Raw genomic sequence first — 136358 nt, forward strand, 5'->3', positions numbered from 1 at the left:
TGAAACGCAATTAGAAGATGACAGCGGAAAAGGATAACCTACTCACATCCATGGAGAGCGTCATGGAGCCTCTGTTTGCCACCATGCTCAGGTCCAGGTCCATGCCGAAGCTCACGGGGGTGAGGCAGTTGAGGGCGTTGTCCTGCTCCCCGCATACGCCGAAGAGAAGACCTTCTCCGGATATGCTCATCCCCACGTCACTCAAAGTAGGTTGACATTCGGTGAGGCTGTGTGCCTGTTCACTTATGTTCAGGTAGATATCTGGCGTGGGTCCCGCAAGCTCCGAATATGGTGTGATGGGAGCGGAAAAGTGATCGCTGTGAAATGGAAAACCTCTATTAATGGAGGAGGAACGGAGAGCAAACTCGTTCTCACAATAACAGCTGCTTCAGCTCCAGCTCGGATTGTGGTTCCTCATCCGCCAAGGCTGCCTGGAGGCTATCCTGCTGCTGCTGCCAGATTTCTTTTATGGGTTGACCAATTGGATAGAGTTTTTAGTTGAACCGTTAGTAAGCGGAAGCGATATGGATAGAGACGATGCAAAATCGAGTCATGAATGGGCGAATCGAATGCGGAATGAGCAATTGAAAAGTGATCGGGGTTGAAATTAAAAATGAAGGAGCTAGAAAAGAAAGAATAAACGAGTGCAGAATGAGTGACGAGTGAAAAGGGTAGCGTGACAAAAGAACGAGAAGACAAACACACTTTTGTATGTTTAAGCGAGTAGGCGAGTTTAAATACAGCGAGTGAAGAAAAGAATGAAGAAGGGACAATGAACAATGGAGAGCGAGCGACAGAGCGAGTGAGACATTTTTGATTGAGAGGCGAGTATTCGATTCAATTCATGATGGATTTATAATCTAAAAGTTTTCACTTCTCGCCATTTTTATTCCAATGATGACCAAAAGACTTAAAAGCTAATTGAAATCAAAACATAAATGACACAAAACTATAACTATCCGTGTAGATGTTGTATGTGAGTATGTGCATACTTCTATAATAATTTGTGTTTATCGGTTATAGACATAGCACAATATAGTAATATATACAATCGTAAACAAAATGTTAGCTGCATTTACTCTAAATGCTTGGCTCAATTCAATCCACTGAAAATATTAAGAACAAAAAGAACGCATAAATAATTAAATTGGAATTAATAGTAAAATCAAATAAGACATTTTTGGCATGGAAAATTGCAGCTCAGGAAATTGAAATTGGAAAACCTCTAGTTCCTAGTTCCGTTCTACGGTACTCTGATAGAATGAACACTCACACAGGGTACAGGGTGGTGTTGTAATAAACAAAACTTGACATTGTGAACACCAAAGACGAAAATGGTTTAAAAATGCGAGAGAATCAGACAGAAGAGAGATTGTTTGATTTTGGATGAGGATTAGTTGGGGTCCAGGCAAACGATATATTCGGTTGACAAAAGCATAGATCTTCTCGTACCTCCCTCTTACATCTCAAACCGTTATTTTGACTTTAGTACTTTGCCACATTGAAGCTAGAGTTTATTAGCAAATGTTGCGCTCTCCATTAGAAAGGCATTGAGGAAAATAAAGAGATACCTTCAATCCCAACAAACAAATAATGATAATTAAAAAAAAAACACTATTTTTCGAACGAAATAATTTTAAAATTTAATTGAACCAAACGAGTGTGTGCTTCGAATCCTTTGGAATTTTATCGGTTTATCCAAAAATAATTTAAATCAAAAAGCCGAGTGGGGTATTTTTGCATATAATTTTTACGGGATCTCTTCAGGATCCTGTGTATTTTGACTTACGTTCTTTTTTGGCGGCCAAAAACGTTCGGTGTTGCCTCCGTTCGTCCACATCCTGTTCTTTGTTCTGCTCTTCCAGCGCCATTTCCGAGGGGAGCCTGTTGCCCTGGCGTCGTTCCGCGGGCACGTTGATTCGAGTTCGATTCGCTACAGCATCCTTGGAAGGTCACACTGAGGGGCGACTGGCCCACTTTTCCCGTCACCCCCGTCGGGGTGCTCGGAGTGTCCCCAGCGCCGACGATGCCTGGACCGACTGAAGCGACTTCATCCACATGTGCAGCAAGTGCCATTGAAGAGACGGCCGGCATGGCGCCGTGGTCGAAGGCGCGCGGCGGAGAACCCGTTGGGGTCTTGAATATTTGCGCCAGGATCATGTCCTGCAGGAAGCAGTCCAACTTGCGCAGCGATAGAGCATTGTGGAGCGTTTCCAGGGGTCGTATCGGTGGAACATCGCCAAATCCTGTACGGTCCCCAGTTGGGGGTCGGATGAGAAAGAATATCATTGAAATATCATTCAATCAGGGATTCAGTGATCCCTCCCCACAAAAAAAAAATAATAATACAAACTTAAAATGAAGGTAGAGTCCGCCGCAGGGAAGGATTCTCGCGGGAAAAAAAGTTATATCCAAACAGAAAGACATCCAATTAGTGGACTCTAAAGGGTGGGTGATAGAGGATCTCGAATCGAAACGAGCTTTAAGATTTTTTCGCCAATAGGTTTATATTTTCCGTTAAGAAGTTAAACCAAGACTTTGGTTTCTTTATAGTGAAAGACAACCTGCTTTTATCTATCAACTGCATTTATAGTTGAAATACATACACCATTCAGGTTCCATTCTAAACAACCAAAGAATTGCACTCATGTGTTATACGATGGGTTTGCAATTTACACACCCATTGGTGTGTACACTGTACAGTGTAGATTGCTATAATCAGGTTTTTATAGCCTATAAAAAGGTTCTTTTATGTGTAAATCTATATATGCATGTATATTCGTAATTGTTTTGGGAGTATGTATGTACCTCCCATTAGTTTTCTCTTTGAACCCTATAACCATATATTCCCCATTTAGTAGTCAATTTTAAAAGGTTTTTATCACTACCTTTTTGTGCACACTCGATGCAAACCTTGAGGTGGTCTACATAATTTCAGGGTCCAACTTCACTTGACTAAGGATGGACCTAAGCTTGCTCCTTCAGAGGAGTCAGATCTTTCTCCCTCCTAATTCAAATCCAACTCGACGGAACTCTTTTGCTTACGACTATGTATAGTACTCACCGGAAGACGAGACCGGTATCATGTCCCGCAGATTGGGGGCAGATGAGCTGCCGCTTATCACTGCCGTGCTGAAAAGGCTATTCGCGCTGGTGGCCATCTTTTTGCTAAAACCACCGAAACCCAACATTTTCATATAGGACATCTGGCCGGCAATACTGTGTCTTTGGCGACGCGATGATGTTGACGAGTTGGCCGATGAGGCCGAGGCCGATACGGACACCGAAACTGTGCTATCTGTGGCGATGGTATTGGTACAACAAGACGGGGTGGTCGTGGTAGTTGTTGTGTTTGTATCGGTGGTGTTGTTGGTATTGGTGTTGGTGTCAGTGTCATTATGTTGAATGATTGGTTGATTGGTGATTGGTGTAATTGTTGTTGAAGTTGGTATTGGTATTGGTGTTGTTTCGTATTCATGTTGGTGTTGGTGTTGGTGTGCGTCAGAGGAGGAAGGATCGATCGATTTGAATTGGTTAGTAAATGTTTGATTAGAAGACATTGTTGCTGTATTATTATTGAGCAAAGTTGCTATTGTTGTTGTTGTTGTTCTGGTTGTTGTAGTTGTTGTCGTTGTAGATAGTGTTGGTGTAATTGTCGGTGTAGTTATTGGTATGAGTTCGGTTCGGCTTGCTGTGGCAGTAACCAGCAAAGTGGGCAGATTATAGACCACCAGTGGCTGTGGGTGTGGCTGTTGCTCTTTTGCCACTTTACTGGTTACAATATTGGTTTGAATTGTGGGTGTGGGTGTGGTGGTGGGTTCGCGTTCGCGTTCGGGATCGGGTGTACGCGTGGGCGTGGGATTCAGATTTTGTGTGACATTCTCGGCTATGGGTTCGAAGCAGCTCACAAAACACCCGCCAGGCGGAGCAGCTGCCACCGAAGAGACCATAAAGCGAAAGGGATTCTCCTGGAGCACTATCGCCGAGCTGGGCATCACCGAGAGCTGGCCACACGAGTGACTGGTGGCCTTGCGGTGCCCAGAACTGGAGGCACAACTATCGGCAGCTGGTGCCTTTGAATGGGTCTCCTCCATGTCCTTGCACAGCCTCAGGGTGGAGGCGGTGGGCGAGGTGGTGGCATGGCTCTTGGGCGACAGAGCTGCCATTCCAGAAGGTTGCCGCCCGTATGGGACGGTCATCAGGCATGCCGGCGCCGAGCTGGAGAGCTGAAAGTCATCATCGAAGCTGCTGCCACCGACTTCGACGGCATCTGCTCGATCGGGGCCCGTCGACGGGCTGTGTGCCACCTCGGAGCTGCTCAGGGTCTGGCCCAGATCCATCAGACTCTTCGAGTGCGAGTGGGCCTGGGCATGGAGCGCCAGGGCCGACGAGCTGGTGCAGTTGCAGCTGAGCGGACGCTCGTTGGTGGCCATGGGCGATATCTGGGGCAGGTGCTGCAGGTGCTGGGGCACCTCGCGACCCGCCTTCAGGTCATCCGGCTCATCACAGCTCTCCATGCGGCGCATGGTCAGCACGTGGAGCCGCTTGTGGGGGGACGGGCCGCACTGGGGCGTGCCCGGGTTCAGGGAGAAATCAATATCAGACAGGGGCAGTTCGTTCGTTGAGGAGTCGATCTTAAAGAAGGACAGAGTGTCCGTGACGCGTATCTGAAAGGCCGTGCGATGGCCCCCCTTGGGAGCCCCTTCTCCGGTGCCGACCCGAGCGTGGTCTATCTCTTCGAAGCTTGGGGAAGGAGCTGTGATAATTCGGGGGGTAGGGGGCAAAGCCAATCGGTGGATAATGAAGGGTTAGTACGGATGATTGGGTTTCGTCGGTCAAGAGTCAGCCACGCCACGTGTCGGAGTGGGTGTGTGTCGGTATATCGGAGTATCGGAGTATTGTTGTATAGATGGGTGTATAGATAGAAAAGTCATTAGCCGAGATACTCAACAAATTGGAGAACGAATAGAGAATGTGCTTAATGAGAGGTTCATACAAGGCAAGAAAATCAATTCGAAAACAAATAAAAAAAAAAAAAAAAGGAGAAACTAAAAAGTTCGGCTGGCCGAATGGAAAATGCTCTTGCAAGAATGTACTAGGTATCCTTATAGCCGCACCTAAGCCTGATCTAAATATGAAATAAGCTAATATCTCAAGTAGTTCAAATGGTTCCATCCAAATGATTAACGTTTTTAATTAGTGGTTGAAATTTCATCAAAATGCTGTGGCTGTTTCCACTATCATCTTGTGTGTTATTTTGAGGCCTCAGTTTAGAGGCACTTTTGATCCCTTTTTAGTCTTCCCCACCGATGTATAAATGTAGATCCTCGCAGACTGTTCAACATATTTGTTCCATATGTGCGGACCTGTCTGAGAGGCGAAAGCCTTTGTGGGTGTACATCAGTGGTCGGCACGCACACAATCAAATTTTCTGCAGTGCGATTGTGTGCGTATGCAGCTGGCAAAACGGATCATTGTATTGGTTCAAACCACTGCAATACACGTGAACGTGAGCGGCAGCGCCTTTTCCTAAGCAAAATGTTTAGGGCCCTGGCGACCACTGGTGTACGTGTACACTGTACATCAATGATCATGGACTACACACGTTCTTGCACGAACATTTAAAAAGCTCTAAGCTTTCAGGCTTTGTCTGCAGCAGCTTAAGGCGGGCGGCAGCAGGTAGCTTCAGGCGTTAGCAGGTTGATTAGGATACGCTTGTGTGTGGGTGGGTGTTTTTGTTTTGTTTTATTCTTGAGGCGAGTCCTGTTAGTGGTTTGTGTGCGAGTTTGTAGGTGTATCGGGTGGTTCGGTGTAGCTTTGTGTGTTAGGATTTGGATGGTTCTGGGTCTGTTGGTTGGTTGGCTTTGGCGGTACGTACGGGTTATGGGTTCTGCAAACAACAACAACGAGCAACGAACAGACACAGACAATAACTTTACAAAAGTTGGCAAAGTTTTCTCTTCTTTTTCTTCCTTTCAACTGTTCGCTTTTCATGCACGAAGACCAAGACAGACAAGGAGACGGGGGGTTGGTACAAAGGAAGACAGACAAATAACCAGAAACAGAGATACATAGGTGTTATGTACACAAAGAAAGATACAGAGGGGTATAGAGATAGAGAGCAGGAGAGGGATAGTAAAAAGTGTGACCGTTCTGCAGCTGGAGCCCGGCAAAAGCTTCCGAACGCAGTTCCATTCCCATTACCATTCCTTTTGGAAAGAAAAAAGCTTCGGAAGCATTTCCCGGGACCCAGCTGCCTGCGGGGCCTGATTGTGGTTGGTTGTGGTGAGGACGAGGACGAGGCCGCGCCAGAGTGAACAGTGGGGCTGTGTGCCTGAGACAGTGTGACCAGCATTGCCAAGTACACGGGATTCCGCGGCCAGATGCTTATAGATTTTCCGTTTTTCTCATGTGGAAAGTAGAGAACATACGAGAGAGAGAGTGATAGTGAGATTGAGATTGAGAGCGAGACAGAGTGAGATTGAGAGTGAGATTGAGATTGAGATTGCGATCGAGAGCGGGAGAGAGAGGACGAGATGTGTGTGTGTGTGGATTTGTGAGCGTTTTTTTTCATATGTCATCTCATCGATCGTCCCACAATAGTATATTATCGACTCAGCGTTGAAACAGAAAAATTGAAAACCAAAAATGTTGGGCACAGCTTGTGGGAGAAGGCTAAAAAAAAAGGCATGAAACTTCCACCGAAACTGTCCTTCTTTTCTACATTCCAAAAGCACACATGTTGAGAAATTATGAAACTAAACATTTTTCGTTTACCATTCGAAAGAGAGATAGCGCCATATTATCTAGAGATACTTGTAAAAATGGGAGTCAATTCAATACAAATACAGATGCAGGTACATATACACAATAGGGCGGAAATAGCGTAATCAAATAAATATTCTAGAATCTAGATAAACTTTGGAAAGGTTCTGGGAACGGGATCTCTGGGGATATTCAAGGATTTTTCTCTTGGACTCAAGTTGGTTTGTGGGGGGGAGGTGGGTTTTTGGCTCGGTTCCCCCTTGGCATTAGCTGGCAGTGGGGTGAGGAAACCATAAAACGCAGGCATAAAACGTAAAGGAATAAAACGGCATGCTTAAAACCAAAATTAGAACACCAAACAAAAAATATCTAAAATAAATGCAACACATTTTAACATAAGTGAAAAGCGAAGCGCAGCTTCGGAACAACCGAAGATGGTATAACCTGGTAGGAAGATCAGTTAGAAAGGAAAAATCCCCCTAAGAACTAAATCCCAACTTATATTTCCCTTAAATGTCAAAGGTTGTTCGGACAATAAACGATTGTGGAAGTTGCACTCGTTCTCGTACCCAATCAAAAATAACTAGAAATATGGAAATGTTCGGTGATCAAAGATGGATGGACAGATGGCCAGATAGATTGATCAATTGATGGATAGTGTGGAGTGATTCATGATAGGATATATGAGTTCCCGGACTGACATTGAAGTAGTTTGATATGATAGCTTCAATCAGTACTCTTCAATGTTTAAGGATGGACTATTCACTGGCAAACTGAATGATTTGCTCCTTCTATTCACGTTCCCCCAATGAGTCCAGTCTCCTGCTAGTTTCAACTAACCCTTGACATCTTCCACCGCTTAAAGTATCCTGCCAGGTTATAGCTAAGCAGCGAGATGGAAACCGCATCAGTGTGAAAACTGATTGGCAACGCGCCAATCGGTGATGAAGTGTTACTTAAGTAGTGTTAGGGGGAAGCCGGATCACGAGCAAAAATCGTAAATCAGCCCCTGTTAAGTTTTTGAAGGAGTAGTAGGAAGAGCGGGGAGCCCCAGGCTCCGCTTTGGCGCTGGCGGCATAGCCAGTTGCAAGCGCTAAACATACACATACATACACACACACAGACACACACACACACACACGCACACACACAGGCCAGAGCACTATTCCGCCCCCGACCCTCGTATACATACCCGTCTGCTTGCAACAGTTGCCGGAGGTGGGACGCTGCTCAAAGCTGCGGGATCGCGGCTCGCAGTCCGGACTCACGGCCCGCATGTCGGGGCTGATGGGCCGCAATTGCTGCTGCTGCTGCTGCTGCTGCTGCTGCTGTTGCTGGTTGTGGGAGAGCTGCTGCTGCTGGGAGGCGAGCTCCTCGTTGAGCCGCTTGGCCAGATCCATTGCCTCGTGACCACTTACCGTGTGGTGCGAGCCGATGGGAATGGGCTTCGACTTGAGGTGCTTGGTGCGCAACTCCAGCCGGTTGAAGCCGGCACTGAAAACATTGCTGCTGGAGCCAGCGCCGGAAATGTTCTCCTCGCAGCTCTGCGGGAGAGCAGGGGGGAAATTACCAGAAGTTAATACCAATTGAAAACGAAAGAAGGCAACGAAGAAGGTTCCTGCCTTCAGTTTTGAATAAAACTTCACTGGGTTCATATGGAGGACATTTAAACCATTCAAACTTGAAGCTAAATGTGTGTCCTTAAGTATCCCAAATGATTGCTATGCTGAGCATTAGGAATGGGAGTACTCGAGTGGGAGTGAGTGCACATCACTACAGATATTCTATGCTACCACAGATATGATATGTTATGTTCTATATCGGTTTCGTCCTCTTGCATATAGAATAGATAGAGATAGATAAGATACTGGACTAACCCCTGCCTTTTTGGTGTTCTGCTCCTCCCCGGAGTTGTTGTCGTTCTCCTCCTCGATTCGGGCAGGGTTCGCCTCGTCTGAGGACTGCAGGCTCACGTTGCAGGCATTGTCGCCGTGGGAATGGGGCCGGAAGCCGGGCCCTGGCGGCAGATTCTTCTGGACGCAGCAGTTGACGCCCGGACTAAAGTGGAGCTCGACGTGGAAGCGTTCCTCGGAGGTGGGATCCTTGGTGGGATCCTCGTACAGCATGATGACGATCTGGGACATGTAATTCAGCTCGGACACCATGGAAATGTAGTCCATGGCGCGGCGCCACTGCTCGTCGGTGACCACGTTAAGAAGGCCGCCGTACCGGAGGACGGTGAGCAGGGAGTGGACATGCGACTCGCTGGTGAAGTACAGACGGGTGCGGACATGGCGCTGGGGACTGGCCACGCCGTGGCTGTAATGTGGATTCAGCCGGTTCATGAACTCGTCCTCGACCTCATCGATGTTCCGCTGCAGATCGCCCTTGATCTTGCGCAACAGCGGCGAGCAGATACCCTGCCCAATGGCCAGCTTCTCCTGCGGCGTCAAGCCGTACTCCTGCGGTATGACAATGTCGGCCAGATTCTTGGCGTAGATGTACAGCTCCTCGGCCTGGTCGTACTGCAACGTGTGCTGGTTGTGCTGCAGATCGTATTTGATGCAGTCGTAGATGTCCGGTATCTTGGAGATGTCAAACAGATTTGACTTTGTGCTGAAGTCCTTCTCGATCTTCTCCCAGCGGCAGCGCATAAGGTCCCACGTCTCGCCATGGTACAGTATGGCGTCCTTGGTCTTGGGATCGTCCTTTTTAATGCTGATTATGTGCAGCAGCTCGCGGATCAGCAGGTGCACATGGTGGCAGCAGTCCACCGGATTCTTCACAAAGTCCAGCGCCTGAGTGATCGATTTGCTGTTGCACGGATTGATATGCTCGCGATCATCCTTTGTGAATTCGCGATCGTTTTGCATTAGCTCGTGCAGGCGACCCTTGGCCCTGTTGGTGTACAGGATACAGGATTAGGACACATTACTGGTACAGTTATTGAGCAATTACAAGCAAAACATTAGAATTCAGAATTATAAGAATTATTTGAAAGATCAGCCAGACAGATTATTGAGAGAAACTCCTTAAGGGATTAGCTTAAAGTTCACTATAGTTATACAGAATATTGAGTGATCGTGTGATCGGTGATGTATCGAGAAGGTATAGTACTATTTGTACGCTCCTTCTCTGCGGACTATGATAGATAAATTAATGCGAGTTGACCAGTAAGAAATCCATCCCTGATCAGCCTGATAAGATCGATTATTGAACAGAATAGAAGATCCGCTTGCCCGAGGGTGGCATAAGATCTGCGGATTGCCAGAATTCCATCCACAGATGGAAATTGAGACACGAGGAATACTCACCGATTCTGGTATTTGCTGGAGTCGCAATCGTTGTCCAGCAGCCCATTCGTGTTGGCGCTCTTAACCATCTGCACCAGAATGGGCGTCAGCTCGCCCTCGAGGGCCAGCAGACCCTTGGCGAAGGCAGCCGCCGTCATCTGGACCCGACCCTCGTCCGAGGCGTAGATCTTCAGATCGTGTCGAAAGGTTGAGTGCAAGCTGGAAAATAGTTTTCCAGTAAAAAAAAAAGCGAAGAAGGCAAAGGACAGGCAGAAAAAGTCGTACCGTAGTAAACCCAATCCCTGCGTGCCCGAGTAGTCGGATCGTCCCTGACCTCCTGGATACATGCAGCGGAAAATGCGACCCAGTTCCTCGGCCTGGATGCGTCCGGCGGGGGTGAGCTCGCCACCCCACTTGAGGATGAGCACTAGCGACGGTTCTGCAGGGGATTCCGCTGGAAGATTGGCTTCGCAGGGGTTGAGCACAAGACTGCGTTTAGGGTTGGGAATGGCAAGAGACTTACTGTCATCGGAACTGGAGCCGCGGGGTCGTCCCTTCGGCTGGTACTTCATCTGCACCTTCCTATTGATGCCCGAGAAGTGGCCGTACATCTCCAGGACGTTCTTCAGCTGCTCCAGCTTGCTTTCCTTTTCCTCGATCTCCGCGTGTGCCTTGGTGTGGATCTCGCTGAGCAAGAAGCGGGCTATGTCGAGGATCTCCTGCAGCTGCTTGGGCCGCTTCAGCTTCACATGGCCCAGCTTGTAGCCATCGTACTTCTCGAAAATCTCAAAGAATCTAAGCAATAAATGGGCAAACGAATCAGATCCAGTGCCATACGTTTGCATGCAGAATAAGGGCTATCTGTACTCACTTTGGATGCCGCACTTCGACCTTCATCTTTTGCTTGGGCGTGCGATCCCCATGCCGGATCACGGCCACCACACATCGCAGCTCCATCATCTTGCCAAAGGTGGTGGGGACGATGGGTGGATCGTCCAGTTGGAAGGGCACCGACCAGGGAATGTGCAGCGTGGGCGTCAGCTCCCTGAGTATCATGTTGCCCAGGATCTTGGCGCAGTCATCGTAGTATTTGTTTGAGTTCTTCACGAAACTGAAGCCATTCACATCGCATACGTAGCTCTTGCCATTGGCCCGCAGAAGATCAAAGCCGCAGACGGTTTGCTTGAAGGCCAGGCACACTTTGCGGGAAATGAGCTTCTCGGAGTGATTGAGGATCACTGGGTAGCGGATCTCCTTGCCCTCGCTGTCGCGCTCCACCTTGCCGTCCAGCGCGGGACTCTTGCGGGCCTCCGCATGGGCGTAGTCCGGTCCCACGGTGTAGACCTTCACGTCGGTGCCTGAAAAGTACACTAAGTTGTAAAGGTAATGCTGGATTCAGTGCGTTCGACTGGCGGCCAGTATGATGAGCTGAACTGAGCTGAACAGAGCGGCGTGCGGCGAGAAGGGGGACGGCGAGTGGCGAGTGACGAGTGGCGAGTGGCAAGTGGCAAGTGGTAAGTGGCAAGTGAGAAGTGGGGAGACGCAAGACAATGGTCAAATGAGTTATGTTTGGCGGTGGCGATTTGTTAAGCTGGAGGAGAGGGGATTAAACTAGCCAAACTTAGCCTTTAACAATAACAGGCAGCCATATCGGGGGGATACAGGGGGACAGGGCACAGGGATGTGGGATCCGGGATCTGGGATTCAGGAGCGGGAAGTCAGGATCTCGGGTAGTACCTACAGCTGCATAGAGCATGGGAGCATAGAGAGCAAGTTGCATACCATCGGTGGGCATGAAGTCCTCGTAGATAAACGAGCCCGTCTTGCGCACACGCGACTCCGGCGAATAGACACTGCTCCTACTGCCGATCTTACGAAACAAACGCTGACTTCCACCTCCCGCCGAGGTCGGGTAGTAGATGTAGATGTTGTGGTCCTCCGCCGAGACTGGCTTCTCTACGAACGGCTTGTTGAAGGTGATCCCATTGACCTCGACATGGTCCTCCGATTCGATCAGCTCGTGATCTGTCAAACGATAAATGAATATAAGCGTTAATACTCGTATATGAACAGCTGGTAATGTATAATATTTTAGGGTGATAGATGGAGTCCTTCCCTGCAAAAGGTAGTGTATGATACTCACGCTTGGGATCGGGCGAGTCGCGATCGAGGACCGCATAGCGTGGTATCTCGATGCCCTCCTTCTCGAGTATGGCATAGACCCGCCGCCTGTCCTGGATGTCGTACTGCATGTGCAGGTTATTGAGGACAAACGGATTGCGAAGCTGGGCGTACTCGATGGCCTTCTCCAGGGGGAATCCCTTCGAGTGGAACGAGACCAGGCAGTCGCAGGTGGGCCAGTTCTGGACCGGCTCGCGCAGTATCACGTTCTCCTCGAACGTGACCAGCTTGATGAACTCGAACTCGCCGAGCCGCGTGAGGATCTCCTTCATTGGCTTCGACTGCGTCTTCTTGGCCATTGCACAGATGCCGACCATCACTTGCTTGCTGCTGCTGGAGGAGGTGCTCGTGTCGGAGTCCATGCCGTCATTGCTTTCCCCAAAGTCCGTGTCGCCCTTCGAATGTAGAAAGAGCCGTGTATGGATTATTGGGTTTGTTAGCCTTACTTTCCGCCGCATTCCGCCGACGAAAAAGAACAAAGAACAAAACAGTTCAGAACAGACAAGAACGGAACGGAGGCGCCGCAGGCCAGGCGAATGCTCTGCTGAGCACACGGACCTAAGGATCGTCGCGAACGAACCAAGGATATTCACATGCGCGCCTGCAGTGACCCACTTTGCTCGTTGGCTCGCTAACTGCCGTTTCCAGCCTATTTGCTTGCTGGTGTACTTGTTGTTGTCTTGGTTTTTGTGTCGAATCGAGTGTCGACATTAGAATCAAACACCTGTCGAGTCGGCTTTCCTGGCTGTTTTTACAGTGGAAACTTGTACATAAGTCCGACAGAAATCGGCTATGAGCAAGGCCTTAAGACTAAAACCAATGTCTAACCTGCCAAAAGATTCCAAATTTTGGGATAAAATCCAGTTTTTCGTATTTTTAAACCCGAACCTTAAAGAGTATATGGATATACATACATACAGATGTACATACATATATATTTTTTAAACTCAAAATCTAGTTTCTTTTATAATGCACATCCATGCATACACTAGATGGGATACAACTGTATATAAAGTAAATTGCAAGTCGGCTAATTGAATGCCAGCTTGACTCTTGAGAAATTACCCGTAAAATTGTTCCCTTATCTATGCCATTTACAATGATCTGTTCCAAATTCGGCAGTCTGGTAGATACTTGTGGTCATTTTCTACGATAGTGTGTTTTCGGGTTTCTCGTATCTTCAAAATTGTGGATGCCACAGATTTTCGGATATAACATTTTGTTGCTCCAAGTCTCTCATAGTGTCTGAGACACGGCTTTATCGACTCGACTATTGGATGATCATCGAGAATATAAGTACACACTCGTATATACTTTATTGGGTCAGAAAAGTTTCCTTCTTCCTAAGCTCTTACCGGGTATAAAAAAAACGCCGAGATACATATATGAATCGGAATAGCAGAGTTTGGGGACATTTCTGAACTTTTTTCTAAAGATAGTTGAATATATAAGAGAGTTTTTGAAAGAACTTTTATCATGAATCATATTTCGTTTAAAAATAACTAGTATTGGAGAACAAGGTATTAAAAATACTTTTTGTTTAAATTTTTTAGCGACAAAAAAAAACCTCATATCAGCGAAAGTCGCGTTATGCGTTATGCACACGCGATGTATGTTGTTTTTACAATGCTCGAGCATTCTCTTTTGCGTCTCAAGTCCAGCACCAATCTGCCGCAAGGATATATCGGTTGTAGAAATTGTTAACTAATATTTTCCACCGAAATAGCCAGAAGCATACCCAACCTAAGCGGCTATTCATTAGAGTAAATACATACTTAATATTGTATATAAGCCGTTTCAAACACATGAGCACCGCTTTGATAAGCAAATCGAATCGGTTGATATTCAAAGCGTTACTTCGAATCGGTTAAGAAATAGTTTTGCGTTATTCCCACTGAAGTTTCTTCTCTATGCTTATGATTTCAATGGATAGAGACAGAAATACTCAAGACTCTAAAGCAATAAATACCCTAAAATGTAAACCAAATAGACCAGTTCCATCTGTAACCCGAAGCTCATTTCAATTAGCAAATTGCCTGCTCAGCCACTCATTCATTATCGTCTTTTTGTCTGGCAAGCGGTAACCGGTAACCGGTAGCCGGTAAGCGGTAGTTGTGGGAGACCTACGAGACCTACATTCAGACAGATGTCACAGTAGCAGAAGTCGTCGCTCTCCCCATCGCTGCCATGGCTCGGTCCATAGTCCTCGTAGTCGCTGACGTTGAAGGGTCCGTATTCCCCGTCATCGTCATCATCAGCCATATCCTTGTCCTGCTGCTTGGCGTGGACGCCGGCGCTTAGACTCCGCCGCTGACACTGCAGCAAACGGTTGCGGCGCAGTCGATCCCGGACACGTCCGCGTCGCTGGGCATGCCCTGAATCCTCCCCTGTGGTCGCCTCCACGCTGTGACGGCGACTGGCCCGACGATCGTCCCGGCTCAAGACCCCGCCCCCCGCCACTGCATCTGATCCGGGCAGGGCCGCGGCTGTGCTTACTGCGGCGCCCTCCGCCGCTGCTGCCACGAGTTTCTTCTTGTGGCGCTGGTGGCGAGAGCGCAGCTTTTTGAGGCGCCACCAGTCCTTGAGCCAGGTCCATTCCATTTCGTAGTTTCCACGAATCGGGGTCCCCACTCAACCGGTACGGTACGTGGTGCGGTACGTGCCAAAGCAACCGAATTCCGACACAATTTGAAGCGAAGCAAGCGACGTGGGCCTGACTGGGGTCGCGAACTGTTCCGTGTACGGCAAGCAACTGACGTGAGTACTCAAACAGCAGATCACACTGGATCGTATCGAATCGGATCGGATCGGATCGTACAGTATCGGACGGATCAGAGTGAAGAGAGGCGGAGGAGTGAGGTCACGGAGTGTGCCCAATGGCCTGCGCCCACTCACTCGCCGAGCAAAGAGAGCCACAGCGGTGAGATACTCGCACAGAGAGGCGTCAGATGGTTGTCGCTCTCTTTGTGTAATTGTTTCGCCATACTGAAAGCGTAAGCGTGCGTCGATCTTATCATCTTTGTCGTTGTCATTGCTTTTGCTTTTGCTGTTTCTGTTGCTGTTGTTGTCGTTTCCATTGTTGACAAAACGACTTAACTACAACTTAGCGTACACGTCCGGCCCCGACAGAGAGTAAATGAACAACAACCGAGGCGGACAGTGGACAGCGTACAGCGTACAGCGACAACGGACAAGCAGCACAAAGAAAATAGCGGAACTACAACGAAACCAGTAGGTGTAAGTGGCCACAGGTAACCGTGCAAAAGAGCAGCAATGAGAAACACGATAAGAATTTCAGTGCCAAAGTGATAAGAATTGCTCCATGCAAGAGAGAGAGAGAGATCTCCCAGCAACCCACCGCAAAAAAAACTGCTCAGGTAAAGTCTACAGTTGTATGTGTATATAGAGATAATCAGGAATATATGTACGTATGTACTATACATGCATATGCAAGTACACTACGAGTACACATAGTAAAAGCTAGAACTTCGACGCTACCCGCCCATACAAATACAAACACCAGTCCTCAAGTTGCCAGACACTATGATACCCAGTACTCCGTTTCTGTTTATGAGTTATGCAAATTATATAATATATATCTGCACACGGTCCATCCTCCTTCTAGCTAATTATAAAAATCCCTCCAACTCCAAACCCACCAACGAGGTACCACCTGAGCGTAATATCTCCATCGCTACGCCAGGTAGCGTCTGATCAAGAGTATTTTTATGGGGGCTGTAACCTACATCTACACGAACCTAATATACCCCTATGCTCTTTGAGTATCAGACTAATTATAATAGACTAATTTTCATTTCATGACTAAACCCTAAACCACGAGGTGTCAGCCTTCAAGTTACATGAGAGATGCATCCAAAAATCATGCCATTAAAAGACAAAGCAAAGAGCAAAAATTTGTCGTAGATTAAGGTAAAATCCATAAATGGAAATTCCCCTAGAATAACTCAGACGCGAGCAGTAGTTAATTAACCATAGATCATTATAATGGAATAATAAGCTATATCATTAACCATGTATCATCTACAGCCATCTTATTGACTGGTATTTTTATACTTGTACTCAAAAAGAGTTAAGGGGTATATTAGATTTGCGGTAAAAGTGGATGTGTGTAATGCAGAGAAGGAAACGTTTTCGACACATATACATATATTCTTGATCAGCATCAATAGTCGAGTCTCTGTCTGTCTGTCTTTCCGTCTTGTTTATCGCCTAGATCTCACAGATATCACACTGCTACAATTGTAATTCAAAATTTCGCAAAGAATATGTAGAATCTACATCTACATTTTAGATGAAGAATATACATTGTAGATGTAGATGTAAAAATGCAAAATATTTAAAAATTCTACATAAATCATAAGCTCACAAATTTATATACTGACTGAGTACGGGTATAAAAGTAGAGTTGCGTCCACAGAAGCCACTCACACGTTCCTTCTCGTTTTCCATATATCTACGTAACTCCACTTGTTCTTTGTAAAGATACGTCTCTCTATCTCTATTTATGCAACTTTGCCACTGTAGATATTTATTGTACAGGTATCCAACTTTGGAAAACCATAATTGCATCCACTCTCTTTCTCTCCACACAACTGGACCGCTGAGCAGCTTTCCTTTTCTTCTAAAATATCTTTATGAGACATCCATATTCTAAGTAATCTAATTCTATGCACTGCACACTATAGCTCAAAATCGAGCCAGAGGCGGAGCTAAGCTAAAGAATCTTTCCAAATATAGATCCTGAGTACATACTGTTGTTATTAAACTATTTTCAGCTGATAATATAAAACATGCTGGATCGATGAAACAGAGCCTGATCTTATGTTATCTGATGAGAGATGAGCTTTCAAAGCTCTCAGTTTGCTCAACATCATTCGGAACGAATTCGTTTTACCGGTAGATGGTGCCTTAGCCAAGTAAATGCAACAAATACATTTACATTGACACAACAAAAATGTGTGGGGCATGCTTTTGGGGCTTTTGTCGAAAATCATTTGGAGTAGAGTTCATATACAAACTTTGAGGCATTTTCCGCCCATGAAGGAATACATATTCCCGATCTGCATCGAAATCCGAATCGTTTGAAATAAGTTACAGAAGTGGGTGTGTCGAATGCGTCGTCAGGGTCAGTTTGGCTCTAGAATTTGTAGTAAATTTACCAATAAATTAAATTTTTAATAAATTGTTTATCTTTCTGGACGAATCTCCGTTATATTCAATCAGGTACTCCAGGTACAATTTAATAAAAGCTTACCCCAAAACAGAACAAACGAAAACCGGCAAGGGATCGCGAAAGACAAGAATAAGTGGCAGCGAGCGCCTACAGCTCTGTGAGGAGGTTGGACCACAACTGGGATCTGCACTGGCCAAGTACAATGCCATTATCTCGCAGCCCAGAGACCCAGATCAGAACCAAAATCTAGCAAGCAATGGCAAACAAGCGAATTGAACAAATAACGAGATAATTAATTAATGCAAAATATAACATGAGTTAATTAGATCTCGAAGCGCCAGCCAATTGAGCAAACAATCGAAACGCAATGGAAAAAGTAACGAATAAAACTATAAAGAAAAGCAAGCTTCGGGACCCGAAGTCTAAGATACCCTTGCAGATTGTTTTTATCAGAATTACTCGTCTATATACTATACTAAACTATACTATAGTTAATAGCATAGCTTTTTAGAATACATTTGATTAGCTTTCTGTTTCAGTAGGGCCCGCGCCTCGATCGACTCGTGACTATTTTCAATTAAATCAAAAAAAAAAAAAACCTTAAAATTTGTTTGATTTTATATAAATTTTTGCATTTTAAATAAATATAGATTGGCAATCTCCAATATTATAGCAACAAATATAACCATTAGATGTAAAATAATTTTGTCCTGCTTGAATTCTGCTTTGATTCAATTATCTCTAAAAACAAAAACCAAATACATATACGATAGCCATTGGTGTTTCAGGAAAATATCACATTTCGTTTTTAAGAGGTGTTTGGCTGAACAGCTTAGCAGGGCAACTGGTCGAATAAACTTTTTGTTGCAAAAAGTAAACCCAGTCTTGGTTTAGCAATAGTTAGTTAGTTAGTAATAAAGAAACCAAAATGAGACCGGAACGATTGTCTGATGAAACTGCTGTCCCACGAAATTCTAAGTAAATCTAGAGTCAATCCAAATTGCTTTCAGGAATGACAAGATCTTAATTTGGTTTACTATTGGTACTACTATTTACTATTGGTATATTGAAAAGTCGGAGGGACATGAGGACTGATGATTACTTTTTGTTAGAATCGGTTCTTAATGCTATTGTTGCGAAATGCTCTCTGCCAGGGTATCAATGTGGGATTACCGAAGGAAAGCGAAAACAAATAAACGAAATACAACAGCCAGAAGCGGTTTAGTGTAAAACACAAGCCCAAAACAAGGAACGCAAACGTAAATATAAAAAAACTGAATAGAAGATAAGAGATAAAGTCGGTACTTATTTCCATTCGCACTATTTTCATCGGTGTCCAGTCATTGTCTTTGATAACATTTTAGTTTGCTGAATTTTACAGTGTGATATGTATAACAGGAGGGAAAACAAAATGTGGTTGCTCTACCTCTAATATTCTCTGAGTTATAGGCGCTCATCAAGACGTACAGACTGACGGACATACAAAGTTATATATATCAAGGCGGCCATTGATTCTGACCAATAATATATTTTATATACTTTATGATATACTTCTAGTTGTTGCACACATCCACATCCACTACAAAACTAATATCCCTATAAAGTTCTCTTTGAGTATGGACTATAATAATATATCCGTAATACTCTTTGAGTATCAGGTATTAAAAGCACACACATAAGTATTTTTGTACATACAAATTTCCCTGTTTCGTTAATTCGAGTTATGCATTTCTGAAAAGTTGTAAGTCGGTATTGCATTTGTCTATCCTAAACTTCACTTTATGTTACCGAATAAAAATGTTTACCAGATTCTGCACAGAACAGATACCGCTTTGGTTTATGTACTTGTGAAACCGATGCGAATCGTGTGAATGGGGAAAGTACACCGAAAGCAAAATATCGCCAGTAAAATCGGCAATCGTGCAACGAAAAGAAAATAATTCAAATCACCGGATGGGAAAACGAAGAGGAGCGAGGCTCCATCGGCAAATCGCTGACGTCTACGTCTGTCTCTGGTGACGTGGTTGAAGATTGGGGAAAGGGAGAAAGAAGCAGAGTTAAAATTAACCCAAGTACAGAAAGGGCACAAACAGACGCACCACCCAAGTTCGGCGTTGAATTCACATGCGTCAGCCAACGTCTCTGTCCCTCCGACTGGACTCCTGCTGTTTGAACTGACGTAGCTGCAGTTACTTCGTCTGACGTTTCTGCCACTGGGCAGTGACGCTGCCTTCTCCAGCCGCGACGACGCAGGCTGATCCTTCGGCTGCTGTTGCTGACAGCTCCTCTATAATCATTCCTTCCACCTCCGCTGCCCGCAAACTTCTCGAAGCTATTTCCCATTTTTAGAACTGTTAAGTGGGATGGAGCGAGGGAGATAGGATGAATTATGTTCAAGCACACCACGTACCCACGCACCCACGCACAACGAGAGAGATAGAGAGACAGAGAGAGAGAGAGAGAGAGAGAGAAATGGGGAGTCAGAGGAAAAGTGGGAGAGTGGCCCTCCGAGAGCGAGAAAGCTTTTGACATTGACATTGACCAGTCAGCTGTTTCGTGAAAAGAGGAAGAGGAAGCTGCTGCTGGTGCTGCAGCAAACTCACACAGATTCAGGGTCAACTTCTACATACACGCAGTGTACGTAGTGATGTAAGGCATTCAAAAAACAACAATGGATATACATAAGTAACTTTGCATCACTAAGAATTAAAGAAAATCGCATACATTTCCGTCCTGACCCAAATAGAAGCCGACGCGATGCTGCTGCGTCTGCTGCTGCCCATTCGCCGATGGCTGGGAATGATGCTGCTGTTGCGTCGGCTTTTGCGTCTGTTGCTGCTCCGGGACAGCGTGCTGCTTATAGTGGGCGGCCGCTGCTGCAGCAGCGCTGGATTGGCTCGATTGACGCAAGTCCTGGTATCCCGACTCCAACTCCGTGTAGGACATGATGATGCCTCAAGCGTTTAGCGTTTATTTTGCCTGCGAGTGGTTAGTAAGTGCGTTGGCGTTTTGGTTAGGCAAGGAAAGCAATGCTGCCGCTGGCGCTGCGCTGCTGCAGCGCTGCTTCAGCTTTTGCGGCTTTTCTGCTGCAACGCAGAGACGACACACACACACACCCACGCACTCAGAATCTCTCGGAGAGCAGCTCCCACGAAGACAAGACGCACAAACACACAATCACGCTGGCCAGGCACAGCTCTCATGCACTCACACACAGACAGACGCACTTGTCGCGTGTTAAAATGTGTTTTTAATTTTTTTTAATAATATTCTGCTTCTGCTTCGCTTCTCTCTTTTGATTTCTTGTTCATATTATAGTTTCTTTTCACACAAAAATAATGTAAGTCCACTCTCCTCTCTGTTTGGCCTTCGATTTTCTAGAATAGAATTGGTTCTCTTTGCCCTTCTCTGTGCTCTATATTTTGTTGTTGCATTTGTTGGTTTTGATTCACTCAAGTTACGAAAGATTTTGCGTTTTGTTGTGTATTTTTTAACGATTTTATTACTGCTGCTGGAGAGCCGCCCCGCGCACAATCATGTGGGTCGGCGGGGTGTAGTGATGCAAGTGTGTGTTGCAGGCGGGTGCGGGGAATTAAAAACTATTAATTTAATACAATTTTGCACGCACACGACGTCCGCTCGATGCCAAATGTTTTGACAAGTGGTGGTAAGCTTTTCAAGCGAATTCAGCGCATGGCTGTGTGCTGTGGTGGTAGGTAGGTGGGGAGGCAAAAGCTTTCAGTCGTTCCATTTCGTAAAGTTTGGCGGCAAGCGAAAGCTTCGAAGCGACGCCAGCTGTGGAGTGGGATAGATTGAAATGATTTAACGTCCGCGAAAGGCTTTCGCCATAGATTTACCCTCTCAGCGCTGCTTTAGATGCATGGCCAGGAGCTTGGTTCGGATGCGTTTGCGATCCCTCGATATTATCTCCATGCGCTCTTGGACGCTCGTCTGGAAGAATATCAGGTGGAGAGTGCGACTGGCCGAACAGAGCTGGAAGAGAGCGAAAGAGATTGACAAAAGTTCAAGAATATTGTGAGAAGATAATCTCAAACCTGCTGTAGGAGACGCGCCTTCAGGCGTATGTTGCCGGGCTCCTCCTCGTCAAGACTGGTGCCGTAGGTCTCCAGGTGCAGATTGAGCACAAAGATGAGGGTGTCGCGTATGGTCTGGACCACACGCTGCACTTGCTCTGTGCGAAAGAGACGACGCACGAGATAGCCCCGCACACCGGCATTGATGCAGCTTGCCGCAGCCTCCTCCTAACGGGGATCATATACAAAATGGTGGGGGTGGGGTAAAAGATAGGATTTGCTAGCTACTTAGGCGCCTGATGGATCGATCTAAAAATTGATACTATTTATTTGTTAGTAATTTTGCTAGTTAGTGCTACCAAATGTTGTGTTAGATCAGAGTTTTTGTTCCCTTTGATTCCGGCAGTATTTGTTAAGGCACGTGGTTGTCTCGGTTTACCGCTATTTCTTATGGCTTCTCGCCCGCCCAGCGCTGCATGCGAAAGTGTATCGATTGAAAATTGATGGAAAGAGAGGAGGTGAGTGCCCAGTGGTGGCAGAAATAGAGGTTAGGTTCAGTTCAGTTCGATTCGATTCGGTCCAGGGCCAACTAATTTGGGATTCTCTTTTCCGTCTTCTTCTGTAAACTCACATTGCGTCCGCGCATGGGCGTTGACGTTGTCTTCCTGGCTTTTGATGAACTACCCTGCTGCAGCTGCTGCCCATGCTGTCCCTGGGTCGGACCACGACTGGGCAGACGTCGGGCAGTGCTTTGGGCCCTGGTTTCGGCTGCATTGACGCCTCCTGGTGTAGTCTTCTTAGGACCTGTGCGGCCGACACTTCCTCCACCGCCACCCACGACGCGCTGCACTGGAGCTTTCGTGGATCCCGGTCCTGAATTGGGTCTGCCGTTGCTGCTCTTTTGTGGGGCAGATGCAGTCCGGTTTTTGGGCGCAAAAGCCTTGGCTACTGAACGCTTACTGTTGCTGAGGCTGCTGTTGCGTAGCGGCATCTGGCCGGAGCGTGGCGTGCTCGGAGCACTAGTCCCGGAGAGTGGCTGCGGATCGTAGTCTGAACTCAAACTTAAACTCTTCGAAACCACCTCGTCCATCTTGAAAAGGCACTTGCGTGAGGACTGCTGGCGTGGTGGGGGAGTAGGTATGCAGCGGTCCGCCATGGGTGCGGAATAGTAAGAGTCTGGGGTACGCGGCGACGCCACTGTGGGCGAGATGGTTATTGTGTGGTTCGGCGACGTGCAGCTGCCACCACTTGTAGTGGCCATGCTGTTGCTAATGGGCTCATCGCCCTGCGAGCTGCTGCCCAGGTGCCGCTCCAGAGACCGGGTGCTGGTGTACTCCGACAGCTGTTTGGAGAGACCGTCGCGATAGACCGACAAGTCTATTTCTCCGCAAATCTGGTTGATGAGGAACTTCTGCTGGCGATCAAACTCTCCCTGCATGCGCAGGAGCTCCTCATGCTGATACTGAACCAGCTGATTGAATCGGTTTTTGTGTGTCCGGAGGTAGCTTCGCAGTTCATCCACGTGGTTCACATGGTCCAGCTGTTGCTCGTTCAAGATGCGCTCGATCATGAGTTCGATCTCTTCGTCCAGGTTTGGCTGCTCTTGGCGCGACATTTCCGTCTGCTGGCTTGCTGGTTGCTCCTGTTGGTTGGGTCTGACGGGACACAATCGAAGGCAGCCGCTGATCTGGGTGCTGCTGCGGCTCTTGGGACTGCGGCTCACCCGCTTTGCCTTTGACTCAACCGTCTCCCGCTGAAAGTGGGCCTGTTCCCGATCTCGGGCCTCCGCATCCGCCTTGCGCTGCATGTGCTCCACCAGAACCTTGGACGGCTCCTCCAGGGTAAACGATCGAGATCGTTGAACGGGACAGCCACCAGCACCATTCAATTTGAACGTATGGCTCGACGAGGGCTGTGTCAGTGAGGGTGTTGTACTTGTGTCCAGTATCTCCTGCCCCTGCCACACCACAGTGGCCGGCTCGGTCGATGTGGATGGTAGGGAGTCGGTTGCGGGTGGCAGCATCCTACCCAGGCCTTCCCGCTCAAAGTGCAGGATACAATTTGTGATATTGTTCAACCTGCGCTGATGGACCGTCAGCACGGAACTGCCCAGCGACTTGGAATTTTCCTGCTGTGGCTTTTGTTGCTGAGGAGTGGGCGGATTCACCTGGATGGTGGGTATATTGGCGTCCTTTGCATTCGCCATTTCAAGGCCAAGAGACTGGGGACGCTGCGGCTCCTTGTTGCTGTTAGGTGGATGGTCGAAGATGTACGTCTTCGTTTGCTGCAGATGCGGCAGACCCCGCCTTCTGGCCAATGGAGTTGTTACTATTTCCGGTCTTTTCACTCCTCTCTTGGCCCCCTGGAACTCTGACCGTTTCGAACTTCTTTTCCAGCTGAAGAGCCATATGCTTGGATAGTTGTATATCGCTCCGCTTCGTCGCCGTCATCTGAATGAGGCAAAGTCATGCTTAAGCAGGGCCGCTCCTACAAATACATATGTAAATACTCACCAGAGGCGGCAGAATGGCCTGACCATCGATGTGGAACCTAGAGCCAATGCTGTTGCTAGAGCTCAATCCAGAGAGGGCGTCGGAACTGTGTTGGCTGGGTGTGTTGGGACTTGAATATGGTGGTCGTATCTGTCGGGGTCGTGGCTGTGCTTTCAGTTCCCTCCTGGCTCTGAATGTGGCTCTGCACGACCTCTGCCAACAGCTTCTCCATTGCCTTGCTGCGCGGGGACAATGCCGTGACCGAACCCGAAGGAGATGTCACTAGGTTGTTTGATTGCTCTTGCTTTTGTATTGCTTACCGGGTACTATCCATGCTGAAAAATTAACTAAAAATGTTTGCTACTTAAATTTTGAAAGACTAAATCGACCGACTCCGGACCTAAGGCAACTGAACAAAAACAAAAAGAAAACCCTAACAAAACACTTGGCTCAGTTGCTACTAGATATGATAGTCTTTCGATGGAAACCATACACAATATCGATAAGATAAATAGGCGGCGAACAACGTTGGAAAATCAATTAATTATTTAATTTGTATTCATTAGGTATTTGCTTTGATGTTTGTGATAAACGTCGACTTCAATGCCAACCATTTAGTAACCTACCGCACTTTTGGCGGGTTAACTAGACCAGAGGGCAGGATAACATATTTAATTTCAAATTTCAATTTGAATTCGCGAGATCATAATATCTTTACATGGGCTATCGATATCATGCAGAAATTACTATCGAGAGCACAACTCCATTACCAAACGCCATCTCTAGGGTAGAGCGCGCGCTTTAATTTCCACACACTCTACAAAAAGTAATCTCCAACGTGAGTTTTCCCTGGTAGACATACATAGATACATTTTGATCAAAATATAACAAATGTATGCATCCCAAAAAAAAACGCGTGTTCAGTCCTCGTCCTCGTTCGCTGTTCGATAGCCCAAGCAATCGATTGTCAAATTGTTTTACTCAATTTGGCGCTTCACTGATGAGCGTCAATGTCGCAGTATTGCTTCAATATCTCAATATCTTTTGAACTGCGCGGTTGTAGCAGAGTGTATTTTTTTTGTTGTTTTTGCGCGATCGGCATTGTTGTTACGAATATTATGTATATTGCCATTACTGCGGCAAGAACTGCCCCCAATTAAAGTGTATATAAACATATAATAGCCAAACCAAAAGTACGCAAACCAAACAAATGTATCCAAGCAAATCAGCAACAAAATTAAACTTGTACGAGAGAGAGAAAATTGCCACCCACATGTGCTGGAAAATGGACTGTCCTGTCCCATGTGCTGTTGTTTGTCTGAGATTTTTTGGTGTAAACTGCGTTCTAACTATATCTCCATCTCCATTCTATGTGCGTGTGACTGTGAGTGTGTGTGTGTGTTTGCAAATGGGCCGGGTGTTGGGGGGGGTATAGCAGAGTTTAGTTTCGCAAAAATGCTCATTGTCTAGTAGTTGCGTTGTATGGGCGCAATGCCCCTTCTCTCTGCTCTAGCGGGTGACTCAAGTCATATTCACTTGACATGGAACGCTTCCCCTTCGCCCACCCCACTCATTGACATGTGTAAAAAGCAAAAACAAGAAGCGCCAAGTTTTGCACATATGTAGGTGCATGTATATGAACATATATACTTGGATATATATATATACATTCACACACACTCGCATCTTTGTATATGTATATTCTGCGACGCAATTGAAAAGACATCGAAGGCCAAACAACTTTGCTTTTTATATGTACATTTTTTGTTGTTGTTTTTTTTTGTTAGTTTCCTTTGTTTTTGCTATTATCACAACTTCTTTTTGGTTGGGCAGAGGGCTGCGAGAGAGCTTTTACTTCTGCTCTTCCCACGCGCGCACGCTCGCTCTGTCACAGGCGGCTCCAAGGTATATTAACTGGAAGGTATGGCGGTACTCTAATTTGTTTCTCATTCTATTAGTCTCCCATACACGATTGATGCGAAACTGATAGATGCATGTACATACATATGCGTATGTCCAGCATGTCCATGCCTTGCCTTCAATTAACATACCTTGCACGGTTCTGGCTCACTCAATCTCACAATCTCAGCCGGTGTAATGTGACAGCGACGCGTTGCGTTGGCCGCGGCCCCCCCACCCACGCTTCACCCATTAAACATAGCAGAGCAACAAAAACAAAATGAAATGAAAAACAAGGGAAAATGTTAATCATTCACAAGTCCTTGAAGAAAGTCGCAATAACATTATACTTTCGATGGTGCCACAACGCAGTTGTTTCTTTGTTTTTCCAAGAAAATGTCGACGTTCGAGTAAAAAGAAAATTGCAATCACCCCACCACAAATGTACATCAGTATGTATGAATTAACGTTTCTGTATGAGCATCTGTATGCCTCTTAGTGTGTGTGTGTGTGCGTGTTTGTAAGTATGTGTGAGACGGGCCCTCAAAATATGGATTTGTGTTTTCGTTATTTTTGCACAAAATCCGCTTTCAACAAAAACAAAAACAATTTCGCTTTGCTATTCCTATCTCATTCGGACTGTTTTGGACTTTTGTTGTTTTGGTAAAATGCCACATTTTTATGTATTTTCATTTCTACGCAGCAGCCATCACAGGGCTCTCATTGTGAACGTGAACTGGGTGCCACACCACAAGCCATTGTGGGCCAGCAAATCCAACGAACGGTAACGGTAACGATATCAGGAAACAAGTGAAAACTACGCCCATGCGCACCAGCTGATTCAGAACCTTTCCCATCGGTAAACGGATTGTCTCTCGACTAAAATCCAAATCGCAACGGAAATCGTAATCAATAGAAAAAGACTGTAATTGAGGAAAACCAACCCCCCGCTAATCGCGGGAGCAGTTACGAAGCAACGAAGCGATACCAAAGCAGAAAGAAGGAGAGTGGCCGCAGAAGAGGAAGAGGGAAGAGTACACCCCCACAAACACAAAAACAACGCACGGGAAAATGTTACAGCTTCCCCGCCCATCGCGGTCCACGCTGCAATGTGGCCTGGCCGCCCTGGTTACAGTCTTGCTAATGGCCTGGTAAGTTGTTCTCCCGACAAGAGCACTCCTTCATTCATCCGCATTTCATTCATGAGTCGAAGGGTCGGTCCGTTAGCCTGTTGCTGCACACGGAAATGTTGCATTTAATCATTCATAAATAGATACAATAGGTATAGTCCAGAACCTCCAGAATCCTTTATGCAATTAATAAAGCCTTCGAAAACTTTGAGCCCAACGACAGAAAAGAAAAGTCTTTTTGGTCACTCAGTAGAATTCCTTCGAATCACATCTCATCGCTTCGCGACGCACTTACAAGTAAACATTTCAACTTTTAAGTGGGTCATGCAGCACCCCGTTAGATCCCCCGTCCATATAAACGCTTCGAGCATTTTACTCGGGGCTAGGTAGGAGGGGCAGAATGACGAAAATAAGTTATATAGCCGGTGACACAAACGCTTACGGTAACAGCGGCCGGCGGTAGTCGGCAGGAGGAATGGAGCAAAAAGAACGTCGCGTGCCCAATTCCGAAACAAAAATATATACATACATACATATATAAAAAGTTGCAATGCTTTATTTTAAGAATAAATGTATGTAAATGCACACTACTATGTACCTACATTTGTATGTATATTTGCATGTGTATGTGCATGCATATATGTATATGCCTGATCTCTTTGTACGTGCCTTCCACCTTTATTTTGGTGGTCTGGCTGCTGGCGTCTCTCAGCCCACACCCTCCCGGAGAGTGCAGTTTAGTATGAGTGCTTTTTATATGTGTACACATGCACACATTAATGTCATTCCATGCATCATCTGCCTCCTCCCACTGAGCAGCCAGCCCCTTTTGGCAAGGCATTGCGTTGGGCATTTAAAAGCATTCTGTGTGGCACAATTAACCAAAAAATTAAACGAATTTAATACAGAGAATGATTTGCACGGAAACAGAGAGAAAGATCTACATAGATCTCGCGGCTCACATACACATGCACACATGCATGCTTAAATAAATGCTACATATGTACACAGATTTGTGCTTGTTATGTATGTACTGGGTAAACGTGTAAAGAATTCACTGATTTCACTCCTCGCCATTTGAATCACCCAATGCTCACAAGCCAAGTCTTAGTGCGCGCTTAGATACGAATCCTTAGGTCGTTCCGGCTGAGATGTCAATCAATCCCTCCAATACTGTATTACACTTCTGTTGTTCAGATAGTATGTACCATCAAAAATTTTCTCCTATGCAGCTGCTGCCTCGTTTGGTCAGTGCTTATCGCTCTCTGCTTCCGTATCTAAACGGGACAATTTTGCGGCGTTTGCTATTGTCTTAGTTTTGCTTTTGCCTTTTCAACTACAAAACACAGCAATTCAATCAATTCTGTATGTAACACATGGCAATTGCAACAGCCGTAAATCAGTCGATCGCATCAGCAGCTTTAGAATGCTCTATCTATTCAGCTCTATCTCCAGCTTCCCCGCTTCTTCACTTCAGTGGAGCTTGCTTGGCGATAATCAAATGGGGAAAAAGTCAAAAAGCGCGAGAGATAATTCATTTGACGCTTTTCAAGACCAAAACAAGTCGTCAGCATTTGGTAGGGCAAGAAAAATAAACAAAAGAGCAGCACAAAGCAAAACAAAAACGCGGGGGAACGTTGTGAGTCGCTGCGGTGGCCGCGACTCTACTCTTATACCCGTATTCAGTCAGTAATGTGTATATGTACATATATGAGCTTATGATTTCAATTTGTTTGCTACATTTGTCATCTACATCTGCAATGTAGATGCTACATCACATGAGCCTGGAAACAATATCTGTTTGCTTCAGCTTTTTTAGTCTCTGAGATCTAGGCGCTGCTCAGATTCATTCGTGGCTTGTGCTTCCATCAGGTGTGTGTGATGTAACCCCTGCCCTCAATAAGGGTATAAGGGAAGATGACCAAAAACCCAACAGTACTACTGCGTTTGCACCTCATACAAGCCAACGTATGTTCGTTCGAGTATTGTTTACCCGAAATCAATAATGAAAGTACATATCAAATATCAAATGTTGTGGATACCACAGACTGGTTGAAGAGGGCGACCTTTATATTTTTATTATACTTCCTTTCGACTGCAAACACAGCATGTATAGATCCAAATATCAAAAGCTGATAATGCTCCTCAGAGGTAGGAGAAGGAAAGAGCCTGACACATTCACATTGGACCCTCGTAGAAGGGAAGAACGCACTAGCCAATTGCGGTACCCTTTGTTATCCGAGATGAGCAAAGAAGCTGACAGGGGAGGGCAGATCGATTGCCTGCGTCACCTAGATGGAATGTGTTGAAAGTTTATTTTTATTTATTTATTATTTTTTTTTTTTTTCATGCAATCGGTGTGTGCAGTGCGTGACAGAACTTTAAGACTGCTTGCTGAATTTAAAGGCATAAACAAGTGCAATATTGATTCATGTCGATCGGTGCTAGTCGAATAACGTTGGGAAATTGTAAAATAAATCCACACTGTGACCAATCAAAACAGCGTTTGATCGAGGTATCGATAGCTTTCTAGTAAAAAAGTAAAAGACTAACGGACCCATCTATCAGCTAGCAAATGTTGTTGATATCGATTATGGAGACAGCGCCGGTACGGTACTTCCGCTTTGATCGAACGAGTCTGACACCAGCAGCAAAGAAGCCGCACAGTTTCGGTACGCACCGTACACACGGGCTGGGTTCACATGAACGGCTAATGAGAATCAACAATCCAAAAATCAGAGAAAAAAAAAACCACAAAAAATACGCTCGCTGGCTCAACCAGGTTTGACCAGCTTTTGGGGAACAAGACTGGGTATGCTTACGCTTCCTGCTAGAACATGTTTCACTCGCACGCAGCACAACCCCCCAGACATACAGAGACAGATGCTTGGACACATCAGTTATTAATTAATTATTGCCCTAAACGTAATAATAGAGTTGAAAGATATTCGGGCATCATTGTGCAGTTGCGATCGAGTCGTTGGCATCTACAGTCGAACTCTGAGAACGATCTTCCAGTCCTACTCCTCCACTCATCCGCTGGTACTGCTCCTTCTATTACTTGCAGGGTTCGTCCGCTTGGAGTGCTGTTCCTTGGCCTTTTCAGCTACTGGCTGTATTGGACGCGCTGCAGTTTCCGCATCGTTCTCACGCCCGAGGTGCGCAGCAAGTTTGAGAGTTTGGGACGGAGGGCCGACGACTGGCGCAGGAACAGCCCGAGCATGTTCTGCGTGGTGAGCACTGGCTGTTTAGCCACCTTGGCCGTACTGGGCCACATAATATCTGGGTCCACGGTGGTGCTTACTCTCCTGGTGCTGTCCGCACTGGTATCCACCAAGTATAACTTTAAGCTGCTGAAGATTGAGCACAAGGTGCAAGGTGAGTTGCAGGTTGCAGCAAGACGTGGGGCAATGCAGAAGCAATGCAATACTGAACAAAAATATCCTTGCAGATTTCCAGTGGTCAGAGAAGCTGAACTACAACAACCTGGAGGCGGAGGTGGAGGACGAGTTCCTGCCCGATGTCAATGAGTCGAATCTGTTCGTCCTGGAGCGGGCAAGCGATGTGGCCACCATCAGCTCACCCACCGATGCCGAGGAGGAGGACGAGCGCAGCGACGACATACCTTCGGAGCTGCTCATACCAGACGTGATACCCGAGATTGATGAGCACTCCACGGACGAGGACGATGAGCTGGCCCCCCTCTCCCAGCAGAGGCGGGAGGTGGCTGCCGTCTCCTCTCTGGAAGCGAACCCCAAACGGGGCCAGCAGGATGTCAGCTCCTCCTCAGACATGGACTTCCGCAAGGGCCACTTCAAGCGCGACTCTTCGCTGTCCACCACCTCGTCCTCGTCGGAGGAGAGCCTCTCCAAGGGCCTGCAGTTCCCTGATCACACGACCGTCGATGCCGTCGGCGGGCCCCAACTGCGGCAAATCACTTCCGGGCCCGCACACCAGATCTCTGATCCGGCCAGCGAGCTGGTGGCTATGGCCGTTAAGAGCCAGGCACAGGCGCTACTGGCCAACAGTGGCAAGCTGCTGCCTAGCCTTGTCTCCGGCCTGGTGCAGTGGGGTGCGGGTGCCAACAACGCTGTGGATGCCGCTGATGGTGGGTCTCAGCAGCAGCAGCAGCAGCAGCGGCGCATAGTCACCGCCCTGGACTCGTCCGACGAGAGTGATTTTGAGATACTCGAAACGGATGACTTTAAGTAATTATCGGTTCCGGCTCTAGCTCCAGTTCCAGCTTCAGCTCCGATTTGCCGTATTATAAAGCTATTACAGTACAGTAACTACATGCATATACTATAACACACACGACACACACACACACACTAACAGAAAACGGGACGGACGGAGATAAACACAGACACACACACACACAGATGGAGAAGATAATATCCCTGGTGGAGATTGGCATGCCATATTTCTTACTGCAGATCTGATCTGGTCATATATTTTGCTACTGCTATATACTACTTACTTTACACCCAAATGCATGCATATGTACAGACGAGTATATTTGTGTGTGTGTGTGTGTATTTGTATGCCTAATTAAGTTTTAATGTTTTCAGTGATCGGAACAGAAAGGATTTTGTTTCGAATTTTTGATTCAAACTGACTTTCGATAGGTCTTTCAAATGTGACCCTTAGCCGTTAAATAATTTGTCTTTGTTTTATTTCGACGGCCATTTACATTTACATTTTTTTTTTTTCGTATTTAGTTGTGCGCTTATTTTTTATGTCTATGATTTATCCTATTATACTTTATGTTTAGTTTGTATATCTATTTGTGTTTCACTCTTCTTCCTGCCTACACCCGCCCCCGAACGACGCTAAACGCTAGAACAGAAACAGAGATGGGACGGACAGTATGGAACATGTACATATATGTACATATCCACCACATGCACACAAACACACACACATATGTATATGAATATGAATATATATGATATATATTGTATATCTGTATGTAGATGACAATGTAAGGCCCTTAAGCTACTTAATCTGAGTTCCAATTCGAAATCAAAAGATAGACCATTCTAAAAAAATCAGCTACGTTTACAGCAACAAAAAAACACCAAAAAAATATGAATATGAATCAAAATGAACAGAAAAAAACAAAATGATGCAGGCCCTGGCACAGTGGCTAGCTGCAATCTAAGCCCACTTCCACACACGTTTTTACATGTATTTTTGAGTGAAGCATTCGAGCATGTAAGCCCGTTCCGGTGCTATTTATAGACCCATATGGAACCCCATAGTATGACGTGCACAAACAAAAAACCCCTACATATGTAATAAATAGAAAAGAGAGAATAAAACCAACGAAAAGAACGGAAAATTGTAGACAACTTCGGAGCAGCGAAGCTTAAATGCCCTTGCAGTGCGACGACTACTAGTACAGATGAGTAAAGATTGCAATCTGGATTTTAATCCATGCCTTTGCAGATCTCTAGTTTATTAATCGGTTTAGTAAGGCCAGCTTAAGCGGCATGTTTGCTTTTCTAAATGTCCTCTTCTATTTTAAATGATGTTAAACTATGTATAATTTGTAAAGTTTGGTTGGAATGACTTGCGCAATGGAAAAGTGGTGCTTGTTACTTTAGAGATCGCTCAAAAGGTCGTCCGATTTTATTCAAACTCCTCCTAGATGTGTTAACCCATATATGTAGAACCAAAGACAATATAAATAGTAAGATGAGTAACGCCCATACATTTAAATTGTAAAAAATTTTATTGAGGGCACAAATCATTTTGCTAATTTAAGCAGTTATTTTAAATTTTAATTAATTCACATTGCTAAGAAATTAAATATATGAACACAGAGAATACAATTATTTTATTATCCAACCTTTCAATGGCAAAAAGATATTCGATCCTATACTCTGATAGATTTGGAGTTTTTAAAAATTATAATTATAAAAAGCTGCTAAGCACAGCGTCTTAATAAGTTTTGCAACCTGTTTATCTTTTCATTTAAAACTGGTTTAATTGGTTGTTAGCCTTGATTCACATACTGACCTTTTCTCAATTCCCTATGATTTCATCATAATTTCACTTGAGTTTTATTTTTTCCAAAAAAAAAATACAACTCGTGCGTAAATCATTATTATTGAGTTTTTTTTTTATTGCTCAAACATAATTATTTAATTAATATAACTCAAAAATAGTGAAGAATAATTTGAAAACTTATCATTACGGACCCTAGAAGGACCCCCCAAAGATACATAGTTTCTCTGGGACTAGCCTGGCCTTGGGACCTTAAAAGTTCCGTAGAAAGGGCTCTTGGAAAACTAAATAACACAGCCGGCTGTGGCAGTGGCAAAAGACAACAATAATAATGGTCTGATGCCAGCAAAGACTGTTGCCCCAAGGATATTTATCAATTTTTTTACCATTTTCGATTTTTCGATTTTATTGCTTGAAATAGGTAATCAATTAATCTGTATTGTGTTATGTTGTGTGCTCTTTTCAAAGTATCGGATTAACCTCATACTGAATTTATCTAACTTATGGGATAGGATAACAACACCCAAACCGAAGCTATATTCTCCCATTGGTACTGATTCTGGCCTGCCTTACTATCAGACACTATAGAAAAGAGGCTTATAAATTTATATGTGGGTACTCGTCCCCTCTGCAAGGGTATACAAATACATATGTACATAAGTGGAAGAGTGGAGGAAATTAGGAAAAGACCAGAGTTTCACTGGCGATCTTTGTCGCTGGGGCCCATCATCGCACGTTGTAGAACATTAACGAAATGTAAAAATATTTTTTATTATAACTATTATTTGCGCTATGTATTTTAAGTTGTAATCTAATTTGCGAAAAAAAACTAAATGTGATTTTATAAAAACAAGAGAAACTAAAATAAAAATCAAAAAAGACTTCAAAACGCTTTAAGCGGGGTCGGGGTCAACTGTCCGCCTTCAGGTCGACCTGGGATTCGGTCTCTGACTCGGAATTGGGATCCAGTTCCTGTTCGTTGGTCGTCGTCTTGGCCTTGGCGCCCTTTCGCAATGGGATCGTTTCGAGAATGGCCGAAGTCCAGTCTTGGCCAGCAGCCACCTTGTTGAGCAGCTCGAACACTTAAAGACCAAGGATGCTTACAATGCGCTCAGAGGATCGGGAATACGCACTGCAACTACTCACCATGGTAGGTACTAAGTACGGCGCGCGTCTTCATGTCAACATGTTCGCTGAGCGGCAGGCGGGCCGTGTTCAAGCCCAACTCCGTGGCCCGGGAGTGGCAGAGGCCCTTGAAGTGATTATGATCGACAAGGCCGCCAATAACATAAGTGCAGTCGGGCTGCACCTTGTCCAGCAGTTTGTCGGACTCGCAGGTGAGGTACACGAGCTTCTGCTTTTCGAACAGGTCGGCGTGGGTGCGATCGAAGTGGTATTCCACGTTCCAGTTTTCCCAGCCGTCGTTCTTCTTGAAGCACTCGTGGATGTTGCCGTTCCGCTTGATACCCGTGAAGTGGAGACGTCCCGGCTGCGCACTCCGCCGATTAATGGTGTATATCCGCAAGCACTGCTTCACGCACTTGGCTATGTCACGCTCCTGCATTAGGTCGTCGTAGTCCAGATCGATGGCCACGCTGAAGGTGGCCACCCCGTTCTCCGCGTTGGCCACCTGACGGCGTTTCAGCTCCTTACGCGAGGGTCCTACTCGCACCGGCAGTCCCTGTTCCTTGGCCTCCCGCCGCTTCTGTTTCTTGCGTTGCCGCTCCCGCTCCCGACGCAACTTCTTCAGCTCGGCAAACTCGGCCAGTTTCTTCTGCTTCTTTAGTTGGTTCTTGCTCTGCGGGGTGCCGGGCGTGGTTCCCGGACAGTTGTTGAGGCTGAGGACTGCTGGCTGGAGCGGCGTCTGGGTCTGCTCCGTGGGCTCCATGGTTTTTCCGTTCGCAAAGATCACTTTAAAAAACGTGTATTGGTGGTAGCCTGGCAGTGTCAAAAATCAGCTGTTAACTGAGCATCGATCGATAGCCGAAATCGTTATGGCCGTAAGCACTATTTTTGTATTTTTATTGGCGCGTGAAAAAACTGCGAGTTGGCTGCTGGATTTACGCTGGCCAGGAACGGACGCCGGACGTTGCTCTTAACTGCTAATACAGAGATTGCACGAGACGATACATTTGTGACAGAATTACAAACGGGTTCCCACAGCCAGATGGATCAAACAAATTGGATCTGAAAAGTGCACAAATCAATATTCTCCACCAAGTCTGCCACCAGCTCGAGATTCTCTCCTGCCAGGCTAATGTCATACGGCCATCAGCATGGAATGGTCTACGTGTTGCGCCCAACAGCACACATTATTTGCCTTGGGTCGGTCTAACAGCGATGAATAACATGTGTATATATCGATAAATCATTTCAAGCATCAGGAACAGGAGACGGTATATTTACGGTAGATTTGACACGTTGTGGTATATTTCGAAGGCGAAAATGGGGTGACAGGGTATATTTATGGTTTATTAAAAAAACAGGCTTAAATATTATTAAATAAGCTCAGAGACCAAGTTTCCAATGCATCGAGTAAGCGAATTTTCTCGGTGTTAAAATTAATCAAAAACCAGCAATTTCTGAAAATATGTCATCGGATTATATTTTATCGATAGGTTCGATCAGGAGATATATTATGCCGGTCATGAGAGTGTCTGTGCTGTGTAAAATATAGACGAAAAGCAGAGGAACATCGACAATATCAATCAGTTCGTTCTTGTTCAAACGAACGAGAAATATTCATCAGCTCAGCAGTCAACAGAAGAACAGCTAGCTTTTGCTGGCTACAGGCTTTAGCTGACAATCCAGACCACATCATGGCAACCATGTCGCAGCTCACGCGGCTCATTGGTCATGGTGCACAGCCGCGGACATTTGCTCGCTTTTTGTCGCACAGGTTGACAACGAAATCCAACACAAGATGCCTTTTCGGGGCCAGCACCTGGAGTGGGAAGAACCGCGACCTGGCACCACCTCAGTGGACGACAACGGCAGGCACACGCTACCTGCCGAGCCCGTGGCTGTTCACAAGAAGCAGAAGCCTTTGCCACAAGTCCGCACAGCCGACCCCAGCACCAGTTGCCCCCAACAAGACAGACATCAAGGCTTCTTCCACAACGACCACCGACCTCTTTGGGGATGCCACTAACATGGGGCTGTTCGCCAAGTTCAAGCACATGTACAAGCAGTATTGGTATGTGCTGATCCCAGTCCATTGCGTGACATCGGTCGGCTGGTTTGGCGGTTTCTACTACTTGTCGAAGAGGTAAGCCCTGCAAACTTTCCCAAACTCTAGACTATCCAGTGACGTTTTGTGTCCTGTCTTGTCCCGTCTTAGCGGAGTGGATGTGCCCTCGCTGCTGCAGTACGTGCATCTTAGCGAGAACATTATCGAGAAGGTGCAGTCCTCCGACATGGGACACTATGCCATCGCTTATCTGTGCTATAAGGTGGCCACTCCCTTGCGATACGCTCTTACACTGGGTAAGTCGGGGCACCGTTTTGACCCCCATCTTCATTATTCCATTAACCATTTTTATCTGTAGGCGGCACCACGGTGTCCATCAAGTATCTGGTGCAACGGGGCCACATCAAGCCGATTCCCAGCAAGAACGAACTGATTAAGATGTACGAGGACAAGAAGGCAACGCGCGCCAGTGCCAAGGCGGACAAGGCCGAGAAGGATGGGAACAAATGATCGTTGGACAGTGGCAAAGCTGCCCTCGGGCAGCTGTTGCCATTGTCCTTGCCGACCTCGAAACGTTTCGCTGCATGCAAGCGGCTCGCAGTTGACTTGTTGCCTTTTTTGTTAAACTGTTGCCTTTTGCTTGGCAGACGCGGACGGGGGTACTGGTGCTCTACAAACATAACTTTCCCTCGCCCTGGCCCTGGCCCTGGCCCGGCCCAAACCAAACACAGAACACAAAAGCCACCCGCCAGTGATTGCTCATCCGGGGAGCCGTCGCCAGGTGGCCGCCGCCTAGAATGAGGACTAATACCCCCTAAGCTCCCCGCCCCAACACGCTTAGAGCCTTGAAAAATCTTAAATATCTTGTAATTACATATATTTGCATAGTTCTCTGTTAGTTATGAAATCGTTTGAGGTCGCCGCAGAGGCACCCACAGACACACCTCCTCAGACACACAAGCACACACACACACATGTGTTGCCGGAGAAGGGCTGCCAGCAGTAAATAAATTTAGCAGTTATATATTTGTAAATGTAAGAGTGAGTTGTCGCAAAACAATAATAGCTTAACTTTTATTAAATGAAAATAAAAATCGCAGTTCTGTTTTTTTCGTGGAACCCTGGCCCGAATCCGATTGTTGCATATCCGAGCTGACAGTTGGTGAGACCACCACCAGTCATAGAAGCCCTATGGCAAGAGCAGTGTGAGTGGGAGAAGGACATATATGCTCTCACGCTTGTTTCTGTGGTCTCCGCGATGTTCCAGAATTGTACGCAACAATTCGTTTAGCTGAAGATCGATGGATCGTTTGTTTAAAGTGATGGGAGGGCAGTAGAATTTTCGGCGAGGTTTCACAACACTAATTATAATTAGTCGATAATTATCGATGTGTCTCATGCGGCGATTACCACCACCGATTGCGCGGACACTTTGCAGCACAAAGAAAGAATTCAAATTTGTTGTTTTCAATTTTATTTTTGCATTTTATTTTTCGTTTTTTTCTCCTGTTTTTTTGTTTGCCTTTTTTGCGTTTGTTTTGTTTGCTTTTTTTTTAACGTTAGTAAAATATCCAACAATTATAATTTTAACTAATAGTTAAGCCAGAAAAAATATATATAGTAGGTTGGTTGGTTGGTTGTTTTGTTCTTTGTTCTCATTTACAAATAAATAAATAATGTGTCTTGTTTTCCATTTTTATTGGTATTTACGTTGCATTTCCATACATTTGTTGCTCTTTGTGTGTGGGGCGTGGCTTATTGCACATTTTTAGCTGTTTCTTTTGTTTTGTTTTGTCTGCTGGAAACAATTTGAGTTATGTACACATATTTACTCGTACTGTCGCAGTCTGTGTCTGTTTATGTGTTTATGTGTGTGTGTGTGTGGTGTGTTTGGTTAATATATATCATTTACATAAATACAATAAATAAATAATTTACATAATATATATCTCATATATGTGTAGGTATAAAAACAATATAGGCAACAAAAAGTATATATATGCATGTATATATGTAGATAGCAAGTATTTCTTGGCTGGTTGATTGATTGATTGATTGGTTGGTTGGTTGCTGCTGTTTGTGGATGGCAGGGGGATCGTGGAGATGGTTGATGTGCAGAGGCAGGAGTCAAGGGATCCTCCACTTAAACTAGAAAATACGCACAAAATTCAACAAATTTGAGATAATTATTATTCGCCAAATGTCGAGCACCGCACCACCCTCCCCCAGCGGATTGAAGGAGATGATGGGGGGTGCTTGGTACTTGGGCGACCTTAAGTAGATCCTTTGCTTTTTCATAAAACTTCTTGAGACTAGTTCTGGTTTTCTCTGACCAAACAAAAAGCTAGACACAAACAAAAAAAAACGATTTAAACGATAGGCTTCCCCTAACCATTTTTGTCTGGGTTTAGGGAACTAGAGAAAAGTGGAACTTGTATGGTGTTTGTTTGTTTGGTGTTGTTCTCGTATTTCGCTTTCACATTTTCTTTTCTTTGTCGCCCTCTTTACACGTGTAATTGTAATTGTTTCTGTTCCTTCGTTTGGTTTTTGTTTAATTTGACTAATATTTAGCATTTATCATAAGTACGTTTTCACAATGCAGCATTCAGCATCACTTTGCGTTGTTTCCCTTTTGTCTTCGTCTTCGTCTTCATCATCTCCGTTTGCTTTATGGTTCAATTAGTTGTTATTTGTGGGGGGTTCTTCTTAGTTTCTAAAAAGCCGCTTGTAGCTCGTAGCTCCGTAGCTTTAATTTAATTTAAGTTAGTGTTTAGTTTGTTTTTTAAGTGATCTTTTTTTATGTTTGTTTATGGTGCGATGGCGATTACCTCCATTCCAGTTGCCAGTTGTCAGTTATCAGTTACCGTTAATCGCGATTATCGTTAAGTAGTATATTGGTGTTGTTGCTCTTTGTCTAGATGAAATATATTGCACACGAAAGACGAATTTTAAATATATAGAACTAGTTTTCTCTCAGCTTTCGCTTTAAGTTTTGGTGTTTCTTTTCTCCATTACTATTTTTTTAGTTTTTTTTGTTTGTTTTTGTTCTTCTTTTTTTTACACACAACCACATGGACACTTCTCCCGGCAAACCAATAATAGAAATAGAGTCCAATCGACTCCAATTTGGAAACACTCACTCACACAATATGTACATATGTGTGTGTGTATGTATGTATAACAAAGAAATATCGAAACACTGAGTGATGGATTTGTGAACTTAGTTTAATTTAATTTGTTTGGGGAGTTGGCTTGAGTTGAGTTGAGTTGAGACTGCTCTGCACTGGGGATTAGTTTGCCGAAAGTTGTTTTGTATTTTGCACAAATTCTTTGCATGTTATTGAATCGAAATTTTTTTTGTTTTCTTTTTCTACTGCTTTTCAGGCCACGAAGTTAAGAGTTTTTTTTTATATACACTAATCGTCGCTTATTATCCGCTACACTAGGGGGACCATTCGGGGACTGGGAGGGGGCACAGGCTCGCTTGCTTTTATGCTCTGTTTGTTTGTTTGTTTGCTTTTTTTGTTGTGGTTTGTTTTCCAATTAACATTTCTCCGACTTGACTTGACTTTTTTGTGTTCTTGGGTTCTGTTTTTGTTAGGAGTGCGCTTTTTCTTTTTCTTTCTCTGTCTCTGTCTCTGGTTCGGTTCTTTCGATACTCTGCTTGGCGTTGATTTTTCATAATTTTTGTTTTGTTTTTTTTTGTTTTAGATAAAATAAATCTTGTTAATTGCAATTCAACGAAGCGTTTCTACTGCTGTCCCTGTCCACTCCTTGATCTGTTTGCTGCTGCTGCCGTTGTCCCTGCCTGCGCCTGGTCCCTCCCATTCGCATCCCCCGCACATGTGCTCCTGCCCAGTGCCCAGTGCCCAGAAGCCACGCCACACAGATCAAGGACTCCTTTTGGACTGAGAACTGAGCCTTACGTACGCTCGTAGAAGAGTATATAAGCACTGGATGAAACGAGAAAGTTTTCGGCCACGGAATCGCTCACGCTGTTGGGGAAGACAGGAGTTAAATGACGTGACTGGGACTGGAGTGATGCTGCCAGCAGATCGGCTACACTTACATATTGTCGTTGAACTCGTGCCACTTGCGAGAAACTGGATGCTTGCAGAGTGCCGTATAATGACCGCCAGCCGTTGAGCCTGCACCAAGCGAGGAAGAAGAAAGTATGAATATAAATATGAGCTATGCCCTGCCCTGCTATACCCTGATGCCACTCACCCATATGATTGGATATCGCGTAGAGCGAGTAATGCACATTCGAGTTGGAGTTGGCGCCGTAGGACGCCATATTGAGGTCGCGGTCAGCCGTGGGGAACTCGACAATGTTCGACAGCTTGCTCCAGCGCGTCTCTGAGAAGCGCTTCAGATCTGAAATCGGGGCACAACAATTAGGTTTTTCTTAGCTCTACAATCCCCTTTTGGATATGCCATTGACGACTCACGTATGACAAGATATTTGGGGAAACGCTGAATGGTGAAGCTCTTGGTGCATTTTCGGCGCGTCTTGCACTTGGAGCATGTGGGCATCTCGTCGCCATCTAGGATCTCCTCGCGTATGAACAGATCCAGGCAGGCCTCCAGCTTGCAGCGCGATGAGGAGGGCAGTGGCACGCTCAGATCCCAGAATGGATCGAAGGTGACGCTCGTGTTGCCGCATGTCGTGCACTTCAGAGTGCTCTTCAGTTGTCCCACAAAGAGATCGCGTACCAAGGAGTTCTCATGCCGTGTATACCACTCCCAGGTCAGATCGGCCTTCTTATTGTCACTGCAGTTAGGGGATAGATAATGGATTAGATGTCGGTGATCAGGCGATCAGGAGATCGGGAACCCACCTGAGATTATCATCAATATTGAGGGTCTCGCCCTTGATGCCCGAGTTGAGGGCCGAGTGCAGCGAATCGAGGAAGAAGCGCAGGAACTCCTGCGCATCCTGCTGATTGTAGTCGCTGTACATGCGATGCTTGGCAGAGAAGGCCCGCTTGAGGTCCATGGGGGTTACGGTGTGCACGCTTGTTGTCCACATCTCCTGGATGAGTTTGGCAAATTCTGCAGCAATGACAGCAATGGCATTGGCATTAACTTATGAACTTATGAACGTAGTGTGTGCGCATTAGATGCGACCTACCGAAGAGTATTAGCTGATCCTTGGTGGCGGACGAGCGCGAGCCATGGTGTGTGCGGAGAAAGCGGGTCAGCTCAGTAGTGTGGCTCAGGCACTGGATGACCGAGTTCATGAAACAGGTGTTGCCGATATTTCTCAGGCCGCACAGACCTGTGGAATAGCATTCGGAAACGGTATTGATTAATGACACTTGGTAGTGGTAATGCGTCCGGGCCGCATTGGCGTTGGCGTGTGGCACTCCCCAATTCGGATACATCGGAATGTTGTTGGCTCCTGTTGCGCTTCAGCAATGGCATTCGCGAGGCAACGAATCAACCAACCCGGCAAACCGTTCTCCTTCTGATTCCCTATTATTTGAATCCCAGCTAAGCTTAGTGACGAGTGACGAGCGCCTGGTTTCTGGCTTCTGGTTTCTCCCTTTTATAAGTACAAATTGTAAACTCAAAATTTAAATAAATATCGGGGGCTGTTTTGGTTGCTGGTTTGCCTACGATTGATTTCTCCTCACTTTTCCCCTAAATTCGCAGCCTCCTCTCTATTCCTATCCGACAACAAACCCCCACAATCCCACATTCAGGGCAGGACTAGACAGGGACAGGGACTGGGACTGGGACTGGGACTCACCTTCGGACTTCTCTTCGCGCACATTCGCCGCACTGCGGTAGCCCTCGTCAGTGTTGTACTTGCTGCTGCCGCTCAGAGCTGACGAGTTGGATGAGGAGTACTGGCGACTGGTGGTGTTGCTGCTGTCCCGATCCCAGTAGCGGCTGGGTGTCGGCGACACCGGCGGCAGCACATTCCGTGTGCTGATGACGCTTCTGGCCTACGTTTTTCACAACAAAGAGAAGCGATAGCGATATAAGTTCGATTGATATATATATTTGGCGCCACGGACAGCAACAGCACAGTGTGTGTCCGTCGAGGTCCCGTCGATTGGCAACTGTCCGCAGAAGCAGGAGAGCAGCTAGCTGCCTTCTCCGACAGTTGGCAATCGATACGAGTCGATTAGTAATCGGTAATCAGTTTATAATCAAAGCACAGTTAGCAATCGAGCAGTTAGAAGAGTAAACGATAACAATAATATAATGCTGATGGGTTTGGGTTTGGGTTTTTTTTTTCTTTTGGGGGGGGAAGGCTTGGGGTGTGGGGTGTGTGGGGTCTATACTTTAATGTGGTGAGTATGTATGTATGTATGTGGTTTTGTGGTGATTTTCATATCATGCAGGGGGGGAGGGGCTTAAACGAAATGAAAAATGGCAATAAAAACTTCAGTAAAAAACGAACAGCGAACAGAGTGCGTGCGACAGAGACAACGTGAGAGACGAGACACAGCGGGCGAACAATAACAAATAACAAAAATTAACAATAATTAAATATAACAATAAGAAACATGGTGGGTGGGTGGTGGGTGGTGTTAGATGAGGAGGGGGGAGAAATTAGGGTGTAATAATAGAGCGGCGACGTGCAGGCGAGAGCGATCGGCGAAGGATAATGAATAAAGTGCCTCTTTCTGAATGTTCAAATTTCAAATTTTTCTAGCGGCAAGGCAAGGCAACAATTTTGGATTCACAAATCTTGCCCGCTCAAGAAAAGAGAGCACAAATTATATGAAAGTAAACGGAATGCAGAGAAACTCAGATATATAGAGAGACAGAGACAGAGAGAGAGAGAGAGAGAGAGAGAGCGAGAGAGAGAGTAATGTAAACTAAACAGAACTGTACTGTACTCGACTGCAATGCCTCGACTGTGTGGCTGTGGCTGTGGGTGTGGGTGCACCTTGGCGGAGCCTTGCCAGTGGACGACGACGACTTACACTATCGTTGGCTGTCGCCGAGCCCGTGACTGTCACCGTGACCGTGGCTGTGGAGACGGAGACGGAGGAGGACGACGACGACGAACCGGTGGCGGAAACGGAAACGGAAACCGTGGCTGTCGTGGCTGATGTGACGGATGTCGATGTGGTTGTAGCTAATGCTGCTGTTGTGGCAGCCGCTGCTGCAGTGGTTGAGTGTGTCTTGGAGTCGTTTACCTGGGAGTTGAACGCCACCAGGACGGGCTGCACCGCTGACGGCAGCGGGGCCACGACACAGTTCATGGGTGCCGTGGTGCGGTAGGCGGCCCGGGTCAGGGAGCTGCTGTGGCCCGCCGATAAACGAATATTGTCCAGGTCGCCGCTGTAGCGATGCTGCTGCAGATTTCCACTGCTGCCGATGGACGAGGTCTGCGCTATGTGGCTGCCGCCCCGTGGCATGGCGCCTCTGCCTCCTCCGGCGTGGGATGCGGCGTAGCCAGCTGTCGTCTCCTTGGCCGACTGCTGGCCCTGGCGCTGCTGCTTCTGGCAGCTCAGATTGTTGAACTTCTCAATCGAGGCTTTAATGCTAACCGAATCGATGCCATAGCGACGTGCATTGCTGGACAGCACGGACGCCGCGTGGCCACCACCTGCCTCTGTTCTTTTTCCTGCTCCAGCTCCTGCTCCAGCTCCCGAAGGCGTTCCGTTGACTAGCTTGGGGTTCGGGTTGTTGAACTTCTCCAAGCTGGCGGCAAAGTTTGAGTGGGATGTGATTATCGTGGACCTGGGACGGTTGTGGTAGCCAACGTTTCTGAACATGGGATCGCTTGGATTGGCTGCAGTTGCAGCTGCTGCTGCTGCTGCTGCTGCTCCACCACCTCCAACTGCTACTTTAGCTGCCGCTGCTGCTGCTGATGTGGAGGGAGGAGGCGTATCGTCGCTGTCTATGTAGCTGATGTCATCCTCTTGCAGATGTTGCTGCAACTGTGGCTGCGCCTCCTGCTTATGCTGCTGCTGCTGCTGTTGCTGCTGCTTCAGCTTCTGTCCACGTTGCATGTTGTTGTTGGTGGTGCCGTTGGTGGTGCTGCTGCTGTGGTTGCTGTTGCTGTTGTTGTTATTATTGTGTCCGTTCATGATCGTGTGGCTGGCGTAGCCGTGGATGTTGTGGTTGTTGTTGCTGGTGTTATTGTTGTTGTTATTGGAGCTGCTGCCAAAGGTCAGTGGCTTCAGCTTGCCAAAGGTCTTGCCCGTCCCCAAGACAGTGGTTGCCTGCAAGGCCAGGGCCGCCTTCTGTCCCACCGTTAGCTGTTGCTCCTGGGTGCCAGAGGCCCTGATGCCGTGGCTGCCGTGCTTGTGTCCCCCGTTAGTGGTGCTTCTGCTGTAGCTCGACGTCGTCGTCGTCGCTGCTGCTGCTGCTGCTCCTGCTGGTGCCGCCTGTTGATTGCCATTGAGCATGGGCGGACGTGGCATGTCACTCAATGCTCCTTCCACATGGCCTTGTGCCTTGTGGCCGTTGTGGCCGTTGTGACTGTTGTGGCTGCTGCTGCTGTGATGGTTATTATTGTTCTTGTTATCCTCACCCACCCTACAGCGCTGCTTGCTGTGGTTTGCTTTCGACTTGCCCGAACCCGTTCCCGTACCCGCACCCGTCACCTGGGCATGGGCCAGCGCGCACTCGTCCTTGAGGAATGTGGGATCCTTGAAGCTGGGCACGAGGAAGTAGCGCTGATTGGCCGTCCGCACTGGATTCCCACCCGCTGTTCCCGTTGTCACTGAGCGGCCACCTCCTGCTCCTGTTCCAGCTCCTCCTGCCACTCCTGCAGCTGCTGCTGCTGCTGATGAGCCGTGTTTGCCTTGGCCCCTGCCCACTCCCGCTGGGGCACCACCTGCAACGGCTGGAATGCCCGCTGCCGTGGAATACTTGGATCTACCCTCCCTGCCCCGCGCCGTGCTGTGATTGATGCCACGCTTTGAGCCGCCTGCTCCTTTGCCGGATGCCACCGATATGGTAGAACTGGCGGCTGTTGCGGCTGCTGCTGTCTTTCCGGCTGCTCCCGGATGGGATGCGGCTACTGTGGATGCACCTGCCGCCGCTGCTGTTGCTGTTGCTGGTGGTGCTGCTGCTGCGGATGGGGCTGCTAATGCTACTACTGCTGCTGCTGGCTCACCTCCGCGTTGCAGTCTGGATGCTGGAGTCTTGTGGAAACCTCTGTTCTTCTTAACGTCTAACATCATTCAACATCGGCTGACAGTAGTCTGCATAATCTGGACTCTCCCTTCACTTCACTTCACTGCCAGATCCTTGTCCAATCTGCCTGGACCGGTGTGCTTAGCTGGTTTCGATTATTATTTTATGTTTTACCAGTAGTATATTATTGTTTGTTTGAGCGCTGAGTTTTAACTGATGTGAGTTCTGGCCGAAATGGGTCTCAACTCGGTTGACTATCAAAATCACGACCTACTCTGTTTGCACAGCACCGCAAAAAAAAACAAACCTAAAGCCGCCTCTGTAGACCCTGTAGCCCCCCTGTAGACCTGAAACCGAGAGGCTGTCTCTTATCTGTTCTAGCCAATAGGGGGTGCCACTCCTACTCCTAGTCCTACTTCTAGTCCTACGCTAAGTCCTACTCCTAGTCGTTTTATATATCTCTAGCGATTTATGGGCAAGGGTGGGGGACTGGGCGTAGGTGGTGGTGGTGGTGTTTAGTGGGGGGATTTAGTCAGCGTTTTTGAGGTTAGTTATTGTTGTGTAGTATTCGTTATTCGGTATTCGGTAGTTTGATTAGTTGAGTTTAGTTGAGTTGGGAGTTGCTTTTGGTTTTGCTTTGGTTTTGCTTTTGGTTTTGCTTTGCTTTGCTTTGGTTAAGTGAGTTAGAAGGGGCGCAATCTGCAAGAGTTTAGCTAAAAATACATAGAAATGTAAATTGGATTAAATGGCGGCGGCCTAGAGGCACAACAAATACAGAGAGAGAGAGCACATAGAGAGTAGAGAGAGAGAGAGAGATCAATCACATTTTCAATTCAAACTCAATCAAATGTAAATGTAAATGCAAATGCAAATGAAATGAAATGATACCAAAAGAAAATAACGCATGTCTGTATCTGTATCAGTATCAGTATCGGTGCAAGCAATGGATGGGGCGGCGATTGATTGGCTGGAGCTGGGGCTGGAGCTGGGGCTGGAGCTGGAGGAGTGATCGCAATGTGGCGCTGGATTGGCTGGGGATTGTTGCAAGTGTTTGTGGCACCTGAACAAAGCAGAGCCTGCGGCATTTACACACACACACACACACAGGCGCAGACACACAGAATTTGGCAATTCAAATTCAGGGTTAGAGGTTATTCGCTTGATCAGGTGAAGGTCAAGGTCAGGTGAGGTGAGGTGAGGTGAGGTCTGGTCTGGTCAGGGTATATCGGGTTGGCAGGCCATGCGATTAGTCGGGCGCTCTCTGGGCACAGTATTTTTGGCAGCGCTGCCTGTCGCTGCTGCGTCGCACATATCGATATTTTACCTTGCTGCCGCCTTCCGTTAGCTTGAATGTAGCCGTCGCGCTCACATCGCTATTGTCCGCCTCCGCCTCCGCCTCCTCCACCTCCACCTCCACTCCCGCATCATCTGTGGTGTCAAGAGTCGCTCGCACGCTGCTCCCACTGCGACTCTCGTAGATGGCGTTCCGCTTCGGCGATGCCGACAGCAAGGACAGCCCATTCAGCTTGGCGTCCAGTCCGTTGCTGTCCGCCCCATGACCATTGATTGCTTTTGATGCCGGCGGAGGAGGTGGCGGTGGCGGTGGCGGCGTCGGCGTCGGAGTATGGGATGCTGCTGCGGCTGCTGCTGTATCCCCCGCTGACGATGCATCCGCAATGCTGCGCCGCGTTCTGTTGCTTCTGAGTGTGAAGGTGGCCGTGGGCACATCCCCGCTGCTGTTGCTGCTGCTCAACGTGAACCGGCCGGACCCGCTGCGCTGTGCCAGCCGCGTGGCGGATGTTGTGCTCGTGCTTGTCCCTGTGCTGGTGGCTGGCGTGGTGTCGCCGGCGTCGCTGCTGCTGCTGTAGAGCCGGCTGTAGCGGCTGGTCCGCGGACGGTCCAGTGTCACCGTGCAGGTGGTCGTGTCATTGCCATTGCCATTGCCATTCCCGTTGCCGTTGCCGTCCACATCGCCCAACGGCGTCTCACTGAGCCCCGATCTAGAACGTGACGACGGTTCACATTTGGGTTTATAGTTGGCCGGACTGTACTTTTCGTACATGTCCAGCCCCGATGTGGCCACTAAACGTGCTAGGGATGGTGATGAGGATGAGCTGGAGAGGCGTTTCGAATGCCCGTTGCTAAGGGCGCTCTCGTTGTTGTAGCTGCTGCTGCTGCTGCTGCCACCGCCGCTTGTCGGCGGCTTCTTGGCGGTCTCACGCCGCAGTCCATAATCGTTCTTCTTCAATCCGCTCTCGCCATTAGTGGCGGATCCGGATACGGATACGGATACGGATCCTTTTGTTGTCTTGCGCGGCAACTTTGATTTTAATTCCAATTTTGTTTGTTTTTGGTTTTTGGTTTTTGGTTGTGGTTGGCGAAACATTTACAAGTGTGTGTCGATCGATTTGCAATGAGCGAGATGGCAACAATCGATGGTGGATTTTTGGTTTTTGGTTTTTTGGTTTTTTTGGGAACGTAGCAGGTAGCAGTAACGGTAACGGTAACGGTAACGAGATAACGTTAACGGTAACGGTAACGGTGAACAAGTGTGTTCATGTTTCATGTTCATGTTTCATGGTGTCGCAACATAAACCAATGTCAAAAGTAACAGAAAACAAAATAAAAGATACATCAATGATGAGTTTTATGGCGCATTTTTACAGAATGAAGACACTCAAAAATAACACTCGAAAACGTAAGTAAATTACACAAAAAATAAAACTAAAAAGGGAAATGAACCAAATTAAAGACACATAATTATGCTATATAGTCGCTGGGATACGACTATGCGATACCCAATATATCCCACACACACAGGAGGCACCAAAGGAGCTTGGCCAAAACGCCAATAACGATGATTCGCGACTGAACCGTGAAACAAAGTGGTGCCAAAAAATTACAGGGGTATGCCGCACCCACCACTCACGCTTATCTTCAAATTTTAATGGTAGATAAATAAACATACATATGTATATATGTACATACATGTGTACATATGTGCATTTGTTCATAGGTCGATGTATGTTTGCTTTTATGACAAATCTAAACTTAAAAACTTTCTAAACGGGGCAGCAGCTAATTTGCAGCATTTACATACATATGTACATATATTTACATATGTATGTATGTATGTATGTTTTTCTTTTGATTAAAGTGCATCTTCTGGACAAATCATCATACCACTCCTGTGCTTCGTACAATTTCCCCCAAAATGGCTCAAAAGTCGAATTGATCAAAAAGAAAATAAACTAATCGATTTTTACATTCAAATCCTAATCTATCTTTGAGCTTAAAAATGTACATATTTACATACATATGTATTTATGTACATATCAATTCAACTTTCGCGAAAATGTTGCAAAGGTAAAATTTCAAAAGCTGCTTCGTGTTGACACTTACACTTGCACTCAGGCAGCGTGACATACACACGCATTGACAGACGGACAAACAACCGACATACATATGTACATATGTATGCATGTACAATGTACAATGTATACATTTATGTATACGCTGCATGTGTATGCATGCATATGACGACAATGCTATTCAATTAACCTTATTGCGAATTTCATTTACAGCAAGTTTAAGGGGATGACACAGTTGTTTCTGTTTCCCTTGCTCTCGTTGGGTGTTGGATCGGTGCCAACAAGTGGTTCGCGCTGGTCGGGCTCGGTTCGGCTCCACTCGCACTCGAGCACACACACACACACACACACGGACACACACGCAAGCACACACAACGCATTCCATTTGCCTCTACTCTGCCTCAAGGTATACTAACTATAAGGTAAGGCCTCATCTGGCGCTCAATGTAGCATACTTTTTTGCCAGCCTCTCTTTCTGTCACAGATAATTACTACAAACATACATATGTACCTTACCTTCTATTAGCATACCTTGTATGGGTTTCTATATACGTGTATAAAATGCTGCATTGTCGTTTGTGTGTGTGGGCGTGTTGTGAAATGGCATGGCTTGGCTGGGTGGCTGGTTGGGTGGCTGGCTGGCTGGCTGGCCGGCTGGGTGGGTGGGTGGTCGGTATAGGTGGGCGTTTGATTCGTGGGCTGTGATGAGTTGGTGATTCGTTGTTGCAATGCAATGACAAAATACACATCACAAACAACATAAAAACGACAATCAGCAAAAGAAAAACGTCCAAAATGAAACTTCTAAATGCCGCCGGAACTGTGAAAGGGCTATACACTAAAGGGGTCTAAAGGGGAAGAGCATCGTCACCACAAAACTAGGGTGTGGTTGTACATACATATAAATATATGAGCCATGGGCGTGTGGAGTTGTGTGTCAGTGTGAGTGAGATTAAAGTCCGGAACTAAGGTGAGGCATTCTGAGGTGATCTAAGGGATCTTTATGAGAGCGCTATATGGCAATGCCTCACCCTGTATCAATACACCATGGTCTGGGGTCTGGATGACGCTCTGAGGTAGGCAATGCCAATAACCGAAAGCAGGCTACATATGTACAGTCATGTGATTAATAATAAGGACACGGCCATGCTTCAGAAAATGCCTATAAAATGACTATTTTTGGAATGCGGTGATCTTAATTTTATTAGTAGATTATTGCACTCCATAAACAGAAAGTAAAAACCCAAGTATAATGGTGAAAAAAATAATAAAAAATTTGGGACGTCATCGACTTGCTGTGCGAAATAATAGGACCCGAAACAAACTGTTATATTCGTAAAAACGCATGTTCTAAGGGTGTTTGGTCTTAAACTATGATTGTAATTAGTGAATTTAGATATAAAAACATCCATAAAACAAAGTTTAGATATTTGGGATAAGAAGGAACGTGCTAGATGTACCAGATACCGTGGACATGAAAAAGTCCACAAAAATGGATTTCGTACCGGAATATTTGCCAAACTTGACGCAAGAAAGTAATGATAATGCAATAAAACATACTATTAAAGAGGAAACCAAAAGAAATCACAAATATTCCAACTGGAGAAAATGTGATGAACGGCAGCCCATTTAAAAACAAATTAAAAAAAAAAATCATGGAGGCAAACCCCAAATATGAATAATACTTGAAGCACATCAAAGCCAAGAGCCCCAAAAAGTTCCGTGTCTATTGAATATCGATATACCAAAGATGATGATGGTCGCTGCGGACCATGAACCATGGGCCTGTGAACTAATAACGCAGCATTCTCTGGTCGAATAAGACAAAATGTAATGTTTTCTACTTTGATTGATAGCTCAGCATGTGCGAAGACCAATAAACACAAATTTGAAGAACTTACAACTATTTAACATAAATTATGGTATGGGGGTGCCATGGTTCATGGTCCGCAGCGACCATCATCATCTTTGGTATATCGATATTCAATAGACACGGAACTTTTTGGGGTCTCTTGGACTTTAGATTGTTAGCTTTAAGTATTATTCATATTTTAGAAGGGTTTGCCTCCATAGAATATTTTTTTTTTAATTATAAGAATTTTTAAATGGGTCTTGCCTCACGAATCCATCACATTTTCTCCAGATTGGAATATTTGTGATTTCTTTTCCCGTGTTTCCTCTTAATAGTATGTTTTATTGCATTATCATTACTTTCCTTGGAAAACGTCAATGTTTCAGCAAATATTCCGGTACGAAAATCCATTTTTGTGGACTTTTTCATGTCCATGGGTATCTGAGTACATCTAAGCACGTTCCTTCTTATCCCAAATATCTAAACATTGTTTTATGGATGTTTTTATATCTTAAATTACAAAAACTAATTACAATCAATAGTTAAAGACCAAACACTTCTTAGAAACATGCTGTTTTTACGAAATATAACATGTTTTGTTTCGGTGTCCCTATTATTTCGCACAGCCAAAAGTCGATGACGTACCGAACAAATTTTTTATTATTTTTTTCACCATTATACTTGGGTTTTTTACTTTCTGTTTATGGAGTGCAAACATAAATCTACTAATAAAAATTAAGATCACCGCAAAATTCCAGAAAATATTCATTTTATAGAGCATTTTCTGAAGCATGGCCAAGTGTCCTTATTATTAATCACATGGCTGTATATACCTATGTATATGTATATACTATATTTGAAGCTATATTTATACATATGGTATATATGTACATACATACATACATATGTGCATACCCATGAAACAGCAACAGAAATGAGATGGACAATGGAACGCGCTTCTGCCATGAAAGCGATCGAAATAATGGTAAAGTTTTCGGAACTTAAACTTAGATCTTAATCTTTTTTTAAGCCTGAGTTGAAAGATGTTTCCCATCTGTTTCTATTAAAATATTCTCTGAATTAAGCAAATTTGTCTAATTAAATGTTTTTTGAAAGATATACTAGCTGCCATAGCTATGAGGTATTGATGGCAAATATCAGACACACTTGCAGCAGATTAAATAACACAACGATCAACAAAAGCTGAGCTTATCGTATCCAAGGTGAACTTTCAACTTGGAGTTTCTTTTGACTATAGTGAGCAGGCGCCTGCAAGGGGAGGCACTACTGTGTACTGTAGAGCTCAGTCTTGAGCGTCTGTACTGTAAAACTAAACACTAAACTGTAGATCGAATGGCGGCAAGTCTTGGTGACCTGCGGTGACTTCATGGGCACATGAATTCGTGTGGATAAATCAAATGGACATCATGAGGTACTTGTGAAGGGGATACAAATGAATGGAGTGCGACGGGAACAGTTGTGGTGTGAGTAGATTTATGCCCAGCATACAAATATTTGACTATATCTAGGGGGGAACCGATAGATCAGCCACCAATAGAACATTTAACTGAAGAAGTAACCGATCACAATTCAATGATCCGTTCGGGGATGGTTGGAGAGGGGCGTGGAGGGATCAAATCCATATATTTAGCTTATCCTATGAGTCAACTCACGCCATATCTGCCGTAAGAAGATGAATCGCTCAAATACGCTGAACTGGTGCGATAGGTGGACGGGCCCGCGGCTGAACCTCCGCTTAGATACGACGACGATGTGGATCCAACACTGTTCCGGTGCAGGGTGGAACGTGGTGCATAGGACGAGGCCAAATACGAGCTGGGATAGTAGCTGCTGGCGCTGCTGTAGCTCGTGGACGAGACTGAGCTGCCGGACGTAGGCAGAAACTTTGAGAGACTGCTGCTGCGATCGTAGTAGGCGTTGCAGCGCGAATAACCGTTGGTGGTGGCCCCACCCGAAGCGCTGCCTGTCGCACCGGAGCCGGAGCTGCTGGTGCCGGCGCCGTTGCCGCCGCTGGTCGACGACGATGTGCCGTAAAGACTGCCACTGCCCGCCGCTGACGTTGATGATCCACGCGGCGCGATGACACGCATATTAGCAGCAGCAGCAGCAGTAGCGGTGATCCGATCTAATCGCGATTGGACTGGGCTCCTCAGACTGTGCGTGCCGTCGTTGCCTGCCTGCTGTTTGGGCGGTGGCTGATTTAATGTTTGGTGGTTCCACGCGTTTTACTGTCGCTGAAAGAAAAGAGCAACGTCAATAAGCAACTGATCAATCCGGAACAAAGGGAGTGGGAGTAGTCCCTCCCCTACTAACCTTGTGTATTCACTTTTACCGACTATTTGTAATTCGTTTGCATTCGATTCCTTTATATCTGTCCAATCGACTTGAATGCTAATTAAGCGCTACATCTGGGGATACGGATTGCTGTGACCGGTGAAGTTGAAGAGGCGTCTGTGGACGAGGATGAAGAAATAGGAAAATGAAAAACAGTCGAGCCGTGTGGTACCGCTACATCTCTCTCTCCCATCCAACTAACAAAGCAGCCGTTATATCTCCCTCACACCGTCAGAGGGAAGAGAGCGCGTCGCCCCACTAGACGAGGAAAAGAGAGATCGAGCAAAAGGCGGAAGAATCAGCGACGAGAAATAGTTTCCTTTATTCTGGATTTACTAATAAACCTATTTATGATACTTCTAGTCAGTATGCTGACTGGTCTTTCGCATTTACAATATGTGTGAAAAGATAAGGCTATGCAAGCTGTACTTGTTCGGTTCACTTGAACGACTGAAGAATACGCAGATTATATCTCTGCATGAAAATTGATTTTTCCGCAATTAAGTTCATTATATTAATTAAATATTAATTAGCTGTTGTGGAAAATGTCGCGAAAATTGCATGTATTTGCAACACCTGTGCTTTTTTGGCCTTGCGGTACACGGGCAAAAAAAAAAAACAGTTACTAAACGATACACATTCACAATCACCCACACACATACCGATCATCAGCTGCGGCACTTGTTTGCCGCAACAACAAACAGTACCGTTCCGATCAGTCACTGAGTTCGAGGGGGGTGGCCTTATTCGGTAACACTAAAATGAAGTTATTTGTACGTGCAGGAGTGTGTGTGTGTGTGTGAGCGTGTGTTTGTAGCGCCGCCAGGCTGTCTACAGTGCACGATGTCATTGTAGCCGAGGAAACCGTTCCCGTTTCCCCACAAATTGCTATGGGGTAGGGGTAGGGGTAGAACTTAACTATTATAAAATGGACTGCCGCGACACATGGCCACACTATCAAATCGATCTTTCGTTCATAAAATACTACACAACTACAACCCATTCACACACTCACACTCACACACACCCAGGCGCACCGTTTCCATTGGATACACATACAAATGCACGCGCACGCACTGCAATGCCTTTTCGAACAGAAAATAAATGAAATTCTTCAAGTTCACACACACAAACACACATTCTTACGCACATTACGGTCTAAAGTTTTTTGCCAAGCGTTTACCACGTTTTAATTATTCACCAATTTGCGATTTTTGCTTCTTTTCGATTAAATATACACTTTCAATGCTTTACAAATCGTCAAAAATCGAAATATTTATAATAAAACAACAACAAAATATAAAACGAAACGAAATAAATCTATTTATAAAAGCGCTTAAAAGCACATACACACACACACGCATGAAATTATTGTGTGTTGGGGCTGTCGGTTTGACAGTGAAATGAGTAGAGTGAGCGGGTCTGGGGAGCGGGGAATAAGGGACGGCAGTAGTAAAAACGCCGCCGAGCGTATACGAGCGAGTAGGATAGCACTATTGGCGACACAGTCACACACACACAACCGAGCGGGAGCTCTCGCGCAAACACACAAACGTTCACTCACATAGGCAAACAGGCAACGTACGAATTACGCAAAGTCAAATATCTTTCTCAAAATGGAAAGTGGAAAAGTGACGATTGCTGTTGTGAATTTTTCTACCGCCTCCTGATCCCCGCACAAAACCAGAGCGCGGACACGACTAAAATAGGAGCGGGAGCAAAATAAAATTACAACGCAGAGCAAATATCACGAGCAAACGAGGTCGCGAGGATGAAAAAAAAACAACATGAAATATTTGTCTGTGTTTTACACTATAAAAGCTTTGCGAGCAGGTCAATTTACACGGCAATAACTATGTGTATATATATTTACTTAAAATCTGTGATTTTCAGCACAGCCACAGAACCCGCATTATTATAAGGTAGGGATGTTAAAAATATATTGATATAACAATATATCGATATATACAATTTTGTTGACAATATATTTGTGGGAGATATTTTGATGGCTTTTTTGTATCGCTGATCTTTTGCTTCCAGAATTGCGGATACGTCGGGCTATTAGGTTTCTGTCCAAATTTAGTGATATTATATAAATGCTATTTTTCATATGCCCGCGGCATTTGATTCTACTTTTTGATGCACTGCACAGGCTATTTCCAAAAAGAAATATCGGTATCTTTGCGCGATAAATTACATTTCAATTCGGCGGTTACATACCTATGTTTTAAAAATAATATAAGAGCTGATATTGTGACTTTTGTTTCGAAATAACAATCCACATCTATGGTTAAAAAGAGGTCTGAGAATGTATACATATTAAATGAAATTAAATATTTTGTTTATTTCTTTTAACTATGTTTATATTTATTTTTGTGCCTTGAACTCCCAACTTCTAGGGGCAGTGAAATTATCTTTGCACTCTTTGCTAGTTGAAAACTTTAGCCAATTCTCGCCATGAGGACATGAAATGTGGTCCGCTTAGGCAAAATAATTAAATGAACAAAACATTTCTACATGTAGTATTTTTGTTCAATATTTTGTCAGGCTATCGATACGAAGAAGTAGCAAGGTGTGTGACCCAGAAAGGGAACGCAATCAAACGAATTAAAATAACGACTTTCGTTCGCTGAGCAAAAATTATCACCCCTCCACATTACAGTACAATTAGATTTTATTATATATTTGTTTGGCCAGTGGAGCCGTCCGGCGAGAACATGCAAAAATAAACGTTCATCGGCAAAATACCATCTCCAGCTAGCTGTTATAATCATCGCACTTGTCGCCCATCAAAGTATCGATAGACCTGTACATCTCTAGTATATACATTTTGAGTGAAAATTTCTTCTCTGGTCTGTGAAAATTTCTTAATACATTTTCGCATGCATTTAATTTGTAGTTGTGCCCAAACGATTTGTTAGTGTAAAGCAATGTCACCGCACCGCTGATGCCACTAGTGTCAGGTAGTGCCTGTCGCGGTGCCCCGCACCTTTCATTCTATAAACAAATCGAAATCGCAGGCCGCAAATTGTCGCGTCGCATTACATTCAGTGTTGCCAACTCTGTGAATAGCTAGTAGCTGAACATTTTCCGCAAATTGCGAAAAGTTGGCTACACTGGAGTGGGGGCTTGGGATGCCTGCTCATAAAATACGCAAAACACTAATATTAAATTATCTTTTATAGCTACCCGTCTTGGCCTGCTGCAAATTGAACGCATCAGCTTGTTGGACACTCAATCACCCAAATTCTAGACGGATAAAGGCTGAACTGGCAACACTGCAGTCGCCAGAGCCGCCGCCGACACAATACTCGGGCAAAATGAAGTGAGAAAAGTCTACTTTAAACATAAACTACAGCAGAGAACTCTTCAAATTCACTTAATATAATATTAATTGCTGTCTTTGTTCCATGTTTCTGGCAGTAAACCAAAGTGCACGTTGGCTTTTTGTTAATTTTTCGCAATTTTTGATTCGTGTCGTCATCTTGCCATCGTCATCGTCATTGCCATTGTCAACTGTCGCCCACCACCCGCTCAGACCCTCCCACCATCTTCGACAGTCTTGTGGGGGACACATTTCGGCAGAGCCTTGTTCCCAGCGCAGCATTGATTGAGCCCGCCCCACACCTCAGCATCTCTCAGTCGTTATCATATTCCAATATACTGTTCAGGTAAGTGAAGCGTTTCCCCTTTGGGGAACTCAAAATCAGGCCAAAAACAGATCTGTTCATGAACCCATTTACGGCTCTTTTTCCAGTTATGTCATCGACAGCCGGTAAACGCAAGGAGATCTACAAATATCTCGCACCATGGCCGCTCTACTCCATGAACTGGAGCGTGCGGCCGGACAAGCGATTCCGCCTTGCCCTGGGCAGCTTCATTGAGGAATACAACAATAAAGTGCAAATCATCAGCTTGGACGAGGACACCAGCGAATTTAGTGCTAAAAGGTTGGCTTGACTTGGCTTTGGCTGCTCTCCGCTAAACTACGTATTAATAATCTTGTTAACTCTAGCACCTTTGACCATCCATATCCGACGACAAAAATCATGTGGATACCGGACTCGAAAGGCGTTTATCCCGATTTGCTAGCCACCAGCGGTGACTATCTGCGCGTTTGGCGTGCTGGCGAGCCGGACACAAGACTCGAGTGCGTTCTGAACAACAACAAGAACAGCGACTTTTGTGCTCCGCTCACTTCGTTCGACTGGAACGAGGTGGATCCAAATCTGGTGGGCACCTCCTCCATAGACACAACATGCACCATCTGGGGACTCGAGACGGGACAACCGCACGCCCGCGTCTATGTGGCGGGACATGTTAAGACACAGCTGATAGCCCACGACAAGGAGGTCTATGACATCGCATTCTCACGTGCCGGCGGTGGACGGGACATGTTCGCCTCCGTGGGTGCCGACGGATCGGTGCGCATGTTCGATCTGAGGCATCTGGAGCATTCGACCATTATTTATGAGGTACGTGGACCTGAGTGTGACACCCGCAATGAATCACATTAACGGCATGCCCTTGCTTGTCTCCTGCAGGATCCTGCCCACACGGCGCTACTGCGTCTGGCTTGGAACAAACAGGATCCGAATTACTTAGCCACAGTTGCTATGGACTCGTGCGAAGTTATTATTTTAGATGTTCGTGTTCCTTGTACACCCGTTGCAAGACTGAGCAATCACAGAGCGTGCGTCAACGGTATTGCGTGGGCGCCGCATAGGTAAACTCTCGCCCTTACACTATCTGGATTGGCTGATCTGATCCTGCATTCACCTTCGCTTGTGCTTCCCACTAATTTGTGTGTTGTTTGCTTTCAGTTCCTGTCACATCTGCACTGCCGGTGATGATCACCAAGCACTGATCTGGGATATACAACAAATGCCACGCGCAATCGAGGATCCAATTTTAGCCTATACAGCTGCCGAGGGCGAAGTCAATCAGATTCAATGGGGCGCCACACAGCCCGATTGGATAGCCATATGCTACAACAAAGCGTGCGAGATCCTCCGAGTCTAAGAGTCAATTTTGTCCCTGCCTGCCTCCTGCCTTTGGCTGTGGCTCTAAAGCACTTGGATGTAATTGCTAAACAACGCACAGTCAACCACATCAACCACACATCCACAAAAGAACACCCAAACACATATACACACACACACACACACACACACTTGCTGTTGGTATTTCGGATGCAGCTGAAGTGAAGGCTATGTTAGAGTGGATTTATGTTGAATCGGTTCCTCCGTATGATCCCATCCGCCACTTGTTTAATTCAAAGTTTTTGTCTGTCGTTTGCCTTGTTCCAAACATGGCAGCCCATGTAAAAGAAAGAGATAGATAGATAGAGACAGAGCGAGACAACCAGGAGGATGGAAAAGAAGGATAGATAGGGAGCGTCGCGCTCTGATTGGATGATTGGATGATGTATGTATTTTTAGATATCTTAGCTTAGTTGATTGTACGAGTATATAAGTCGGGAATCTATAAGGTATAACCAAAAGATGTATTTCTAATTGTAGTTTATTTTGACCCTTGACGAGAAAAGCCCCAGATTCATTTTGCCACTGCCCGCAACCCAGAACAAATCGAATTGAAGCGCCTAATCAAGAAAAGTCAAGAGAAAGAGAAGAGTAAACGAAACGAACCAACATTTATTTAAATGAAAGAAGAAAAAGAAAAAAACAATGTCCTACCTCGTTTTCCCCAAAAAAAAAAAAACAAAATGTGGTTACCGTTAATGTGTCTGGCCACAGCACACACACACACACTACACATACACACTTACACAACCAAAACACACAAATACACATTAAAGATAAAAAGAGAGGATAAAAAAGCTTTTTCGATATATTTTTACTTTGTTCCTTTTTTTTTGTTTGTACGAATTCTATGAGAACCAAAAACCCGGAAAACAAAGAAAGAAAAGCAAGCAGCAGCAGCAAAAGCAAAAACCATGGACTTAAGCAAATGCAAAACAAAATAAAAGATGAGAAAACAAATAAATTAAATAAGCGAAAAGATACTTACATATATTAGCGAATAAAACAGAAAACCGAAATCAGAAATCAGAAAACCAACTGCACACGACACACAGCTAGAATACAATACTATCTAAAATACAAACTAAAGCAAACGCAAATACAAAAAAAAAATTAAAACGAAAAAAAAACCGAAATATATGAGCGAGAGAGAATACAAGATTGTTGCTATATCCATTTACCAAGCGAAAGAAACAAAAAAAAAAACAAACAAACAAAATACAAAAGAAACACAAAGAGAAAGAGAATCCAAACTACAAGCGAAATATGATAATTTCAAGAGTAAAGCGTTAAGACAGACTTTTCAAACAGCCCTCGCCATCGTCCTATCACACAGACACACACATAAACACAACCGCACCGCACACTACTGCCCCCCCGCAACGAGAGAGCTGCAAAAGTGAATATTACCGATAAACGTAATAAGCTTTCGCAGCGTGAACGAACAAGCAAGCGGGAAAGGAGCGCGCCGCCTGCTATTACTGCTGCTGGGTAACTGCAACTGTAACTGTAAGAATCTCTCGCCTCGCTGCCTCAGCAGTCTGCAGAGCGGAGAACAGCACTGAGAGAGGGACTGAACGCCGTTGCGCAGCATTTGGGGGGCCTCCATTTAGCACTCGAACCCCAACCCCAACCGATCCCCACAGATAATCCTCCACGACTCAGTGTACTTCTCCAAACAAGAATCGAATGACTTTTTTTATGCAACTTGTAATTTATAGCGATTTCACAACTTATATATGTATACATAGATATATATACATATATAAATATACATATATGTATATGCGGAAGGCGTGTTAGATATACCGATACCGTGTAATCCGATGATCATGTATTGTAAATACAATATGGAACCACTCTTTTTAAAAAAAAAAAAAAACAAAAAAATTCCAACCAACAATCAGAGCCAGTTAAAAAATAAGAACACACTTTTGAACAAGACTTAGCGCATGATTTTTTATAGACATGTAAGAGGCCTAAAACCCTGAATCAACCAAACCAAATAAAAAACAAAAGTACTCCCCCCGCTCTTCACAATAAAACAAAAATCAGCATACAAAAAACAAAAAACAAAAAAAACAAGAGAGAAACTGTAATCGAATTGAATCGTTTTTGATACTTTGTACGAAACATCTTCATTGATTTTGCGAAATGGTTTCCAAGAAAAACAAACAAATTAACAAAACAATATGCATGTAGAAAGCCCAGATCAGAAGGATATACCTTATACAAACATACGATATATACATACATGCATACATACAGACATGTACTTCTTTCTCTGCGTTTGTTATTGTATCTACTTATTTCATTATGTACTATCAAATTAAGTTATGGACATGATACAAAATTTATATAGATGCATACACACACCAACACCCACACCCACACATAACATCGTATATATATACATACATATATAGACATCTGTACCAGGCTGGTAGTTAAACCAAGCGCACTAGGAGAAGTAGGATGGTGGGACGCTGATTGATTGATTGATTCATTCATGAGATGAGACGAAACAAATCGAGACGGTATGAGAAAGAAAAGGTATGATGTATGATGTCGCACATCAGAAGTGGGCGAAACAAAATAAAAGAAACAAACCAAACAGACAAATATTTAAATAAACCATTTTTAAATAACGAATTTGCGTCTTAATCAAATCCGACTGATCGGCAGAGTGCGGCTGAGCGACTTTTGCTTCGGTTCTGGGGCCTGGGGGAAGCCAAAGAGATTCGGTCAGAGCTTGATGAGACATCAGAGTGGATGCCACCAAATGCCCCTTGACCGGACTCGGAGTCGTATGCCTCCCTGAATCTTTCGTGGCATTCTTTTGGAAACGCTGCACCATCTGTAGTGGCATCACCTCCGGCGAAAGGATTCCATCTTCTAGGAGAAAGCAATCCAAGGACTATCCCACTAGTGGTCCTCTAGCTGTAGCGAACAGGGAGCTGCTTCGTCCGCTGGGAGCTGAGAGATGGTCAGCTGCACGAATGCAGTTGCTTGAGAGACCCACCTTGAAGAGTGACTCGAGGTTCGGCTGGTTCACGGAAACATTGTAGTTATACAGTCGCTTGTTCCGGTTCTCCAGGCGTTTAATGGAGGAACCGGAGGTCCTTACAGCGATATCTCATTTCTGCCGCTCACTGCAAGCACCGCATGCGCTCAATCCTATCCGGGACAGATCAGGAAGGGTTTCTGCTCTCCCATAAGCTGTTTATATCTGGCCTCACTGCCTTAACCTGAATTGCGCGCCACTTTCGATATGCGACACAGCACAAAAACTCTACCGCGGCCAATGGGGGGCAAATCCGCGATTTGCATGCGATTGAACTTATCGTTTGATGTATGCACACACGTGACTACATATCATATCGATTACTGTCTTGTAAATAGCCCACAACCAGGAGCGGCACCGCTGCGGCTCCAGGTGCACGATCACAAAGTTTGGAGCGGAAAATGTCTGCGAATAGAAATGTTTTAACAAATATTTAAATTATCAACGGATTCCATTCGGTTGTATTTGGTATTCACTTCGTTCGGTCAATTGGAAACGGCGTCTCAGCTTTCTCGTTCCATCAAAATGTTCTCCCAAAACGGACTGAAGCAGGTATCAGATCCGCAAATTTCGGTTTTTTTCCCGCTCACTCTCCAAATTATTTTCCAATTGAATTTAACTGAAAAGTAAGCTTATTCTTAATCTAAATAGTTTGGTCGCACATATGTAAATTCCTGATCAATGAAATCTTGTTTTTAAGCGTAAGGTAAATTATATTTTCCTGCACAGAACACCGTGATAGGAAGAATTTGTTATTCAGTGATTCTCAGCATTACATTTAGATGCAAAAGTATTCATTTTAATTTACCAAATAATATACCTGGCTGCCATAGCAGCGATCGGTCCCCAAAACCGCTTTAATGATAATCCAATAACATCCCTATGCATGTTTGGGTATATGTATATGTATGTACATATTTTGTGTCTAAAATCTAAATTATGCCTATTCAGTGGTCTGAACCTGATCGTGCGCTCGTGCGCGTGCTGAGCTGAGCGAGCCCCTTGAGCCGTTCGAGTCCGCACCTGGCCGAGCGAGAGAAATCTAATCAGCTGAATTAGAATTAAGTAGTTTGACTAACAAATTAGCTGCGACGTTTTAGTTTGACGAGCAGGCCGTCATCAAGTCATTGAACGTCGAGCAGACAGTCCGACCAGACCACAACAGACCCAGTCACACCGACCACATAATGGGCATCAATGCAGATAAGGACATGGATATTTTGCGGCCACTCAGCGATAACGAGGTCGATGAGCTGCTCGGTCTGTACGAGCGCAAATACGGGCCCCAGAATTTTCACTATCTTCTGCTCTACAATCAGCGCAAATGGGATTGCCAGCTGGCGGCGGCAGGTATAGCCAGGGACGATCCCGCTTACATTTCGCTGAGGAAGCAGTTCTACACGCATCGCCAGGGCGACTTTCGTCGATTTGGAACCTACGTGAGCCTCCATCGGGACATAGTGCAGAGCGTGTCCTTCTTCAGCTGGCAGCCGGAGGGCGTTCCGGAGCTATGGGAATGCCTGGAGCGGACGAAACTCATTGAGTGGACAGAGGGCGCCCTCCTCACCAATGTGGACCCTGCCTTCTGTGAGCGTGTCAAAGCCCTCGCCGCTGAAAAGGGCGTCACCACGGCCACTGCCCGTCAGTGCTACGGCATGGTGCTGGCCCACGACGGGGCTTATAGGGCCGAGGTGCCAGAGCTGCTGTCGGAGTTCGAGCTGCGTCCACTAAGGGATGAGGACGCCCCCATGGTACACGCCATATGGCCCAATAAAGGGGAGGGCTCCCTGGCCTACCTGAGGGCCCTCATCAAGTTCAACAAGACAATTGGCGCTTGTCGCAGCGACACGGGCGAGCTGATAGCCTGGATATTTCAGAACGATTTCGCTGGCTTGGGGTAAGTGCAGAACCAAACTGTGTGCTTGATCTCCATCGACTGAGGATGGTCTGCTTCTGTTCGTTCAAGGATGCTGCAGGTCCTGCCCAAGGCTGAGCGACGAGGCCTCGGTGGCCTCCTGGCCGCTGCCATGACCAGAAGGATAGCCAGAGGCGAGAAGGTAACGCTGACCGCCTGGATTGTGACTTCCAATTGGCGCTCCGAGGCACTACTGAAGCGTATTGGCTACCAACAGGACCTCATCAACGAGTGGATCAAGCTGGAGCCAGTTCCTTAGGCGAGACCGGGGCGAGACGGTGGCGAGGTTGTTCGCAGTGCAGTGTGTTCGTTGGTTTCGGTATTCGTTTGGCCTAGTTGGCCCAATTGTAAGTTAGGACTATGGCCAAGGGTGTCGTTGCGGTGCGGTGCGGTTCAGTTCGGTTCGGTTCGGTTAGGTTCTGCTTTGGATCGGAGCTTTTCAATGAGGAGAAATGGTGATTTGCATTTTCTATGCCTATGTACAAGGTCAACATTTTATTGTGCCATTTAACATGCGCACACGCTTTCTGAATACACTTTACGGCTTCATCAAATTCAAAAACAAATGAAATTTAAATTCAAATTCAGGGAGGAATAGGAGGAGGGGGGGGGCACACCTCAAGCTACTTATTTACAAAACACTAAAAAACGCATCAAAAAGTTATCAAAAATACAATTTACAATAGGTTAATTGGGATGATGGCCGTGGGTATCCCACGCATAGTCGATAGCTGGGTGAGGGGGGGAAACAGAGAGCTGACGGGGACGGGGACCGGTATCGGTATCGTATATCTGGTTACGGTAAGACAACTAGACTATTTAGCTTATTTGCGCCTAGGGGAAGGGGAGTGTGGGATAGATTCTCTAACTAATAACTAAACGAAGAGCAAGCGTGTGGCCGTCCCGCTGGGCATGCCACTGCCGTTGGCCAACAGGCTGTTGCCGCTCATTGCCGAGACGGGCTTGTGCAGTCCATTCGACATCTTGCCGTTCATGCCACCGCGGTAGTACGGATCGGTTTGCTGCTGCAGCGGCGTGTACTTAATGTGATTGCTTTGCGACAGCGGCAGCGTTGGCGCCTCCCTAGACCTTGTGATTTGCTTGGCGCGATTGTAGCACAACACACCGACAATGGCCAGCGTCATGCCCAGACAGTTGACCCACGTTACGGGATTGCCCAGTATGACCAGCGAGACGGCAATGACGAATATCCGCTTCGAGGCGCTGGCCACTGCATACGTCAGCGGTGTAACCAACGACAGTACGCTGAACGCAATGATGTTCTGCAGCCAGTTGAGTACGCCGTCGGCAAACAGCAGCGCAATCACCCGGTAGTCCATATTCTTCTGCAATTGCAATTGGAAATTACAAATATTGATTAAATTTGAAATGTTGGCGGTAAGAGAGGGAATGGGAATGAAACATCAGCAACTGCTAGATTTTCCACTTCACTTGATTGAAATGAACCTTTTTCGTCTTTGTGTTTCTGCGAAAGGTTTACCTTCGAGTATTTATCGAAACGAAAGAGAGCGCACTTCAATTAAGATAAGGTAATTGATTGCTCTCTGACTGCTTCACACTGGAGTGAGCCAACAATTACTTACGATAGCCGAATGGCGAAAGACAGCTAAGCTGTCCATGTATAGCCAGATGGGCAGGAAAATGAACAGCGACAGCTTTCCCAGCAGATGGAGCAGCCGCAGATGATGAATGTTGGTGTCCTTGAGCACCTGAAAGTGTGATAAGAATCCATTAGCAAAGGACTTTAAGGAGTGGCAATGGACACACACCTTCTTGGAGAAGATGTTCTGCATGGAGAAGCCCATGGTGGAGATGAGGGCACTGATCAGGCCCAGCATATCGAACGAGATCTCGGTGACGGTGGCAATGCCAACGCCAGTGATGATGGGTAGCAGGCTCAGGTACACAAGGGTCGGCTGCTTCTCGTTGAAGAAAACGCGCGTCAGCACAACGGTAAAGAGCGGCATCGTCGCCTTGACTGTGTCGTCGAGAGGAGAGGAGAGGTGCGTGCGATTGCGTGAAAGAGTAAAGTAAAAGTTGGCGCCAGTGTTGCTGACGTGTTGAGCGTGGATGTTGCTACTCACCAGTGTGTGCATAAGAGACCGGGACCTTCCACAGCGATATGTGAGAGGTGACCGAGGCGAGGAGCTTGCCAATGGCTAGCGGGACGATCAGGCGCCAATAGTAGGGGCGCGGAATCTCCTGGTACTTTCGTATACGCCACAGATTGAAGAAGGGACCGCTGTACAGCGTGATACTGCAGAGCTGGACAAGGGTGACGGTCAAGGGGAAGGGGAATTCGTTGAGCACCATTTTTCCAATCACATTGTTGCTGGACGAGATGACGTACCAGAACAGGCACATCATCAGTACAACAGCAACATGACGAGAGCTTGTCCGCTTGCCGCCCAACATGTTGGGTTGGTGCCCGGATCGGTTTGGCTGTCGCTGGCCCTTGTCTGCTCTTGCAGAGCACGAATGTGTCGCCTGTTCCCGGTCACTTAGAAGCCGGCAGGTGGGTATTTGTTGCTGATTTCGGCACTTGGGCTATTGCATTGCGATACTTGGTTTTGTTTAAAACCTATAAACCAATAAAAACGTCGTCTGTTTGTTTTCTACGTGTACCCGTCAGTGTGACCAGATTCCCCACAAGCTCTCGGCCAGTGTGACCGCTGATTTATCAATCAAATTTACCGTCTGACCTTAAAAATATACCAAAATATACTTTCACATTTTCGAAAATAGTGCTGAAGAAACATCGAATGGCCGACGATGAAATGTTTATATACGATGTTTAAGTATTTAATATCGATACATTTTCATTTAAAATAAATGAATAAATTCGATATAGGAAAATACTGTTTTACATAATAGAGATCAAAGTGGATGATCTGCAATAAGGGAAAAATAAGGGTTTGTTACATTTTTATTAATATTAGCAATTTTAATTTTCATCGAGCTCAAAAAAATATTATTTTTTCATTTTTTTGTTGTTGATATTTACTAGTTACTAATCTGATTAAATAGAGCGGGGCTAAGCTATTTTTTTCTCGGTTTCTGAGGTTCCAGTCCCACTCGACAGAACAAATCAAGTGAAATATTTATTTTTCCATATATGTATGTACATTTGAAAATGACCGCCAATCTCATTTAGCGCACAAAAATATCGATATTATTCGCTCCCAAATCGTGGTGGTTTTTCAAAATTTGCTCTCAATTCGTGGTGGGTTTTTAAAATTTGCTCTCTTTTCAGTGGTGAAGAGAGAATTTTTGTGGTGACTTTCCCCTCATTTTCGTGGTGTGAGAAACATGTTCGTAACGGGAACGCGTATGGAATGAAGATTCATTGATACATTTGATTTGTATGGGAAAAATTTCAGCAACATGGGGAAATGAAGTAGCAGCATTGTTGTGCAACTTTGGCACGGAATGAGCAACAATCTGCATACCTTGGGAAAATGGATATTATGGACTTGAGATATTGTTTGAACTTTCAGGCTCCAATTAATGCAAAAACTACTCAGTCTCTGTTCTAAAGATTTTAACAAAGTTTTGCAGCTCACGACTACCAATAATAGGTATCAGAACCGGGATAAATGTATCTATATAAAACAAAACATATGCATTAATAGGTAAAAAACATGTCAATCTAGTATAAAATCATAAATAATGTTTCAATGGAGCTTGGAACAACAAAATTAGCATCAATTAAAAGAAATAAGGTATACAAAAGTACATACGCATACAAGAAACTTGGTTGACCAGCAACACTGACGTCACATTTAGTCAACATTTACGTTTTATGCTTTGGCCGGTTTTGTTTGAACCTTAATATGTAAACAATTTAATGAAAAATAGTTCTGAAAACTAGCCAATCCTAAACAAAATTCATGGAGGAATTGGATAAAATTATTTTTTTTAGGGCTGAGAGGGCCATCTATATAGTAATATTAAACTGAATATCAAAATTGACGAATTTCATATCACTAAATATCACGGTAAGGCAGCCCGCAGCAACTACGAATTGCAGGAGTCTGGTAACGCCACAAAACGACGACACATTCGTTTTATGTTGTTTTTGTTTGAACCTTAATATGTAAATAATCCAATAAAAAGGACTTCTAAAAACTAGCCAATCCTAAACAAAATTCATTGAGGAATTGGATAAAATTATTTGTTTAGGGCTGAAAGTCCCAGCTAGCTAGTAATATTAAACGGAATATCAAAATTGAGAAATATCAACGTTGAATGTTTTGAAAAAACAATCGATACTATCGTGATAGCTCTAATAATTATTAAAAAACCATTGAAACCTTTTAGGAACTTGTCCATTGTAAAAATTAGATGCCACCTGTCGATGATTTGTTTACAAATGTGTCTTCGTATCTTATAGCAGACAATCCAAACATATTAAAAGCGCAACGACTGTAGCTCGATACTATCATGATAGTCTCAAAACCATCGATAGTAGAGGCTAGCAGCAAAATATCGATACTATCGATAGTTGACACCTTTATACAGAGAATTGACTCATTTTATTAGAAAAATTTGAGTTGGTTGGTCAGAATATATAAAACAGCAGGATGAATCGATCTCGAAGAGCAACTTCTGCCAACAACAAATCATTTGTTTCCGGAGGAATCTATGTAAGTTTGAATAAATATATATAAAGAATTGTGCGAAACACCTAATAACGCACTCAACAACAATTGCCATCAATTAAATTAAGCTTCGCGGCCGTTTAAACACGGGCAGCAAAATGTATTTTTTAATGTAAATACATATATTTGCACATACACATGTACATGCATATGCACAAACTTCTTGCATACATACATTGTATGTAAAGGTAGACATAAGTTAGATTCTTTTGTTTAAAAAATCAATGCTATTCTCCGAACAGCAAAAATGCTTGCAAAAATGCAAGCAAGGCATATGTATGTACATGCATATGTATGTAAACAAACAGAATTGCGTTTTTTTCAAGTTAAAAATGTTTTTCTTCTTGTTTTTCGCCAAATAATGCATTAAATAAAATAACACGATAATAATAATAATAGATAATGCTGCTTCTTTTAATTGAGCGGTACCGTAATTTAAAGTGCGTGACAGCATCATCTGAGGGGCATCTCAGGGGAAAAAAAGTGTGCCTTAAAAATATGTTCTTAATTTTTCAAGTGACACCTCGTGGTACAAGCGGTAAAAAATGTACAAATTATGTGAATATACTTAAACAAACACACACAGAACTACTCGAATATGCATAACCATTCACACATAAAAACATACACAATATATACACACGCAAATACATACATACATATAGAAATAATTTTGTTGAATTCGCTTTAAAAACTTAAGCAAACATTTATTGTAATAACTGTATTTCTGTTTTTTATTTATATAATTTGCAGCGCACAATATGAAAAATGTGTGTGTTCAGCCCCCCAATTGTGAATTTATTTGCAATAGCCATAAAAGCGTGTTAATCGAAAGTGCAGACCGGTGTCCAAGCTGTATCAGCATCAGAATCAGAAACCGCATCCCATACCATACCCATACCATCCCATTCAAGGGGAAAAACAGTAAATCTAACCAGATCCTTGGTGCTTGGTGCTGCATTCGACGCATTAGTTAAACATATGTACAAAAAATGGCCAGCAATTACGATAGAATTCAGCTGGACTTGCGGTTTTCGCAGACTTTTATGGCTACTGAAAATTCATTCACACGAAATTGTAACTTAAAATTATTAGTTTTGCGCTAGATAGCAATGCTCATTTACTTCACTGATAGTACCCAAAACGAAATACCAGTAGCCAGGGGCCGAATGAGCCAACATATGGCGCTCAATACGCACAAAAGGCGTACTGAACGCCAGCGTTGGGGTCATCCGGAATGCCCTTTGGCCAGATAAGAGAGAAACCATTGTTTGGTTGGCACATGGTTTCGCTGAGGCAGACTTTCGTTTTGGGTCAGTTTGGTTGCAGGAATGGTCATGGCTAATTCCTGAACTATGGTTTTTAGTAGGACCGAGCTCCCGTGAGCCTCCCGCAAGCCACCCACTTCTGATGTAGTAGATCGATTGACTGGCATGTAAGATGATTTTGATTGGTAAAAGTTTTGTTTTTTTTGGTTGCTCTGATCCCAGGCAGCCTCGATCACTGCCTGAAGCTTCCCGGGCATCTAACTCAGGCACTGGATACCCTCTTTTCTTAGAAGAACAAACCACAAAACAAAAGAAAATAAACAAACCAGCTTCCCATTATTTGTGTCGTCTTGATGATTAATGAAATTTTCCCATAATTTAGAACCCGAATGCCACGGCCAAGCCCTTGATTCAACCGCCGGCAAACCCTCAGCCGCAGGCATCTGCAGTCTCGGTGCCAGCCCCAACTCCAGTGCCGGCTCCAGTCGCAGCTAAAGAAACGCAGACAAAGAAAAAAGAGGCACCGGCAGCAGTTAGTGCCTTGCCTCTTCCAATAATTGTCAAGGATGAACCAATTCCCATGGCCGAGGACGAGTCGTCGCCCGTTGAAAGCGCTAGCGAAGGGTTTTACATCGATATAAGCGCCGAAAATGGCAACGGAGGAAAGATCCCGTTCAAGAAGATTTTCCAGAAGCGCAAGAAGTCATCGGGTAAGCATCAGAATCTAAGATCCGTAAACGATTTGCCTCAATCTCCAGCTCCCATAAAATCGAATATAATTCACCTTTTTTTTTTTTGCTAATTTTCAGAGCGCACTCGCGATAAGAAGCAGCGCCAAAATCGCCAGCTCCGCAAGTCGATGCTGCCGAAAAATGCTTTGATGGCTCTCAACGAATTGAAGGGCATTAACATAAGTGATTTTACCATCAACAGCAATCCTGATGGCGGATTCACTGCCATTGTCACGGTCAACTCGAACCAGTACCAGGGAAAGGGGCTTTCCAAGATGTCGGCCAAAAATTTGGCCTGTGAGCATGCTCTGCGTGATTATATCATTGCCAAAATGAAGCCAAAGCCGCGCAGGCCCAAGCCGATTGTTGAGGAAGTCCAGCCAGCGACTGTCTCCGAATCCATGGACACCAATGAAAGCGACACTGAATCGCCCGAAGACGAATTGCCAATGCTCAATTTGGCATCATTTGCCATATACAAATTATTCAGCGAGTGGGAGCGCGACGGTTACGTTGTGCCCGAAATGCATCCATCGGCCAATGCACAGCCGCAGCAGGGGGACGCCAATGCAGCAGTCCCCGTCCTCCCCAAGGAGCCGAAGAAGCCACCAGTGCGTGCTGAATTGCCCCCAAACTGGCAGACCATGCACCCGGCCACATTGCTTTGCATTGTAAGTTGACTTAGATCAGAGAGAGAGAGAGAAGTCCAGCTCGAATTTACGTGACCAATTTTCCCCTTTTAGATGCGTCCTGGAATTTCGTATGTGGACTATGGCACCGCTGGCGACAAGCCCAACGTGCCCCAGTGTCTCGGTGTGATCGTTGACAACCAGGAGTTTACGGCCAATGGGCGCTCAAAGAAAATCGCACGTCGCAATGTGGCCGTCAATGTTTGCAACACATTGTTCGGTACCAATTTCACATATGAAGAGTATTGAGCAAGCATCAGACTAACCTTTATGTATAGCAAGTGCAAATTTTATTCATTTAAGTTGTGTCATAGTATCTGTTCCTAAAACGCCTAATAATTTGTACTTGGGTATACTTATTGCCGCGATACACAACATTTTGGCAGGAGGATCGGTAACACAATTAATCCAACCCCTAGTGAAAATGTTCTATTAACCGTACGAGAAATTATAGATGCTACAACTTGAATGAATACATTTTGAGCTACTGTATACCTAAATGTTTAATAAACGAATAACCTTATATGTAGAACAAGCTGAACTTATATATCGGTGCTCCAGATGGGTGCGTGGTGGGTTTCCTTAAGCTTGACAGCACATGGCAGTAGTTCTGTCTGTTCATGATAGAAGACTATTGCTCCATTTGGTTTCTCTTTCGCCAAATTTACTATTATTTGTTTTTCCTTCTGCCTGAAAGTCTTTAGTTGTGGGTATGCGTACACTGAAACAAAACAAGAATTTCAGATATTGCAATTAGCAAGGGAATGTTTTGTGGTTAGTTCTGAGCCATTTCAGAGACTGAAATTTGCTTGCCCTCACTAGGCTTTTAGTAATTCGAATTCTGATCTGACTGAAGGAAGGATTCATATTGATCGAAAGCATTAAAGAGACATGATGCTGTGGATTCATACAGGGCTCTAATATGTAGAGGTAAAAAAGTGGAGAAAGATCATAGAGCTATGGTTTTTGAGAGGTGTCTGGAGAATATTCTGGAGTATGCGGTAGCATAATTTATAGAAAATTGTGCAATTGAAAAGTGTTCACCTTTTTAAATAGAGGAGGATTAAGTGGGTATATTTACGGTATATTTTGAAAATATGAAGGTATATTTCAGTATATTTCAGAGGGTAAGGCGGTATATTTTGTCAATAAATCCAGGGGTCACACTGGTTTCAATTCATAATCACCAACGAAATGTCGAAATTACTGTCGTACTCAGCAAGAATTACTCTGCGTAACATCGCCGTTGGCCAGCTGTAAGTAATGGCGTTCCCACCAACCATGGATTAACTTTATTCGATTCCCTTTTCGCAGCAGCCAGCAAGGTGTCCGAGCATTCGCGGGCTTTGTGTCCGGGCAGCGTACTACGCCGCAGCCGGCTTATGGTCGGCCAGCACCAGGACTTTTGCGTCAGGAGGTGGTGTCGTCGGTCGGGAAGCGGAGCATGTTCATCCAGACGCAGGACACACCGAATCCAGACAGTCTTAAGTTTCTGCCTGGCATCGAGGTGCTGGGCAAGGGAAATACCTATGATTTCCCCAGTGGAATGGCTGCCCACTCCAGTCCATTAGGTGATTAGTTACACTACTGGCTGAACGTCGGTCCATCCCAATTAACGATCCCAACACTTTTTTCGCAGCCAAAATGCTGTTTCGCGTCGAGGGCGTACGGGCTGTGTTCTTTGGCTCTGACTTCATCACCATCTCCAAGGAGGAAGGCGCCGAGTGGAGTCTGATAAAGCCAGAAGTATTTGCCGTCATCATGGACTTCTTTGCCACTGGGCTGCCCATATTGCATGAGGCTCGACCCAATGCCGATACGGAGATACTCGAAGACGATGACGAAACAGTAATGATGATCAAAGAGCTGCTTGACACACGCATCCGACCAACAGTCCAGGAGGATGGCGGCGACATCGTCTTCATGGGCTACGAGGGCGGTGTTGTCAAGTTGAAGATGCAGGGCTCCTGCTCATCCTGTCCCAGCTCGATTGTCACCCTGAAGAACGGCGTGCAGAACATGCTGCAGTTTTACATACCTGAGGTGGAGTCCGTGGTGCAGGTGTTCGACGACGCCGACAGAATGGCCGACAAGGAGTTCGAGCGCTTCGAGAAGAATCTTAAACAAAAGGAGCCCGCTGGGGCACCGGTGGGCATAGGCGGTAGCCCCAACTAGTCATCGATCTGTTATAATCTTTGCGTTGCTAATTCTGTAGTCAAATCCTAGTTATACATACACCTAATCTATGTATACAATTAAAGAGTTTAATAGTTAAATTTACATGTGTACGGCCATAAGCATCAACTCTTGGAGGAAAGATTGCCTCATGCTGCTCGTCTAGAGAGAGATTTCCGACTCTCCCAACGTCGCAGCAGATTGTAGGTTCACTGCCATGACAATTTGGCGGTGCCCAATCGACTGGGGAGTGTGGGCAAGGTCAATAATTTGTACACTCCGAGCGCGCCTTGTCCCAGTTTGAACGAACCCGTCGCCACCACACAAGTGGGTCAATAAACCCGCATTATTGCCATTGATTCTACAAGAACGGGCAGCAGCAAACCAATGCCAACCAAACCCGCTGCCAAAGTAACCAAGTTTAATCAATAAAAAGTTGACGAGCCAGCAGCAAAGGGCGACTGTGGAGGCCCAATCGCCGCGCAACTGCAGACCCGACCAGACCACAGAGCGGGACCGAGCGAGCGACCGACCGAAAAAAAATACTTTCGAGCTGAACCGATGCTCTGCTGGGCCAACGAGGATCACTTTCTGAGCCAACGCTATCCGAATCCGCAGCAAAAGGCGCCCGAGACCCTCAAGAATTTGCTGCTGCGCTCTAGCGTGCCCATTGTGAGTGACAGGGTAGACAGAGACAGCACCGAAATGGCACCGTTGAAGGGGCAAGAGGTCACCAAGTTCCACAAGCACTCTTTTCTCGAAAATCGCATCTTCGATCATCGCCTGGTCAAGGACAATCTGCTGGACAAATGGCCCACCGCTGACATGAACGAGTACCACGAGCGCAAGGATCATCGCAATCTCATGGAATCCTATGTACCATCATCTAAATCAATCATATAATTAATCAAATGTAATGTGGCACCCAGCACACCCAGCACACTCAGCACATCCAGCTGGGCGACTTTGTTGTACAAAGCCTGAGCCACCAAGCAGGCAAAGGAAAAATTTCTGCCTGGGTTTCAGGCTCTGTCAGTGTAGATTCAGTCAGTCCTCGAACACAGCACAGCACGAGCATACGTTGAGTTCGATTGTTCAGTTTTTTTTTCAGTTTTCTAAGAAAATACACAAATTTGTAGTTTTTCACATTTTCCGTTTCCGTTTTGCGCACAACAAAATTAATAGTGGCACAAATTCCCAGTTCTTCACGCACACGCGAACACAGCTCACGATTCGATCGAGATGAGCCAACAGCACAATGGCAATACGGGCAATAGCTCCGGCGTGCCGCCAACCACGGTCATGTATTCGCAATTGCAGCCGTGGAGCCATGCGGGTGCCCCGCCCTGCATGGAACCAGTCAGCGGACCGACAGTGCCACCCCGTGTCGGCGCCGCTTACGAGACTTCACAGCGGCATCCGTGGCGGCCGGCCATGGCCTACGAGCTGATCCAGGTGAAGCATCTGCCGGAGCAGCCGGTGACCAATCAGCTGACGAAGCAATGCTTCCTGCCCAAGGGCATGAAGACAGACGGGATGATCTTTCCAAATTTGGTCACCGGCTTCGATCGCAATCCCCAGCATGCCGCCCGTGCTGCCCTTTACACGCGATATACCAACAACGAGTGGTACAACAACAACATGACCAAGTACTCCGAGTCCAACATGAATCGGTGAGTAATTGATGAAGGCTGCATACATATATGGGACGGGCATGGGGCACTTGGTGGTTTCAATAGGTTCAATAGTCCGTTCGCAAAAGGGCTTTTCTCCAAATCAAATCTGTAAGAACGCTGTCATTTTCTACTCTATTAGCAATCTGTCCGAGCGGATGCGAAATGATGCAGTTCGCCTGATGCGCGAAGCCGACGAGAAGGCCACCTCGGGGCAGCGAGATGCAGGCCGCCGCATAGGTGAGCGCATCACAGACCTGACCTTCTGGCGCAACGAACTAAATGCCGAGCTGGAGAAGCTGATCGCCGAGATGGCCGACATTAACGAGCTGCAGCGGCAGTGCGGCAAGGCATTGCTAGACCTGGAGATACCACTTCACATCGCCCAGGAGTGCTTGTTCCACCGCGAGTCGCGCCAGGGCACCGAGAAGGTGCACGACATCGTCGAGAAGGCTCTTTTGGTGGAGATTAACAATCTGAGGCTGTCGCGTGATCGGCTCAGTGGGTTACATGAGAAGATCTCCAAAGCAGGCACTCGATTGCCGCGGTGCCCAGCACCTGCTGGAGGATGATGTGTCCCACAAGGAGTCGTCCTTGGGCATCGACTCGATGTGTCACCAGCTGAACAACTACAGTCGTGGCATCGCCTATTACGGCGGCATCGAGAAGTACGATCCCTCGGTCAGCACCCAGGAGTCATGGGCTCAGGCCAGCAGCGAGCATGTTAGACGGTGAGTGGGCGAAAGGTCTTGGTCCGTTTGCCCCAGATATTAATGTGGGTTCTTTCGTATCGTTACAGTTCGCAGGCTGAGCGCGCCAAGCTGTCCCAGTTGCGCAGTGATTCCCAGAACGTGGTTAATGCGGTGGCTACCACCGTATGGGACTTTTGGAGCAACACCAACAATGCGTTCGACAGACGGGCCCAGGAGATGGCCGAGGCCAAGAACCGCGTGCAGCTGCACTTGCAGAAGGTGCAGCAGGAGCTGTTCGATATGGAGAAGCATCTGTTTCTGCTCCAGAAGGCCATACAGGACAAGTCAATGCCGCTCAAGGTGGCCCAGACGCGCCTCGAGGCGCGTTGTCATCGCGAGGGCGTCGAGCTCTGCAAGTAAGAGCACTTTAGTATTTGCTGCCTCTGATATACTCATTTGATTCAATTCGTTTTAGGGATCATGCCCAGGAGCGTTTGGTCCAGGAGGTGTATGACATTCAGGGCGCTGTGGATTCGCTCCACCACAAGCTGCAGGAGTCGGAGGCCACACACCAGGGCCTGCTGAAGACCCGCTGCACCCTGGAGGTGGACCTGCGCAACAAGGTCAATGCCTTGTTCATCGATCGGGAGAAGTGCATGAGTCTGCGTCGCTCCTTCCCAGTCAGCAACTTGATTCGCTATTAGAATCCATGAAATGTCTATTCCATGTTGCAGAAATAATTTATGCCGCACTCAAATGTATTACATACATGTTTAGAATCTGAATACATTTATTTACATCAGAAATTTTTTTATTTTGAAACATTTTAATGGTGCCCCACTTTGTATTTGAGATCTGGCATCACTGCTGCAGCTATCGCCTGACTTGTTAAAATACAGCAGGAAAACAAATTGATGAAATAATATTTTATTAAAATTCTTATATATTTGCAATAAAATGACAATATTATGATTATTAATAATTAAATTAACTTTGAAAACAGCCGTAACGTAACCGATATTTATACGATACAAGTGCCATCGTTACTTGGCCATCTCTACGTAAGTGATGCAGCACTACGTGCCGTGCCGTTTTTAGTGCACTTTTTCCATTAAATTATAGTTAATACGGCTAACGCTTCTGTTTCTGCCGAAAAAGTGCTGCCATCTAAAATTAATATATAAATCTGAATTTGAAAGGTGACATTAAAGCATCATTATTGCAGTAATAACAGAGTAAAGTGAAACACTAACCGGCAACCATACTTTTAATTGCCCCTTTCACGCACTTCTCCCATTTCCCATATTCACACCAAACATTTTCTGGCAGAGTGGCTGGTTTGCTCCGGGACACCCGGCGATTGAGTTGCATTGGCAGGTTATGGGCAAGGTTAATTTGCTCCTCAATCGCAGTTATACTATTTGTGGCCATGTGTGACGTGTACTTTTAGATAGCTTTTAAAACTTAGTAGGTCAATAAACCATCTGATTCAACCTGACAAGTTTTGATTTGATTTATATATACACTTCTATCATAATCAAAGGTGTCTTATATTTTCATGGTTGAATACAAAAACAACTTTAACAGCGATTTGAATCAATCGGACAGCGATCAAGAAACGGAGAAGAGCTCGCTTCAGGGCAACACAAATAACCTCAGAATGGGCTACGGTCTCTGTATTTTGGCCGTTGCCTGCGCCTTGGCCGCCTATGCATCTGGCGTCGATCCAAACAATTTCAAGACATGCGAACAAAGCAGCTTCTGTCGGTCAGTATCAAGACCATACGTAAATGTTGGCCTTCACCTTCATCATCACTGTTGAATCATATTTTCATTGCAGCCGCTCGCGGAAGGTGCAGAGCTCGGGCAGCAAGTATGCCCTAATACCGGGCACCGTGAACTCCTATATGGACTCGCTGACTGGCGATCTGATTAACAAGGATAACCACCATCAGTTCTCCTTCAAGCTGGAAGCCCTGGCGGGCAGTTCGTTCCGCCTGCAGATCGACGAAAAGCAGCCACTGCGACCCCGCTATAAGGTGGAGCATGCCCTCAAGGGACAGCCGGAGGCCGGGCGCATTCACGTCCAGAAAGAGACCGATGGGCAGATCACCATCACTTCCAAACAAAACAAGGCTGTCATCCACGGCGACCCCTTCCACATTGATTTCTACGAGCACGATGTTTTGGTTGTGTCCGTCAATTCCAAGAACTGGCTGTACTTCGAGCATCTGCGCCAGAAGCCCAATGAGCCGACCGAGCAGCGCGATGGCGAACAGGAGGACCAGGACGGTGCCGTTGAGACACCAAAATTGTCCGACTCGATCGACGACCCCGGCGCCTGGGAGGAGAACTTTAAATCGCATCACGACTCCAAGCCCTACGGCCCGGAGGCAGTGGCCCTAGACTTCTCCTTCCCCGCTGCTGAGATTCTCTTTGGTATACCCGAGCATGCAGACAGCTTTGTGTTGAAATCGACGTCTGGCACGGATCCCTATCGTTTGTACAATCTGGATGTGTTCGAGTACATTGTGGACAGCAAGATGGCCTTGTATGGTTCTGTGCCGGTGATCTACGGCCATGGGTGTGTACTAGCTATAATACCCAATAGTCTGTGACTATTACCATTGTCATAATCATTCTCTTTGCACAGAGCACAGCGCACTGCTGGCGTTTATTGGCAGAATGCAGCAGAGACCTGGGTGGATATCCAGACCTCAGAGACAAATGTTGTCTCTTCGTTGGTGAACTTTGTTTCCGGCTCAAGGAAAACACCTCCGCCGGGGGCTCATTTCATATCCGAATCGGGCATTGTCGATGCGTTCATCCTGCTGGGCCCCAAGCCCATTGATGTCTTCAAGCAGTACGCCGCCCTCACCGGCACCCATGAGCTGCCGCAGCTTTTCTCGCTGGGCTACCACCAGAGTCGCTGGAACTACAATGACGAGCGGGACGTGACCGCGGTGTCTGCCAAGTTCGATGAGTTCAATATACCCATGGACACCATGTGGCTGGACATTGAGTATACCGATGGCAAACGCTATTTTACGTGGGACAAGTTCAAGTTCTCCCAGCCGCTGACCATGATCAAGAATCTCACCGAGCTGGGCCGTCATCTGGTGATTATTATCGATCCCCATATCAAACGAGACAATGGCTACTTCTTCCACCAAGACTGCACAGACAAGGGCTACTATGTGAAGACGCGGGAGGGCAACGATTACGAGGGCTGGTGCTGGCCGGGATCTGCCAGCTATCCGGACTTCTTCAACCCGGACGTGCGGCAGTACTATGCCAGCCAGTTCGATCCATCCCGGTTTCAGACGGTCACCGCAGATGTGATGGTGTGGAACGATATGAATGAGCCGTCCGTCTTTAATGGACCTGAGATAACAGCGCCTAAGGATCTGATTCATTACGGCAACTGGGAGCACCGCGATGTCCACAATCTCTACGCCCACATGCATTTGATGGGCTCCTTTGCCGGCCTGAAGCAGCGCGATCCTAGCCAGCGTCCCTTTATACTCACTCGGGGCCACTTTGCTGGCTCTCAGCGTTATGCAGCCATATGGACGGGTGACAACCTGGCCGACTGGCCGCATCTGCAGCACTCGATCAAGATGTGCCTGACAGAGGCTGTGGCCGGATTCTCCTTCTGCGGTGCCGACGTCGGCGGCTTCTTCGGCAATCCCGATACCGAGCTGCTGGAGCGCTGGTATCAGACTGGTGCCTTCCTACCCTTCTTCCGGGCCCATGCTCATATCGATACCAAGCGCCGGGAGCCATGGCTCTATCCCGAGCGCACTCGTCTTGTCATTCAAAACGCGATCAAGAAGCGCTACTCATACCTGCCGCTCTGGTACACCGCTTTCTATGAGCTGGAGCTGACTGGGGAGCCGGTGATCCGTCCATTGCTCACACACTATCCGCTGGACAAGGAGGCATTTGGCATCGATAACCAACTGCTGGTACAGGATCGCCTACTGGTCAGACCGGTCATGCAGCAGGGCGTCAGCAAGGTAGATGTCTACTTCCCGGCCATCGATGACAAGAAAAACGGAGACTTGTGGTACGATGTGGAGACGTACGAGCGTCAGGATCGTGTAGGATATGTGTCTGTTCCGGTTACCGAATACAAGGTAATATATTTTTTGTCCTGTTGCACTGTGTATAGACGCCTGAACCTTCTAAGCTTATCACGTTTTCTGTATCATTCTCCTACCTTTGCTTCATTGCAGATCCCAGTGTGGCAGCGCGGTGGCAGCATTCTGGCTAAGAAGGAGCGCCAGCGTCGAGCAGCTACTCTGATGTTGCACGACCCCTACACTGTGATCATTTGCCTGGATCGCGAAAGCAAAGCTGCCGGCACACTCTACCTGGACGATGAGAAATCCTACGAATATCGGCAGGGCCAATACATCTATGTGAACTACGAGTTTACCGACAATCGGCTAACCAACAACTTCATTGGCAAGCCCAAGTACAAGTCCGATGCCTGGATTGAGCGCATCGTCATTGCCGGACTTGAGCATGTGCCCAGCAGTGCCACCATCACCGTCAACGGGGTAAAACAGACGCTCGAGGTCATGCGACAGGGGGGCGCCGTGGTTGTGCGTAAACCGGCCGTCAAAATGGACGTTCACTTTGTCCTCAGCCTCCACTATGCTTAGTCTGCCTTGTGGCCCCTAGTAACTGCATAAGCTACACTAATCTGATATTTCTAATAAAAGATTTAGGTAATCCCAACTGCAAGTCAGTCCCATCTGCCTAGCAGTATTATTCCATGTAGAATAAATCTATAGATTCCGGCTCATATTTTTTGTTGGTTTTACTGAATATATGTACATATACTTGATCAAATCGGACTACGAGTATCTTAGCGTTTCCTTTGCTTATGTTCTTCGAAAAGAGCGACTCAACTCGAACTAAAACTATCGATAATAAAAAAAGGTTTTATAGGAACAAATTGAAATTTACCCCGATGGATTTGTAGACAAATAAAAATCAGAATTAAATAACATGCCACCGATTAGCAGACAGATACCTATAGACAGATACTTATAGAAGTCGCCGAAGTGCAGGAAAAAATGGTTATCTTGGAACAGGATGAGTTTGCAGAGGCGATGGAGGAGTCCACACACATGGGAAAACCCGGAGAGCCTCATATGGATGTGCTGGAGGCACATTAGGTCTGTTAGCTACGTCCAACGAGGCAGATAAAGGCTAACTCGCTTCCGCGCTTTCACCCTTTCAGCTTCATAGTGAGCCTCAGCTGGACCTGGACTCCTTGAAGGCCTTTATCTGGCTGCTATTCGGGCGAGATCAAGCCCAGTCAGTCCGAAATCGACCAGGATCGAATCTTCTTCGCGTTCGAGTAAATGGGTCGATGGTACCGCTCAAAAATCTCAGCAGCCCCACCTGATGGATTCCTGACTTCACGGGTGGCACAGCAGTGTGGACTCACACATGTACATATGTGCCGGACCAGAGCTTTCCGTTCTGTTTCAGCATCGAGCTGGTGCGCATGCTGACCTAAGAACAGATGTTTAATCGCATCCAGAGGCACCAACACTTGCCAATCATGTGGACTGTTTCGACCTTTCGGAGTTCGTCAACGCAGAGGCCTAGAGGAGCCAAGGAGCCCCAGCAGATTCTGTTGTTAAGTCTATTTCTGTTAATTATTGAACATTTAATTTAACACACATATATACACTTATCATACTTATACATACCTATCTACCGTACTTATTTACGGTACAGAATATTTCCCTCCCTTAACCTTAACTCATTCAATTGCGTGTGCATTGACGAAAACTTAATTTCGATGGGAAACTTTTTTCCGGCTTTTTCTTTATCCATTTTCAATTTTTGGATATTTTTGCTGCATATACTCGTATTTATCTTGTTTTTTCAGTTGCAGGCAACATTATCAAAGTTATTTCAATTAAAATGTGGCCACATAAACCGCAGGCCAGCTAGATACCCAGGCCCAGGCCCAGGCCCAGGCCAAGGAGGTTCCAAGGCGATAGCGAAGCTGTCCGCTCTCCGTCCAGTCCAGCGTTCGCTGAGGAGTGTGGGAGGGGACAGCCAAAGATAAATTTTCATAACATTTTTCATAACTTTTCGTTTCGGTTGAGCTTAAGAATGTTGTGCAAATATTTTTGCAGCTCGGTTCCTTCCACTTTCGTCCTCTCGTGTGGTCTTTGACTGCCATCACATGTACATACATATATGGGTATATGTAACATACAACGTACTCCCTTATGGGTGGGGTGGGTAACCCATTTGGTCATATGAATACTTGTATGTAAGTCAGCAAATTTTCCAGCAGCATAAGCATAATTATTTTTAATGCGCTCTGCAAGAATTTCAGCTAGAAACAGTAAGAGTTGCAGGGGCAGGGAGATGGAGATGGAGATGGCCTAAAGCAATAACAAGAACAGACACATCCTTGGCATCCTTGAGCCCTCCTCTGTGTCCCCACGAAGCCCTTTTCCTGCCACTTTCAATTCCACCCGGTTCCCAAACCGGACCCAACAACATTACATTGCGAAATTAGAAAATTAGCCGGGCTCTTAGTTAATCTTCCTTCTTTGCCCCTGATTATATCGTTGGCCCAGTGTAACATTCGGTTATTTAGATTATTTAAATACCCTCTCAGACCCATCGACTCTTTGGTATTTGGTTTATTTATTAACAATAAAGGTACGTATGCAGATGGCTTTAATAATTTGGGACTATTTTGCAGAATATCTGACAACAGGAATGGGCTACATCGACTGGCCATTAATGCTCGTTAGGAATTCATGTATATGTACTTACATATTTTTTATTGGATTGCAAATATCAGAACATAAAGGGTATGCAATTCGGGCAAAAGAAATTACTAAAATTTCCAAAACAATCAATTAAAAGGGACACTTTTTGGAACAGCAACTGGAAAAACTGAGCCCAAGAGTACTACCTTAAAAATGATTTCGATTCCAAACCAGTTTTCCTGGAAACTAAAGTGACAGTTGTTTTTTTTATAACCAGAATATTAATTGAATCTGGTCTTGGCAAGAAAAAAATTGACAAGTCAGAGTGACTAGTACCTGTTTTGTAAATTTATAGTTCTAGGAAGGATAAATAAACAATATAAAACAAAAGAACGACTGAAAGGTCCCCGGATTTATGTGTTACCAATGCATTCAGGGTTTAAATGTTCCAAAGCCGACTGCAAACGGTTTTTGTTTAGAGTTATGTTTGCTTTCAGAAAATATAAATTTATTTTGTGCAGTGTTCATATGCTGATTTGATATTTAGCGTTATTTTTTGCAATCTTCAGCTAATTGTTGTTAGCCTTTCACCTGTATGAATAAAGTTGTCTTCCCTTGAAGAAACCAAATTGTTTGTAATTGGTCTTTTGGTACCAAGTAATTTATTACACATAAATTAGAACCCAAATAATAAAATGAGCGAGGGGGAACGTTATTGTTGCCGCGACTCTACTTTTATATACATAAGTTTATAAAACATGTGTAACATTAGGACTAGATTATTTAAATACCCTCTCAGACCCATCGACTCTTTGGTATTTGGTTTTTTTATTATCTGGTCGGGTTATCCGGGAGTTTGAGAGAGGAGAAAGTTAAATCCATAGCGGTTTCCCGAAGACAGCTCACCCACACCCCCAAAAGGAAAGAGAGCGGTAACCAGCCAGAATCAGGACATGCCCTTGGACCTGGTTCAAGGGCTATAGAAGAGATCACTGGGGATCAGCAGAGGGATTGCATAGAGCAGCTACGCCGGAGTACGAAGATAGTTATAAAAAAAAAACCGTCGGCGGCATAAGTACGTGGAAAGTGTGACAGTTTTTTTTTCTAAGCAGAGTGAGTGAGATGAGGATGGAATCATGGCCATCACTCAAAGTTTTTGTGATTCCAGAAAATCTGGATCAGGAAGAGAGGGACAGGGAAGGATTTCGGGCTAACCAGCGGGAAGACCCAGGAGCTTCCGAAACAATAGAAGTGAGTCGCACCAAAAGTGGGAAAAGCCGGAAGCTTATCTTAACAATAGAAGGAATTTCTTTGATATCCTGGCCTCTTTTATATTGGTCTCTTCAAGTCTTTCGTCCCACGGGATCCTGGTCACTCGCCCTGCCACGGATGGAGCTCTCCACGGCACCCCAAGCCTAGAAAAAAAAGCAAAGAATATATATAAATTGTCTACTTAAATTTTTTTTGTTGAGCTGTCCCTATACCTGTGCACATATTCTCTGTCTGTTTTCGTCAGGCCGTCCATATTTATTTTCCGTACTTAGCCATATGCAGCTATTAATATTTATACCTTATTTATTTAATCCTATTTATTTAGTCATATTTATTTAATTATATAATATCTACCCCATTGTATTAAGCTGGCGGGAATAGGCGGACGCGCCACCGATATGAGTAGGATGTGAATAAGAATTATAACGAAAAAATCAATAGTTAAGTGTTTCGCAGGGAGATCCGACATGGTCTGATCCGGATCTCTGGTGGGTGGGTACGTCGGAGGTACGACATCAACGCCTCAACCTCCTGGTAGGAGATCGTTTGTCGAGTAGCGTCCGTAAGATTTATTTTTGAAGTGTCGTTTTCTGTCTTTATTTTCTGTTTTGTTTTGTAGCTGTTTCAATTGTTGTCCGAGGTGTTCGATTTGTTGAAAGTACCCAGCCCTGGGATGACTGGCTAGCCGGTTTTGCCCCACCACCAAAAGGTTCGTAACAATTTTAATTAGTTTATACGACTGGTCGCAGCCAGCGATTCCAATATCTCCCCGACTCTGGTGGCCAATACAAATTGACCCGCTCTAATATACATATTCGCAGGATATTATCTGCTCCAATAGTGGAAGGTCAAAAGAATTGGGTATATCAAACTTTGTACCAAACTGTATATTTTTTAAAATTATTTAAAACTGTTTTTGATGGAAATGTTTGATGACGAATCGATCATTCTAAACATCCGATGGTTTTGCAACTTAATCGATAGTAGCGTCCTCGCATCCCTGTCACTGTTATTCTTAAAGTCACTCCCTGTGGCGTTTTGGTCACGATGTTACATCTGAACATTGCTCTGTTAACATTGGGCTGTAGATGCCAGTTTTATTTGTAAGAAATGTATACAGAAATATATTAAAGCTCAACGAATAAATAAGAAAAGGACCGGAGTCACTTTTTTAGTTTGCTCTGGTCCTTAATACCAGCGTTCTTGCACAGCTCACTGATGGCAGCTGGCACCCGCTCCAGATACTCCACCAGATCAATCTCGTCGCGAAGATTTTTAAGATACGTTTTCTGTATCTTACGTATCATGGGAGTGATGACCTTGCATTTCACTATTTCATCTACATCATCATTACTGTAATCGACCTGCGGCCCCGTCTCCAGAGCTGCACATGCACTTGTGGATGCTTTCTCCTTCGACTTGAAGGACTTGGACCGATTAGAGGCCGATTTGTCACACGTAGACGGTTCCGGATCCAATATCTCCCCTTCTTAACCATATTGGAAAGTCCCCTAAGCGCCAACTGCAGCTTCAGCTCCTCAAGGACCATGGAACGCAGTTCGTCCCCGCTCTTCGCACTGATAACAGACGCTGTCGTGGAGCTGCAGTTGCTCTCCGTGCCAGACAGCTGATTCTCGTATTTTGACAGCTTGCCTTTGGATCCCATCTTGTGGTTGTCCTTATCGCAGCCTTCGGGTGAAAATATCTCCTTGGCTTTATCGGCCATGAATGAGGGTGGGCGAGAGTCCGCGTTCCTACAAAGGTTATGCGGCACCTGGCGGCTGTTGCACTCTGTACGTGGCACTGGAACGACTTTGGCCATGGAGCTGCATCGTCTAGCAGGTGCTTTATTCTGGCTCAGATTTCGCTGTGCCTGTTCTTGAGGATCATTCGAGAACAGCTGCTTCTGTGAATGATTCGAATGCGACAGCTGCTTAAGTGAAATGCAAAAACATTCCTCCCGATACTCCTGCTGTAGCTGCTTTATATACGGATCCTTCTTAGGGGGATTCTGGTATTCGGTCGAATGACATTGCCGCATCATTTTGGATTGCTGTGGAGGCGGCTGCATTATCTGAGGATTCCCATGCGTAGGATTTTCTGTACAATTCTGATAAGCAGACACTCGATACTCCTGAGGTGGCTGCTGGTTCAACTGATCATGATTAGCCTTCAGAGGAGGCCCCTCGTACGGATCCTTTTTAGGGGGATTCTGGTACTTCGTCTGCTGATTTTGCTGCATCATCTTGGGGGTATTCTTACGAGTCTGCTTATCATGTGGCTGCTGCATCATCTGCTGCATATTCTGAGGATTCCCAAAGGAAGGTTTTTTTGTATAGTTCTTATCTTGAGGCGGTTTTCCTACCTGATGCTGGGGCACATTCTGATAGGGTGGCGGAGGAGGACTTGGATACAGATCCTGGATGGAAGTCGGCTTCTGTTGCTGTTCTGGAGGTTTCTGCCTGGGCAACTGCAGTGTCTGTAGATCGGTATGGGAAACAGTCCGACGGACATTCCCCGGTAGCTCGTTCTTGCCTTGTTGCGGCATCTTATCCTCTTTCAGTGGGCGATTTCTGTGATTTGTTTGTACTCTCCTGGCATCGGTACACGAGTGCGACCAATGCTTGTGACGTTGTGTATCCAAAAAGCGAGAGGAGACTGGTGCTGTTTTAATCGGTTGGAGTTTGTTTCAGTTTATGAGGTGATGTTATCCATGTGATGACTTTAATAGCAAGGTCACTTTTCCTGTGGAAACTAAACGAAACGATGAACATAATATAAGAAGAATATAAAGAATATAAAGTCGAGTCAGTTCTCTGTAGTAGGGTCTCAATTCTGAATTTCGAAACGAGCGGGAATGTTGTGAGCCGCGGAAAAGGCCGCGCCTCTACTTATGCACATGGTACTCAGTCAGTATGTATGTGAGCTTATGATTCGTAAATCTCTATGTCTTTTGTCTACCCGCTCGGAGAACTACCATCTTGCCGCGATGAGGGGGCTTAGTAAGCGTAAGGAATCCAACAGCTATACCGGCGGTAGCGTATGCTGCCAGAAGGGCCACCCAAGCCGGGCAGGTCATGGGGGAGCGCCGAACCCAAAAGTAGTTCACCCTGGCGGTAGGGATAAAACACATCCGTTATGGGGGAAATGTCCGATAACGATTCAACAGTTAAGGTGCAGGGCGTCGGAGAGACAGTACCGGCGGTTATTGGGGGTGCGAGCGCAGGCCCCCCGGCGTCGATATCCTGTGACTGCAGGAAACCCGAAATGGCAGTGGAGTGCTTGGCTGCCAAATCGCGTAATGCCACAAGCAACAGAAGGATCCGCAGACAGAAAGGTCGTCCTAGATCTAGAACCGGGAACCACAGACGGATGCTTCGTCTTCACTGGTCCCTCAGTGTCGGAAGCAGAGTTGGCTACGGCTTTCTTTCGACTCGGATACAACGAGGAGCCGCAGAAGGCGGTGCCACAAGGCACGGCTCCCAACATCCAGGTCGTCTCGGGTCCACCAACTGTGATGGACGAGAAGACGGAGGCTGAGACCCTACGCAAGCGGCTGCAAGCGGAATACAGGGCATCGGCAAAATACCTTCGTGGTATTTGGTGAACTTTGGCCGTGGTCCCTACGGATCAGATTCGGAGAACGATAATGAAGGTGTGGATTCCTCCCCCGATCAAGGCGGATGGGGACACACTCGTTCTGATCAAGGCACAGAACCGGATCCTGGAGACATCTGACTGGACCATCACAAGGGGATAGCGCTTGACAAGGGGAACGGCAAGGAACTCTGGATCAGTATTGGTCAGGAAAGCCTTGCCAAACTAATTGCAACGGACTGCCGCATATCTTTCGGTACGGGCACCCTGGCGGTAGCAGTACCGCGACACCGCCTTCTCACGCCACACCCCGCGGGTAAGCCAAGAACCAAGGCACCGGACAATATCCCGTGACGAGTGTGGGCATCACAATGGGCAGACTTGCCACCCGAGCAGCCCTATAGACCCAACCTAACCTAACAGCTAGGGGCTAAGAAGATACCTTTGATTGGTCGACATGCATCAGCGTTATTTAGAGTTGTTCCAATACCAATCAGAATTGAAGAACGCATGATTATGGTGCACGGCGATGTTCAATAAGTGCCAAGGTGGCAATCTTATAAAAGAGTTTGTGAAGGAAGTTGGCCTTGGAGTAGTGCCAGCGATTTGCCCGAACAGGGGATTTCAACAATTAGGTCGGATGGCACTGCTCCAGTTAATGATAAGATTCTAATTCCTCATCACAGTATAGAAACAGAAGAAGGGAATATTGTCTTTGTAATATATACATACATAGGAGGCTTTAGCGAAATACCCAAGATTGTTTGGAACCAATTAGACTCACCAAATATTAATCATACAGACGAAATAAACCGCATACAAAAATTAATTATATTATTTGAAAACGCACAAGCTAGAATTAAAAGAACTAAAACTTCACCATCTTTCCGGGCACACAATAAAAAAACGAGAAGGAACGCGTGAGTCGCTTCTGGGGACCCGACTCTACTTATACCCGTATTCAGTCAGCTGAGTATAATTTTATAATTTTTTAGAATTTAATAATTAAAAAAAAAAATTGTATTTTTAAGTTGGGGACCTTCGGCTTCCCTTAGTTGTCTTGTGTGGGGACCGTTTGCGATCGTGGCCGGGTCATCATTAGATCAAGTTCAGATTAGCATTCAGTCGGTTGATCATTGACGGTCGTCGTGTAAGGAGGGTCAATGTCAATGTGCTTCTGCATCGTGTGCCAGTCCATCCATCCGTTCCATCATCACCCCCATCACGCATATGGTGGCTGCCCTGTTCTAAATCCAGTCTGCTGGAGGACTGCTCCCCTCCCCTCTGTCAAGCCGCCCCTACCGCCGACCAAACCACACCACTACGACGAGCAGCAGCTGCAAGGTGGCATTTGCGAGAAGCTGGGAATAAACCGAGAGGAAAAAATAAATTTGGCAGACACGAGAACTGAAAATCTGGATCAGGAAGAGAGAGACAGGGAAGGATTTCGAGCTGACCAGCGGGAAGACCCAGGAGCTTCCGAAACAATAGAAGTGAGTCGCTCCAAAAGTGGGAAAAGCCGGAAGCTTATCTTAACAGTAGAAGGAATTTCTTTGATATCCTGGCCTCTTTTATATTGGTCTCTTCAAGTCTTTCGGCCCACGGGATCCTGGTCACTTGCCCTGCCACGGAGGGCGCTCTCCACGGCACCCCAACCCTAGAAAAAAACCAAAGTATATATTTAAAGAAAAAACAACTGTCTACTTAAATTTTTTTTGTTGTTCTCTGTCTGTTTTCGTCAGGCCGTCCATATTTATTTTTCCGTTCTCAGCCATATGCAGCTATTAATATTTATACCTTATTTATTTAATCCTATTTATTTAGTCATATTTATTTAATTATATAATATCTACCCCATTGTATTAAGCTGAGGGGCGGGAATAGGCGGACGCGCCACCGATATGAGTAGGATGTGTATAAGAATTATAACGAAAAAATGAATAGTTAAGTGTTTCGCAGGGAGATCCGACATGGTCTGATCCGGAGCTCTGGTGGGTGGGTACGTCGGAGGTACGACATCAACGCCTCAACCTGGTCCACGTTTTGGTAGGAAATCGTTTGTCGAGTAGCGTCCGTAAGATTTATTTTTGAAGTGTCGTTTTCTTTCTTTATTTTCTGTTTTGTTTTGTAGATGTTTCAATTGTTGTCCGAGGTGTTCGATTTGTTGAAAGTACCCAGCCCTGGGTAGACTGGCTAGCCGGTTTTGCCCCACCACCAAAAGGTTCGTAACAATTTTAATTAGTTTATACGACTGGTCGCAGCCAGCGATTCCAATATCTCCCCGACTCTGGTGGCGCATATCACGTTTTGTTTTGTCCCATACAAATTGACCCGCTCTAATATACATATTCGCAGGATATTATCTGCTCCAATAGTGGAAGGTCAAAAGAATTGGGTATATCAAACTTTGTACCAAACTGTATATTTTTTAAAATTATTTAAAACTGTTTTTGATGGAAATGTTTGATGACGAATCGATCATTCTAAACATCCGATGGTTTTGCAACTTAATCGATAGTAGCGTCCTCGCATCCCTGTCACTGTTATTCTTAAAGTCACGCCCTGTGGCGTATTGGTCACGATGTTACATCTGAACATTGCTCTGTTAACATTGGGCTGTAGATGCCACCAACGTTTTATTTGTAAGAAATGTATACAGAAATATATTAAAACTCAACGAATAAATAAGAAAAGGACCGGAGTCACTTTTTTAGTTTGCTCTGGTCCTTAATACCAGCGTTCTTGCACAGCTCACTGATGGCAGCTGGCACCCGCTCCAGATACTCCACCAGATCAATCTCGTCGCGAAGATTTTTAAGATACGTTTTCTGTATCTTACGTATCATGGGAGTGATGACCTTGCATTTCACTATTTCATCTACATCATTACTGTAATCGACCTGCGGCCCCGTCTCCAGAGCTGCACATGCACTTGTGGATGCTTTCTCCTTCGACTTGAAGGACTTGGACCGATTAGAGGCCGATTTGTCACACGTAGACGGTTCCGGATCCAATATCTCCCCCTTCTTAACCATATTGGAAAGTCCCCTAAGCGCCAACTGCAGCTTCAGCTCCTCAAGGACCATGGAACGCAGTTCGTCCCCGCTCTTCGCACTGATAACAGACGCTTTCGTGGAGCTGCAGTTGCTCTCCGTGCCAGACAGCTGATTCTCGTATTTTGACAGCTTGCCTTTGGATCCCATCTTGTGGTTGTCCTTATCGCAGCCTTCGGGTGAAAATATCTCCTTGGCTTTATCGGCCATGAATGAGGGTGGGCGAGAGTCCGCGTTCCTACAAAGGTTATGCGGCACCTGGCGGCTGTTGCACTCTGTACGTGGCACTGGAACGACTTTGGCCATGGAGCTGCATCGTCTAGCAGGTGCTTTATTCTGGCTCAGATTTCGCTGTACCTGTTCTTGAGGATCATTCGAGAACAGCTGCTTCTGTGAATGATTCGAATGCGACAGCTGCTTAAGTGAAATGCAAAAACATTCCTCCCGATACTCCTGCTGTAGCTGCTTTATATACGGATCCTTCTTTGAGGGATTCTGGTATTCGGTCGAATGACATTGCCGCATCATTTTGGATTGCTGTGGAGGCTGCTGCATTATCTGAGGATTCCCATGCGTAGGATTTTCTGTACAATTCTGATAAGCAGACACTCGATACCCCTGAGGTGGCTGCTGGTTCAACTGATCATGATTAGCCTTCAGAGGAGGCCCCTCGTACGGATCCTTTTTAGGGGGATTCTGGTACTTCGTCTGCTGATTTTGCTGCATCATCTTGGGGGTATTCTTACGAGTCTGCTTATCATGTGGCTGCTGCATCATCTGCTGCATATTCTGAGGATTCCCAAAGGAAGGTTTTTTTGTATAGTTCTTATCTTGAGGCGGTTTTCCTACCTGATGCTGGGGCACATTCTGATAGGGTGGCGGAGGAGGACTTGGATACAGATCCTGGATGGAAGTCGGCTTCTGTTGCTGTTCTGGAGGTTTCTGCCTGGGCAACTGCAGTGTCTGTAGATCGGTATGGAAAACAGTCCGACGGACATTCCCCGGTAGCTCGTTCTTGCCTTGTTGCGGCATCTTATCCTCTTTCAGTGGGCGATTTCTGTGATTTGTTTGTACTCTCCTGGCATCGGTACACGAGTGCGACCAATGCTTGTGACGTTGTGTATCCAAAAAGCGAGAGGAGACTGGTGCTGTTTTAATCGGTTGGAGTTTGTTTCAGTTTATGAGGTGATGTTATCCATGTGATGACTTTAATAGCAAGGTCACTTTTCCTGTGGAAACTAAACGAAACGATGAACATAATATAATGAAAGAAGAGTCAGTTCTCTGTAGTAGGGTCTCAATTCTGAATTTCGAAACGAGCGGGAATGTTGTGAGCCGCGGAAAAGGCCGCGCCTCTACTTGTGCACATGGTACTCAGTCAGTATGTATGTGAGCTTATGATTCGTAAATCTCTATGTCTTTTGTCTACCCGCTCGGAGAACTACCATCTTGCCGCGATGAGGGGGCTTAGTAAGCGTAAGGAATTCAACGGCTATACCGGCGGTAGCGTATGCTGCCAGAAGGGCCACCCAAGCCGGGCAGGTCATGGGGGAGCGCCGAACCCAAAAGTAGTTCACCCTGGCGGTAGGGATAAAACACATCCGTTATGGGGGAAATGTCCGATAACGATTCAACAGTTAAGGTGCAGGGCGTCGGAGAGACAGTACCGGCGGTTATTGGGGGTGCGAGCGCAGGCCCCCCGGCGTCGATATCCTGTGACTGCAGGAAACCCGAAATGGCAGTGGAGTGCTTGGCTGCCAAATCGCGTAATGCCACAAGCAACAGAATGATCCGCAGACAGAAAGGGACGATAGAGGATCTAGAACCGGGAACCACAGACGGATGCTTCGTCTTCACAGGTCCCTCAGTGTAGGAAGCAGAGTTGGCTACGGCCTTCTTTCGACTCGGATACAACGAGGAGCCGCAGAAGGCGGTGCCACAAGGCATGGAGGCTGAGACCCTACGCAAGCGGCTGCAAGCGGGATACAGGGCATCGGCAAAATACCTTCGTGGTATTTGGTGAACTTTGGCCGTGGTCCCTACGGATCAGATTCGGAGAACGATAATGAAGGTGTGGATTCCTCCCCCGATCAAGGCGGATGGGTACACACTCGTTCTGATCAAGGCACAGAACCGGATCCTGGAGGCATCTGACTGGACCATCACAAGGGGATAGCGCTTGACATGGGGAACGGCAAGGAACTCTGGATCAGTATTGGTCAGGAAAGCCTTGCCAAACTAATTGCAACGGACTGCCGCATATCTTTCGGTACGGGCACCCTGGCGGTAGCAGTACCGCGACACCGCCTTCTCACGCCACACCCCGCGGGTAAGCCAAGAACCAAGGCACCGGACAATATCCCGTGACGAGTGTGGGCATCACAATGGGCAGACTTGCCACCCGAGCAGCCCTATAGACCCAACATAACCTAACAGCTAGGGGCTAAGAAGATACCTTTGATTGGTCGACATGCATCAGCGTTATTTAGAGTTGTTCCAATACCAATCAGAATTGAAGAACGCATGATTATGGTGCACGGCGATGTTCAATAAGTGCCAAGGTGGCAATCTTATAAAAGAGTTTGTGAAGGAAGTTGGCCTTGGAGTAGTGCCAGCGATTTGCCCGAACAGGGGATTTCAACAATTAGGTCGGATGGCACTGCTCCAGTTAATGATAAGATTCTAATTCCTCATCACAGTATAGAAACAGAAGAAGGGAATATTGTCTTTGTAATATATACATACATAGGAGGCTTTAGCGAAATACCCAAGATTGTTTGGAACCAATTAGACTCACCAAATATTAATCATACAGACGAAATAAACCGCATAAAAAATTAATTATATTATTTGAAAACGCACAAGCTAGAATTAAAAGAACTAAAACTTCACCATCTTTCCGGGCACACAATAAAAAAACGAGAAGGAACGCGTGAGTCGCTTCTGGGGACCCGACTCTAATTATACCCGTACTCAGTCAGCTGAGTATAATTTTATAATTTTTTAGAATTTAATAATTAAAAAAAAAATTGTATTTTTAAGTTGGGGACCTTCGGCTTCCCTTAGTTGTCTTGTGTGGGGACCGTTTGCGATCGTGGCCGGGTCATCATTAGATCAAGTTCAGAATAGCATTCAGTCGGTTGATCATTGACCGTCGTCGTGTAAGGAGGGTCAATGTCAATGTGCTTCTGCATCGTGTGCCGGTCCATCCATCCGTTCCATCATCACCCCCATCACGCATATGGTGGCTGCCCTGTTCTTAATCCAGTCTGCTGGAGGACTGCTCCCCTCCCCTCTGTCAAGCCGCCCCTACCGCTGACCAAACCACACCACTACGACGAGCAGCAGCTGCAAGGTGGCATTTGCGAGAAGCTGGGAATAAACCGAGAGGAACAAATAAATTTGGCAGACACGAGAACTGAAAATCTGGATCAGGAAGAGAGAGACAGGGAAGGATTTCGAGCTGACCAGCGGGAAGACCCAGGAGCTTCCGAAACAATAGAAGTGAGTCGCTCCAAAAGTGGGAAAAGCCGGAAGCTTATCTTAACAGTAGAAGGAATTTCTTTGATATCCTGGCCTCTTTCATATTGGTCTCTTCAAGTCTTTCGGCCCACGGGATCCTGGTCACTTGCCCTGCCACGGAGGGCGCTCTCCACGGCACCCCAACCCTAGAAAAAAACCAAAGTATATATTTAAAGAAAAAACAACTGTCTACTTAAATTTTTTTTGTTGTTCTCTGTCTGTTTTCGTCAGGCGGTCCATATTTATTTTTCCGTTCTCAGCCATATGCAGCTATTAATATTTATACCTTATTTATTTAATCCTATTTATTTAATCATATTTATTTAATTATATAATATCTACCCCATTGTATTAAGCTGAGGGGCGGGAATAGGCGGACGCGCCACCGATATGAGTAGGATGTGTATAAGAATTATAACGAAAAAATGAATAGTTAAGTGTTTCGCAGGGAGATCCGACATGGTCTGATCCGGATCTCTGGTGGGTGGGTACGTCGGAGGTACAACATCAACGCCTCAACCTGGTCCACGTTTTGGTAGGAAATCGTTTGTCGAGTAGCGTCCGTAAGATTTATTTTTGAAGTGTCGTTTTCTTTCTTTATTTTCTGTTTTGTTTTGTAGCTGTTTCAATTGTTGTCCGAGGTGTTCGATTTGTTGAAAGTACCCAGCCCTGGGTACACTGGCTAGCCGGTTTTGCCCCACCACCAAAAGGTTCGTAACAATTTTAATTAGTTTATACGACTGGTCGCAGCCAGCGATTCCAATATCTCCCCGACTCTGGTGGACGCATATCACGTTTTGTTTTGTCCCATACATATTGACCCGCTCTAATATACATATTCGCAGGATATTATCTGCTCCAATAGTGGAAGGTCAAAAGAATTGGGTATATCAAACTTTGTACCAAACTGTATATTTTTTAAAATTATTTAAAACTGTTTTTGATGGAAATGTTTGATGACGAATCGATCATTCTAAACATCCGATGGTTTTGCAACTTAATCGATAGTAGCGTCCTCGCATCCCTGTCACTGTTATTCTTAAAGTCACGCCCTGTGGCGTATTGGTCACGATGTTACATCTGAACATTGCTCTGTTAACATTGGGCTGTAGATGCCACCAACGTTTTATTTGTAAGAAATGTATACAGAAATATATTAAAACTCAACGAATAAATAAGAAAAGGACCGGAGTCACTTTTTTAGTTTGCTCTGGTCCTTAATACCAGCGTTCTTGCACAGCTCACTGATGGCAGCTGGCACCCGCTCCAGATACTCCACCAGATCAATCTCGTCGCGAAGATTTTTAAGATACGTTTTCTGTATCTTACGTATCATGGGAGTGATGACCTTGCATTTCACTATTTCATCTACATCATTACTGTAATCGACCTGCGGCCCCGTCTCCAGAGCTGCACATGCACTTGTGGATGCTTTCTCCTTCGACTTGAAGGACTTGGACCGATTAGAGGCCGATTTGTCACACGTAGACGGTTCCGGATCCAATATCTCCCCCTTCTTAACCATATTGGAAAGTCCCCTAAGCGCCAACTGCAGCTTCAGCTCCTCACGGACCATGGAACGCAGTTCGTCCCCGCTCTTCGCACTGATAACAGACGCTGTCGTGGAGCTGCAGTTGCTCTCCGTGCCAGACAGCTGATTCTCGTATTTTGACGCTTGCCTTTGGATCCCATCTTGTGGTTGTCCTTATCGCAGCCTTCGGGTGAAAATATCTCCTTGGCTTTATCGGCCATGAATGAGGGTGGGCGAGAGTCCGCGTTCCTACAAAGGTTATGCGGCACCTGGCGGCTGTTGCACTCTGTACGTGGCACTGGAACGACTTTGGCCATGGAACTGCATCTTCTAGCAGGAGCTTTATTCTGGCTCAGATTTCGCTGTACCTGTTCTTGAGGATCATTCGAGAACAGCTGCTTCTGTGAATGATTCGAATGCGACAGCTGCTTAAGTGAAATGCAAAAACATTCGTCCCGATACTCCTGCTGTAGCTGCTTTATATACGGATCCTTCTTTGAGGGATTCTGGTATTCGGTCGAATGACATTGCCGCATCATTTTGGATTGCTGTGGAGGCTGCTGCATTATCTGAGGATTCCCATGCGTAGGATTTTCTGTACAATTCTGATAAGCAGACACTCGATACTCCTGAGGTGGCTGCTGGTTCAACTGATCATGATTAGCCTTCAGAGGAGGCCCCTCGTACGGATCCTTTTTAGGGGGATTCTGGTACTTCGTCTGCTGATTTTGCTGCATCATCTTGGGGGTATTCTTACGAGTCTGCTTATCATGTGGCTGCTGCATCATCTGCTGCATATTCTGAGGATTCCCAAAGGAAGGTTTTTTTGTATAGTTCTTATCTTGAGGCGGTTTTCCTACCTGATGCTGGGGCACATTCTGATAGGGTGGCGGAGGAGGACTTGGATACAGATCCTGGATGGAAGTCGGCTTCTGTTGCTGTTCTGGAGGTTTCTGCCTGGGCAACTGCAGTGTCTGTAGATCGGTATGGAAAACAGTCCGACGGACATTCCCCGGTAGCTCGTTCTTGCCTTGTTGCGGCATCTTATCCTCTTTCAGTGGGCGATTTCTGTGATTTGTTTGTACTCTCCTGGCATCGGTACACGAGTGCGACCAATGCTTGTGACGTTGTGTATCCAAAAAGCGAGAGGAGACTGGTGCTGTTTAAATCGGTTGGAGTTTGTTTCAGTTTATGAGGTGATGTTATCCATGTGATGACTTTAATAGCAAGGTCACTTTTCCTGTGGAAACTAAACGAAACGATGAACATAATATAATGAAAGAAGAGTCAGTTCTCTGTAGTAGGGTCTCAATTCTGAATTTCGAAACGAGCGGGAATGTTGTGAGCCGCGGAAAAGGCCGCGCCTCTACTTGTGCACATGGTACTCAGTCAGTATGTATGTGAGCTTATGATTCGTAAATCTCTATGTCTTTTGTCTACCCGCTCGGAGAACTACCATCTTGCCGCGATGAGGGGGCTTAGTAAGCGTAAGGAATTCAACGGCTATACCGGCGGTAGCGTATGCTGCCAGAAGGGCCACCCAAGCCGGGCAGGTCATGGGGGAGCGCCGAACCCAAAAGTAGTTCACCCTGGCGGTAGGGATAAAACACATCCGTTATGGGGGAAATGTCCGATAACGATTCAACAGTTAAGGTGCAGGGCGTCGGAGAGACAGTACCGGCGGTTATTGGGGGTGCGAGCGCAGGCCCCCCGGCGTCGATATCCTGTGACTGCAGGAAACCCGAAATGGCAGTGGAGTGCTTGGCTGCCAAATCGCGTAATGCCACAAGCAACAGAATGATCCGCAGACAGAAAGGGACGATAGAGGATCTAGAACCGGGAACCACAGACGGATGCTTCGTCTTCACAGGTCCCTCAGTGTAGGAAGCAGAGTTGGCTACGGCCTTCTTTCGACTCGGATGCAACGAGGAGCCGCAGAAGGCGGTGCCACAAGGCATGGAGGCTGAGACCCTACGCAAGCGGCTGCAAGCGGGATACAGGGCATCGGCAAAATACCTTCGTGGTATTTGGTGAACTTTGGCCGTGGTCCCTACGGATCAGATTCGGAGAACGATAATGAAGGTGTGGATTCCTCCCCCGATCAAGGCGGATGGGTACACACTCGTTCTGATCAAGGCACAGAACCGGATCCTGGAGGCATCTGACTGGACCATCACAAGGGGATAGCGCTTGACATGGGGAACGGCAAGGAACTCTGGATCAGTATTGGTCAGGAAAGCCTTGCCAAACTAATTGCAACGGACTGCCGCATATCTTTCGGTACGGGCACCCTGGCGGTAGCAGTACCGCGACACCGCCTTCTCACGCCACACCCCGCGGGTAAGCCAAGAACCAAGGCACCGGACAATATCCCGTGACGAGTGTGGGCATCACAATGGGCAGACTTGCCACCCGAGCAGCCCTATAGACCCAACATAACCTAACAGCTAGGGGCTAAGAAGATACCTTTGATTGGTCGACATGCATCAGCGTTATTTAGAGTTGTTCCAATACCAATCAGAATTGAAGAACGCATGATTATGGTGCACGGCGATGTTCAATAAGTGCCAAGGTGGCAATCTTATAAAAGAGTTTGTGAAGGAAGTTGGCCTTGGAGTAGTGCCAGCGATTTGCCCGAACAGGGGATTTCAACAATTAGGTCGGATGGCACTGCTCCAGTTAATGATAAGATTCTAATTCCTCATCACAGTATAGAAACAGAAGAAGGGAATATTGTCTTTGTAATATATACATACATAGGAGGCTTTAGCGAAATACCCAAGATTGTTTGGAACCAATTAGACTCACCAAATATTAATCATACAGACGAAATAAACCGCATACAAAAATTAATTATATTATTTGAAAACGCACAAGCTAGAATTAAAAGAACTAAAACTTCACCATCTTTCCGGGCACACAATAAAAAAACGAGAAGGAACGCGTGAGTCGCTTCTGGGGACCCGACTCTACTTATACCCGTATTCAGTCAGCTGAGTATAATTTTATAATTTTTTAGAATTTAATAATAAAAAAAAAAATTGTATTTTTAAGTTGGGGACCTTCGGCTTCCCTTAGTTGTCTTGTGTGGGGGACCGTTTGCGATCGTGGCCGGGTCATCATTAGATCAAGTTCAGATTAGCATTCAGTCGGTTGATCATTGACGGTCGTCGTGTAAGGAGGGTCAATGTCAATGTGCTTCTGCATCGTGTGCCAGTCCATCCATCCGTTCCATCATCACCCCCATCACGCATATGGTGGCTGCCCTGTTCTAAATCCAGTCTGCTGGAGGACTGCTCCCCTCCCCTCTGTCAAGCCGCCCCTACCGCCGACCAAACCACACCACTACGACGAGCAGCAGCTGCAAGGTGGCATTTGCGAGAAGCTGGGAATAAACCGAGAGGAAAAAATAAATTTGGCAGACACGAGAACTGAAAATCTGGATCAGGAAGAGAGAGACAGGGAAGGATTTCGAGCTGACCAGCGGGAAGACCCAGGAGCTTCCGAAACAATAGAAGTGAGTCGCTCCAAAAGTGGGAAAAGCCGGAAGCTTATCTTAACAGTAGAAGGAATTTCTTTGATATCCTGGCCTCTTTTATATTGGTCTCTTCAAGTCTTTCGGCCCACGGGATCCTGGTCACTTGCCCTGCCACGGAGGGAGCTCTCCACGGCACCCCAACCCTAGAAAAAAACCAAAGTATATATTTAAAGAAAAAACAACTGTCTACTTAAATTTTTTTTGTTGTTCTCTGTCTGTTTTCGTCAGGCCGTCCATATTTATTTTTCCGTTCTCAGCCTTATGCAGCTATTAATATTTATACCTTATTTATTTAATCCTATTTATTTAATCATATTTATTTAATTATATAATATCTACCCCATTGTATTAAGTTGGCGGGAATAGGCGGACGCGCCACCGATATGAGTAGGATGTGAATAAGAATTATAACGAAAAAAATGAATAGTTAAGTGTTTCGCAGGGAGATCCGACATGGTCTGATCCGGATCTCTGGTGGGTGGGTACGTCGGAGGTACGACATCAACGCCTCAACCTGGTCCACGTTTTGGTAGGAGATCGTTTGTCGAGTAGCGTCCGTAAGATTTATTTTTGAAGTGTCGTTTTCTGTCTTTATTTTCTGTTTTGTTTTGTAGATGTTTCAATTGTTGTCCGAGGTGTTCGATTTGTTGAAAGTACCCAGCCCTGGGATAGACTGGCTAGCCGGTTTTGCCCCACCACCAAAAGGTTCGTAACAATTTTAATTAGTTTATACGACTGGTCGCAGCCAGCGATTCCAATATCTCCCCGACTCTGGTGGACGCATATACGTTTTGTTTTGCCCATACATATTGACCCGCTCTAATATACATATTCGCAGGATATTATCTGCTCCAATAGTGGAAGGTCAAAAGAATTGGGTATATCAAACTTTGTACCAAACTGTATATTTTTTAAAATTATTTAAAACTGTTTTTGATGGAAATGTTTGATGACGAATCGATCATTCTAAACATCCGATGGTTTTGCAACTTAATCGATAGTAGCGTCCTCGCATCCCTGTCACTGTTATTCTTAAAGTCACGCCCTGTGGCGTATTGGTCACGATGTTACATCTGAACATTGCTCTGTTAACATTGGGCTGTAGATGCCACACAACGTTTTATTTGTAAGAAATGTATACAGAAATATATTAAAACTCAACGAATAAATAAGAAAAGGACCGGAGTCACTTTTTTAGTTTGCTCTGGTCCTTAATACCAGCGTTCTTGCACAGCTCACTGATGGCAGCTGGCACCCGCTCCAGATACTCCACCAGATCAATCTCGTCGCGAAGATTTTTAAGATACGTTTTCTGTATCTTACGTATCATGGGAGTGATGACCTTGCATTTCACTATTTCATCTACATCATCATTACTGTAATCGACCTGCGGCCCCGTCTCCAGAGCTGCACATGCACTTGTGGATGCTTTCTCCTTCGACTTGAAGGACTTGGACCGATTAGAGGCCGATTTGTCACACGTAGACGGTTCCGGATCCAATATCTCCCCCTTCTTAACCATATTGGAAAGTCCCCTAAGCGCCAACTGCAGCTTCAGCTCCTCACGGACCATGGAACGCAGTTCGTCCCCGCTCTTCGCACTGATAACAGACGCTGTCGTGGAGCTGCAGTTGCTCTCCGTGCCAGACAGCTGATTCTCGTATTTTGACAGCTTGCCTTTGGATCCCATCTTGTGGTTGTCCTTATCGCAGCCTTCGGGTGAAAATATCTCCTTGGCTTTATCGGCCATGAATGAGGGTGGGCGAGAGTCCGCGTTCCTACAAAGGTTATGCGGCACCTGGCGGCTGTTGCACTCTGTACGTGGCACTGGAACGACTTTGGCCATGGAACTGCATCTTCTAGCAGGAGCTTTATTCTGGCTCAGATTTCGCTGTACCTGTTCTTGAGGATCATTCGAGAACAGCTGCTTCTGTGAATGATTCGAATGCGACAGCTGCTTAAGTGAAATGCAAAAACATTCGTCCCGATACTCCTGCTGTAGCTGCTTTATATACGGATCCTTCTTTGAGGGATTCTGGTATTCGGTCGAATGACATTGCCGCATCATTTTGGATTGCTGTGGAGGCTGCTGCATTATCTGAGGATTCCCATGCGTAGGATTTTCTGTACAATTCTGATAAGCAGACACTCGATACTCCTGAGGTGGCTGCTGGTTCAACTGATCATGATTAGCCTTCAGAGGAGGCCCCTCGTACGGATCCTTTTTAGGGGGATTCTGGTACTTCGTCTGCTGATTTTGCTGCATCATCTTGGGGGTATTCTTACGAGTCTGCTTATCATGTGGCTGCTGCATCATCTGCTGCATATTCTGAGGATTCCCAAAGGAAGGTTTTTTTGTATAGTTCTTATCTTGAGGCGGTTTTCCTACCTGATGCTGGGGCACATTCTGATAGGGGTGGCGGAGGAGGACTTGGATACAGATCCTGGATGGAAGTCGGCTTCTGTTGCTGTTCTGGAGGTTTCTGCCTGGGCAACTGCAGTGTCTGTAGATCGGTATGGAAAACAGTCCGACGGACATTCCCCGGTAGCTCGTTCTTGCCTTGTTGCGGCATCTTATCCTCTTTCAGTGGGCGATTTCTGTGATTTGTTTGTACTCTCCTGGCATCGGTACACGAGTGCGACCAATGCTTGTGACGTTGTGTATCCAAAAAGCGAGAGGAGACTGGTGCTGTTTAAATCGGTTGGAGTTTGTTTCAGTTTATGAGGTGATGTTATCCATGTGATGACTTTAATAGCAAGGTCACTTTTCCTGTGGAAACTAAACGAAACGATGAACATAATATAATAGAAAGAAGAGTCAGTTCTCTGTAGTAGGGTCTCAATTCTGAATTTCGAAACGAGCGGGAATGTTGTGAGCCGCGGAAAAGGCCGCGCCTCTACTTGTGCACATGGTACTCAGTCAGTATGTATGTGAGCTTATGATTCGTAAATCTCTATGTCTTTTGTCTACCCGCTCGGAGAACTACCATCTTGCCGCGATGAGGGGGCTTAGTAAGCGTAAGGAATTCAACGGCTATACCGGCGGTAGCGTATGCTGCCAGAAGGGCCACCCAAGCCGGGCAGGTCATGGGGGAGCGCCGAACCCAAAAGTAGTTCACCCTGGCGGTAGGGATAAAACACATCCGTTATGGGGGAAATGTCCGATAACGATTCAACAGTTAAGGTGCAGGGCGTCGGAGAGACAGTACCGGCGGTTATTGGGGGTGCGAGCGCAGGCCCCCCGGCGTCGATATCCTGTGACTGCAGGAAACCCGAAATGGCAGTGGAGTGCTTGGCTGCCAAATCGCGTAATGCCACAAGCAACAGAATGATCCGCAGACAGAAAGGGACGATAGAGGATCTAGAACCGGGAACCACAGACGGATGCTTCGTCTTCACAGGTCCCTCAGTGTAGGAAGCAGAGTTGGCTACGGCTTTCTTTCGACTCGGATGCAACGAGGAGCCGCAGAAGGCGGTGCCACAAGGCCACCAACTGGAGGCTGAGACCCTACGCAAGCGGCTGCAAGCGGGATACAGGGCATCGGCAAAATACCTTCGTGGTATTTGGTGAACTTTGGCCGTGGTCCCTACGGATCAGATTCGGAGAACGATAATGAAGGTGTGGATTCCTCCCCCGATCAAGGCGGATGGGTACACACTCGTTCTGATCAAGGCACAGAACCGGATCCTGGAGGCATCTGACTGGACCATCACAAGGGGATAGCGCTTGACATGGGGAACGGCAAGGAACTCTGGATCAGTATTGGTCAGGAAAGCCTTGCCAAACTAATTGCAACGGACTGCCGCATATCTTTCGGTACGGGCACCCTGGCGGTAGCAGTACCGCGACACCGCCTTCTCACGCCACACCCCGCGGGTAAGCCAAGAACCAAGGCACCGGACAATATCCCGTGACGAGTGTGGGCATCACAATGGGCAGACTTGCCACCCGAGCAGCCCTATAGACCCAACATAACCTAACAGCTAGGGGCTAAGAAGATACCTTTGATTGGTCGACATGCATCAGCGTTATTTAGAGTTGTTCCAATACCAATCAGAATTGAAGAACGCATGATTATGGTGCACGGCGATGTTCAATAAGTGCCAAGGTGGCAATCTTATAAAAGAGTTTGTGAAGGAAGTTGGCCTTGGAGTAGTGCCAGCGATTTGCCCGAACAGGGGATTTCAACAATTAGGTCGGATGGCACTGCTCCAGTTAATGATAAGATTCTAATTCCTCATCACAGTATAGAAACAGAAGAAGGGAATATTGTCTTTGTAATATATACATACATAGGAGGCTTTAGCGAAATACCCAAGATTGTTTGGAACCAATTAGACTCACCAAATATTAATCATACAGACGAAATAAACCGCATACAAAAATTAATTATATTATTTGAAAACGCACAAGCTAGAATTAAAAGAACTAAAACTTCACCATCTTTCCGGGCACACAATAAAAAAACGAGAAGGAACGCGTGAGTCGCTTCTGGGGACCCGACTCTACTTATACCCGTATTCAGTCAGCTGAGTATAATTTTATAATTTTTTAGAATTTAATAATTAAAAAAAAATTTGTATTTTTAAGTTGGGGACCTTCGGCTTCCCTTAGTTGTCTTGTGTGGGGACCGTTTGCGATCGTGGCCGGGTCATCATTAGATCAGTTCAGATTAGCATTCAGTCGGTTGATCATTGACGGTCGTCGTGTAAGGAGGGTCAATGTCAATGTGCTTCTGCATCGTGTGCCGGTCCATCCATCCGTTCCATCATCACCCCCATCACGCATATGGTGGCTGCCCTGTTCTTAATCCAGTCTGCTGGAGGACTGCTCCCCTCCCCTCTGTCAAGCCGCCCCTACCGCCGACCAAACCACACCACTACGACGAGCAGCAGCTGCAAGGTGGCATTTGCGAGAAGCTGGGAATAAACCGAGAGGAAAAAATAAATTTGGCAGACACGAGAACTGAAAATCTGGATCAGGAAGAGAGAGACAGGGAAGGATTTCGAGCGTGACCAGCGGGAAGACCCAGGAGCTTCCGAAACAATAGAAGTGAGTCGCTCCAAAAGTGGGAAAAGCCGGAAGCTTATCTTAACAGTAGAAGGAATTTCTTTGATATCCTGGCCTCTTTTATATTGGTCTCTTCAAGTCTTTCGGCCCACGGGATCCTGGTCACTTGCCCTGCCACGGAGGGCGCTCTCCACGGCACCCCAACCCTAGAAAAAAACCAAAGTATATATTTAAAGAAAAAACAACTGTCTACTTAAATTTTTTTTGTTGTTCTCTGTCTGTTTTCGTCAGGCGGTCCATATTTATTTTTCCGTTCTCAGCCATATGCAGCTATTAATATTTATACCTTATTTATTTAATCCTATTTATTTAATCATATTTATTTAATTATATAATATCTACCCCATTGTATTAAGCTGAGGGGCGGGAATAGGCGGACGCGCCACCGATATGAGTAGGATGTGTATAAGAATTATAACGAAAAAATGAATAGTTAAGTGTTTCGCAGGGAGATCCGACATGGTCTGATCCGGATCTCTGGTGGGTGGGTACGTCGGAGGTACAACATCAACGCCTCAACCTGGTCCACGTTTTGGTAGGAAATCGTTTGTCGAGTAGCGTCCGTAAGATTTATTTTTGAAGTGTCGTTTTCTTTCTTTATTTTCTGTTTTGTTTTGTAGCTGTTTCAATTGTTGTCCGAGGTGTTCGATTTGTTGAAAGTACCCAGCCCTGGGTTACACTGGCTAGCCGGTTTTGCCCCACCACCAAAAGGTTCGTAACAATTTTAATTAGTTTATACGACTGGTCGCAGCCAGCGATTCCAATATCTCCCCGACTCTGGTGGACGCATATCACGTTTTGTTTTGTCCCATACATATTGACCCGCTCTAATATACATATTCGCAGGATATTATCTGCTCCAATAGTGGAAGGTCAAAAGAATTGGGTATATCAAACTTTGTACCAAACTGTATATTTTTTAAAATTATTTAAAACTGTTTTTGATGGAAATGTTTGATGACGAATCGATCATTCTAAACATCCGATGGTTTTGCAACTTAATCGATAGTAGCGTCCTCGCATCCCTGTCACTGTTATTCTTAAAGTCACGCCCTGTGGCGTATTGGTCACGATGTTACATCTGAACATTGCTCTGTTAACATTGGGCTGTAGATGCCACCAACGTTTTATTTGTAAGAAATGTATACAGAAATATATTAAAACTCAACGAATAAATAAGAAAAGGACCGGAGTCACTTTTTTAGTTTGCTCTGGTCCTTAATACCAGCGTTCTTGCACAGCTCACTGATGGCAGCTGGCACCCGCTCCAGATACTCCACCAGATCAATCTCGTCGCGAAGATTTTTATACCCGTACTCAAAAAAGAGTTAAGGGGTATATTAGATTTGTGGTAAAAGTGGATGTGTGTAACGCAGAGAAGGAAACGTTTCCGACCCCATAAAGTATATATATTCTTGATCAGCATCAATAGCCGAGTCGATATAGCCATGTCTGTCTGTCCGTCTGTCTGTCTGTCTGTCTGTCTGTCTGTCTGTCTTGTTGAGCGCCTAGATCTCAGAGACTATAAGAGCTAGGGCAACCAAATTTGGTTTCCAGACTCATGTGATATCACACTGCTACAAGTGTATTTCAAAATTTCGCCCCGCCCCCTTCCGCCCACACAAAGGTCGAAAATCTGTGGCAGGCACAGTTTTAAAGATACGATAAAACTAAAAACGCAGTATCGTAGAAAATGCCCATATCTACCAGATTGCCGAATCTGAATCAGGTCGGATCATAATTATAGCCAAAATGAAGAAATTAATTTTCAGTTGCTTCCCCTCCCCCTCCCGCCAACGACAACGCATCTCATTTTCCTTCTCGCTCGCACATTCTGCCGCGTTCAGTGCGCGAGCAACCCCTAGCGGAGGAGATGTAGAATCTAATTGGAACATGTAAAATCTACATGTTAGATGTAGAATATACATTGTATATGTAGATGTAGATATCATATGTAGCAAAAAAATGTAATATGTAAAAATTTTTTTTTTTTCTAAAATTCTTAAAAATCATAAGCTCAAAAATGTATATACTGACTGAGTACGGGTATAAGTAGAGTCGCGTCCCCAGAAGCGACTCACACGTTCCTTCTCGTTAAGATACGTTTTCTGTATCTTACGTATCATGGGAGTGATGACCTTGCATTTCACTATTTCATCTACATCATTACTGTAATCGACCTGCGGCCCCGTCTCCAGAGCTGCACATGCACTTGTGGATGCTTTCTCCTTCGACTTGAAGGACTTGGACCGATTAGAGGCCGATTTGTCACACGTAGACGGTTCCGGATCCAATATCTCCCCCTTCTTAACCATATTGGAAAGTCCCCTAAGCGCCAACTGCAGCTTCAGCTCCTCACGGACCATGGAACGCAGTTCGTCCCCGCTCTTCGCACTGATAACAGACGCTGTCGTGGAGCTGCAGTTGCTCTCCGTGCCAGACAGCTGATTCTCGTATTTTGACAGCTTGCCTTTGGATCCCATCTTGTGGTTGTCCTTATCGCAGCCTTCGGGTGAAAATATCTCCTTGGCTTTATCGGCCATGAATGAGGGTGGGCGAGAGTCCGCGTTCCTACAAAGGTTATGCGGCACCTGGCGGCTGTTGCACTCTGTACGTGGCACTGGAACGACTTTGGCCATGGAGCTGCATCGTCTAGCAGGAGCTTTATTCTGGCTCAGATTTCGCTGTACCTGTTCTTGAGGATCATTCGAGAACAGCTGCTTCTGTGAATGATTCGAATGCGACAGCTGCTTAAGTGAAATGCAAAAACATTCCTCCCGATACTCCTGCTGTAGCTGCTTTATATACGGATCCTTCTTTGAGGGATTCTGGTATTCGGTCGAATGACATTGCCGCATCATTTTGGATTGCTGTGGAGGCTGCTGCATTATCTGAGGATTCCCATGCGTAGGATTTTCTGTACAATTCTGATAAGCAGACACTCGATACCCCTGAGGTGGCTGCTGGTTCAACTGATCATGATTAGCCTTCAGAGGAGGCCCCTCGTACGGATCCTTTTTAGGGGGATTCTGGTACTTCGTCTGCTGATTTTGCTGCATCATCTTGGGGGTATTCTTACGAGTCTGCTTATCATGTGGCTGCTGCATCATCTGCTGCATATTCTGAGGATTCCCAAAGGAAGGTTTTTTTGTATAGTTCTTATCTTGAGGCGGTTTTCCTACCTGATGCTGGGGCACATTCTGATAGGGTGGCGGAGGAGGACTTGGATACAGATCCTGGATGGAAGTCGGCTTCTGTTGCTGTTCTGGAGGTTTCTGCCTGGGCAACTGCAGTGTCTGTAGATCGGTATGGAAAACAGTCCGACGGACATTCCCCGGTAGCTCGTTCTTGCCTTGTTGCGGCATCTTATCCTCTTTCAGTGGGCGATTTCTGTGATTTGTTTGTACTCTCCTGGCATCGGTACACGAGTGCGACCAATGCTTGTGACGTTGTGTATCCAAAAAGCGAGAGGAGACTGGTGCTGTTTTAATCGGTTGGAGTTTGTTTCAGTTTATGAGGTGATGTTATCCATGTGATGACTTTAATAGCAAGGTCACTTTTCCTGTGGAAACTAAACGAAACGATGAACATAATATAATGAAAGAAGAGTCAGTTCTCTGTAGTAGGGTCTCAATTCTGAATTTCGAAACGAGCGGGAATGTTGTGAGCCGCGGAAAAGGCCGCGCCTCTACTTGTGCACATGGTACTCAGTCAGTATGTATGTGAGCTTATGATTCGTAAATCTCTATGTCTTTTGTCTACCCGCTCGGAGAACTACCATCTTGCCGCGATGAGGGGGCTTAGTAAGCGTAAGGAATTCAACGGCTATACCGGCGGTAGCGTATGCTGCCAGAAGGGCCACCCAAGCCGGGCAGGTCATGGGGGAGCGCCGAACCCAAAAGTAGTTCACCCTGGCGGTAGGGATAAAACACATCCGTTATGGGGGAAATGTCCGATAACGATTCAACAGTTAAGGTGCAGGGCGTCGGAGAGACAGTACCGGCGGTTATTGGGGGTGCGAGCGCAGGACCCCCGGCGTCGATATCCTGTGACTGCAGGAAACCCGAAATGGCAGTGGAGTGCTTGGCTGCCAAATCGCGTAATGCCACAAGCAACAGAATGATCCGCAGACAGAAAGGGACGATAGAGGATCTAGAACCGGGAACCACAGACGGATGCTTCGTCTTCACAGGTCCCTCAGTGTAGGAAGCAGAGTTGGCTACGGCCTTCTTGGATACAACGAGGAGCCGCAGAAGGCGGTGCCACAAGGCATGGAGGCTGAGACCCTACGCAAGCGGCTGCAAGCGGGATACAGGGATCGGCAAAATACCTTCGTGGTATTTGGTGAACTTTGGCCGTGGTCCCTACGGATCAGATTCGGAGAACGATATGCATGTACCATTTAGATTCTACATCTTCTCCGCTAGAGGGCGCTCGCGCACTGAACGCGGCAGAGTGTGCGAGCGAGAAAGAGAATGAGTAGCAGGTTTCTGGTTGAAGTAGTCGTGGGACCAACTGAAAATTTCTTCATTCTGGCTATAATTATGATTCGATCTGATTCATATTCGGCAATCTAATAGATATGGGCATTCTCTACGATACTGCGTTTTATTTGTTATTAGTTTTATCGTATCTTTGAAATTGTGCCTGCCACAGATTTTCGTTCTTTGCGGTGGCGGTGAGTCTGGAAACCAACTTTGGTTTCTCTAGCTCTTATAGTCTCTGGGATCCAGCCGACAAACAAGACGGACGGACGGACGGACATGGCTCTATCGACTCGGCTATTGATGCTGATCAAGAATATATATACTTTATGGGGTCGGAAACGTTTCCTTCTCTGCGTTACACACATCCACTTTTACCACAAATCTAATATACCCCTTAAGTCTTTTTTGAGTACGGGTATAAAAAGTTCCGCAAAAGATGGTCGCGCCCATGATGCAACTTTACAAGGTGGTCTCGTCGTGACATCTGCTTTCTTTTGATGACTTTACGTTTGTCAAATGTCATCGTGAAATCCTGCGTAAGCCCTTGCATCTACATCTATGTACATCTCTCTTCTCAAACATTCACACTCACACAAAATAAGCTCCGAAAAAGGGGAGAGCATTGCGGGACGGGACCACCTTGTATAATTTCATCATGTGCCGAACTGAGAGAGGGAGAGCAATAACGGCTGCCAAGCATGCGTTGAATTAAGAGAGCCAGAGAGCCGTCATCCGATCCAGCAACAGCAGACCGAATATCGCACAAAGCGCAGCGCGAAAAAAACCATATGTTGTTGATCGAGAAGCGGCGATCATGAGCCCAGAGGCGCAACATCACTGGGGGTTTTTTGAAGTGTACGCAGTTCAACAGTCGCTAAATCAGCTTGCAGGCTTCTGTTTACAACAGGCCAGAACTTGTCATAAAATACCGTAGATTCTACGGCGTAGAGAATAGGGCTTAAGGGACCCCAAGTTTGAAGTTAATAAACTTTAACGCAGATAAGTCGGCATCTCGCTTGACCGCTTAATTATTTTTATTAACATTAACATAATAAAAGCTCTTCAATTAGCTCTTGCTTAAGCCGGTCGTCTTTTCAGCTCGCTTATGCATTTTCTGCCTTTTTGCCAATTTAATTCAATATTAATTACAACTAATCGTATACATCGTTAAACTCATCATACTTGATCCTTACTGCTGACAGCAGTAAGTAGGCTGTCAGCATCCGATCTCCTTTCTGTGTGCCTTCGGGCGCGTTTAGCTGCCCGTGATACTGGGCTTCCGTATCTTCTTCAAATCCACGCTCTTTTTGAAAGTGTTGAAACCCACGGGAATGATGAACTTGTTTGATTGTTTCTTACCCTGTAGTTGGAATTCTTTTACCTCCTCCCAACAACTTTGTCAGCTGGGCATCAGATAGCTCATCACTGAAAATATCCGTGAATACCCGAGCTACCGGGAACGCATAAAAGTTCTTATAAGCCATCAGCATCCGATCTCCTTGCTGGGTGCCTTCGGGCGCGTTTAATTCCCTGTGGTAAAGCAGCTTCCGCATCTTCCTCGAATCCACGCTCTTTTTGAACGTCTCAAAAGTGACGGGAAAGATGAACTTTCCCTTTCTGTCAATGGTCAAAACAATTAGCCATTAGGGAATTGTGGCATACATTGGGGTTGGGTTGTACGGTACTCACCCTTCCACTTCGGCCGTCACACCATCCTCATCCGATGCTTCCGGCATGGTCAGCAGCTTATCCTTCATTTGTTGGGGACATGCGCGCACCTTGATCGGGTACCGCTCGCGGACAGTGGCGTCCTTGTAAAAGGCGATGTAATACCATCTGGCACACTCCTCTGATCCCTTGATCCCTTGATCTCTTTCAACCGCGGATGCTATTTCCGGCAGGTTGACAACTAGCGTTTTAAATTTATCAAATGACACCGGTAAAGACATTTTGGTTTGTTAAATTTGTTACAGATTCTGCACGGAGGGCAGTACTCAGATCAAAAAACAAAAAGGTCGGTATATACTGGAAAAGTATTTGCATGTTTTTTTTGGTATGTTTCGACCCGCGACAAATATTAACTAGATTAATGCAGATTTAGATTAATTTGTGTGCCGTAAAAGAATTTATGTGGCCAAGTTCCCGAAGGCAATCAACTAACCATATTATGAACATTATAAGTCAATGCTTCCTTAGGATAAATAGTAGTGAAAAGGTAAACGAAGTGTTTAATCATTTGCTGTGCAATATCTAGGTGTAATGTATAATTTTGGGACATCCAACCAATCCTTCGAGTTGGGAAGGTGACAGAGGAGCAGGCTGAGCTTTCCCAAATGGAGGTATAACCGCATTCGCTGTATCGTTCTCCGAATCTTATATGTTATAAGCTTATATGTACGCCCGCTCGGGAGCCGTGTGGATCGAGAGAACACGCTGTTGGAGAGCGCTAACAGAGCTGTCCACGGGAGTGGCTACAGACAAGTAGCGGAGAGCCTGAACCTGTGGCTGTGGCTAATCTGGACGAAACACAAAAAAATGAAACGATCGACTTATATGCGGCCAGGGTAGCCGAGCTTGAGAGGCTGAGACTTTAAAATTGTGCCTGCCACAGATTTCCGTCCTTTGTGGGAAAGTGTGATATCACATGAGTCTGGAAACCAAATTTGGTTGCCCTAGATCTTATAGTCTCTGAGATCTACGCGCTCAATAAGACGGACAGACAGACAGACAGACATGGCTATATCGACTTGGCTATTGATGCTGATCAAGAATATATATACTTTATGGGGTCGGAAACGTTTCCTTCTCTGCGTTACACACATCCACTTTTACCACAAATCTAATATACCTGTTTAGAGGAGGATACCAAAGGTATCACCTTTATTTACAATGAAACGTCCCGAACAGATTAATGTACATATATGTTTGCTTATTGATAATACATATGCCTGATCGATGCTAAGGGCAGGCGGACCGAATTGCCCGTGCCCTAATACAAGCGAGAGAAAGATAGCTCAAGAGAGCGATAGCGAAGGCGAAAGAAAGAAGAAAGCTAGACATATATAAACCGCGATTCGTGTTTATATATGCGACGAAAGAAAAGTGCGAGAGATTGCAAAGGAATGCAAGTGCTAGACCAGATCATGACCATTGCGAAGGCATGTTAGGGCAGACGGACCGAATTGCCCGTGCCCTACGCGATGCTACGAAATAGAGAGCGAGAGAGTGTTCGAGAGAACGAGAGAGCTTAAATGATCGATAGAACGAAAGAGCGACAGAGCGAGAATGATAGGAAGAAGAAAGTCGCGAGACGAAAAGACGAAAGAACGGTTGAAACGGCTATTACAGTGAGGGGGCGGGTGTAGATACATGTCGATTAAAATTAGGTACAGTGGGCAGTGCAAATAACGAACAAATAACAGGAATTACTTTAAAGCTGCACCACTGACTAAACATACTAAACACCTTAACTCTTTTTTGAGAACGGGTATAAATATATTTCAAGGTATTACACCTATGTATGTATGTATGAATACAAAATTAGAAATTATAAAAAAATTAAATTGTAAAGCACTTTTCCTGGCCTTTTGCAGAATGTTAAGAATGCTCTAAAATATGAAGCGTAATAATAACCAATTTAACGACCGCCCTCTTACACCAATGTAAATTGATAAATTGATAGTGGACTTTTTTCATGCCGGCACAAGATCCAAGGCTAGAGCCCTGTTCGACTCCGGATCTGAGGCCACGTTTATTACTGAGCGGATTTCCCCCGAAATCGCCCACACAGCCCTCTTCGTCCTCTGGACTCCTCAGAAGCCTGCGTTCCCCTTCACTTATCATTTTACCAGAGCTATATTGCTCACACAAACACATGCCACTGCGTTGGCACTAGACCTAAGCCTAGTTTTGCTTCACAGTAGAGCTACCTAATCTCATACATTTGAAATAAAGAACCAGTTTTAATATTGAGCTCCACAAATGTGGATGTCTTTTCATCTTGGTTTGGTCAAGGCATTTACAATTATTGATAATTATTAATAATAATTAATAAAGATAAATATTATCAGAAATGATTATTCTAAAAACTTAAACAAAATAATTATTGTGGGATTTTTTAAATATAGCTTATAATGTCCCTGATAGTTAATAGTCGGTCTAGGGAAGTTATCCCTCATTAGGGAAGGCCCATTGGCCAATGTCAGGGAACTACTTATTCCGCATCCTTTTATACCGTATGCGGTTGGCCATCTCGACAATGGCCTTGTATCCCTGCTTTACCAAGTAGTCACTGCGGATGATGCAGAAATGGACAGTCGAGCCGGCTTGTCTCTGTTTGCCCCGATCGGTTTGGATGGCAGCACGCACCGCATCAATAGCCAAAAGCTTCGCTTCCTCTTCGGGCAAGTTTTCTTTCCAGCGCGACTCTAGCGTAGCAATGGCGCCCGCCTCACCCAATCCCAGCGCTACGTAAGGGCCAGGCCTATTGGAGCCGCTAAAACGGATACCAAAAATTGAAGGTCTACCCCTGTCCACGCCGGCGATTATCCAGTCCATACGGTTTGTACGCTTAAAGCGGTAAAACAGCTGTTTAATTATTTGATTAGCACACACAACTGGAACCTCTCTACCCATCTTCATCCGATGGCGGTCCAGCTTTGCATGAAGGAGATCTGCCAGTGTTTTTTTATCATCTGCGAAGCCAACTCCAGCAGCGCTGCAAAGTCACAAAAGGAAGTCGATGGTAACAAAATTCAATAACGGACCTAAGGAATACTCACTAGATGTTGTCTTGCAGGCGAAATATCTCCTTTGAACGACCAGAGGGAATCTTGGAGCTGGTTTTCCTCCGGATGTCGATGGCAATGATGACGCCATCCCGGAACGTAAGGCCCGTGATAGTTTTGCAGGTGTTCCAAGTATTTCGATTGACTCGTTTGGACCTAGAGCGATCGTAGTCGCTGGAGTGCGCAGAAAGAAAGGGCAAGCAGTGAGTAGCAATAATCGATAAATTAAGTGTAGCGAATAACGAGTAGAACGAGTTTTTAAAAAACAGAGTCAGTACGGCGGTAGTCGTAGCAGCAGATTATCAACGAAAAACGGAAACAGCCGCAGGTGGCAGCCCCCGTCGACATGCTTACTACGCTAGCTAGAACATAATCGCGCACTAAAGGAATATATTCCCTACCGGCTGAGACTTATTCCTCCCTTGGATGCCTGTACTTTATTCGGATAAGACAAGATTGTTTTTTGGACGTAACTCCTTTATTGACGACTTGGTTTCCTTAACATCATAACCTCGTGGCCCACGCTGAATAGTGATCGACATCCTCTGAGGCTGCTGTTTTTCTCTAGTTGCTTAATAGTAAGCTGGGGTTCGACTCAGCATGACTAAACACTGCTCTGAAGGACTTCACCTGGGGCATATTCTTCGGGTTTTTAACCCCAACTAATTATTAAAAATGCATGAACAAGCTAGTTGAACCTAGAAAAATACTTAATCAACCTAATTTACATAATTAACAAAATTCAGACTTTTATAACTAGAAGTTAACTCATCAATATAGAATAGTAAACATATGTAGCATTCATCACAGTAATTCCTCATCACAAACCATAATAATCAATACTAGGTAACAGTTGAACTAAAATATAAATACCTGACCTTGACAATTGTACAATTTTTGTGCTTGGAATAAGCTACTGGGCTCTCTCCGGTGGGTGTTAATTCAGTATGTTTGAACACAACGCTGAAAGATATCACTCGGTGCGTGTTTTGATTCCACCGAATTTGCGTAAGTTAGGTTGATTGATGAAAAATTGAATTTGTTTTCACATCGAAGTCTTTTTTTTTGGTCAAGATTCGCAAAGTTTCGGCAGAAATTTCCTTCTGTAACTCAGGTTTTGGAAGACACAAAAAGTTTGCCAATCAATGCTATTATGTTGACCCCAATTGTAGGTGTCGCGTCTGCCTGCGTTAAAGTGTCTATCCTCTTTCTTTATGCGTGGGTGTGTGTGCGCGTGGCATTTGACCAAGATTGATGGGAATTTAAATTTAGCATTTCGCTATAAATATTTGCGCGTCCCACTGTGTTTGCGGCCGCATCTCCAATGTTAGATCCTCCCAAAACTAACGCTGCGCCATCCCCCCAAAAACCCATCTTTTTCAATGCATGTGACTGTAGGAAGGTTTTGTTCGAAAACTTTCTGGTATGTGTGTGAGAGTTCCGCACTTAACTTGTCAGTCAGAAAGGAAGCAAGTAACTGTCGTCATTCAGTTAGTTATTCTCTGCTCCCTTTATCCCTGTCTTACTTCCTCTACTCTGCTCTCAGTTGGTTTTGACGGAGCCAATATCTTCCCTACGCACAGTGGCTGCAAAAACTATGTTCGCTGCTCCCAAGTACATGCGAAATGACAAAAATGGCTAGTGCAGTTGTGCAAAGCCTCCTGATTCCATTGGCACGTCATTCTCATTCCTGAATGACAGTGGCACCACTGAGATGAATCGTTTGTCTAGACAAGTGACTGGCACTGGATCTTAGCTGACGCTTACTGATTTTGCACCTGGACCGTCATCCTTTGTCAAAATCATAAGCTCACAAATTTATATACTGACTGAGTACGGGTATACAAGTTGAGTCGCGTCCACAGAAGCGACTCACAAGTTCCTTCTCGTCTTTTTATATTTGGTTTGTATATTTAGGTGCATTATAGTATAATTTATAAAAATAAATTGTCGAAGCTGTAGCTGTTTGACTAAACTTAAAAAAATCGCGCCTTTAGAACCCATTCGGTACGTTGCTGCGCCAACTAAAAGGACTTGTAATTTTGGTTCTACCGAATACAAGGTATGGCTAAATTTATGATCATACATATGTAAAATACCAGTTAAGGTAAAATATTGAGCTTTTTTTCACAAGTGTTGTTCCCACACAAATTAAGAAGACAAAATACAAATAGAATTACAAATAACTTTATACCTATAGTATCTCTGCGTCAGAGTAGTTTTTGGTAGTCATGTAGTCATGGCTTCTATTTACCGCATCTTAGTATGTACCTGGGTATAATAAAAAAAGAACATACCCGGAAATAGCTTTCATAGATTTGGTGACGGTGATGGGATAAAGGTAAAAGCGTTTGTCAATCATCTGAATAAATCCACATGTCACCGCCTTTTGAAGGGTGTCGGACACGGTCTCAATAAAATCAGGCTGGTCAGTCTGCGATTGCTGATAATAAGGTATACTTATAATTATATGTGTACATATGTAGGTATTTAACAAAAAAAATCTCATGCACATAAATGTACATGTATGTACATATAGATGTACTCACATTAGTTCCAAGGCCCAGTTGCTTTACTATCTCTATCAGGGTCGAAGGCTTATTGAGTTCTAGAAGAGCCTGGATGATAAGTAAGTCATTCTTGTTTACAGCACCATTTATTTCTTTGCGAAGTTGTATGGCCTTTTTTGATTTTGGTGGCATAATGTATTTGGAAAGTTTTATACGATTAAATTTAATCTTTCATGAAAATTAACTTCTTGTTAAATTCATAATTTGGGAAATAGGCAATTGATTAAAAAATAAAAGGTGTCTTTGTTTCCTTATGATGATTGATTATGATTTAGATGAAGTATTTTTTATTTAGCGTGTAGTTCAAAACACAGATTAAATTGTATGATTTAAAAGGCTAAAATGAACTAAAAACTGACTCCGTCTGTCGGCGACTACTTATCGCCTTCTACTATATGTCGCTACTTCTTATCGATAGTGTCTTAAGTATAAATGTTAATTAACAGGATTATCTTATCCACTTGATACCCTACTTTTTACATACATCAATCAAGTAAACGAGCATTGCCTGGTGACATATAAATGTATTTACTAAAAAATGTTTAAACAATTTTAGCTTAACTGTTTATTGATAGATTTTCATGAACAATACCGTAAACGACACATAATTAATGCACTTATACACTTATGCACTTTTGCACTTTTAATGTCTGGACGTTGATATGCAATGACTGCACCATCAAGTGGCCCATGCGACACCAAGCCGAAGCCTGTTACGCGCGGAGCCCAGGCAGAAACGCAGCCCCTCCTCCCGCCCAACCGACCGAGGGGCGCAGCCGCATGACGCGCGACGCGTGTTACCGAACCAATCAGGAGCATGCAGGAAAGATAGGTGTTAGACTAAAATTCGAGGAAAATTAGAGCTAAACACAACTCAAAGAGCTAAACATGCAAAGATAGCTAAGAAATAGTACTAATTACGGGAAAGGTATGTCACTAATAGTGATTTAAGAAGAGGAAGGGAATTAGTAGTGGATATTATATGGTAGAGGGAATTGAAGTCCGAGCATAGGACCCTAAATGGTTCGTGCAAGGAATAATTCGAACAAAGGAATAATGTTTCAAGTAGATCTAACAGGAATCGTAAAGTTTATGCGGCTCAACAAGTCAGGGCTATCTACGTCACCCTTGATCAGGTTGTGCATAAAAATCACACCAAGCATTTTTCTACGACTAACTAAGGTTGGAAGGTTTATTAAAATCAATCTGCGAGGGTAAGATGGCAGTCTCACACCTGCATCCCAGTTAAGGCCACGCAGAGCAAAAAGTAAAAAGTTTTTCTGGACTGATTCTATACGGTCCTGGTGTACCTTGTACTGGGGGCACCATACACACACCGATAGAAAAAAGCCCTGAAATTTTCATATTTTCACTTAGATTTTAATATTTAAGCCATTGATTTTCATCTGACGTAGGGTCGGTGTTCACGCCAGGCCTACTCGATCGAATGAAGCAATTAAAAAAGCAACTTTGTTGAATTGGTTGTTCTTTTTTCTTAATACAAATTGTTTTCTATTAACTTTAACAGATCCCACTGAACCAGGATTCCCCTTCATTTTCCCATCACGATCTGACCGCCGACATAGGTCGTGAAGATTCGGAGAACGATACAGCGAATGCGGTTATACCTCCATTTGGGAAAGCTCAGCCTGCTCCTCTGTCACCTTCCCGACTCGAAGGATTGGTTGGATGTCCCAAAATTATACATTACACCTAGATATTGCACAGCAAATGATTAAACACTTCGTTTACCTTTTCACTACTATTTATCCTAAGGAAGCATTGACTTATAATGTTCATAATATGGTTAGTTGATTGCCTTCGGGAACTTGGCCACATAAATTCTTTTACGGCACACAAATTAATCTAAATCTGCATTAATCTAGTTAATATTTGTCGCGGGTCGAAACATACCAAAAAAACAAGCAAAAACTTTTCCAGTATATACCGACCTTTTTGTTTATTGATCTGAGTACTGCCTTCCGTGCAGAATCTGTAACAAATTTAACAAACCAAAATGTCTTTACCGGTGTCATTTGATAAATTTAAAACGCTAGTTGTCAACCTGCCGGAAATAGCATCCGCGGTTGAAAGAGATCAAGGGATCAAGGGATCAGAGGAGTGTGCCAGATGGTATTACATCGCCTTTTACAAGGACGCCACTGTCCGCGAGCGGTACCCGATCAGGGTGCGCGCATGTCCCCAACAAATGAAGGATAAGCTGCTGACCATGCCGGAAGCATCGGATGAGGATGGTGTGACGGCCGAAGTGGAAGGGTGAGTACCGTACAACCCAACCCCAATGTATGCCACAATTCCCTAATGGCTAATTGTTTTGACCATTGACAGAAAGGGAAAGTTCATCTTTCCCGTCACTTTTGAGACGTTCAAAAAGAGCGTGGATTCGAGGAAGATGCGGAAGCTGCTTTACCACAGGGAATTAAACGCGCCCGAAGGCACCCAGCAAGGAGATCGGATGCTGATGGCGTATAAGCACTTTTATGCGTTCCCGGTAGCTCGAGTATTCACGGATATTTTCAGTGATGATCTATCTGATGCCCAGCTGACAAAGTTGTTGGGAGGAGGTAAAAGCATTTCAGCTACCGGGTAAGAAACAATCAAACAAGTCTTGGGATCTTTCAGTTTCTAATTTTTGTTTGCTTATCTTTGAATGCTATTTTTTAGTGCCACATCCAGCCATCCGATCTCGCTGAGCTCCGCGGACCACTTTGATGTCGTTTTCAATTGGGAAAGGTAAGACACATCATCACTTTTTCTGGTACACCTCTTGTGTGTGGGTAATAACTCTCATCTTTCATTGCAGTACCTATCAGTATCCCGTGTCCTTTGAATGGTTCATGTGTTGTATTAACTACGACGAACTCATCGGCCCCTTGCTGAAATATTGGATCACAGACGAGTCGCGGCTGCCGGCCCTGTTGGCCAAACCGCATGACTATCACTCGTTCTACGTTGATCCCAGTATACGGAGACTATTCAACTACCGATTCAAGAACTCATAAGGAAGCTGCGTAAACACGCAACAATCTTGACTACAAGGGCAACGCAAGTCAGCCAGTTAATGGAAACTACAGCACAGTGTCCAACAGCCCAGACGATTGGACTTGACCAAATGGTTGGAGTCTTTGAGGCGCCGAGCAGCCAGGTAGTATTGGCCGTTTGGCCATTGGGGCAACCCAAACTAATCCCGCCTGTCCCTTAATAGGAACACAATCGAAGTATCCACACAGTCACGGAAGTCATGGAAGTCACGACTGAGGCTGAGCCTGAACCTGTGGCTGTGGCTAATCTGGACGAAACACAAACAAATGAAACGACCGACCTCTGTGCGGCCAGGGTAGCCGAGCTTGAGAGGTAAGTAGCTTGAGTTGCCTGGCAATTGAGTGTAATTTTCTCACCTTCTTTCAGCCAAGTAGAAATTATTCGATTAGATTCGGGGAACAATACAGCGAATGCAGGTACACCTCCACATAGGGAGGCTGAGTCTGCTCTTCTGTCAGCTTCCCGGCTGGAAACATTACGGAATGCTCCGTTAATTACGGGGCGCGAGGTAAATAAAGACGATTATGTAGCAGATAGCAACGCTGCAGAGCTGCGTTATATTTCGTTGCGTAGCAGCTTTGTTGAATTTGTTGTTCTTTTTTCTTAATACAAATTGTTGTCCATTAACTTCAAACCTAAGAAATTGTGTTTGTATCTTTTCAGAAACCGTAACGCCATTAAAAGATGCCAAATACAAATAAAATGTTGAATTTGTATTTATTTGTTTTGTGTTTTATATATACATATGTATGTACATTTATCCCACAGCTGCAGTGCAATGCGTTGAGCAGACGATCCCCATTCCCCATTCCCCATTAGGACTTTAACAACTGAAAATAAAATTTTATCAGATAGATGAATCAATTTTCTACAATCTGGCTTATCTTAAGGACTCCCATTAATTGGATTATTTATAAAATAAGGTTTGAACAGAGTCAGCAAAAATTTTAATTTTTGTGAACGGTGCTACACATTTGCTACATATGGCACTTTGTATACCCAATTGGGAAATGTCCTTTCGTATTGTTAAACTTCTGCATTCCAATTGGAATGCAGCAGCTTAAGCTGCTTTGAAACCTAGGTACAAATTAATTTACTTGTATTGGCATGCTTTTGACCTAAATTAGATTCTATACATGTCTCGATCCCGTTTGGTAACTGCAAGAATTGCAATATTAATTTTTTTATTTATTTTATTTATCCATCTACTCATAAGCCTAGCACTCAAATCCAAAAGCCAGCAAACAAGTGTCATATATTCTTCTAGCGGCCAGTGGTTTGACCAGAGGTTTGCACTGCATTCCGTACGGTTACACTGTTCAGAGAGCTGCTTGGTTTTGATCAAAGTTAATAAAATGCACTTCCTCGGCTGTGGTCGCTCTTCCCATGGCATATCCTGGGCTCCCCAATATTTTATTGACAAGGTAATGTGTCTGACTATCAGCAGCAGAGGATTGAAACGCCTCTCGTGCCAGACACCGTGAAGACAAACTGTTTGAAAACAATATTTGTTTTATATTTATGAAAATTAATAAAAATAATAAATTATAATATCCATATAATTGTCATTCATATAATACTGCATTAATCTAGTTAATCTTTGTCGCGGGTCGAAACATACCAAAAAAACAAGCAAATACTTTTCCAGTATATACCGACCTTTTTGTTTATTGATCTGAGTACTGCCTTCCGTACAATCTGTAACAAATTTAACAAACCAAAATGTCTTTACCGGTGTCATTTGATAAATTTAAAACGCTAGTTGTCAACCTGCCGGAAATAGCATCCGCGGTTGAAAGAGATCAAGGGATCAAGGGATCAGAGGAGTGTGCCAGATGGTATTACATCGCCTTTTACAAGGACGCCACTGTCCGCGAGCGGTACCCGATCAAGGTGCGCGCATGTCCCCAACAAATGAAGGATAAGCTGCTGACCATGCCGGAAGCATCGGATGAGGATGGTGTGACGGCCGAAGTGGAAGGGTGAGTACCGTACAACCCAACCCCAATGTATGCCACAATTCCCTAATGGCTAATTGTTTTGACCATTGACAGAAAGGGAAAGTTCATCTTTCCCGTCACTTTTGAGACGTTCAAAAAGAGCGTGGATTCGAGGAAGATGCGGAAGCTGCTTTACCACAGGGAATTAAACGCGCCCGAAGGCACACAGCAAGGAGATCGATACAGCGAATGCGGTTATACCTCCATTTGGGAAAGCTCAGCCTGCTCCTCTGTCACCTTCCCGACTCGAAGGATTGGTTGGATGTCCCAAAATTATACATTACACCTAGATATTGCACAGCAAATGATTAAATACTTCGTTTACCTTTTCACTACTATTTATCCTAAGGAAGCATTGACTTATAATGTTCATAATATGGTTAGTTGATTGCCTTCGGGAACTTGGCCACAAAAATTCTTTTACGGCACACAAATTTGAAAATTTTTTGCAACATGTAAAAAAAAGTGTTAGAAAACCCAATAAAATTTTGGAAAAATATCAATTGGAACATTGGAACAATGATCTAGAATCATTTTCAATTAGCGAAATCGCATATAAATATGTTTTCATTCCTTATATGGATAACAAAGTAGTATTGGTCCAGAGCTTACATACAGTAAATTAACGTATACGACAGCGCCCCTCGGTCGGTTGGGCAGGAGGTGGGCGGTTTCGCCAGGGACTCGCGCTCATAAAAAGCTTTGGCCTGGCATAATTTTAACCCACCACCACCCCACCTGTTGAGGCAACAAGAGAAATGGAGGCGAAAGTGGATGCGCTGCAAACGGATGTTTCTGAGCTGAAAGGGGAGGTGGAAAGGATGAACACCCAGTTGGGACTTTTAATTGAGGGAAACTGCAAGGTGCTGGCCATTCTTAAAAAGATGGGGGCCAATGAACTCCACAAGACGAGGCATCGCTGTTCCCCGTAACTTCGTAACATAAACTGAAAGAGGTGAACGATTTAATTCTGGGGAATGAGCGGAAATATGTAAGTAAATTTTAGCTGTCAGCTCTCAAAAGAAAAACGATTTAAAATCTACATCGTTTTCACTCATAAGTTTTTATTCCAATATGAAATTTTTTTAATTATTTATCTTTTATTTTATTTTAGATAACGCTGTTTAGAACGCTGCTGGCCGACGGGCCAATTAAAAGTTTTACAAGAATTTTGTCCTCAGCTGTCATAATGGATTTAAATTATTTAGGCGCAAAAAACAAGCACGGGTTCGTGTCGTACATGAACCTTAATGCGGCCTTATACGGTGAGCTTTATAAAAATTTATAAAAATAAGATTCAATCTAAATAACCTAATAAACTTTACCATTTATTATTGCAGAATCACACAAAAATCCGGGGCACACTTTTCCCGACTATGTGCGAGATATATGTATGTAAGAGCGGCATTCTCAAAGGAAAAGAACCGTAAGGAAAAATGTAGGCACCGAAATGGACGACGGCAACAACATCCCCGACAACGACAACCAAAACATGGATTTTATTATAGACGAAGACGGCAATATAATTAGTTAAATTTTTTTAAATTTGTTTTTGTTATTATTATTAGTTTTCATTCTTTTATTTTATTTCTTTATCTTTTATCTTTTTTTTTCTTATTTTCTTATTCTTATTATTTTTTTCTTACATTTTTTCTTTTCTTTATTTTGTTAATTTTTCTTATTTTTGTTCTTTTTTGTATTATATTTTAGTATAGAAAATGAAAATTTATAGTTTTTGTATGTATGGGTTCATTTTGCGGTCTTTTAGAACGCTCTTTCATGCATGCTAAAGGAATGGTTCTTGATGCCAAGGTGACTGTTACCAAAGACTATACAATAAAATACCAAGATGTTGCATAAGGGGCAAATGCTCGTTCAATTTTGGTTTGACGCTTCACGGTACGGGGGCGCGGGGATATTTCTTCCATTCTCTTTTAGGCTAGCCGCAAAGGCAAGCTCGCTTCGGTGACAGAATAGATACAAAAACAAAATATGAAGTCTTCGACGACTTGAAAAGGTCCGGATTAGCCCTTAAGCAGTTGATCCGGCCCTGAATAGGTCGGATTTAGATAATGATTTACTATCATTATGGACTCGGCAAACTTTTCAAGCAAGCTTTCACTCATGGCCTTGGGCTGGATTTCATCCTTTATAAGCTCTTAATAAACATATCGTTTTGATGAAGTGTAAAAAAATATGAAAAGTGAATAATGTAGAATATGACGGAATATGATAAGGCGGCCATATTGGCTTTGCGCTCTCAAAACTTAAGCTTTCGGGCTATTATCACCAAATCTAATTCGGCAATCTGGTAGATATGGGCATTCTCTACGATACTGCGTTTTTAGTTTTATCGTATCTTTAAAACTGTGCCTGCCACAGATTTTCGTCCTTTGTGTGGGCCGAAGGGGGCGGGGCGAAATTTTGAAATACACTTGTAGCAGTGTGATATCACATGAGTCTGGAAACCAAATTTGGTTTCTCTAGCTCTTATAGTCTCTGAGATCCAGGCGCTCATCAAGACGGACGGACGGACAGACGGACAGACGGACGGACAGACGGACATGGCTATATAGACTCGGCTATTGATGCTGATCAAGAATATATATACTTTATGGGGTCGGAAACGTTTCCTTCTCTGCGTTGCACACATCCACTTTTACCACAAATCTAATATACCCCTTAAGTCTTTTTTGAGTACGGGTATAAAAATGCGCTAAAAAAGAATCAGATTCTCCGATGAATCTAAAATAAACCGTTTTGGTTCAGATGGCACTTAGATTTACTCAAGAATTTGAGGATAAAGAATTGGGTTTCCAGGGTCCAAAATTACCACCACCAGCACATTTTATATGGGCGACATTGTCGCATAGCCAGCAGCTGAGGAATGAATCGCCGACCGAATTCGCACTTCTTTGCACTGCACACGGGAGCGCAAGCGAAGTTAGAGAGCAGGCAGCAGAGCCAAGCGACGATTAGCAGCAGCGGCAGCCGATTCAGCGAAGTGACGAAAACAAACGGTGAAGCTCCCGAAAGCAGAGGCACCGTGAGAGCAATTCAAGAAGATGCAGAGAGAGTGAGAGCAAGGGAGCTTGCACTATGCTCTCCAGAGCGTGTGTTCATAGGCGATGCAACGGATGAAGCGCACGAGCGATGAGAACAGAGAGCAATGATCCAAAGCGGAATGGATAAAAGCACTAACAAATTGCTTGCGCAGGTCTGTTTCACGTTCGGAATATAAAGTTATCTACCCTACCATTTTCATAAATCTAAGGGTATAACATTCCGTTAATACATTGTGACACTTTGTCATAATGAATACAAATATACAAATGCCCGAAGACCACTAAGAATTACATAAACATTCCAGCGCACAAGCAGTACGATCCATCGCTTACATATATACAAGCCGATCGCGGAGCGTGGGAATGCTGAGCATGCACTTTGCAGCTCAACCCTTACACGACTTATGCATGCCTTCTGCATACATATGTATATACATATATATAAACACGACATATGCATGCCTTCTGCATACATACATATGTATATACATATATATAAATACATAGATATAAGCATTGCATGTTTTCGGGTTAGCTGGACCCAAGATCAGTAGGTAAGATACATTCGAATAAAGAAACGATAGAGAACGGATGTTATCTTCCAAAGAATTATAATTATTTAATACTTTTTCTACAATTAACTCAATTGTTAACTAGCGAAACACAGATAATTGGCACAAGTAAGGATCAAGTATGATGAGTTTAACGATGTACACGATTAGTTGTAATTAATATTGAATTAAATTAGCAAAAAGGCAGAAAATGCATAAGCGAGCTGAAAAGACGACCGGCTTAAGCAAGAGCTAATTGAAGAGCTTTTATTATGTTAATGTTAATAAAAATAATTAAGCGGTCAAGCGAGATGCCGACTTATCTGCGTTAAAGTTTATAAACTTCAAACTTGGGGTCCCTTAAGCCCTATTCTCTACGCCGTAGAATCTACGGTATTTTATGACAAGTTCTGGCCTGTTGTAAACAGAAGCCTGAAAGCTGATTTAGCGGCTGTTGAACTGCGTACACTTCAAAAAACCCCCAGTGATGTTGCGCCTCTGGGCTCATGATCGCCGCTTCTCGATCAACAACATATGGTTTTTTTTCGCGCTGCGCTTTGTGAGATATTCGGTCTGCTGCTGCTGGATCGGATGACGGCTCTCTGGCTCTCTTAATTCAACGCATGCTTGGCAGCCGTTATTGCTCTCCCTCTCTCAGTTCGGCACATGATGAACTTATACAAGGTGGTCCCGTCCCGCAATGCGCTCCCCTTTTCGGAGCTTATTTTGTGTGAGTGTGAATGTTGGAGAAGAGAGATGTACATAGACGTAGATGCAAGGGCTTACGCAGGATTTCACGATGACATTTGACAAACGTAAAGTCATCAAAAGAAAGCAGATGTCACGACGAGACCACCTTGTAAAGTTGCATCATGGGCGCGACCATCTTTTGCGGGACTTTTTATACCCGTACTCAAAAAAGACTTAAGGGGTATATTAGATTTGTGGTAAAAGTGGATGTGTGTAACGCAGAGAAGGAAACATTTCCGACCCCATAAAGTATATATATTCTTGATCAGTATCAAAAGACGAGTCGACATAGCCACGTCCGTCTGTCCGTCTGTCTGTCTGGCTGTCTGAAAGACTATAAGAGCTAGAGTAAAGATGATTATATCTACCAAATTTCCGAATCTGAATCAGATCGGATCATAATTATAGCCAGAATGAAGAAATTAATTTTCAGTTGCTTCCCCGCCTCCATCAGAAAGACCCCGCCGCTATTCATTCTCTTTCTCGCTCGCATACTCTGCCTCGTTATGTACGCGGAGGAGATGTAGAATCTGAATGTATAATACATGTATATACATGTATAATATATATGTTAGATGTAGAGTATACATAGTAGATGTAGATAACAGATGTAGCAAAATTCTATAATTCTAAAAAATTATATGCTCAAAAATGTATATACTGACTGAGTACTCGTCCCCAGAAGCGACTCACACGTTCCTTCTCGTTCTATGTCCGTTTTGTGATTGTGTCCGTTTGTTCGCGGCACAATTAGTCGAAAATCGTTTAAATTGGAAGAAAATGTAATTACAAGCATTGAGATTTTTTTGCGGCCACCGCAATATGTGAAAAAATCTACATTTTGGCTAATGTAATATTTTTGTGCTAAATATTTGAATGCATTTTTCTTTTTTCGATTCACTAATAACACAAAACTAGTTTTAGAAAATTTTTACGGCCTTGGCCGTCAGTGTTGCTTTGAGTTTTAAAAAAAGTTGGAAACGTTGAAATGTTTAAATGTTAACTCGATCCTAAACATAACCTGAAAGTATAAATATGGAAAAAGCAGGTCACGGTATGTAGATTTGTTGTTAATACTTGTTTTTAGATAGTCATGTGTTTTTATTAAATTGTCCCATGTATTGTTCGAGTGAGGATGAATTCAGAATAGAGGGATGGTTATTAGAAGGAACTGATTAGCAGAGTTGAAAAAATGAAGCGAAAAGATTAGCAATATCAGAATCGTTATCAGCCTTGCTGCCATTAAAAGAAAAAGATGACGGAAATTGTGAAGAGTTACGTTTCGAGTTGACAAACCTAAAAAATGGCTTCTGATCACGCTTAAAGTTAAGTCTACATTTGGACAGGTAGTCATTATAACATGTTTTATTAAATAACAAAAATTTACTCCAAATACCAAGTAGGGCCACTAGCATGACGCGAAGGTAAACTTAAAGGTACATAGGTATTAAAAGATATTGAAGAAGGAACAATAAAATTCATTTGTAGGCGGCTCAATTTCATGAATGTCGTCCAGAAATGACCAATCGATCTGAGAAAGTGCAAGATGCAAGCACGTGAAATCTGCTTTCCTGAAGCAAATGATAGACGGTGGCTTTAAGGGAGATTTGATGGGATCAGAGGAGCGAAACTGCTCGGAAATTTCAAGTGTGGGATGATAAGGGTCTTCTGGGTAAGATAGAGGAGACCCTCTGCAGACCAGAGTACTCGATATGTCGGAAGAAAACACGAGATCAAGAAGCCCACCCAAGTTATTGGATATAGCATTAACCTGACCCAACGATGTATCCGACAATGAATCAACAAAATCATGCTGAATAGATGGGAACATCAGGTTAGAGTCCACATAAGGAGACCATGAGGTACTAGGTAGGTTAAAGTCTCCAAGGACAATAAGACGATCAGAGTCATTAAGTTGGGATGAAATAGACTGAAGATGGGAAACGTGAAGCATATAAGTGGAGAATTCGGAGGACGTCGGAATGTAAGAGCAGGATACATTCCGAACATTCTGATAGGTTATATTAAGGGAAAAAGGAGAAATTAGTTTTTTGAGGCCGAGGGTAATGCTGCCGGAGATGGAGTTGGAAGGACAGAAGTTAAAGCAGTCGGAGATGGAGTTGGAAGGACACCCACTCGCCGTTCAGGGCTAGAGGGACGATTGGTAAACACATGACAGATAGTATGTTCAGGCCAGAAAGAGGGGTCGAGCACACTACTGATATATTTGTCAGAAACAAGAATTTTGAAGGAAGATTTATTGCGTTTAACTTTAAAGTTAAATTTAGTGACAACAAAACCTGAGGAATCATCAACGTCAAGCTTAGAAAAGATAAAGTCGCTGACCAGGACATTCGTAGCCGATGCCATCAGTCAAGAAACGAAAATAGATTTTAGTGGGGCGACAGCGGTTAGGATAGAAGGAGGGATGGTAGAACTATTAGGTAGAACCGGTGGAGCAGATTCAACCCGAAGGGCAGAATCAGCTGATAATGGCCAATATTCTGAATTGACGATGGATGCCGGGGTAGACGGAGCCTCTACATCCATGCTGACGGCAGCGTCAGCGGGTTCCAGTGAAGGCACCGTAGCTCCAGCGGCGGGATCGTCATTGACTTCCCGCCTGACATCGCAGTCAGACACAGGCACGGGAGAGGCGGCTGGTGAGGAGGCGGATGCAGAAGCCACAGTCGGTGCCCCATTACATCCAAGTTCGACAGCAGCAAAGTCTATTAAAGACGGTAACCGAATTGGGGGTAGAAGAGATCCAGGAACTGCAAGAAAAACATCATTGCTACCAGTGGGCAGACTGTTGTTACCTTTCTTTCTCTTCGGCGACTCAGTTAAAATTGTACGATTTTTTAAGTGAGACTCCATAGAAAGAAACTTTTCCTGTAACAGTCGGAATCCAGAATCGGATGTTTGTTCAAACATTATGAGTTTGTCTCATAAAAACTCGCAAGTCGCTTTCAATCTGCCTGCAGTCCCAGCATGTCCAGTTAAGGCCAGACTTTTTCCCTTAATGAATAACTGAAGCTCTCAGGGTTTTCTCGTCAAAGATTTGTTGCATTTATTCTTATTAACAGGCATTCTTTTGCATGGCAAGTGGCAGTCGAACCTTTCATAACTCTAGATTAATCCTCTAGGATCAGGGAGGCATTCTTAATCCTCACAGGTGGGTAAAGCCAATCTCTCCGACAAGTGTCGTGGCGACATCGCAAATTGGATTGGAATGGCTGAGTAAATAAATGTAAGCGACTTTTTCTTTATTTGCATTAGAACAAACCCATCAAATTGCATTCCAATTGGTCAAAGACTATTCAGTTAGCGCTTGGTCAGCGCTTGACCATACAAAACAAATATTATACATGCTGACCAGGACCATGCTGACTAGGACTTGCTGCAGCGAGCGGGGTAGGGGCTGGAAGGTGGTTTAGCAATTGAAATTGAAAATGAAATTGTGGCAACAGGAGCGGGAAAAATAAAAGAAAAGATACATAGTACCCTCTCTCACACTGTCTCCTTCCCTCTTCTACCACCAAAGCCCGCCCTTCACGCACACGCGTCCCGCGTTTTCATCACGGGTCCACGCATACGAGTGCAGCACTTGACCAGGAAGAGAGAGCTGAGTATGAGAGTGGGGCGCGCCGCGTCACTTTGATCTGTGATGCAGGTGCAAATAGACACAGCGGCGGACTAGGATAGCACAGGACATGGGTGAGAGACTGAAGAGCGGAGGAAGGGACAGCGACATGGGACACAAGAGGACATGACACAAATGCCAGCGTCAGCAAGTCAAAGTTTATTGTTTCATTTTTTCTTTTGTGCTATTTTCCTCTGCTAACGGATTTTGTTGCATTTATTTTAATTGAAGCTATCTCTCCTCTCTCCCCCCCGCACCATCTATAAGCGCCATTGCTGTGGCGTGATGAGCACTAGCTTGAATGATATTTGCTGAAGGTTACCTGCCGCCGTTTGCTTTTTTAAGAGAACTCTGCTATATTAGGTGTCCTGAAGTCCACAACGATCACACTAGGTAGATTGTGATCTCCTGATTGCCCGACCTGATCGGAATCTTCTTTTCCCCTCTCGTTCGGCATATCTGCGGTCGCCTTCGCCTTGAGCTTTGACTTCGCAAGAATTCGTTTGTCCCAGAGCAAGGGAAAATCACAAATCGTAAAAATTGCTCCGGCTCCGGCTCAGGCTCTGTATCCGTATTATTGTGGTCGCGTCTGTTTGCCACTGCATGGAGAGTGGATGGGGAATGGCTGCGCCATGACTGGTCATGAGACTGTGCGGTTGTGCGGTTGTGGGACAGGGCTTGGAAATGGGTTCATTCCCGCACATTTCTTTGGCTTTGGGTTCGCCGTGTTTATCCAGCTTTTGGCTTTTGTTTAGCTTGTACTTTGACGGCCAAAGCCGAAGTCGAACGCTGCAATAATATTTATTGATGCTCGTATCTCTGTGCCTTGGCACCGCTTCCGCCGCTGCCGTCTAACTAATTGAAATCCGCACAGAGTGGAGAAAAGCGTGGCATTATCGGGGATTGGATTGCATTTCATTGGACCCGGGTCGTTCAAATAATAAAATTGATACACTCCCCTGTGTGGAAATACTTTTTTAATGTGGCTCGATCGAAACAATTATTGAACTAAAACATTATCTAAATTAAATTCAAAACGAGCAAAAAACCCGACTACCGAGTACCGAGTACCGGCTATATTGAGTTCAGTCTCCAATCGAATAAATTTGCCCAAAACTCAATGCATTAATTTTATTAGAACTGTATCGTTATTTATATATACATATGTATGTATGCAATTAACCACAGACATATGTGTGTATGTATATCCGATTATAACCTAACCTAAGGAACCATTTCAGTGGAATTTTAAGGGTGTTGAACTAGCCACATAGAGCTAGAGCCTTTGCAACCCATTGCTAGCCTCGAAGCCTTCTCCATCCCTATGGCTTGTGATGGTGCCGCATGCCTGGCGCTTCCCTTATCTCGGCGGCACTGCCGCGTTTCGGTTGCGCTGTGTCAGTAAAAAAAATAATGTATAAATAAAACTAAAATAAAAATTGAAAGCCAAACAACGGGGCGACATGCAATAAACTGGCTACTCGCGGCTCCTCCCAGATGTGCTCCAAGCTCCCGAAAATGCCGTTGGATGCCGATGCCTGTGCGCCAGATGATAACTTGGTCGGTCGCCTCAAGTGGGAACTGGGAAGTGGAAGCATCGCGTTTCGTTCGCTGCCTGGCATCGTTTTATGCATAAGCAAACATGTCAAGTCGATGCCAGACCTCCTCCCTGCAATGCTGCTCCTCCTCCTCCAGCTTTTGCTTCTGCTTCTGTCTCGGGTGATGTCCTGGTCCTGGAGCATAATGTTTATCCAGCCGGCTAAGTCAGGCAAAAGATGTTTCGCGTGATTTTGAGATGCTCGGAGAGGGAATCGAAGGAGTGGAGGAATCAGGGAGAGCAGGAGTTCATTTCGGGTTAATGTTAATGCTGCCCGAGCGCTGCAGGATGCGTGTGTCCTTACAGATTTCATGTGAGTTATGGCCCGGCTGGAGCCGGCGACGAAGCCTGAGCTGGAGCCGGAGCCCCATTGCTGTAGTTGGAGTTTGATCTGGAGCTGTTGCTGCCAGCTTTGTTTGACTTTGTCGTGGCATCAAAGTCTGCACCTTAAAGACCTCGCCCCTTAAGCCACACCACTGCCAACCCTGGCGGACGTGGCAACGAAATTGACAGAAAATTGAATTTGCACATTTTACTGCACTTTGTCAAAGTGCGTGTCAAGACAGTGGAGGGGTAACAAGGGAAGGGCCAAGATCGTGGGTGCTGTTTGCCAGCCGTTGCAAGAGAGGGGTGAAACTTTAAGTTGACAGACAACACGATGCATGCGCAATATACATACATACATACATATGTACATATGTATGTAATTCAGTATGGTATGTTAGTGTCAAATTTTTCTGTGAATTTCGGTGTTTTTTTGGTTTGAATTTGTCCACCAACTGAAATCTGAATTCTTGTGAAACGATACCCATTCTGCAGGACACAGATTCCCATGAATATTCCTTTTTGGGACACGTACAGAGATGGAAACAATAATTTGAATGGCAGTTATGGCAGGCACAACGCACTACCCCAAACCCGCTACGATATGTCGCGATAGAAGTATATTCAGACTTTGTTTCGGAAGCAACGGTCATACAGACGAGCCGTGTGGCTATTTCATTAAGTAAAATGAGATTGGATATGGAAAATATTCGTACAGCTATGAAAAATAAATGTTGTGTGTTAGTTTCTTCCGACGGGTTGGTCGGTCCATGTATTGTTAATGTACGTTTTCCTGGGGTACAACTTATTTTGTGCATGCTTGTCGACGCAACGAAATCCGGAATACTTTGTGTAAAACTATATATATTACGAAGCTATTAATATAATTTGACGGTTTCTGACAGCCTATATATATATTCACAAGAAACCCATAAATTAGCAGTATGGATATGACATCTACCACATAACTGCCCTCACGGGATCAAAATTAAAATCAGATCCAAAGAAATCAACTATTTTAAGACAATGGCAGAATTAATTACAACCGAATAAAAATTTTAAAAAGAATTGTACTGTCGCTGTCCGGCAGTGAAAAAACGAACTTTGGTTTTGGAAAATGGCTTTTAGGTTTTTCAAAATATTCTCAAGGAAGATGATAACTCAGCAGGAAGTACGAGTATCTCTCAAACAAGACTTCAAAAGCCTCTTTCGGTGTTTTTGGGACATTTGGCTCGCTTTAAAGCATTCATACTGTCTTTTGCTGTTTTTTTTTTTTGGTCTCCGATTCGGCACCTGTGTAGACGTTCTACACAAATTTTGAAATTAAATGAAATAGGCAGTGTATGCATCTGTTTATCTACCCTTGTATCTAAGTCGACTTTCTAGGATCCGCAGTAACAGGGTATCCACTCTCGCGTGATTTTGAAGTATGCAACAGTTTGGTCCTGCTGCTACCCCACGGATTGTCCCATTTCTTATCACCCACTTTCCCCCGGCACTCGTATGGCATTCGCGTCGCAATTGTTTGTTTTACTGCCGCTGTAAAGTCTGACACCGGCACTGGAACAGAGCATGTAGAGTCAAAAGCAGTTCACGGGGTGGGCAGAACAGGAGTGCTGGCAGGGGATCGACTTTCTTTCATTTAATATGAAAAGTACGGGCTTTTGAATTTTCAATTGGTCTGATGTTTGATAGTGGAGCCAAGGGCCGACTTTTATGCCTTTGTAACGCAGTTTTATGGTCCAACTCGAAACATACATACACATGTACATATATGCGACATATGTACCCATGTTTGTACATATGTATATGACATATGTACAATATTTATTTGCCTGGACTGAAGTCATTTAATTGACTCATTGCGCAGAAATGAAAATGGTGGAACGCACTCGCAAGGTTTTCAAAGGCAGAGCTTTGACCTGGCAGTAACCATAAGGACATCGCGGTGAGTGGAGTAGTTGCTGGATAGGAAAGGTAAGTATGCTCACTGGGCGATCCAAAGAAGTTCACTGTAATGTTCCATCCAGATTCTCCCTTTGCCGTAACGGAGCTAGATGGTTACGACATTCTTGGAATATTTTTTCCCCATGCAGTTTTCTCCCAATGTATTTATTTGACGGCAGGAACCGCTTACACAGCCAAGTCCGACATGAGATCTTTATGGTAATAGATGCTAGGGCCTTCGACTGTTGACTTATTTAAATGGGTTCGGCAAGAAATAAACACCAGATGTGAATTTACAAGGATCGATTGACTTGGCATCCATTCAGGGGAAAAATTTAATTTTAATGCACATATAGAAATATTTAATACATATGTACATAAAGTGCATGAAGAAGGATTATAAAAATAAAAATAGCTGAAAATGTCTTAGATTTATTTTGAGTTCTTTTCGTCGCATGGCGCGCCCCACGTGACCAGCAACCCCAAAAAGGTAGCACGAGAGGCGAAGGTGAAGGGAAGAAGGTATTTATTTTAAATTTTCCATTTACCCAACGAGGGCCACACACGAGGAATGTGGGGTGGGCTTTCCTTGTCAGAAGTCAGTTTTGTTTATTTTAAAATTCAGCTCCTCGAATCATTCTGTTGGAAATGTTTCACATAATTCTTGTTTAAGTATCTTGTAAATTGCTTAATAACGCCAAAGGGACTACCTCTGATGCCAGCTTCCTCCAACAATACCCTACCCAATACACACATACACATACACATACACACACATACTGGCAATTACCCTTTTTGTAAGGGGGAGGTGTTGAGGCGTCTGGCAACTTTGTATTCAAGTGCGAAATGTAACGAAACGAAATTGAGCAATTTAAGACAAAAAGTTTGGAGCCAACGCCAAGATGCCAACGGAACGGAAAGGTTACCTTCGAGGCCGAGGCTATAAATACCCTTCCCGGATCCCACGAAACATGATTCCACGGTCGGTCCTTAATTGAATGGAAAGTATCCGCTTAGTTTCTGACTCATCTCAATGCGTTTATTTTCATTAAAAACCTTTTGAATTAATATTCATTACATTCCATACAGCGAATTAATTTAATTACAAAATTTTAACTTGTCTAATTTATTCGTTAGCTTACAAATGTGTATTTCCGTTTATTCATATCAAATAAATTGTTAATTTTCCCCCAACGGCCCCGAAGTCTTAGAGTATTTTTATTCGATCGATAGCCTATGAATACATACATACATATTTATAAATTGATCCGAAGATCCTGACGATTACAAAGGAATAAACTACTTACTACTCAGTGGCCATTGATACAAGCAGAGACAGAAATACATAGCTGTGTACAATATTGGCCATACAGCCCCAATATATATCAGTATTTATTTCGATCAGGAAGCTATTAATATCAGTTGATGTTATGTTGATGTATGATACTCTAATTGGTTGAAACTGCTTCCTTCTCCGGTGTTGCAAATGCTCAGAGTTATAATACCTGCTGGAAGGGTATAACAAGGCGACCCCCAACTGAGCAACGGCAAATTAATAACAGACTCGCTCTCTCGCTCTCGCTCTCTCTCTCTCTCTCTATGTATATATATATGAGTGTGTGTGTTAGGGGAAGGAGAAGATAAAAGAGGGGAGCTGGATGGGTGAGGGAAGGGGTTCTGAGGCGGCACTTGTTAAATTTAATAACAAAATAAATGTTCGCGCGCACGTTAATTTATGAGTGGAAAATGTTCTCGCAGTGCGCACATTAACACGTAACCACCGCACCCCACCCCACCACGAACCAAAGAACTCCGAACTACCCCGACGTAACCCACACTTGGGCAAACTTTCCTTTTTCGAATTTTTGAGGCATAACTCATTTTTGGGGAAGTCGGAAGTTTGGAAAAATCAACACATTCTTTAAGGATTTGCGTGGTTGGAAATGGTATAGGATCAATTAACAGGAAATTAAATGGGACAATGGAAAATTGGGAATGGAATAATTTTCCGACTTTCTTGTTAATAGTTTTAGAGATCTTTCTGAGAAACATGAAATTTGAAACTTAAATGAATTATACAAATTTAATTGTGTGAAATTTAAAAATGGTTGTTCCAACAGCTCTTTTGCGCTGGTTACGAAGTTTCAAAAAATATTTACAAAAAGAATATTAGTACATATAACTACATGGTACAAAATACATGCCCAAAATAACCAACAAATTCACTAAATTCTCTTTTTTTATTGTACAAAGGATCCACGGCTTTATTGTTGGCTCTAATCTGGTGGAGAACTGCTAAAGCTTGGACCAAACAAATTTGGAAATTGAAATTTTCCCTTTTCCAATGAAGAGAAGCGAAGGAAGTACGCGATGCACAGTGGGTGATATGACCCATATGCCAGGAAAAACACCTTCTTTGAAACATTTAATTTTATAAAATTGTATCTGTTTGTATCCATTTATAAATCTATATCTATAATATTATATTATATTATATTATATTATATTATATTATATTATATTATATTATATTATATTATATTATATTATATTATATTATATTATATTATATTATATTATATTATATTATATTATATATTATATTATATTATATATTTACTATAAAATATAGCGTTTGAAATGAGTTATAATATTGTTCTGCTTCTAATGCCGTTTACTCAACTTAACAGGAAATAAAACTTTTCTTAACTTCAGTGGAAGGCTAGTACCTACATATTTCTTTAAGCCCCGATTTAAGATATGTATAATAAATACTCTAGGAGCCAAAGGAATTTTCCTACTGGATTGGTCACTTCAGCCACTGTGCGATGGGTTGAAGCCAACTTTAAGCTGTGTTGGAAAAATTAATAATTAACAAACACGCAGCAGCCCAGCTGCTGCCTCATCTTCTCCTCCGGGACGGCTCCTTCTGCCACATCATTATCCCCATCAACACGCACTAGCCATGAGAGAGGATGGGGGCTGGGGGTTCATGCCAAATTATGCAAAGTGTTTGACAAATTAGCAAAAGAAACTTGTTAAGAGCGGAAAAGCGCATGCATAGCAACGAGAGGCGGCGTCATATCCTGCCTGCCATCAACTGAAAATTGTTTTCATAATTAGCATTTTAAGCGAGCCAAGTGAAAACCCCGCCCTCACATAGGTTGGGTAGGGGACTGAGACTGAAAGCGTGGGATTAGGCGATACAAGTTTGATGCTCAATTCGAACACACAATAATGCGGCGCCTGGATCGGAGTAGACTCTTCAAAATTCGCCCAAAAATGTAGCACTCGAAGAACTTCAACAGGCTCGCAACGCAATCATCTCCGTTTGCCAGATATCATCCGTTCATCCCACGTCCCAAAACACCCTCTCGATCTGCATATTCGTGGGCACATACGTATGTATCCAGGTAAGAATATATGACAAGACACACTGAGCTCTTGCTTGGCAAAAAGCTGACAAGATATGCGAGCTGCGGCAGTGAAAAGACAGCTCCAGTGGCGAAACTCCCGGAGCGCTTATTTGAAAAACGTTTTATTTTTATTGCAAATACTCCCAGGCGACGAGTGCTCAGTGTCAGTGAATGTCATTTTAGCTCTAGAGCCAGAGCCAGAGTCAGAGTCGAAGTCGCAGGCAAAGTCAAAATCCAGACACTTGATCCCCAAGGTCCCGCTTCCTCCTGCTCTGCTCTGTTGCCACACCCCTGACCCTGACGAGCCCATATACCTTGAAAGTCCCAACCTGAAACAATCGGCTGAGCGCCGAGCACACCGAAGATAGGATGCTCTGTGAGGTAACTGTGTGTGATATTTGCACGAGTATCGGATTTTGCCACTTCTCCAGTCCAGCTCCAGACAGCTCTATCTTAGATTCAGATATCCAGTTTAAAGCCAGAACTGAACATAATCTTTTTACTTCCCTTCAACTCGAAAGATTTCGTTTGGTCGGAAGAGCTGCAGGGATTGGAAAATGTCGGACCAGCTACATTGGGATTATTTGATAGGGTATGCTATGCTGTGTGGTAAATTCTCATATTATTTAAACCAGAGTCAGAGAATCACATACATGATTCGGATTCAGTCGGCTACAAGTGTCATTGCCAGTGAGCCCGATGTGGAAACCCCTTTTTTCTCTGCACATTTTTTTTCTTTGCATACTAAAATCTCCGCCGACTGGGCCAAGCCCAACATTTGACAAATCAAATGCGGATCAAGTGGATAGATGTTGGAGGGGGGAAGGTGGAAAAGGGAATTGCCTGGGTGGAATTGAATTCCTGTCTCTGAAAATGCTGAAAATGAAAATGTTGAAGGTTGATGCGATGCGATTTGCCGAGTGGATTTTAAGGCTCTTCAAAGGCCGCAACCTGGAACCCACTCCCTTTGGGTCATAAAATGTTTCAGGAGGTCATGACATGACAC

At 44.9% G+C, this 136358-nt stretch overlaps 18 protein-coding genes and 1 long non-coding RNA gene across 41 annotated transcripts; 9 read left to right on the forward strand and 10 right to left on the reverse strand.

Moving 5' to 3' along the window:
• Positions 1–224: 224 nt before the first annotated feature.
• Positions 225–20392, reverse strand: LOC111070382 (inositol hexakisphosphate and diphosphoinositol-pentakisphosphate kinase). Of its 12 annotated transcripts, none has more exons than XR_005968575.1 (14): positions 19533–19784; positions 19384–19445; positions 12202–12634; positions 11841–12083; positions 10930–11416; positions 10582–10853; positions 10344–10524; positions 10080–10277; positions 8643–9663; positions 7958–8309; positions 3065–4756; positions 1790–2246; positions 376–622; positions 225–317 (listed from the first exon to the last, which is right to left on the reverse strand). XR_005968575.1 is itself a non-coding variant. In XM_022360874.2 (12 exons), the coding sequence occupies exons 1-12, from the start codon at positions 14838–14840 to the stop codon at positions 1094–1096; spliced, it is 5826 nt and encodes a 1941-aa protein (XP_022216566.2). In that variant the 5' UTR covers positions 14841–15305; the 3' UTR covers positions 857–1093. The 12 variants fall into 12 exon arrangements, 2 of the variants coding, with proteins under 2 accessions (XP_022216570.2, XP_022216566.2); XR_005968574.1 differs by having other exon boundaries at positions 10930–11428; XR_005968581.1 differs by lacking the exons at positions 19384–19445; positions 19533–19784 and adding an exon at positions 20158–20392 and having other exon boundaries at positions 3065–3298.
• Positions 20393–21135: 743 nt separating this feature from the next.
• On the reverse strand, positions 21136–24390 carry LOC111070384. The gene is given in 8 exon segments (XM_041596101.1): positions 21136–21228; positions 21291–21426; positions 21489–21695; positions 22099–23700; positions 23732–23917; positions 23981–24094; positions 24096–24198; positions 24280–24390. Coding segments are annotated over 7 exon segments (2358 nt in total). The 5' UTR covers positions 24294–24390; the 3' UTR covers positions 21136–21228; positions 21291–21294.
• Positions 24391–24957: 567 nt separating this feature from the next.
• On the forward strand, positions 24958–26642 carry LOC121405437. 2 transcript variants are annotated; one of them, XR_005968559.1, is made up of 2 exons: positions 24958–25152; positions 26562–26642. It is a non-coding gene; the product is annotated as an uncharacterized LOC121405437 (long non-coding RNA). The 2 variants fall into 2 exon arrangements; XR_005968560.1 differs by lacking the exon at positions 24958–25152 and adding an exon at positions 25892–26366.
• An 8-nt stretch (positions 26643–26650) lies between these two features.
• On the forward strand, positions 26651–31766 carry LOC111070385. The gene is made up of 3 exons (XM_022360884.2): positions 26651–27009; positions 30056–30366; positions 30440–31766. The coding sequence occupies exons 1-3, from the start codon at positions 26930–26932 to the stop codon at positions 31198–31200; spliced, it is 1152 nt and encodes a 383-aa protein (XP_022216576.2). The 5' UTR covers positions 26651–26929; the 3' UTR covers positions 31201–31766.
• A 1991-nt stretch (positions 31767–33757) lies between these two features.
• LOC111070387 (tRNA methyltransferase 10 homolog A) lies at positions 33758–35231 on the reverse strand. The gene is made up of 2 exons (XM_022360886.2): positions 34147–35231; positions 33758–34082 (listed from the first exon to the last, which is right to left on the reverse strand). Exons 1-2 carry the CDS (start codon positions 34886–34888, stop codon positions 33910–33912), a joined length of 915 nt encoding a protein of 304 aa, XP_022216578.2. The 5' UTR covers positions 34889–35231; the 3' UTR covers positions 33758–33909.
• A 388-nt stretch (positions 35232–35619) lies between these two features.
• On the forward strand, positions 35620–37321 carry LOC111070388 (uncharacterized protein C18orf19 homolog A). The gene is made up of 3 exons (XM_022360887.2): positions 35620–36268; positions 36341–36486; positions 36549–37321. Exons 1-3 carry the CDS (start codon positions 35820–35822, stop codon positions 36698–36700), a joined length of 747 nt encoding a protein of 248 aa, XP_022216579.2. The 5' UTR covers positions 35620–35819; the 3' UTR covers positions 36701–37321.
• Positions 37322–40096: 2775 nt separating this feature from the next.
• Positions 40097–54816, reverse strand: LOC111070379 (ubiquitin carboxyl-terminal hydrolase Usp2). 6 transcript variants are annotated; one of them, XM_022360858.2, is made up of 11 exons: positions 54753–54816; positions 52859–52996; positions 52198–52779; positions 46626–47621; positions 41946–42144; positions 41325–41471; positions 41032–41245; positions 40642–40964; positions 40418–40567; positions 40260–40338; positions 40097–40185 (listed from the first exon to the last, which is right to left on the reverse strand). In XM_022360858.2, the coding sequence occupies exons 3-11, from the start codon at positions 52633–52635 to the stop codon at positions 40113–40115; spliced, it is 2619 nt and encodes an 872-aa protein (XP_022216550.2). In that variant the 5' UTR covers positions 52636–52779; positions 52859–52996; positions 54753–54816; the 3' UTR covers positions 40097–40112. The 6 variants fall into 6 exon arrangements, with proteins under 6 accessions (XP_022216550.2, XP_022216551.2, XP_022216552.2 ...); XM_022360859.2 differs by lacking the exon at positions 54753–54816 and adding an exon at positions 54444–54571; XM_022360860.2 differs by lacking the exon at positions 54753–54816 and adding an exon at positions 53542–53615.
• A 921-nt stretch (positions 54817–55737) lies between these two features.
• LOC111070381 (DDB1- and CUL4-associated factor 7) lies at positions 55738–57987 on the forward strand. Of its 2 annotated transcripts, XM_022360863.2 has the most exons (7): positions 55738–55842; positions 56065–56204; positions 56303–56550; positions 56637–56829; positions 56895–57354; positions 57424–57605; positions 57703–57987. In XM_022360863.2, the coding sequence occupies exons 4-7, from the start codon at positions 56639–56641 to the stop codon at positions 57899–57901; spliced, it is 1032 nt and encodes a 343-aa protein (XP_022216555.1). In that variant the 5' UTR covers positions 55738–55842; positions 56065–56204; positions 56303–56550; positions 56637–56638; the 3' UTR covers positions 57902–57987. The 2 variants fall into 2 exon arrangements, with proteins under 2 accessions (XP_022216555.1, XP_022216557.1); XM_022360865.2 differs by lacking the exon at positions 55738–55842 and having other exon boundaries at positions 55987–56204.
• Positions 57988–62096: 4109 nt separating this feature from the next.
• Positions 62097–63462, forward strand: LOC111070415. The gene is made up of 2 exons (XM_022360931.2): positions 62097–62882; positions 62952–63462. The coding sequence occupies exons 1-2, from the start codon at positions 62173–62175 to the stop codon at positions 63157–63159; spliced, it is 918 nt and encodes a 305-aa protein (XP_022216623.1). The 5' UTR covers positions 62097–62172; the 3' UTR covers positions 63160–63462.
• On the reverse strand, positions 63365–65590 carry LOC111070414 (solute carrier family 35 member E1 homolog). Its single transcript, XM_022360930.2, has 4 exons — positions 65006–65590; positions 64691–64899; positions 64505–64630; positions 63365–64246 (listed from the first exon to the last, which is right to left on the reverse strand). Exons 1-4 carry the CDS (start codon positions 65334–65336, stop codon positions 63776–63778), a joined length of 1137 nt encoding a protein of 378 aa, XP_022216622.1. The 5' UTR covers positions 65337–65590; the 3' UTR covers positions 63365–63775.
• Positions 65591–67457: 1867 nt separating this feature from the next.
• Positions 67458–70799, forward strand: LOC111070437. 2 transcript variants are annotated; one of them, XM_041596108.1, is made up of 5 exons: positions 67484–67567; positions 68336–68352; positions 69233–69560; positions 69660–70252; positions 70325–70799. In XM_041596108.1, exons 2-5 carry the CDS (start codon positions 68344–68346, stop codon positions 70517–70519), a joined length of 1125 nt encoding a protein of 374 aa, XP_041452042.1. In that variant the 5' UTR covers positions 67484–67567; positions 68336–68343; the 3' UTR covers positions 70520–70799. The 2 variants fall into 2 exon arrangements, with proteins under 2 accessions (XP_022216657.2, XP_041452042.1); XM_022360965.2 differs by lacking the exon at positions 68336–68352 and having other exon boundaries at positions 67458–67567.
• A 616-nt stretch (positions 70800–71415) lies between these two features.
• Positions 71416–72546, forward strand: LOC111070402 (NFU1 iron-sulfur cluster scaffold homolog, mitochondrial). Of its 2 annotated transcripts, none has more exons than XM_022360910.2 (3): positions 71416–71526; positions 71585–71841; positions 71910–72546. In XM_022360910.2, exons 1-3 carry the CDS (start codon positions 71465–71467, stop codon positions 72443–72445), a joined length of 855 nt encoding a protein of 284 aa, XP_022216602.1. In that variant the 5' UTR covers positions 71416–71464; the 3' UTR covers positions 72446–72546. The 2 variants fall into 2 exon arrangements, with proteins under 2 accessions (XP_022216602.1, XP_022216603.1); XM_022360911.2 differs by having other exon boundaries at positions 71424–71526; positions 71588–71841.
• Positions 72547–73485: 939 nt separating this feature from the next.
• LOC111070406 (tektin-3-like) lies at positions 73486–75612 on the forward strand. Its single transcript, XM_022360917.2, is given in 5 exon segments — positions 73486–74118; positions 74261–74642; positions 74644–74849; positions 74918–75226; positions 75286–75612. Coding segments are annotated over 5 exon segments (1557 nt in total). The 5' UTR covers positions 73486–73687; the 3' UTR covers positions 75515–75612.
• Positions 75613–75895: 283 nt separating this feature from the next.
• LOC111070404 (neutral alpha-glucosidase AB) lies at positions 75896–79625 on the forward strand. 2 transcript variants are annotated; one of them, XM_022360916.2, is made up of 5 exons: positions 75896–76009; positions 76398–76577; positions 76651–77394; positions 77464–78949; positions 79049–79625. In XM_022360916.2, exons 2-5 carry the CDS (start codon positions 76471–76473, stop codon positions 79478–79480), a joined length of 2769 nt encoding a protein of 922 aa, XP_022216608.2. In that variant the 5' UTR covers positions 75896–76009; positions 76398–76470; the 3' UTR covers positions 79481–79625. The 2 variants fall into 2 exon arrangements, with proteins under 2 accessions (XP_022216608.2, XP_022216607.2); XM_022360915.2 differs by lacking the exon at positions 75896–76009 and adding an exon at positions 76225–76250.
• Positions 79626–84003: 4378 nt separating this feature from the next.
• On the reverse strand, positions 84004–85585 carry LOC121405432. Its single transcript, XM_041596102.1, has 3 exons — positions 85206–85585; positions 84336–85145; positions 84004–84267 (listed from the first exon to the last, which is right to left on the reverse strand). The coding sequence occupies exons 1-3, from the start codon at positions 85386–85388 to the stop codon at positions 84004–84006; spliced, it is 1257 nt and encodes a 418-aa protein (XP_041452036.1). The 5' UTR covers positions 85389–85585.
• A 3453-nt stretch (positions 85586–89038) lies between these two features.
• LOC111070408 (transcriptional regulator DEF1) lies at positions 89039–90718 on the reverse strand. Its single transcript, XM_022360922.2, has 2 exons — positions 90340–90718; positions 89039–90279 (listed from the first exon to the last, which is right to left on the reverse strand). The coding sequence occupies exons 1-2, from the start codon at positions 90520–90522 to the stop codon at positions 89140–89142; spliced, it is 1323 nt and encodes a 440-aa protein (XP_022216614.2). The 5' UTR covers positions 90523–90718; the 3' UTR covers positions 89039–89139.
• A 3385-nt stretch (positions 90719–94103) lies between these two features.
• LOC121405433 (transcriptional regulator DEF1-like) lies at positions 94104–95763 on the reverse strand. The gene is made up of 3 exons (XM_041596103.1): positions 95404–95763; positions 94797–95343; positions 94104–94704 (listed from the first exon to the last, which is right to left on the reverse strand). The coding sequence occupies exons 1-3, from the start codon at positions 95584–95586 to the stop codon at positions 94205–94207; spliced, it is 1230 nt and encodes a 409-aa protein (XP_041452037.1). The 5' UTR covers positions 95587–95763; the 3' UTR covers positions 94104–94204.
• Positions 95764–104345: 8582 nt separating this feature from the next.
• LOC121405434 (transcriptional regulator DEF1-like) lies at positions 104346–106713 on the reverse strand. The gene is made up of 3 exons (XM_041596104.1): positions 106335–106713; positions 105234–106274; positions 104346–104468 (listed from the first exon to the last, which is right to left on the reverse strand). Exons 1-3 carry the CDS (start codon positions 106515–106517, stop codon positions 104346–104348), a joined length of 1347 nt encoding a protein of 448 aa, XP_041452038.1. The 5' UTR covers positions 106518–106713.
• Positions 106714–111634: 4921 nt separating this feature from the next.
• On the reverse strand, positions 111635–115249 carry LOC111070412 (proteasome subunit beta type-2-like). 2 transcript variants are annotated; one of them, XM_022360928.2, is made up of 5 exons: positions 114976–115249; positions 114724–114869; positions 112421–112600; positions 112271–112356; positions 112071–112208 (listed from the first exon to the last, which is right to left on the reverse strand). In XM_022360928.2, the coding sequence occupies exons 1-5, from the start codon at positions 115126–115128 to the stop codon at positions 112162–112164; spliced, it is 612 nt and encodes a 203-aa protein (XP_022216620.2). In that variant the 5' UTR covers positions 115129–115249; the 3' UTR covers positions 112071–112161. The 2 variants fall into 2 exon arrangements, with proteins under 2 accessions (XP_022216619.2, XP_022216620.2); XM_022360927.2 differs by having other exon boundaries at positions 111635–112356.
• Between the last annotated feature and the right edge of the window lie 21109 nt (positions 115250–136358).

Source organism: Drosophila obscura, unplaced genomic scaffold (genome assembly GCF_018151105.1).
Source record: "Drosophila obscura isolate BZ-5 IFL unplaced genomic scaffold, ASM1815110v1 contig_96, whole genome shotgun sequence".
NCBI lineage: Eukaryota > Metazoa > Arthropoda > Insecta > Diptera > Drosophilidae > Drosophila > Drosophila obscura.

What these genes read in the sequence shown, in the direction of transcription:
- LOC111070382 (XM_022360874.2), bottom strand. Translation starts at nt 14,840, where the DNA reads ATGGAATGGACCTGGCTCAAGGACTGGTGGCGCCTCAAAAAGCTGCGC. An exon ending in GTCGAAGTGCGGCATCCAAA is followed by an intron (nt 10,854 to 10,929) that starts GTGAGTACAGAT and finishes TTTATTGCTTAG; the next exon opens with ATTCTTTGAGATTTTCGAGA. An exon ending in AGAACACCAAAAAGGCAGGG is followed by an intron (nt 8,310 to 8,642) that starts GTTAGTCCAGTA and finishes GCTCTCCCGCAG; the next exon opens with AGCTGCGAGGAGAACATTTC.
- LOC111070385 (XM_022360884.2), top strand. Translation starts at nt 26,930, where the DNA reads ATGTTACAGCTTCCCCGCCCATCGCGGTCCACGCTGCAATGTGGCCTG. An exon ending in ACAGTCTTGCTAATGGCCTG is followed by an intron (nt 27,010 to 30,055) that starts GTAAGTTGTTCT and finishes TATTACTTGCAG; the next exon opens with GGTTCGTCCGCTTGGAGTGC. An exon ending in GATTGAGCACAAGGTGCAAG is followed by an intron (nt 30,367 to 30,439) that starts GTGAGTTGCAGG and finishes ATATCCTTGCAG; the next exon opens with ATTTCCAGTGGTCAGAGAAG.
- LOC111070387 (XM_022360886.2), bottom strand. Translation starts at nt 34,888, where the DNA reads ATGGAGCCCACGGAGCAGACCCAGACGCCGCTCCAGCCAGCAGTCCTC. An exon ending in CGTACTTAGTACCTACCATG is followed by an intron (nt 34,083 to 34,146) that starts GTGAGTAGTTGC and finishes TTGGTCTTTAAG; the next exon opens with TGTTCGAGCTGCTCAACAAG.
- LOC111070388 (XM_022360887.2), top strand. Translation starts at nt 35,820, where the DNA reads ATGGCAACCATGTCGCAGCTCACGCGGCTCATTGGTCATGGTGCACAG. An exon ending in TTCTACTACTTGTCGAAGAG is followed by an intron (nt 36,269 to 36,340) that starts GTAAGCCCTGCA and finishes GTCCCGTCTTAG; the next exon opens with CGGAGTGGATGTGCCCTCGC. An exon ending in GCGATACGCTCTTACACTGG is followed by an intron (nt 36,487 to 36,548) that starts GTAAGTCGGGGC and finishes TTTTATCTGTAG; the next exon opens with GCGGCACCACGGTGTCCATC.
- LOC111070379 (XM_022360858.2), bottom strand. Translation starts at nt 52,635, where the DNA reads ATGCGTGTCATCGCGCCGCGTGGATCATCAACGTCAGCGGCGGGCAGT. An exon ending in TAACGGAAGGCGGCAGCAAG is followed by an intron (nt 42,145 to 46,625) that starts GTAAAATATCGA and finishes TGAAAAACGTAG; the next exon opens with GCCAGAAGCGTCATCAGCAC. An exon ending in GGATCAGCTAATACTCTTCG is followed by an intron (nt 41,246 to 41,324) that starts GTAGGTCGCATC and finishes TCATTGCTGCAG; the next exon opens with AATTTGCCAAACTCATCCAG.
- LOC111070381 (XM_022360863.2), top strand. Translation starts at nt 56,639, where the DNA reads ATGTCATCGACAGCCGGTAAACGCAAGGAGATCTACAAATATCTCGCA. An exon ending in AGCGAATTTAGTGCTAAAAG is followed by an intron (nt 56,830 to 56,894) that starts GTTGGCTTGACT and finishes TGTTAACTCTAG; the next exon opens with CACCTTTGACCATCCATATC. An exon ending in ATTGCGTGGGCGCCGCATAG is followed by an intron (nt 57,606 to 57,702) that starts GTAAACTCTCGC and finishes GTTTGCTTTCAG; the next exon opens with TTCCTGTCACATCTGCACTG.
- LOC111070415 (XM_022360931.2), top strand. Translation starts at nt 62,173, where the DNA reads ATGGGCATCAATGCAGATAAGGACATGGATATTTTGCGGCCACTCAGC. An exon ending in AACGATTTCGCTGGCTTGGG is followed by an intron (nt 62,883 to 62,951) that starts GTAAGTGCAGAA and finishes TGTTCGTTCAAG; the next exon opens with GATGCTGCAGGTCCTGCCCA.
- LOC111070414 (XM_022360930.2), bottom strand. Translation starts at nt 65,336, where the DNA reads ATGTTGGGCGGCAAGCGGACAAGCTCTCGTCATGTTGCTGTTGTACTG. An exon ending in GGTCTCTTATGCACACACTG is followed by an intron (nt 64,900 to 65,005) that starts GTGAGTAGCAAC and finishes TCGACGACACAG; the next exon opens with TCAAGGCGACGATGCCGCTC. An exon ending in TCTTTCGCCATTCGGCTATC is followed by an intron (nt 64,247 to 64,504) that starts GTAAGTAATTGT and finishes TTGCAATTGCAG; the next exon opens with AAGAATATGGACTACCGGGT.
- LOC111070437 (XM_022360965.2), top strand. Translation starts at nt 67,505, where the DNA reads ATGAATCGATCTCGAAGAGCAACTTCTGCCAACAACAAATCATTTGTT. An exon ending in TTGTTTCCGGAGGAATCTAT is followed by an intron (nt 67,568 to 69,232) that starts GTAAGTTTGAAT and finishes CCCATAATTTAG; the next exon opens with AACCCGAATGCCACGGCCAA. An exon ending in CGGCCACATTGCTTTGCATT is followed by an intron (nt 70,253 to 70,324) that starts GTAAGTTGACTT and finishes TTCCCCTTTTAG; the next exon opens with ATGCGTCCTGGAATTTCGTA.
- LOC111070402 (XM_022360910.2), top strand. Translation starts at nt 71,465, where the DNA reads ATGTCGAAATTACTGTCGTACTCAGCAAGAATTACTCTGCGTAACATC. An exon ending in AACATCGCCGTTGGCCAGCT is followed by an intron (nt 71,527 to 71,584) that starts GTAAGTAATGGC and finishes CCCTTTTCGCAG; the next exon opens with CAGCCAGCAAGGTGTCCGAG. An exon ending in TGCCCACTCCAGTCCATTAG is followed by an intron (nt 71,842 to 71,909) that starts GTGATTAGTTAC and finishes CTTTTTTCGCAG; the next exon opens with CCAAAATGCTGTTTCGCGTC.
- LOC111070404 (XM_022360915.2), top strand. An exon ending in GAACAAAGCAGCTTCTGTCG is followed by an intron (nt 76,578 to 76,650) that starts GTCAGTATCAAG and finishes TTTTCATTGCAG; the next exon opens with CCGCTCGCGGAAGGTGCAGA. An exon ending in TTCCGGTTACCGAATACAAG is followed by an intron (nt 78,950 to 79,048) that starts GTAATATATTTT and finishes GCTTCATTGCAG; the next exon opens with ATCCCAGTGTGGCAGCGCGG.
- LOC121405432 (XM_041596102.1), bottom strand. Translation starts at nt 85,388, where the DNA reads ATGCCGCAACAAGGCAAGAACGAGCTACCGGGGAATGTCCGTCGGACT. An exon ending in AGAATGTGCCCCAGCATCAG is followed by an intron (nt 85,146 to 85,205) that starts GTAGGAAAACCG and finishes GGGAATCCTCAG; the next exon opens with AATATGCAGCAGATGATGCA. An exon ending in TTAGGGGACTTTCCAATATG is followed by an intron (nt 84,268 to 84,335) that starts GTTAAGAAGGGG and finishes AATCGGTCCAAG; the next exon opens with TCCTTCAAGTCGAAGGAGAA.
- LOC111070408 (XM_022360922.2), bottom strand. Translation starts at nt 90,522, where the DNA reads ATGCCGCAACAAGGCAAGAACGAGCTACCGGGGAATGTCCGTCGGACT. An exon ending in AGAATGTGCCCCAGCATCAG is followed by an intron (nt 90,280 to 90,339) that starts GTAGGAAAACCG and finishes GGGAATCCTCAG; the next exon opens with AATATGCAGCAGATGATGCA.
- LOC121405433 (XM_041596103.1), bottom strand. Translation starts at nt 95,586, where the DNA reads ATGCCGCAACAAGGCAAGAACGAGCTACCGGGGAATGTCCGTCGGACT. An exon ending in AGAATGTGCCCCAGCATCAG is followed by an intron (nt 95,344 to 95,403) that starts GTAGGAAAACCG and finishes GGGAATCCTCAG; the next exon opens with AATATGCAGCAGATGATGCA. An exon ending in CCAGGTGCCGCATAACCTTT is followed by an intron (nt 94,705 to 94,796) that starts GTAGGAACGCGG and finishes GACAACCACAAG; the next exon opens with ATGGGATCCAAAGGCAAGCG.
- LOC121405434 (XM_041596104.1), bottom strand. Translation starts at nt 106,517, where the DNA reads ATGCCGCAACAAGGCAAGAACGAGCTACCGGGGAATGTCCGTCGGACT. An exon ending in AGAATGTGCCCCAGCATCAG is followed by an intron (nt 106,275 to 106,334) that starts GTAGGAAAACCG and finishes GGGAATCCTCAG; the next exon opens with AATATGCAGCAGATGATGCA. An exon ending in ATCTTAACGAGAAGGAACGT is followed by an intron (nt 104,469 to 105,233) that starts GTGAGTCGCTTC and finishes CTCTTTTTTGAG; the next exon opens with TACGGGTATAAAAATCTTCG.
- LOC111070412 (XM_022360927.2), bottom strand. Translation starts at nt 115,128, where the DNA reads ATGCCACCAAAATCAAAAAAGGCCATACAACTTCGCAAAGAAATAAAT. An exon ending in AACTGGGCCTTGGAACTAAT is followed by an intron (nt 114,870 to 114,975) that starts GTGAGTACATCT and finishes CCTTATTATCAG; the next exon opens with CAATCGCAGACTGACCAGCC. An exon ending in TCTATGAAAGCTATTTCCGG is followed by an intron (nt 112,601 to 114,723) that starts GTATGTTCTTTT and finishes TGCGCACTCCAG; the next exon opens with CGACTACGATCGCTCTAGGT.